The sequence below is a fragment of the Anopheles arabiensis genome, chromosome 3, assembly GCF_016920715.1.
Source record: "Anopheles arabiensis isolate DONGOLA chromosome 3, AaraD3, whole genome shotgun sequence".
In the NCBI taxonomy this organism is placed as follows: Eukaryota; Metazoa; Arthropoda; class Insecta; order Diptera; family Culicidae; genus Anopheles; species Anopheles arabiensis.
The window spans coordinates 73,056,250-73,200,428 of NC_053518.1; the positions used below are offsets into that span (position 1 = coordinate 73,056,250).

The 144,179-nt window shown below is 44.1% G+C and overlaps 5 protein-coding genes, 1 long non-coding RNA gene and 1 pseudogene across 12 annotated transcripts in view; 3 read left to right on the plus strand and 4 right to left on the minus strand.

Moving 5' to 3' along the window:
• Nucleotides 1–1,835: 1,835 nt before the first annotated feature.
• On the plus strand, nt 1,836–5,343 carry LOC120901174. The gene is made up of 3 exons (XM_040308884.1): nt 1,836–2,128; nt 3,840–5,280; nt 5,322–5,343. The coding sequence occupies exons 1-3, from the start codon at nt 1,912–1,914 to the stop codon at nt 5,341–5,343; spliced, it is 1,680 nt and encodes a 559-aa protein (XP_040164818.1). The 5' UTR covers nt 1,836–1,911.
• A 998-nt stretch (nt 5,344–6,341) lies between these two features.
• On the plus strand, nt 6,342–6,938 carry LOC120903427. The gene is made up of 2 exons (XR_005739599.1): nt 6,342–6,395; nt 6,533–6,938. It is a non-coding gene; the product is annotated as an uncharacterized LOC120903427 (long non-coding RNA).
• Nucleotides 6,939–13,435: 6,497 nt separating this feature from the next.
• LOC120901976 (opioid-binding protein/cell adhesion molecule) lies at nt 13,436–104,030 on the minus strand. Of its 5 annotated transcripts, none has more exons than XM_040310383.1 (12): nt 103,860–104,030; nt 99,716–99,958; nt 68,869–69,015; nt 41,416–41,562; nt 39,451–39,651; nt 38,956–39,077; nt 36,633–36,780; nt 29,238–29,335; nt 26,247–26,368; nt 22,087–22,267; nt 20,200–20,370; nt 13,436–16,542 (listed from the first exon to the last, which is right to left on the minus strand). In XM_040310383.1, the coding sequence occupies exons 3-12, from the start codon at nt 68,939–68,941 to the stop codon at nt 16,360–16,362; spliced, it is 1,446 nt and encodes a 481-aa protein (XP_040166317.1). In that variant the 5' UTR covers nt 68,942–69,015; nt 99,716–99,958; nt 103,860–104,030; the 3' UTR covers nt 13,436–16,359. The 5 variants fall into 5 exon arrangements, with proteins under 5 accessions (XP_040166317.1, XP_040166316.1, XP_040166314.1 ...); XM_040310382.1 differs by having other exon boundaries at nt 99,716–99,961; XM_040310380.1 differs by having other exon boundaries at nt 103,818–104,030.
• On the plus strand, nt 31,636–37,530 carry LOC120901977 (annotated as a pseudogene).
• A 35,533-nt stretch (nt 104,031–139,563) lies between the features above and the next one.
• On the minus strand, nt 139,564–140,835 carry LOC120901175 (venom serine protease-like). The gene is made up of 2 exons (XM_040308885.1): nt 140,832–140,835; nt 139,564–140,145 (listed from the first exon to the last, which is right to left on the minus strand). The coding sequence occupies exons 1-2, from the start codon at nt 140,833–140,835 to the stop codon at nt 139,646–139,648; spliced, it is 504 nt and encodes a 167-aa protein (XP_040164819.1). The 3' UTR covers nt 139,564–139,645.
• Nucleotides 140,801–142,043, minus strand: LOC120903228 (microfibril-associated glycoprotein 4-like). The gene has a single exon (XM_040312519.1). It carries the CDS (start codon nt 141,981–141,983, stop codon nt 140,892–140,894), a length of 1,092 nt encoding a protein of 363 aa, XP_040168453.1. The 5' UTR covers nt 141,984–142,043; the 3' UTR covers nt 140,801–140,891.
• Nucleotides 142,044–142,065: 22 nt separating this feature from the next.
• The window catches only part of LOC120903227 (transient receptor potential cation channel protein painless-like), a 7,603-nt gene continuing 5,489 nt past the window's right edge, over nt 142,066–144,179 (minus strand). For all 3 annotated transcript variants that reach the window (XM_040312518.1, XM_040312516.1, XM_040312517.1), the window contains 4 exons: nt 144,076–144,179; nt 143,880–144,010; nt 143,680–143,780; nt 142,066–143,397 (listed from right to left, as the gene is read on the minus strand). The exon at nt 144,076–144,179 is cut by the window's right edge and continues 1,742 nt beyond it. In XM_040312518.1, the coding sequence (XP_040168452.1) occupies nt 142,995–143,397; nt 143,680–143,780; nt 143,880–144,010; nt 144,076–144,179 (739 nt within the window). In that variant the 3' untranslated portion in view covers nt 142,066–142,994. The remainder of the gene's footprint in view (nt 143,398–143,679; nt 143,781–143,879; nt 144,011–144,075) is intronic.

A 144,179-nucleotide genomic window follows, 5' to 3' on the forward strand; every position in this document is an offset into this window, starting at 1 on the left:
TAAGGTGCCACTGTTCTGAGATAATGTGAACCTTCCCTGTATGTTGCTCTTACTTTGGCACACAGTCGGACGGGGTTCATGTTTGTGTTTTGTAACACAAATCAACACTTTTGAGATTTTAGTTTCTCATAGTTGTGGGATACTTTCTTGACTCTTTCTTACGCGAAATGAACTTTATGGGAAATGAACTATATGAAGAGAATTTGACTCTTTTTGGCACCCTTTTTGGACAGACTCATAGGAAATTGTTATTGGATTTGCCCAACAAGAGTGCTATTCCAATTCTTTTCAAATAGCGTTCATTTCGTGTAAGAAAGAGTCATGAAAGTATCTCACAAGTATGAAGACTGCTGGAAAACCCTGTATTGTGCCGAAGCAAAGTTTTCGGAAAGATCGAATCTCTCTTCGTTGATTGACATCCATCCTGAAATCAGTACGGAGAAGAGATTTTGGAGCTCTTCTTTAATCTCAAAAATACTAAGATTAATATGAAATGGGGTTTTATTTTGTCCGGGAATAAACGTCACTAATGTCACATTTCTTGTTAAATAATCTCTTTCGCCTTTTATTAAAGATTTCCGTGGAGAGAGAAACTCTAATGAGTCTCAACTGAATATTTCATGAAGCCTAAAGGTGTCAGCTTCTCTTGAAAGATAAATTGATTGATAACCCAACCGTTTTAGTAGAATGATCATGTTGCTGAACAAACCTGCTTACTCTTGATTTCAGATTAATTTGTTTAGAACATACCCCGAAACTGCATTGTCAATGTCAATGCTGAATTCAGGGTGGCCACTCAACCGGGAAAACCGGGAAAACCGGGAATCAGCCGGGAATTTTATTTATTCGGGAAAAACCGGGAAAAACCAGGAATTTCGCTTTAAAAACCGGGAATTTGTCACAGCTCTCGTGTACCAAGTGTATTTTCAGCCACCTGATCTCTTTTGTGTATTCTTCGCAACGTACCGCGGGCATACCTACATTGTCGCACCAATGTGTATGGAAAACACAGTCTGTTTCATCGTCGTATGGTACGAATTGATTGTACTTCTCATTCGCACTGGTGCAAAACTTACGTTCGCCGAATCGGGTACACGCTATTCCGTGCGCCTGTATTTTGTTCAACAAGCCGTAGGTTGCGGCAGTGGCGGATTTAACGGTGGGTGGAATGGGCGATCCACATTACGCCCCGTATTTGTCCAGGCGATATGTATTATTTTTTGGGAACTTGTTATCCCCCCTCCCCCCTTAAACAATTTCAACGTATCAACCACATATCACCAGTACATTGGCCTTTTACGTTTCGGTTTGGATGGTCTGTACCATCATTCCTCCCGATTGTGTGAAGTCTCAGAAATCGTGCGCGCACGTTGATCTGCCTTTACTCCCACAGTCCAATTGTTGCTCTATTGTTTTCACGGGGTTTTGCTTTAGCCCATCCATTCTGCTCTAGTAGTATGGATGAGTCTTGCGGCGTTTCCGTTCCTGAGAATCGAAGACAAACCGTTTCGATAGCGCATCCGTGATCGTGTATGGTATGTGTATAGAATGAAATCAAAAGCTGCAACAGAATAATGGATGGAGTATATAAGAGTGGGTGGGTGGGGGGTGGGGGGCAGGAGGGTTCGAATCGCTGGCTAGTTGGAGGCTTCGATTGCCGTGGTTGTGGACACTTTTAGTTCATTTTGCGGTTTGAGTTGAACAGCATCGGATGTGATGTGATAAGATTTAAAATTGGATTGTCGAAGTGCAAGTGCAAATCACGGTGTCGTTTGAATTATTTGATATTCAGTTTATTGAAGTGTGTTTTTTAAATTATTCAATTTGCTATCAGGTAAGTTTTATACAGCACTGGCTGCAAATTGGTTAATTTATTAATTATTAATAATAGTCTCCCATAGATTGTCTGCTATGCCTACCACATACAATCCAAACTATGAAAATTCATTTCCATGGTGTTCTCCTGACCCGAAGGACGTATATGCAGCGGTTTGCAAATGGTGTAACAAAAAAATAAAAATCAACACTATGGGTAGAGTGGCTTTGGTTAGTCATGAAAAAAGCAAAGCACATCATCATCAAGTGTTGGTTCGAAAAACTAACCTTCCAATCAGCCATTTTTTACCAAGTAAGTAAATAACCGTTTGGCGGTAGTTACATTTTTAATGTTTGGTTTTTGGTATGTGTAAAAGTTATAACGTGTTTATAATTTTAAAGTAGCAAAGTTAGGATGGTGTTCTATATAGAAGTATTAAAAAGAGTGTTTGTAGTAGATTAACCCTTTCCGACCGATGCTGATTTTTATTAACTTTCCGTTCCGCTGGCATCACCAACGCAAGCAGTTGATTTTGAACCAAATATGCTGCAGCAAAATTGAGTTTTTTTTTGTATTACGATTTAAACTCTTCAAAGTACATCAATACTGTTATGTGTGCGATGAGATTTTGGCCAACCGCAATAATTCTTAGAAAAACATTCTTTGATCTGCGCTTCGCTGCTATTCTTGTGAGTAGAGTACAGTTCTTGACGATGATTGTTGTTACTCCCGCAAAACGCTAATGCCGGTCACCAAGGAAAGGACCACCAGTAATCATTTCCGTATGCCGTTGGCATTCTTGGAAGTTTTGATTGTTTTGAGAATACAAACCAAAATGTGCAAAAAGGTTTTCAAAAATTGTTTAAAAACTGCCTAACAGCCTTACCCATAAAGTGAATATAGATTCAAAGCTAATCCGATCAGACAAAAGCTAGATCAGATTACAAAAACCTCAGCAACGTAATGATTTTAATCATAACCTGATTTTTTTTTTTTCATCTCACTACCCACTTCATCTAAACCGCTATAAAGGCGCCCACAGCCGGCCGTTTTTAAAGTTTCTTTGTGTATTAACAATGTATTTTATGAGTATAAATAATAGCTGAATGTTGGTGATATTTTATTTACAAGTATTAATAAAGTATTTGTGATATTGGTTGTAGTACTGATATGCGGCATAAAATATTCTGCAAATCATATAGTTACAGCAGTGCTCTCCAACTATTTTAGGATCGCTGACCACTTGGCTTTGGAAATATATTTGATGCGGCCCACATCTTATTTTATACACTTAGTTCAACGTTTTTAAGCATTTGTGTAAAATCATAAGAACGAATTAGACTTTGCGTGAAAGTAATGTGCAATTTTAGATATTTTGCTATATTTCATTTAATATTCATGAGAATATGGCCTATCACACACCAAAAGAAAGAATATTCAATTCCCCAACTTTTTCGACTGTTAAATATTAAAATGTAGAATTAAATACATTTCGTTATGATTCTCCGCTGACCATTATTGTTTCACCGTGAACAACTCTGGGAGTTACAATGAAAAGCATTAGATTATTAATTCAATATGATTTCTAGTCTAGATACTTGGGGAATTTAATTTCCTTTCTTTTGGTGTAGAATAAGCCATATTCTAATAAAAAAATTATGCAATATAGTCGAAAACCCCAAAATTTCACGTTCAATTTCACTTTATTCTATACGTAACTGTTGTAAATTTTATCTTGATGGTGTGAAAACAATTGCACTATGTGTATGGTAATAAGCAATTCTTAGAAAAACATTTTTTTTTTTCGCGAACCGTTAATGCAGCGGATCACAGGTTGGAGATCACTAATTTACAGTTATGGTAGTTGGTGTATAACCCGATAACTAGCAATTAATTTACACTTTCACGAATTCTGTAACTTCAGCTTAATGATTAAATTTATGTAGTGTTATATAATGGTAGTGCTATGCACGCAAAAATATGGTTATTGATTTTTAAGAGAGTTCCTTTCTTCTTTTTATAGATCAAATCGTTGGTAATAACCTGTTGTCGTCATCTCCGTCACTTTCTTCAATTTCCACTGCAATGGCTACCCAAATCTCAGCTTCAGATTCTTCCACGAACACTGATAATCAACACTCTAAGGCTTCCAACGTCTTGAATAGATTCATGCTAAACGAGCAAGTTACAAGTGCTGAAATTGTGTGGGCTCTGGAAACTATTGCCACTCATAACTCCTATCGCAGTGCTGGGGCTAACACTAATTTGTTCAAAACTATGTTTCCGGACAGCCAAATTGCCGCCAAGCTCGAGATGGGACGCACAAAACTTGCGTATCTAATAACTTTTGGTCTGGCACCTTATTTCACAAACGAAATATTTAAGCAACTTGATGTATGTTCCGAAATAGTAATTGGTTTCGATGAAACATTGAACAAAGTTTCACAACGCCAACAGATGGATGTTAGTGTGAGATTTTGGAATGAAAATAAGGAACAGGTAGAATGTCGATACATTGGATCAGCGTTTTTAGATTCTTCTCGTGCAGTTGATCTCCTTAACGGATTGAAACAGTGCACAGAAAGAAAGCCTGCTCTACTGAATAACGTGATTCAGCTAAGCATGGACGGACCGAATGTAAATTGGCGTTTAATGAAGGACTTATGCGAAGAACTTCGAAATCTGCGTGGGGTACCATCTTTTGATTTATTAAACATAGGTAGTTGCGGCTTACATGCTATTCATAATGCTTTTAAAAATGGTATGAAGCACACTGAATGGAACATTGACGAGTTTTTGACATCCCTCTATTATTTGTTCAAAGACTTTCCGTTGCGCCGTGCAGATTATAAAGAAACTACCGGATCCAATTTATTCCCACTGAAATTTTGTCCTATTCGATGGATTGAAAATTTGAATGTGGCTGAGCGTGCATCTAAAATTATTCCTTATTTGAAAGTCTATGTGGCTGCGGTCAAAAACCAACGTGACAAAAAACTCAAGGAAGGTCACCATTCTTTCAAAAGGAGTTTTGCTGCAGTTGCTCAGTCTAGGCCATTCGCTGTAATAGAAAAGACCATTTCTGATGAAATGTTGAGCCCAAAACTTGCCTTTTTTATTTCCTCAGCTGGATGTGTGGAACCCTTTTTGCGAGAATTTCAATGTGATGCTCCTATGGCGCCATTTTTGTTTGATGAGTTAACTTCAATTACCCATTCTATAATGAGTAAGGTTTTAAAATCGGAATGCTTAAATGTAAAAGCTAAAGCGATTACCAATATTGAGCTCAAAGATAACAACACACTACCGACATCGCAAGTTGATATAGGCTTTGGAGTCAAAGCGGCAATTAAAACAATAATGACAAGTGGAAAAATATCTGAAAAGGTGATCCTTCAGTTTAAGAACGATTGTAAAGCTTATTATATTGCATTTTTAACAAAAATTTGTGACCGTTCTCCACTGTCACATAGTTTTACACGATATATCTCATGTATCAATCCAGAGACCATCACAAAATCGCTTGATATTGCCTTGAAAAGGTTGGAGTACTGCCTAGATTACATGGTCCAAAGAGACCATTTAGGGGGTAATGTAGCGGACAAAGTTCGTCAGGAATTCACAAATGCGGTAGAAATTTCTAGCATAAAGTCATCTCTAGCTGCCTACAAGCGACATGAATGTCGACTAGATAATTTTTGGTTTAAAGTTCTTGCGGATTCGAGAAAAGAATTCTCAAACTTAAGAATTTTTTTAAAAAAATTTTAATTCTATCACATGGCAATGCAACACTGGAGCGAGGATTTTCTATAAACAAAGAGTGTCTGATAGTTAATTTAATCGACGAAAGCTTAGTGGCGCAGCGAATAGTATACGACGCTATTTTGAACGCCGGTGGTGTTTTAGGGGTAGACATAAATAAATCACTCATCCAGTACGCCCGAAACGCGCATGGACGATACGTCGAGAGCCTGGAGCAAAAGAAAAAGGAAAGGGCACAAAAGGACGATACCAGTGCTAGAAAAAAGACAACGAATCAAGCACTTAAGGAATTAGAATTAGTTAAAGCCAAAATTCTCGCAGATGCTCAGAAAGAAGTAGCCTTGATCGAAGAGAAAATGAGTAATTTGAATAAATAAGCTGTTTCAGCAATCTTATAAAAAACGTTTATAATGCTTAATAGTTTTATTTTTAAATAATAGTTTAAGGTTATTTTATTTAATTCTTGTTACATCGATAACATGCAGCTTTGCACTGTCATACTAATTATAGACGAAGTTATAAATACTATTAGAGTTACCTATAACATTGTCAAAAAAATGCTTTGTATACTAAAAAATTTTAGTATCGCATAAGGCAATCAACTACGGGCAAATGAAGTGTAATAAACCGGGAAAACCCCTAAAAAATCCGGGAAAAACCGGGAAAAAACCGGGAATTTCAAATCCTGATTCGAGTGGCCACCCTGTGAATTGCTAATATATTCGTAATAAGCTTTAATGTTGTTTGTTTCTATTTTTGCACAGGAAATCCCACACTTTGCTCACCTTGCCGCAAACCGGCTGGAAAAAGCCCCCCCGTAAGTACTCACATGAACCTTTGCCTGCATGCTGTTATTTTTGGCTGGCTGACAAAACGTTTCCATAAATTATTTTCCCATCTATCTCACTCTCTCTCTCTCTCTCTCTCTCTCTCGCGCCGTTGAACATATTGCAGCACTTATACGGGAAAGTGCGCTCGCGCGCGATATGCGACGAAAAAAGGAAAAGAAACTTCCCCCGGAAGTAGTAGTTGGTGTATGATTGAACTTTAAATATTTGATACGGGCACGCGAACTGAATTATGCACCGACACGGGCAAAATAAAAGCCTCTCGCTCACGGTGACACGGCGCGTCGAGGTGTCGTTGTCGCAGTCGTTTTCTTTTCCGTGTGCGTGTGCCGACGCGGCGCGGCTGCCGCACAAACGGTCTAAGCAATGGGGGCGAGCGCCCGGTGTGTGTTAATTCGAAAAGCGATTCTAGCGATCGATGATGGTGTTACTTTTTTTTTAGTTTTTGGGTTTTCCTTCATCCCAGTCTCGTGTACTGGGGGGAATAAATTAATCAATCCATGATTTGTTTATGCACGTTGGCTTAGATGGAGATTTTTGCTGTCCCCGTTTTCTGTGCACCGTTCTGATTGATGAGTGTGTGAGCTGTGCTGAAATCCGCAGGCTCGACGCTTCTAGGCTGATGAGCATTGAGCTCGATTTGTCAGCTCGCTTTTCTGTTGCGCTTCGCTCGGACGTATCGATCAACTTTTTAATTGCCCAAAACTGACCGCTGACATGCTTTGTCAGCGTTTGATCGAATGGATTTAGGTAAACCGATTGAGGAGAAAACAAGTCTGAGTGTTTGTTTTCATTGCATGTACCTAAAAATCAATTTAGAGCATCGCTAGCTTCCACAAACACAATTTTAAATGTAAAATTAATCTTAAAAAAATGACACAAATTCAACAACAGGTTCGATAACATGCACTCGAACAAATAGAACAGCATTTGCGAAACAGCACTGCTCCTCGGCAGCCTTCGGCTGGCACCCTCCAAGGCACCCATTTCGAGTGTAGCCACCCTGCCGTCCACGATCGGGGATCATGATAAAAGGTGCTCAACTTTTCCCGCTGTCATCCTACGACTTCATAAAGGGACATATGATTTATGGGCGGTAAAATGTTGCGACCATTTCCATCCAGAGCGCGTGGAAAACACACCGCTCCTTCTCGAAAGCCGCGTGCCTAAAGTGTCCCGTCGTTGGTTGAAGCGAAACAAAACAGAACCCAGAGCGACATCAAAACAAAAAAGCTCCCAGCCAGCCAACATCCTTTTTCAGTTTCCGGGGAAGCAAAAGGAGAGAAAGAGAGAGTGTGTGTGTGTGTTGGAAGGAGATACAGAGGGAGCCTTTCGCTCGTATCATGGCAGCCCTTCCGATAAGAAGCGTCCCGATCTTGCCGCTCGAGCGCCGTGGAAATGTACGCGCGTATTGGCTGTACCGCGCCCGGGCTGTTGTTTTATGGCCTTTCCGCCATTTCTGTGTGCTGCCCGCCCGTTTGTTGTTATTTCGCTCGCAGGGTCGGAAAAATTGAGTTTCCTCTGAAGCGTTACAAGCGGGGAACCGCGACCGGAAAACTCGGCTTGAAACGATAGTCTCTCTCTCTGTGTGTATGTGTGTGTGTGTGTTCACGTTGATTTTCGTTGACTTTTACATCGGTAAAAGGTTAAAGCTGACTGTGACCCGCACTCATCACCGCGCGCTGGCCTGGGGCGATCCACCACCAGGGAGGACCGGGCGAATCCCAGGCACTGGTGATGGGTACGTTTTTCGGCGGTGCAATAGAAACCGGACGGGCAGCATGGTTTTGAGAAGATAAACATCGTAAAATTTCATAAAACAATCATTTCTCTGTGTGTGTGTGTGTGTGGGTGTCCACACCCGTCGCGGGGGATTTCGGGGCGCACGGAGGTTTTGAGCGCCCTCCGGGCTCACCCCGACGACCAGCGTACATTCCCGTGACTCTCCCGTGGTATGTATGTGTCGTAGTCACTCTTCCGGGAGTTTGAAAAGGGAACTCCCAGAATGAATTAGAAAGTTCGGCTGTTCACTTTTCCATGCAGTGGTTTTTTTATGTTATGTTCTGCTGCACAAGCATTTTCGTTGAAATCACGCTGTCGGAAATGGTAACCGGGGTCGAAAAATGCATGTTGATCAGAGGGACAGGCAAGCAGTCCAAGCTCTTTTTTGCGATGGAATTGTGATAATGTCAGTGTGGAGTAATGTTGCAGAGTTTACTCAAAGGAGCGCCAGCAAAACTGTCAGCGTTCAGCACAGTTCGGTGGAGGTTGGAAGTGAGTGGAAATGAGAAATGAGCAATGGAAATTAATTTCCGTGTAACAGTGACCAACTCTTTCGTGTGGCAAATGTCAAATGTGGCAAAGCTTGGTGAAATTAGCTGTAAATGCATATGACTTTCATTTGATTTGTACTATGATATAACTCACATCAGCAGTGCCCAAAAGCTCACGAAAAGGGTGACAAATAGTAGCAAGACAAGGATCAAGTAGGAAGGCAATAAGAATCACATGAAATTTAGTTTTCCAGTAAATGTTTTTTTTTTTTTATAAATTCCTACTAGGAGTTTTGCGGTACAGGTCGGATCGTTTTCATCACAAAAAATGCAAAAAATTGTTAAATTAGATTACAGTTGAGATGGCAATGTTTGGTGAATGACAACAGACGATACGATTGTACGGCACCTTCATTTTTTTTCTTTATTTTTAAAGAGACTTTGAGCCAATTGGCCTCATTGCCTGTTAAAGGCACCTTCGGTGAGCTTCTTGAAGCTTACTTGAAGATTGTTGGGTATCTTTGCTTAAGATAATTGGATATAACAGTACTATTAACACCGTTTATTGCTAATTATTCTATATTTAATTATTTCATTGTAATTGTGTTATATTGTCATAACAACAACAACAGAACCCACATTTCCACATCATCGCCATCTGAAATGCTCGTCAGTTCGGAGCTGTTGAAACGAAAACTTATTCGATTATTTATTAGCGGAACTGTTAAAAAGCACAGCCACACATCAATACACACACATATTGCTTCGTTTGGTACCTTTTCATTGTAGTCGACGCGTGTTTTGCAACAAAGCTGCCAACGGCCCGATTTCACCGATCATTGGTAATTATTGTTAATTCATTTTAAGCAAAGCTCACACAGGATCAAACAGCGATAATGCCCCAGTCGGTCGGTCGGTCGGTTGCAGTGTGCATCAAATATTTACAATCGGATTCGGTCACGGTTCCCTAAAAAATCCCATTGGATAAATGTAAAGCTGCTTGGTTCCCTCTACCCCGTTGGAAAGGTAGGCCAACAATGGAAACACACACACACACTCTCATACAAGCCACAACAGCAGTGGAATTATAAAAAAATGTACTCGTTCTTTAATTATTGCCATTACATCAATTGAAATTATTTCTGATTAACCAAAAGCAATCATCCTTTCGTGCAGAGCGTTCGCGACCGGGGCAGTTGTCGATATTCGACGCTTAAATTGTTGTTGCCACACTACCTTCGCCGTGATCGCCACGGTCGCCATGGAACATGGGCAATCAATTATTAAATTTTATTGGCATAATTTATCTAATTATTGAACGCCGCGCGGCGATCGGTGCGGATGTTGTGCCCGGTGCCGGTTACTAGGGCACACGGTAATTCGATAACGCTTCCGGAGTGGACAGGTGCGTTTTTTTTTTCTCTGTTGGCTTGTTATACTCAACAAATTTGAATGCAATTTTATGTAAAATTTTAAACAGAGCCAACTTCCTCCCGGTGCTGATGCTGCCTCGAACGGGCTCATCTCGGATGAAAAAAAAAAAACGGATATCGAGCAACCGTTGCCGTTGCCTTGGGCGGCGCAGTATTTATTTACAGTTATTAGCGTACATAAAATCCATTTTATCGCCCGGTAATCTTATGCTCCCGTGCATATCATCCCCGGTCCCGACGAACGGGTGCAGGGCTGGAGTAGCTTTTATTATGTGAATAAAAACCGAGGTACAATCATTGCACTGTTTGGCACGGCGCTGCTGTTTGCTGACACATACACACTTTGCGGTGATGTTTCCTGCTTGCCATCAATTTTCGGTCAGGTATGGATAGCATGGTATGAGCTTTTGAAGGTCTGTGTGTATGTGTGAGAGGTATCTATCCCCTTCTCGAAGCAGGTTGCCAAAAAATAATAGAACAGAATTACCATCCCTAAACCTTAGAGGAAGCAGCTGGGCGATACCAAATGCTACTCCCTCGGAACAAAAGTACCACCCAGTTCCAGCCTCATTTCGGCGGGGTTTAAGCACTCTGTATTTACCAACAACAACAGCAAAAAACACCTCGAACAACCCTCTTGCCTTCCCCCCCGTAAAGCCTTTGAATGTAAGTTTTTTTCCCGCCCTCGGACGAGGTGTTAGAAGCTTTGCTTTATTGGCCCGATCGTCATCATTTGCCAAACAGCGTGTGCGAGCCCGACTGGGTTGAGAACGCCCACCGTGTGCTGAGCTTTAATTACACGGGGCGTAATTTGCAAAACCATAAATTATAGGCTGCAGGATAATCTACACGGGGTGCCGGGTTTTTTGCTCGCTGCTCCTCTTCTTTATTCGACGTTCTTCGCGGGCACGCGGTTGACCAGCTCGCCAATGGGCTAATCAACCACCCCAACTAACTCCCCCATCACACACACACACATACTGCAGGACATGCTTACGGTTGCATATGGTTCAGTAAGCTTGTCCACGGAGTGTGTGGCGGAGAGAGTAGACATTAGAGAGAGAGAGAGAGGACAGGAAATGATCCACCCCATCATCACCGCGTCATAGCGTGCCGTGCTGGTTGGATGGTTGGAATACGAGCGCCCAGAGGATTTAATAGATACATCCCCTTTTATGGGGAGGACCGTGTCGGCCACCCCGGCACACCGAAATGAATGTCATTAGGAAGTTTTTGAAAGCATGCTCTACTCCCTCCTGCCCGGTGCTCGGTAATCGGAGCATTTTCGATCGATGAGCAAAGGGAGCGGTGAAGAATTGCGGGTGGGTTTACTGAAAGTGTCGATAGATGATGACCACATTGCACCATGCTGAGTGGAGCATCGGGTAGAGTGGGACATTGGGTTCGAATCCTGTGCTCAAGTTTCCCGAACGACCCGAAAAAATACCAGAAGAAAAAACAGAACCCTTTTTTGTTTCGCGCGTTGGTGACAGATTTTCGCGATGGATCGTAATAAAAATGGTAAAACATGGAGATTTGGATCGGAAATCTGCTCACGTCTTGGAACCGTGAGGGGTTGGAAATTTGAGGCAGTAATTACTGTGGAAATTGAGAGCACGAGGATCGGTTTTAATGCGTTGTCACAGCTAGGCGGTTGAAGTAGATACGCAAAAAAAGATACATTAATTTGACATTAATTTAAAGAAACGTTAAATATAAGAATCAACATTAAAAAATGATCACAGTACTCAAGGTTTCGCAATCGAACTTATCCATGGAAATTTTGATAAATATTTTTTTTTCATTTAATTATTTATTACTCTGTTTGCTTAACGCTTGATTACATATTTCGCTACTCGATCCTATGCTAGATATCCAAGAAAGTTGTATAACTCACCACCAAAAACACTTACTTTGTTCAACTCTTTTGAAGCTCCACCGAATGAGCTAAACAAACAACAATCAATGTTTGACTAGTGGGATCAAATTTATGAAAAATCTTCAATAAAAGCAGTAACAATAAAAATTGGCCGTATAACAGTAATAGTGTCATAACAATAAAGAGTGTTAGAAGCTAAAAAAAGAGATATGAATAATAAGCAATAAATTATGGCGGAAAATGTGTCCTTTTGTCAACAAAACATTAGAAAAGAAAAAAAACTAAAAATATTCAAATAAAAGTCAAAGATTTACAAATGATTTTATGGATGAATTGCAGTGCCTCAAAAAATGGAAAAACCTAATACCAAAGACAAATAAAATTATGGTAGGGGAAAGCGGGGCAAAATGGGCATGTGGGGCTAAATGGGAACCCTCTATTTAAGCATTATTTGACTACAAAGATACTTTCCAATGCTCAAAATGTATTCACTAGAGTGTTCTATGAACACCATGTAAGTTTCATAAACATTGCATAACAAATAACCAAGAAAAATGCAAAATAAGGTTTAGTAGCATATTGATGTAATTTTTGCCACTTCGAAAATAAGCTTATTTTAGTGTCTCAGGGATGCGTTGAAGTTTTACATGATATATTTTTAAAGATATGATATTTCTATACAATTTGTCTGAAGAAATCAAGGCGATTGAATGAGTATTTTTACTAATATAAAAAAAAATACAAAAATGCTTCACGTGGGGCAAAATGGGCAGTTACGCTTGGGGCAAAATGGGCAGATGCTTTTGACATACGGCGCTTGGTGAGGCTATGGTGTTGTATTTGTCGCCTCAATAGTGATAACAGACACAGCTTCAAAAGTTTCGATTTTGTAGATTTAAACGTGTAATAACTGTTTTAATTTTGATAACATATTTTTGGAAGAATTTTAAGCGCTTTCCTGACCTGCAAAACAAAAGATAGAACGAAAATACAATTTACGAAATGTGCGCAAAAGCATAGACCATTATCTAAGCGCAGTTGTTGTGGTCCATTTTGCCCCAGTGTTTTGACGTTTCACAGTTTGTTTACATATGCCCATTTTGCCCCAGGGCTATGCCCATTTTACCCCGCGTGTCAAAATAGCTTCTCGTAAAACATCAACTTTTATTTTACATTGTTTTCATGTTTTTAAGTTGTTTTCATCCTGTTTGGCAATTTCAATCCATAGATAAAGGGTGGAGGCATACACTAATGAAAGAAAAATTGTGTTTTGTGACATATTCAAAGGAATATTCAGTAAACTGCTTAACATGCCCATTTTGCCCCGCTTTCCCCTACCTGCACTTACCGTTTCATACAGCGCTTTGCCGGAAGTTCACAAAAATCGTGTGTGATATGTGTTACAATCAATTCGCACCATTCCGTACATCAAAACTAATCGTTAGTATCTTCATTTATTTCTATTGGCTGTTACATTTTACACAATTTTACGTTTACATCGGGCTAGACGGGCGGGGTTTTTTTGCTGTTGCTTTCCATTCGCATTACACGAGTTGCATTTGCTTCGTTTTAGTGTACGCTTTGTTAAGATTCTTCCGATTTTTTTTGTCACTTTTTTGCTATTTTTTCATACTGAATGATTCATTTGACCCTTGATTCCAATGAGCGTATCATTCGCTACATATAGCCTACTCCTGCTCAATATGTACATTCTCCTCTACCTGCAATCGATCGAACTCGGGATGGATCACAAATCGGCTACGCACGAGACGCACGGCTACTTAAGTCTACTTCTAGGGTGCAGGGTGGGACACAAAATTGCCTGGGTTTTTGGTGCCTTACAACGATAGCTGAATGAAGAAGAGCGAAGGTGATGGTGATGGGGGGGGGGAAGGAGGCGATGGTTTTACGATATTTGTACGAATTATGTACAGTGCAAGTGTACTGATACACCGCCCGATGTTCCGATGTTGACGCAATTAAGCTTTCCTCCAGCTCACAAGTTCCAGCACACAGCACAGCTCCCAGACTAATGCTATTGATGATACATATTCTATGTGTGGCAGAGAGGGGATAAGGGAGGCATTGGGACATGGGCGAGATGAGTTTCGCTCTAGCAAATGTTGCGAAAATGTTTGCCTTGCAGCTTATGACGCCGGACGCACTAGCTTAACGATTATGTAGCAATTGAAAATGACACAACTTTGCCGTTGTGCATGGGTTCTTTGCATGTACTTCACGAGCGAACAACATAACCTATTTGAACTATGTCTTTAATTCGATTGAAAAACTATTGGATTGCAATGCTTCTTACTGAAACAAACACAAAAATTAACTCAAATACATAAAGCACTTGAAAGCATTCAATCCACCGTTTGGAAATGATTTCTTAGCTTCACAATACAAAAAAGGAGCAATCTCTTCTCACAAATGCTCACCCCTTCCGCTTACGGCCGGCCACAATCTCCACCGGGTGACAAAAGCGATTCTCGATCTACTCGTGGATAAGGCACTTTAGTGTTTTTAATCAAAGATTCATCATTTTCTCGAGAATCGAATCTTTTGTCTTCCCGTCTTGCCGCTGTTGTCGGCATTGGCTGTTGTTTGGGCCGATTGGGTTTGATGTCTTCCTGTTTGGCCTCATCGTGCCTTCACGCCCTCGCCACGGAACACACGAATGGATTTGAAAGCTTTGCCCCAGCCACATGGGAAAGTGCAAATACTTTACCGAGCATTAACACCCATCCCCGCCCGATACACCAACCCACCCGAGTAGAATGCTTTTCTTTTAACGCCTTAACCACATCCACAGGCCCCGGAAAGCCGGCGAAAGCTCCCTGGGTGAATCCGGAGGTTTGTGGTGGTCTACGGTTTCGGTAGGTTGGCCTCTTTATTTATTTTTTTTTTGTTCTAAAAGCCTGGCAAACTTTCCTCCAAAGCCTGTTCCCTGAACCCATTTCCGGCCCAATTTTGGGGACGGAATGGCGACGGAGAGGCCAGGTGAAAAACGTGAAAATCCATCATCCGGTTTTTCGGAGGAAGTTTTATTCCCCGCTCGCCTTCGGCGTATTGAACGTCTTCGATCCCGAATTGGAGGAAACTTTTGTTTTGCGACGGTTTCCCAGGGCTTTGGTAAGTTTGCACTCCTTTCCCGCTTTTCCCGCCTGCTCCGGTTCGTTAACCCTTCCGCGTAGTCACCGGTTTACGACAACTTCACAACTCTCGGCTATTCTCGGTAATAAAAGCTTCCGGTTAGGGATGTTGGGATGATGAATTAAAAATTTACACCTACACACCCGCCGGTGCACAAACCCCAACGGGGAAGGTGTACACTGTTCCATTACCTAGGGCTCGGGAGCCATCATGCCCGATCCATCAAAGTCCATTAAAGAAAGTCAGCGGGATCAGCGGGATCTTTGTGGACAATCGACCGTCGAGGCCAACGGGGGCGAGAACCGCTCACTAATGGATGCGAATCCCTGGTCCTTCCTTCGCCGATACCGTGATCACGATGCACGTCCGCAGCTAATTGTATCGGTGCCATCAGAACGCTCTGCCCGGTTCTGCTTTGCTCAAGAGGAAGAAACAGTGAAAGGATTTGCGCTATATGTACATTACCTTTCCCCAGCTCCAAAGATCAAAGAGCTGTTATGGACTTCTGTGTCCCAAGGACAGACACCTTCGCATTGCTATAGACATTGGGGTTTTAGTATTAATTTCACAAAGATGAGTTTTTTTTGTTCTGCTAAGGATACGACGACTACACACGACGGAACTGTGGCGGTGCCTTCCAACCACAAGCTCGGCATCTTCTAGCTTAATACTAACGTGTTCTATCTTTACTCCACGCTCAGCTCATTCTCACACATACGCACATAAAACACAATTCTTACCATTGTATACAGTTCATCCTACGTTCGAGTAATATTTATAGCAAGGATACCACGCCTACGTATGCCATAGTCACTCGTACACTAACGATCTAAGGGTTGGGTGAAGTGAGTTCACAAAAAAACGGGAATAATTGAGAACGGAAAACATAGTGCTACACACAGCTACTGCTTCCTATTGACTATATCACTTGTTTTTCTTCTTCTTCTTCTTCTTCATATTCTTCCTCTTCAGACGCATACAAGACTCTATCTCTCTTTCTGGATTTTAAGATACTGCTGCTAAAAATGGTATTTGCCAGAAAGAGAGACCTTTGAATGGACAATTGATAGTTTCCTTGACATTGACACGAGCCGCAAACCTATGTTACATGGTGTGTGAAGCTTACACGGTCTGGAATTCATAATACATCACTTAGCTTTTTCTTTCGAAGACACACCACAAGGGGCTATTTCACTTAACGATTTGCAAGAGAAAAACTGAGCAGAACAAGCATGAAGCAGGTGGCAAGCATCCTAACACTCAGCTCCGAGGAGAACGGCTTCCGGTAGCCACTGTTGGAGATTGAGCTCATCACGAATTCCAGCTCGTTCGGTGTAAGGTCAAAGTTTCGCGTGTAGAATTGATGGATGTCACTAATCTGGAATAAAGAGGGAGAGAGAGAGAGCACAGATTAATAAAATACTTTGAAAATATTAACAGTATTGCTTATCGATTGTTCTACAAATGCACTTCGTAGATGACACATGAAAAGACGTTATTTCCCCATTGACATACATACAAACGTACAGACGCGTGTTCCAAACCAAAGGACAAGCCGACACGTTTCATATGTTAAAGTCACACTCACACACACACACACGCAATCGAACAACTAATGAGGCACACAAACCAATGCATCAACGAGTTAAAGATTCGATTAAGCGCAAAGTGGATCAGGCCCGTCCGTCAGCCGAGTTCCGTCGACTCCGGAGCGTCGCGGCACGCCAATCCGATTGCCGTCGGTGGCACGTTTCCGAAGGCGAAAATCGAATTAATCAGTCCAATATACATATCGTTTATAATAGATATTTCACGCCCTGTCTGAGAAACCATTACGCTTCTTCCACCCAGGACCGCGGGTACGGGGCTCGTCGCGAGCTGCGGACGGATGATGCCCGCTCGAGTTGGATTAATGCCAGATGAGGCCGTCTCCTACCGCGCGCTCCACACAACACAGCTCGAAATGGTGATGAGCAGAAATAATTAATTCAAGAGGATACTACTATTCCCTCTTTCCGTTGCCGCTTCGTTCGTTCCGGCTGTTGTCATCGGTGTGTGGTGGGTAAAGTTCGAAGGCCCGCGGCTTGTCGGTGCTTCGTTTTGCCAGCGTTATCAGGCAGGCGGACCCGATCCGACCGAAGGATCAGAAGGCAGACACTTTGGCACCGTTCGCAACGGCACCGGCAGCTAGAAGGAGGTCGGACCGCCACAGCCCTAATGATAATCGGTTTAATAGTTGTTTAGCAGTGAACAATACGATTTAATCTATTGTGATGATGGAACAAGTTGAAATTAATGATCAGTCCCCGAAATTAAGTCTATTGTCGGGACGTGGCCTCCGGGTTGGGAGGGAAGGGTGCAAATTTGAGCCCAAGGCACTTTGAAGTTGTGCCGAAAGCTTCAACCGCGGCGGAAGGGTGAATAGTTGGCAGGGAAATGCATTATAGATAATCTATTATTGGGCTAGACTGCGAGCTTTAAGCTGGTGGGCCTTATATTTCATTCATAACGAAAGCTTATCGTTGTCCGGGGATGAAGACACGCTTCCATTAATCGTGCATCAGCTCAGATCAGTGTCCAAGTGTGTTTCCGTATGACGTGCAAACAGAACATGTTGGTATTTTTACCAAACCCTTATCCCCGGCGTGTGGCGCATTAATCCATTAGAGCTTTGAGGCACTACAAGCAGCTAGCGACTCTTGTTACACCGCCATCCATTGTTGATCGGTCCGCTACAAATGCCAACAGTGCTATATTTAGATGGTAATGTATAGTTTATATTTATCTTTGCTTCCTTTCGCCTCGGTCAAGCACGTGCGCTTTGGTGCGCTGAATTCTCAACAACAGGCGAACGGCAACGTTAACGAGCCTGCCAAGCAGCGGCGGCGGCGGCGTTTCTGTTATTGGTATTCCGCTCTCATCCGCCGGCGCTAATGCGCCCGATGCGTGTTACAACCCGGGGTGGAGAAGAATTTGAATTTTGTGTTACAGTGAAAATTAATGAAAGTTTGTCTTTCGGTGGCGGCGACGACGGCGACCGCCTCATTCCGGTTGCCGTTTCGCGCAAATAGGATTGTTTTTATTCCACGCGAACGTGAACGCGCTTGGCCGGAGGAAACTTGTTGGCCGGCGCTTAACTTCTTAAGCTCTCTGCCGAGTGCTGTGCTGAACTTTGACACCATTTTTCGTGTAGCCGTGGCCGAACTGCTGTACCACTGGCATCGCGTATCAATCGGAGTGGATGTTTATTATGATAATAAGCATTAGCACAGGCATAAGCTCTGGTATAGGCTGAAATTCCAAGCTGATGCTCCGGGTTCGGAGTTTGGCGTTTTGCTGTTGTCCGTTTTGTTTCGATCTCGCACGACAAACGACCATTGGAGAGCTTTAACATCTTAAAGGCGTGTTTTAACATTGCCTATAGCAAATAAACATTCTGGTTTGTGTCGAACAGTGTACAGCTTCTTAGCAGTTTAGTAAGCTGACGATCTAGTCAGAACTATTCATTTATCTCAGAGCACAAAAATACCTTTTCGTTTCATTTATTTTTCATTACGTCAAATCCAGTTTTAATCCATCTTCTGTCAACACTTCCAAAACTAAGCTGTATTAAATCAAGTAAAGCAACACTGTCCACTGTCGACTGATGTCCGAGCTAGGAGAAAAGCGAGTGAAAGATCGTAAAACCAAGATTTATCGACCATCAAAAAGTGGGGCAAAGGGATGGTGAAAATCACGCTTATAAATCACGCGCCGTGTGAAATTACTGAACTCGCACAAACGGTCACACAAAATTCTCCTCCGAGCGGGAGAAATGATCAACAAATGACCGTGCAAAATACGAGTCAGACACATGCGGCACACACATACGCAAGACACAGCATGCCTGCAGGCTAGAAAATCCCTGGGAAAATAATTTATACCTAGCAAGCAAGCGAGACGGAGAGAAACAGATAGCGATAGAGTCCTGAGTCTGACTTTTGCTTTTCCACTCCCATCGCTCGATGCTACCATATAATGGATTCTGACAAATGAAGCCGGCTGATGAATGAAATATAAGGCTTTGCTTGCTTGCTGCTGCTGCTACCGTCGCCGCCCGCTGGGTGTTTGATTTGATGAGCATTAAAAACTAATTTGCCAAATGCATCACACATCACAGTCCAAAGGGAAGGCTTCAGACGGCTTTGGCTTAGGCTTTTGCTCTGCGGAAAGGATTTAAGGAAAATTAATTTTTTAAAGCTACCAGTGCAATGTGTGCAAACGCAATTCAAAAATGGAAACTGTCTGCTTTCCAAGTAGAACGATTTGCTCTCCCTTCGGGGGTGGAAAAGCTCCACCGCATCAAAAGCAAAACTATTTTAATCGCCAGGAAAGCCTTTCAAAGTCTTTAGTGTCTTCAATGCCTTAATTTAACCATATCGTTCATGACGGTCTTCGCCTCCGTGCTGTTGTAAGTGAAGTTCCTGCTTTCCTGAGTCCTTTGTGTGCGTTAAGTCACCGGTGATGGTATTTATGTCCCCTCCGCACAACGTTTCACTCACACTCCCCGTTACACAGTGCATAAACACGAAGATTATGGCAAGGCAAGTGTGACACATATCTCGTTTGTGCTGTGCGCACAAAAAAAGGACATGCAGGTGTAGTTCCCCTTGTCACACCATCCCGATACGTGTAATGAAACAATTCATCAAAACCAAAACCGGAAGGATGAGGCTTTCAGGCTCGAGTCGTAAATCGCAAAACCGAGATTCCGGACTTGCTTTTCCGGCAGGCAGCAAACAACATTGGTGTGGGGAGGGTTTTTTCACGCAAAAAGGAAGCCAGCAAACAGCGGGCGCGTCAGGAAGTGCCATCGCTGTGTGCTGTGTGCATATAGCCATCGCACACGTGCTCTGCCACAACGTGCCGTACCGTTTTGTAATGGTTTTCAAAAAGCAGCCAGGCAACCGAATGGATCAACACGCAGGAAAGAAGTAACACATTTTACATTGACACAGAAGCGAGAACAAACAGAGCCAAGAGAAGCACAACTTACCTCGTTCCAGCCGTGCACGTTCCGCGCCTGAATCATTACCTCGTAGACGGAGTTCGGCGAGAGCCCTCTTATCACATGCGACATAATAAAATGTGTAGGATCGGATCTGGTTAATGTTGGCACTAAAATGGTGTCCTCCCAGCTGCCCGGATGTTGATATGTTTCGTTCATCTGCAGTCGGTTCGGTGGGTGGTACCGTGTGGTGATACCGCGGTGGTGATGTCGTACGTGCATTGTTTGTACCGCATAAAAACACACATCATCATCATCATCGGCGTCATCATCGTTGTAGTGGATGTTGTTGCGGAGCACAAATGAACAGAGAACAACGCAACAAAACGGAGTGTTTCGATGTGGCGGCGTGCGGTGAGCAGAGAAGTAAAATGCAGCCCGGTCGTGATTTGCGTGACGGAGTGACCGGTGGTAGTGTTGCGCCGATGATAAATGATGATGCCCGGTGGTGGTGGACAGGACAGTACAGGACGAGAGCATAAATAAAGGAAAACAGAGAAAAAGAAGGCAGAGTGTGTGTAAATTGAAGTGCAAATGGAAGGACACGGCTAACGGCGGTACTTAAAAAGGGGCAGGGCCGCATGTAAGATGTGATAATGGGGGAAATGGGTAATTTAATTTAATTTCCTTTTTTTGTGTGTGTGTTTGGTTTTTTGTTGTTGTTGTAGGAATCCCACCGGGTTAACATTATGCTCAACATAAATATATGCAGCCTGTATGCATGGTTCCGGGCAATTCTGTGTAGAGATAATTTTATATTTATTACCAATGGTGATGGCGCCTGGGGGTTGAAGAAATTTATATCCCCAAGCACAGAAGTTAATTGTTTTTGAAGTGAAAGGGTTTTTTGGTTAACATAAAACACAACATAAGGTATAATTTATAATTTTTCAAAATAGAAATCTGTTTGCCACTCCATTTTTCTCACCTTTCTTCACCGGAGCGTTACAAATTAAACCACTGCTCAACAGAAATGAAATGCCATTTATATCATCTTGCCAACCTTTCAGCCAAAATCAATAATAAACACACGGCACGCAGTGTGGGGCCGCTTTTAAATTTTCAGCTGCATTAAAAATGTAAACCCTTCGCTGCATCACTGTATCACTGGTGTACGGCTTTCAACGACCGGCCGTACTGCTGCAGCATGTCAACGTGCTGAGTGCATGCTACAAATTTCCATCCCTTCCATTGCCTTACCTCACTCGCTAAGAGCTTATATATATATATATATGTGTGTGTGTTTGTGTGTGTGTGTGTGTGTGTGTGTGTGAGCACTGAGCGAGCGGGAGCTGATGGAAATTGTTAAAAAATTCATAAACTAATGTATCTTTTCATTTCTGCCCGTTGGGCCGACACACTAAAAAAACCCCCCGCACTCCAACCGCTCGCTCTCGAGCAACAACAGAAAGCTTTATCGTAATCAGTGACAATACGATTATGTTCGTCCGTCAGTTTGAGGCTCTTTTTTGGGGAGGGCGAAGCCGGAAAACGGTCGCGTGTGTGAGAGAGCATAGTTTTTACAACAGAACGATGATGGTTCGATGGAGAGATATTGAACATTTGAAAATAAGCCAATTTGAAGCCTAAGAGTTTGGGGAATGTACTTTGGATTTCAGTCGAAAAAAATAGAAATAGAATATTGAGAGTCATTCCATAACTTCTACGGGTGGTAAAACAATAGGAAAACTGTAATAGTTTTATTACTCAAAGTAACTGATTTAGATGCAATATTTCCAGATACACAAAGCCTAAACCTTTAGAGAAAAACAACAAAGAATAAGGTGTTAATGTGGCGAAGGATGAAAAGCTGAGATAAGCCCGCTTTTCTCTTAAGACACTGCACCAAAGCACCTACTTTGCTTGCCTACTCACCATCAACTTTCGATACAGTAGCTTTATCTCGTCCAGCGGTGGGATCGACTCTATCGTGTAGGTGAGATTGTACCGATCCAGATAGTTGCTGTACGCCGGCGACTGGAACGCGGCCGGGCCGGGGCGGCCGGAAACTTCGATGTACTTTTTCGTCCGGCCCAAGGCATTGTCGGCAACGCAGCTGTTGCAAAGGGACGCGAGAAGAAAGTGGAAAAAACACAGTTTGAAATAAAGCGAACGATCATCATCAGCAATGGAAAACTTTGAGAACAGGGAGCGCGCGACGAAAGGAAAACACTGTCGGAAATAAGAAACAGTGCTGCTGGTAGCTGGTAAAAACCCGCCCGAAGGCGTCATTAACACGAGCCATGACACGAGTTTTGCTTGCGGCAAAAACGAAGGACGAGGCGAGGGGGCCTTTTGCGGTGGTGGTGGTGGTTGAGCAGCGCTTTAATTCCACCCGTTTAGTGGCGAACTCGCGGCACTGCTGAACGAGCTTCCTGCAATTTTCATGACCGTAAATCATAAAATTAAGACGAGATTTATTATCTACCGCTCGCGCTCGCGCTGTCGGTGTAACTGTCTGTCGTGGGGTGTGCAAGCTCCGGACTCATCCGGATGCCAGATTTAAGTGAGGGCAGCCCCCCTCTGTTTTTGTGTTCGCGTTTCCCGCAATGATGCGATCGTTAAGCCCAAACGGTCGATGGGAAGGTTCGTTTGCGGGTTTTGTAGAAATTTGCCAAATTTTGAGCGTTTTCCTTTTTTGGATTTTTTCTTCTTATTTTGGTCTGGTGGATACTTGGTACCCTTCGTTATTACTTTTAGGCTCGGCGGGATTGAATGTCTTACTCGAGTAGGGGGCGGGAATGAAGCATCGAGTGTAAAGTTTATTTTCTTACCAATATTTTGTGTGCGGTGGCAGAGGAGCGTTAAATCAAATTTTCATTGCTTTTAGATGAGTTTTTTTTGTCTCGTGTCGCTATCGTCACACACACATGCCCTCAGGCAGATGCCCGAGTGAGTCGTGACATAATGTCCCGAGTGGCTTGGCTACGAGTAAGACTCCTCTGGGTCGGAGCGAACAATCCGGCCAATCCGGGAGGCAAAAGAAGCATGAATTTGTCACGAACCAATTTTCGAGCCTAATTAATCCTATTATTAGAGTCAGATTCCCAATTGCTTTTGTACGTCTAGTTCTTTCCTTTTTTCGGTGTTCCTGTCCCTACCTTCTCTCCCGGTCCATCTCAACTCGGTGGGAAACAATTCAAAAAGGATTGCTCACATTTTTGGACCACAACCGGGTCCAATTAGTTTTTCAGTCACCTAGACCGAGTCGCTGGCGAGCGGGCTGGAAATGCTACCGACCGACAGCGGCTGAACGAGAAAAAGCCATGGCCCATGGCTTAGTCGTTGAAACACAACGCCCGTGCTTTGGGTTCGGGTAGGAAATTAGTTTCGATTTCGAAAGACGCACCATGACTGCTTGCACCTTTCTCGAACGCGTCACGGCAAGGCGGGCCGGTTTTTGGGCGTCCGAGAATAAATGGCCTTGCTCATTTCCTAAATCGCTCCCCCGCATCCCTTCTCCCTGTCCTCTGGACACACCCTCTGCTCGGCGAGGTCATGCACAATTTTCGGCACGGCACGGAAATTGGGTTTTCAGTTTTCAGGCTTATGTAGGGCCCAGAAGATAACGGGCTCACGGGCTCAAAATCTCGCACTGCAGTGATGGCGAGATCGGTTGCTGCTAAACTGTTAGAGGATATGAAACGTGCCGTGCCGTGGGGCTGCCGTGAGGTGAAGCTTTTGGTGAAAATTGTTTGTTAATATTCTAGCGTTACGCAGTCGATCGTTTGGAAAGTGTTTTGGGCGGGACAGATCTTGGTAAGGGAGTACACAAAGTCACAATAGATGCGTATTTCTTTTGGGGATGTCTTCACTAAGAGACGGAACACGGAAGACAATAGGAGTGAAGTTTTAAAGTAGTTTAATGTTTCCAGCTATTATACCTCTAGGATAGAGTTGTCTTCAGAAGATATGCTTTCCAAGCTACGCAACTGAATCACCTTTAAAAGGGTTTATCTGGAGCATCAATTTATTTGCGTTAAAATAGAATAGGTCTTAATGTATTTCTTGAACATCTTTTTATTTGGCGTAAACGTCCTTTGCGGACATGCCGGCCTATACAGGCTTTCAATACTTTATACCACGTAGCCGGATAGTCAGTCCTTACGACGGGGGGACAGTCCATTCCGGACTTGAACCCATTAAACGCCTGTAATTGAGTCGTTCGAGTTGACGACTGTACCACGGGACCCGCCTTCCGTCTTGAACATCTTTATAATCTTGAAATTCCGAATTCGATATGGTGTCAATGTTTGAACTCTAAAGATGGCTGCATAGAAGACATGACATGACAACTGAAATTCTTAACTTTTTCTGATGTTTTAAGGATACATCAACTTGGTATTATATTTCCATCTTAAATTTGCGCCATGCGTCGGAGCTTCGTGTCTCTGACTTAATTTTGAAATAGTAAACCTTACGTGAAAATTGATGACTATTCCAATTTGAAACCGAAATAAAACTATCACCAATATTGTGCCTTGGTCCAAGAGTCATCTTATGATTGCTGTCGAGATAATCATTGCTTAAACCAACATAATTTGTGAACTTTTCAAATGAATTCTTTTAATTAATTGTGATTCTCCAAAATGGGACACACTGTCTTATGCGATCACACGAGCCTTCACGCTCATTAAGTAGAGCGAAGAGCCGCTTACGAAGAACCGTAAATAACTGCCTGAGTGATTTCATCAATCCTGTTTGGTGCGACCACATTACACCCACCCCCAGAGCCACACAATAAAACCAGATTTTCACTAACTTAAACAAACCTATTTCCAGCACAGCGGGTATTAATATTATCGTAAAACCCAACATTCGAATGGAAAGTCAAAATCTATTCCCTTCCAAACACAAACACATACACACCCACACACACACACACCCACGGGATGATGGACGTTTCGGTCAAAACTTACTTCAACCACACCCTGTCTATCTTTAGCGCCTGTGGACGTAAAATGGGCGAACCGGTTGGCCCAAGAACGGTAAAGTTTGTGGAAAATGGTTTAAGTTCCCCCGGTGGGAAGAAAAACCCTGCCCTGCCCGAAACCCATAAGGGAGTGGAAAGTTTCACCACTCCAGACAAAAGTAATGTGTCCGGCAGCAACAGACAAGGCGGGCTGCTCCAAAGAGTGCTTCCGAGATGTGAGGGATGATTAAAATGATTTAGATTTGAATTTTTAAACGCCTGCTCTCATTCTCTTTATGAGTCGGAAGGTGAAGGTTCACCTCTGACTGCCAAGCAGGGTAGTTGATCGACGGTTGGAGGACAGGGACACAGGCTGATCCCTTTTTCCGTCCGAATGGATCATCTGGCGGCAGCACGGTAGGGGCAAAAGTCATTTATGGACGTGGTTTTTCGGTCGGAAATGGCCGAGAATAGGCATAAAAGCTTAAAACTTTGATTATTTGAAGAGCACGAGCACAAGGTTCTCTCTGCGGTTTTCGGAACTGGTTTTGCATGCTGTGTGATGTCGCAAATGGGGAGGTAGAGATGGAGAGAGCAGTGTGAGGAAATTAGTCGTCGGCTGGGTGGTCTGGGCCGGAACCCGTGTCGTGAGGGTTGACAGGATAAGCATCGCGTGGTGCTCCGTTTTGAAAACTTTCACCAGCCCCCCAAAATCACATCCCGCCCTGCTACAGCGGGGTCTGATGGAGGTTTGCGCCCGGGACTTTGTGTTTGATGTCTTATCGACCAATCGGCGCGCGCGCGTGCTCTCTCTCTCTCTTTGTGGCAACAGATGAAAGATGAAGTCATTCGGTTAATTGTTAACGAGCCGCTTTCGTAACGAACAGTTCGGGCGAAGGTTCAGGGCCTTTTTCACGGCCCAGTAAGCACAGCCCCATGGTTTGTGATTATTTTGCGGGAATGTGAAAACTTTACGCCATTCTTTTGATAGCTAATCGGTACATAATTTGGTCCCGCAAAGCATTCGTGACGCGGAGGGGTACTATTTTCCAGTTAAAATGCTGTCCCAAAGTGCACGGACCATTTCTCAGCGCGCTCCAAGCACACTCACATTTAGCCTTACCTATAGTTGCCGAAATCGGACTGCTGAAAGTTGCGAATGTTCAGCGTGTACTTGTCGCCCCTGGAGTACATCGACCGCCGATCGGTTGGATCCAGCAGGAAGGAGTTTTGGTACCACAGCATCTAAAAATGAATGGAAAGAAAATACAAATGAAGCATTTCGGTGAAAAACATTTATCTGCAATCAAATGAATCGCCAACTTCGCTCTGCCGGTGGAGGGTTATTTCGAAAACTCCCCACCCGGATCCCGCAGAGTGAGGATAACATATTCATTACTTGTTATTAATTTTATTCCAACAATCAACGCAATACCTATTCCCACTCCGGTGCGGCTGAAACACGCTTTGTGGGATGCTTTTTCACATTTAATTTTAAATTGCAACTAAGGAAGTAGCAACAATAGCAGTAGAGCAAAAAAAAAAACAGAAATCCAGCTCCCACCGGCTCTGCTCCGCACCGAGTGCAGAACTTTGCGCCCCGGGGAAGGTTTCGTTGGCGTTGAACATTGTCATCATAATACCTTGTGTGCGCGGGGTGTCCGCCTTGTGCTGGCCCAGTTTCTGAGCAGCAGCAACAAAAAAATGAACTCCCTGGCTAAAGTTTTAATTAATCTATGAAAGTTTCACAACTAATACGGTGCGCCGCCACACCGAGGAGAAGGCGCACACTGCTGCACACTGATATTTCCTTGCAACCCCCGGGAGGACTTCCGGACTTCTAGCAGCAGGGTGTTCTCTATCTTTCTCTCTCTCTCTCCTTATTACGATCCTTGGGGTTGCTTATCGTGCACTGGGATAAAGTGGTTTTTATTCCTTGTTCTCGTTGTTGTATTTTTTGTTCGAGCCTTTTTTTCCCCCAGAGCCAGTCGGTGCATTTCATCAACTCGAGCAGTTTGGCTGGTGGTGGTGACGCTTTGTTTTAGTCCAGCATTATATTTTTAAAAGAACTAATACTATCTTAGGCAGCTAGTAGCTGCAGCAGAGTCTTCTGCTTCATCTCGGCAGCTAGCCCCGGACGACCTGTCATCAGCTTGGCTAGTTTTGTGGTTCGAAGCATGGGGGAGAGAAAAAAACGACAAGCTGTCTTCAGTGACGTTTTTTTTTCTTTTTTTTTTTTGAGCCAGAGAGAGAGCCGGAAGGATTAAAAGACAATTAAAAACGAAGCTCTCAAGCTGAAGTAGATAACCGAAGAACAAAAAAAATGAGAAAAAACGAAAGAAAGTTTGAACCTCTGAGAAGAAGCCTTTCAACGCCTTTTTCGCTTTCAGCGTTGGCGTTCTTTCATGCAAAATTGTTCATTAGTGCTCGGAAAGCGAACGGCGCAGGCAAGGTATTCAAAATCGATTTTACCCTGAAACCGTCTGAATGACAGCAGAAAATAAGAGCGAGAAAAAAACACAACCAAACTGGAAAAAAGTGTGTGAAGAAGCTAATGTAGAATTAAATTATCGACGAGCCGCGGGGATGAGCTAGTGAACGGAGCTGGCAGAACCGTTTTCAGGGTTATAGTGAGCCATTATCTAGATAAGAACGCTGCACTTTTGAGGCTTGCGTGTGAATGGCGTAGCGTGAAGTGGTCCGTTAATTGAATGATTACCTTCCGACCAGTGGGTTCATATGAAGATATTAGTTTCTTACATCCATTCGCTTAACTACTTTTATAAGCTTTTTGTTTAACTGTCTCTTTCCATTGAAGAAAAACCTCTATATATTAAGGTAGGGTTTAGTTGAGGTGTGATCAATTTCAAAAAGCATCATCAATTAAATGATAAAGCTTGTAATACTATGGAAAAAATGTCCTCAGTTTCCTAACTTGCTTACTTAATACCTTACTTAATGCAATGCAAATATTGCTTAAATTTATTTAAAAAAAAGGTAGATCTCCAAATCAAACTATTCGACCTTTCATTGCACTTAAGAATATTCGTTTTTGGTAAAAAACTAACTTGTAGTTATAATTCCTGTTCTTTATGCTCAAGTGCACCTACCAACAAACCCTGTTTCAAATTCTTGCTTACAATTTCCACCCCAAAAAGGGTTCACCGTTGCGCAAACTTTCCGTTACCAAAAACACTAAACGGCAACACCGCACTACTACACACCGTACTTCCTACTGCAAGCACTCCACCAAACAACAACAACTACAAAAACATACAACCCCAAATTGTAAAAGTCGTTTACAATTAACGTTTCCATTGCAAATGTAAATAAATCGTTAGCAATTCCGCAAAACCCCCGCCGGGTGGTGCGCACAACTTTTGGACGTTGATTTACATCGAGCGGCAGCGGCAGAAGTTGATCGCAAATGAATTACAAAGTTTGACGGAAAAGTTGTCACAAAGTGCAGTGTGACACTGGTGCAAAGCGCACCGACTAACACACACCGAGGGAAAGGTGTGTACCCACTCACAGGACGCTAGGTGCAACGCCGGTATATCGTATACACACTCGTCTGGGAGTGGATTGCAACGGGTGCAACTGCAGCAAAAGAAATTGTTGCGCAAATAGTGCCGTGGCACACTACTGCAACCCGTCTCGGAGGAGCTGGTGGAGTTTTAAACGCTCCGCTGTAGTGGCAGTGCGCTGTAATGCGATCTTCGATGGTGGGGGCAGACAAATTTCAACATCCGACTGCAATGTTGATTTCGCTCACATTATTTTGACTTTCATTCGGATGGAATCATCGTCTTACGGGGACAAACTTATGTTGCAACCGGCAGCATATTTTAAGTCCCGACGCTCTTGAGGTGGTGCCGAGTGGCCGACCAGGGGAACCGACGCGTTGTGCTACACCGATGGGGATGGCGCAATGGTGCGCCGGGACAAAGTTTCCATGTCTTTGCAAAACTGTCAGATATCCTAACAATTAGTGGAATTTTTACCCGAGTTTACTTTTCACTTCTTGCTCACGGGTGGAACACCTCCGAGTGGAGGTGGTGTGTAAAGTGTGTAGAGCATTTCTAGAGGGAAAGTTTTAATGAGTTCACCTTACCTCCGAGTTCACGTCACCGTGCACGATGCATACGAGATCGATGTCGAAGCCCTCGCTGGCATGAACCCACGTCTTCTCGACGGTAATGTCCGGCGGTGCTGCGGGTTGGAAGAAGGCAAAAGATGATAATTATGAACGTGGGGGGGAGGGAGAAGAAAATGTAATCAATTACGGGATGATTGTGCTTAAAAGTGTATCAAACTATCAAGCGCGGAGAGAGTGAGGGCATAGAAGGGAAGGAAAGCGTAATTAGGCTGGAGTTTATATAGACACGTTTGTGATGCATCAATTCCATTCTGACACGCGCTTTATGCTTGAAGCGACGATGTTGTTTTGCTTTCTTTCCAATAAATTCATTCACTCGTGCAATGCTTGCATACATTCCGGTAAAGTAGAGTGCTCCTTTTCCTGGAAAGTACAGATTTTCTCCCACACATCTAACGACACAATCGCTTTCACGGAAAATTTCTATAAAACACAGACACGAACAAAAAAAAAGCATGGAAACCATAAAAAGAGGATCCAGTGTGCATCTGGTACGCTCGTACACCTCGTGCACAATTGCACACATATATATATATTTATATCCCAAAAAGCTTTCCCAGAAAAACGCGCCGCCTTTGTGCTCCCGTTCCAGGAAAGCAAGCAGCAATGCACGGGTAGCAGCATAGAACTCCATACAAACATTCCCCGCTCTAAGTGTTTATGCAATTTTCGTGATCCCATGCATCCGCCACTAAACAGCCTCGAAGCTTTCGCGTGGGGGACTAGAGGGACCCGTTCGCTTCCTTTTCTGCATTTCTCTGCAGCACCAAAACGATCAGGCTCGTTAGGGTTTTGGGGAGGGCGGACCAGCATGCGCCCAGCACAACTCCACAACGGTGGCGAGATTTTACGAATGAGTCCCATCGTTAGCCTCCACCCTCCATCCCCTTTTTTCTCTATCTCTCTCTCTTTCTCTTTCTGTGCAACAAATTGAGGAATGCAGCAATGCATTGAAATTGCGAATAAAGGTAAACACCACTTCCCCACTAGCAACCGGGGAAACCCGTTTCCTATTGAACGGAGTCAAATATTATTGGCATGTGCCGTTCGAACCGAATTTTCTTACACCTTGCCCCACATCATTCCCGGAGCCCCGCACACAGGTCTAAGCAATTGCTCTTCTCCCCAGGCGTGGGAAGAAGCATCCTATTCGCTTGTGCATTCAATTTGCTTCCTTTCTATAGCCCCAAAACACAATATGGGAAAATTTATCATTTCTAGAATTTTGCACAATCGCCACCGTACGAGAGCCACCGTACGACGTGCAGCGGAAACTGCCAAGTTTCGGTTCTTGGCGGCAAGGAATTTAGCGCCCCGAGCAGAGACACACAGGTATTCGGCGGGGGGAGGGGGTTTAGCGTCACACTAGCGGCGTTTCGTGAGGAATGTTTCGATCGCATAATGATCGCTCTTGTATCGCTCTGGCTGCTGTATGATTCATGCAATTAAATTTCTCACATAGCGCGCAATAGCAATGGTGTGTGCAATGGGGGATGGAATTCGGTACGCGATGGCAGCATCAATATCCAATTAGACTGATTCTTAAAGCAGCCACTCTGTACGGTGGAATACGTTGAAGTTGATTTGAAATTCTTTCAATCAATCGATTCGGGTACGATGGAGCTGCAATAATACGATGGTAATGTGAATGCTAACAAAGCAGTACCTCGCAGTGACTCGTTGTGTTTCCAGGGCTGTAAAAAAGGAAGCAATTCTGGTCGGAAAGCAACATCAATTATGAATCAAATAAAAACATGAATAAAAACTGCACAACTGGTTACGATCGCGTCAACCGTCCCTGCTGACAAGTGGGCTCGACATGCTTTTCGCATCCTCCAATCTTTAATTCATCCCGCTCTACGCCACATTCACGCCGCAATGGTTCATAATTAAGATGCCGCTCGGCCCCGGTAATGGAAATAACGATCACTTTTCAAAACGCATCGCCCCGCACGGAGGGCAACCTTGACCCGCCTGAAGGTTACTCCCGTTCGGCTACCGTAATTACTACGCCACCGCGCCACCACGTGCCTGTGCAGTGGGGTTGAGAAAATCATAGCGAACAACGTAGCGGTAGCGAAGAAGTCGCAAAACGAAGCGTTAACAATCTTCACCCTTCACTGGGGAAGATAGATCTGATGCTACTGCATGATGTATCTTATTGTTTTCATTGCATAAGACACGCAGCCGTTTGGGCCGCGATGTACGTACGGGGTTGCTGTATTTTCTTTTCCATTCCCTTTTCTGATGCTGGTTCATTTGCTGGGTGCGCAAAACCTGTTCGTACCGGCCGCTCTCAAGTTCAAATCTGTCATTGCGCGAAACCGCGACGAAAGGGAGCAACCGCGGCACCGTTCTGCTGTGGCTGCTGCCACACACTCTAGCTCAGTTCCCGTGTGGCAGCGAAACGGTCCAGTAGTCATCTTCGGTGCGGTTGGCCACACTTTAAGGCGGTGCTTGTTGGGACGAAAGTTTTTGCGACCATCATGCTGCATCACGCTGAGTATGAGTAGGTGTGGGGCCGAGGGGGAGAACACGCCGTCACGCGGGCAGCATAAGTGTCACCGTCAGGCGCGAGAGAGCGGTTGATATCCCGGAGAGTGTTTGAAGTCAAGCGTGGCCGAAAATGTCAAGTGCCTGCTGCTAGCCCGCCCGGCAGAGCAACACCAGTGCGAGGGCAATTAATGTGTCGAGCAGCGCCGTGACGCTTGTTGTTCTTGTGTTGTTGTGTTGAGTAGTTGGTGACAAGTTGGGACCGTTGTTTATGTAGCGGATGCGGACGGGGCCGCCTGCGAGTACGTCAAATCAATTAGTGCCGAGTCGGAGTCGAACATCAATTGAGCTAAATCTGATTTCATCAGTTTTGTGGTGGTGTTGGTGGTGGTAGTGGCGTGCGTTGTGGTGAGGTGTTAGTTCCGATTTTGGGGTGTGCAATTTGCGCGGTCACCGTTTGGTCGGCCAGTTTTAAAGAGGTTTGCCACATTTAAAGGTGGCGCTTCGGTCCGGTGTGGCTGGCTGCGTTTGCGTGCGCAAAGATGGAGAAGAACCATCCCGCTCCGGAAGGCGTTGAACTGTTGGCGGTCAAATCGGATGGAAGGTAATGAATGGGTCGGTAGTGGTTTAAGTTAGGCATTGATGGCCGTGTGAAAATGTTGCGTGGGTGTTGTGACAAATAGTGAAAGTGCAAAAAATATCATTTAAAGTCCTGCCGTAGTTCCGAATGAGAATACAAGGATGAACGTGGCTGTATTCTAATAGTGGTGTTTGTTGTCCCAATAGTCTTTGAAGTGTACTTAAAACATTCCTTATAACATCTTAAAATTGTTATACAAAATTATGTATTGTATCCAAAAGCTAAAATAATCTGACGCCTCCAAAAAAGTGTTGAAATGTAAAATAATATGATTAGGTATCGTAGCATCATTCTGCGTTTCGAAGCATTTCATAAGCAAAGCCATACTTTTAAAACGCTTGAAGTGAATGCAAGACAACTAAATGGATGTGCAGTGAAATCTCTGTAGGGTGAATCTTCAAGAGACCGTCAGCTTGGAGAGATATTCATGTTAAGGGAAATTAATGAAGGAGTTGCTATGAAGTATCCAAGTATCCACGAGAAAAATTTGGCATCCTTTGATCAATATTCTTTTAAACTGTCACCCAAAACTTCATCTGAGAAAATTTTGGCTTCCAAACCGTATCTTGCCAAAGTGAGTGTACAGTCAGAAATCAATAGTTGAACGCTTTTTAATGGGCATGCTTTTTAGTTGAACGCTTGATAGTTGGCTGACAGTTCAATTAAAAAGCATGCGTTTGTATGGGAAACCGGTTTTTGAAAATTTTACAAAAATCTCATGGCTTGCCGAGAAAAATTAAAGATTTTTTTTTTGTTTGGAAAAACGTGCCAACTAAAAAGCACATATTCAGTAGTTGGTAGGGAATCGAAGTTCAACCAGTGAGCTCGGACTGTATATATCAGGTGGGCGTATGGTGTTCTTCCCCACCAATACATCGACACACAATTAGACAGTTTGTTCCATAACAAAACCTAGTATGCCTTGAGTTTAAAAAGTATTTCGCAGAAATGGTATGTGGTTTTACTCAGGCGTAGCACCAGTGGCGATTTTAATGGTAAAGTAAGCAATTGCGGGAGGCCCCGTCGATGAGGAATAGACTTAGAAAAAAGTTTATAGAACAACCATCAAAGCACTCGGTTTGTTATGGATGTAAATTTCAAACCAGATTTCCTTCCTATTTTCGTTTTTAGAGGTCAAATTGCACTGAATTAGCCCGCCTGATATATCAACTAACTTTGTATTTTGCAGAGACATACAATAATTGGAAATTGATGGGATCATCAAAATTTACATCTTAAAGAAACAATTCAACTTGATGACATTACATCTTTGAGAGATTTCACTGTACCACTTTTCTTCAAACATAATTGATTTACACAATATATGTTCGCATACTTCTGGCATGGTTTGATAAGTTTGATGCCATAAAGGATACCGAAAACATATGAAAACAGTTTTAAAATTAGATCAAACAGTTAATTTTAGTGAACTTCAAGGTAAAAGAGAGAGGTTTAAAAGAATATTTCTAGTACAATGTTTACTTTGTTTATTCGACTGAGATAAAGCTGTCAAATTTACGTTTTAAGTTCAAATTAATGTAAACAGTACTCACTATAAGCGGCAGCTACATTCCTCGTCTTTACCAATCACATTTACTGTTTATTCTTACAATTTTCCGTTATTTATGGACGGCGTTTCGGTGTAACTGCCTTAGTTGTTTACGGCGTAAACAAAATGCAGGAAATCGTTAATGCTAGCTTTTCATGTGAAACCAACTTCAAAACTCCAATAATATTCAGTTCAGTGTAGGTTTCGTTCAGCTGCTCCTTTGTAATAAGTACACAGGAACAGCCAGCGAAAAATGAGTTTTCCTCCTACGGTGACAGTGCTCATTTAACTTTTACAGTACCGCGAAGTCATCCAAAGTGGGGTTTAGTCCATAGAAAAGGAAACAGACACCCGTTCAAACCATTACTTGAACAATATTTCTAACATTCACACAACCTGTTATGCAATACCCTTTTTCAGAAGCATTTCCTAAACTCCTGAATGCGTTTCTGTATCCCAAATCAGAAGCCAATATTTGCTGGTATCTAGTTTGCTAGCAGCAGCTCATAAATCTTGGAATTTACCCAAACACTACAGCCATAACCTAAGCGCATAGGAAACATTACGATTGCATTATCAACACACTCACACCTCCACGCAAATTCCGTCTAATTGTAACCTAATTTCAATCCGTACCATTTCCCGCATTTCTGCCACTCTTTCGATTATGATTGCAGCCAAATCACAGCGCCGAGCCAGTACGATCCACACAAATACCGGGATGTGTCGAATCCCACCTCGTAAGTAAAGCTCACGGCAACTCCTAGCCGCGATCCTCCAACACCACTGAGAACACAAAAAGCTCAATCTACCCCTTCTTCCCCCTCATTGTCCAATCCCGTTTATCCCGCTGCAGCACGCTCGGCACGTTCGTGCACGTCATGAAGTCGGCCCTCGGCATCGGCATCCTTTCCGTGCCGTACGCGTTCAAGAACGGCGGGCTCGTGTTTGGCGTGTTCGGTGCGTTCCCTCTTCGCGATGCTCTGCTCGCACAGCGCGCACATACTGGTATGTTGATGGTACAGTTCCTCAGGCTCCTCCATTGCTTCCCCCGCTGGTGTGGCTCACATAATTGAATGGCTCACACAGTGGGGCAGTGGGACGCACGCAAACACACACACACATGCAATAACACAGCGCGGAAAACACACAATCGGCACAATCTCTCGCAATCTCCGTTTCAGGTCAGCACGTCGTACAAGATTTGCAAGAAGGAGCGCATACCGGTGCTCGGGTTTGCCGAAACGGTGGAAAAAGCGTGCGCCAACGGTCCGGCCAGCGTGCGAGCGCTCGGCACGGCGCTACGGTCAGTACACCAGCGCTTCCGCCATTGCCCATTGTTCAATAGACTTCATTCGTATGTTGTTGGTTTTTTTTTTTCTTGCCACGCTGCAGCAACATCATCGATTGGTACCTGATGCTGACGACGGTCGTCGTGTTTGTCGTGTTCGTTGGCACCACGCTGCGCGAGGTGGTCAACTACCGCACCGGGTGGGACTGGAGCGACCGCACGTACATACTGCTCGTCGGCGTGCCGATCCTGTTCATCACGCAGATACGCGAGATCAAGTATCTGGTCCCGTTTTCGGCCATCGCCGGCTTTCTTATCCTCGCCAACATCGTCATCTCGCTCGTGTTTATCTTCCAAGAGCCGCTGTCGCTGGAGAACCGGCGCATGCTGCCGACCGCATCAACGGTCGCACCATACATGGGGTAAGGGTCTGTTTTTGCACACCCAAAAAACAAAACCCACTCATCTGTTTTTGATCGTCTTCAAAAAAAAAAACACACACACACATGAAAACATTGCAGCATCGTGTACTTTGCGCTGGACGCCACGTGTCTCATATTCCCGCTGGAGAATCAGATGCGTCATCCGCAGCACTATCTCGGCTGTCCCGGCATCGTCAACCTGAACTACCTCTGTCTGGCCATCCTGTACAGCTTCTTCGGTGCCGTCGGCTACATCCGGTACGGCGATGACGTGGAAAGCTCCATCATACTTAACTTCCCCACCGAAAACGTGTAAGCTGCTGTGGACATGACAAAAAAAAATCCCATCGCCATGTCTGCATTTGATCGCCCACTGTCTTATAGCCCCGAACACATAATATCCCTTCCCTTTTTCCTCCTCCCCCACCAGGCTGGTTTCGTGCATACAAGTGCTGTCGGCCGTCGCTGTGCTATTTTCCATTGGGTTGATTTTTTACGTCCCCACCGAGATTGCCTGGAAGAAGCTGCACACGCGCGTACCGAAACGGTGGAACGGGGTGGCCCAGAGCGGGCTGCGGCTGGGCATGCTGGCAGTGAACATAGCGGCCGCCTGCGGCATTCCTCATCTCGGTACGTTTATGGGACTGCTGGGGGCCGTACTGAACCCCATCCTGGCCCTGTGGATACCGATCGTGGTCGATACGGTGTACCGGTGGCCGAACGATTTCGGCCGGCTGCGGTGGCGCTTGGTGAAGAATTTCGCACTCTGCTGCTTTGGACTGTTTCTACTGGTGACCGGTACCATTTCCAGCGTAAACAACATCATCGCACTGTACAACTGACCGGGTATAGACGGTGAAATGATGGACGGAGTTAGGGGATAGGATAGGAAAGGAAAAGGCTCCTCACCTGTTCGCAGCAGCATTAACAGGAAACGAATATGCGCAATACTTACACAGAACCGTGACATCGATGTCGACGTGGACCGATTCCCGGACGCCGTTGTCCGCGGTGCACTGGTACACACCGGCATGGTGGCGATCGACACGCTCCAGCAGCAGTGTTGGGCTTTCCGACAGGTGCGACGATCCACTGAACGCGTCCTGGTGATGGTGATTTTGTGAAGAAGGAGACAAATAAAAATCAAATTTAACCATTTCGTAGAACGTATCGCGAAGAAAGGAAAGGCAGCGTGGTTTATCATTGCTTTGGAAAGTTTGATTAACTTCCCAGGAAGTTCAATATCTGGCAGTCTGAGCGATAATGAAATAATAATGAAATTCTACAGGAAAAACCAGCTCAATTTTAGGATTTTGTGGAGTGGTCGACGAGGTATGACATATAAGCGAATTCTGTATCGATTCCCCGCACTTTGTTAAACCAGAGATCGGCAAACCGTGCAAAGGGCTAGTTTGAAGCAATTTTAGTAGCTGGCAAGAAATTCTGTTGTAGAATTCTTATTATCTGATCGTCTACATCAGATTATCTGATATGATAAAGCTTCAGGTGGATTTTATAACCCAAGTCATCATATTCTTGATTTCGAAACCGTACTTTTATCATCGCAACATTGCCAATTGCATATAGAACATAGTCCAACAATACCATTGAACTATCTATGCCACATTACACTGTTTTCAGGGTCAATTTTGATTGATGTTTTATCATTTGAATTGAGCCTATTATTGGAAATTGCACCCAAAACCTGTGGGCAATAGAATTAAAAAATAGAAAAAATAATATAAATCCAGCCATTTGAAGCGATAGTCAACCTTTTCGCTCAATACCCTTTGTGTTATTTTATTAAAAAAATGTTTAAATGATCTAGTAAAAGTATTACAATTCATCTTCAACGACGTTTGTGAGGTTTACATATTTTAAAAATAGATTTTATTTCTTAGAAATTTTTATTTCGTAACGAAACATTCACCAATTTGAAAGCTGGTTACAAGAGATCGAGCTAACGAGTGAAACCTTGTTTGAAAAATAATGAAATACGAAGGAACTACAAGCAGAAGTAGCCTACAAGTAGTGCTAAAAATAACCGCCAACATGAATTGTCAACGGATTTGACAACTTAAATCCTAGGAAAAGTCGTTGTACGTTTCAAAATTTAAACATCTTTTGAAAAACATTTACATTGTTTTTTTTTGCGTACTGAACATCTTCGTTGGTAAATCCATTTTTATAAATTATCTATTGGACTACCTCTTATTGGAATATGATATTGCAATACAGGGTTTCCCACGATAAATTGGTCAGTTCTTATGATATGTTGGTGCATTCCCACGATTTTTTGGTCGTATCCCATAGATTTTTGGTTCGTTCCCTTAATTTATTGGTATTTTCCGATTGGATATCAATACAATTGGACCAAAAAATTCTGGGAAACGACCAAAAAATCGTGGGAACGCACCAAAAAAATATGGGAACCCACCAAAAATTAATGGGAACCAATCAATAAATCGTGGGAAACCCTGTAAGCTTAGTTCAAAAAATTCTAGGGAACGTTCTGCTGTTTTAGATCCAAGTAACTCAAATTGCAAAAAGTTCTCACAATCCATCCAGACTCATCTTAAAGAGCTTTCCAGGTCAGTTTCGAATGTGTACATAATTATTCGCCGCAGTCAAGATGTTTTTCAACAGTTGTCAAATAGTGTATTTGCTTTAAAATGGAATTGCAGTTTTTACACATGGTTTTCAACACATAAAAAAGAACAGTCAAACTCAATTCAGCTTGCCTCGTGTTGAAAATCATGGCGGAGAAGGTAAAAATTATGATGATGGAAATGAAACATCAGATTGATGTGGATTAACATGTTGCACGCGGTGAATAACAATGTTTACATTCGAAAGTGACTTGGAAAACCCTGTACATGTGCTGACCCCTGACTGCTAAACTATTCATATCACTACCCATTACTTGCTGCGAGTGTAAATTCAATATGGCGATCGATAAGAGTGCCTTATGTTGACTTCTCCACCGCTTACCAACTAGAAGCACAGTCCTCGCTCGGAGCTAGCTTTCGTGCAGCATAATTTACAGCCAGTACGAGCACACCCGGACATCTCGATAATAAACTCGAGTGCACAATATTTACTCAGCCGAAAGACCGTATCTACCCAGGCGCGCACACCCACTGTTGCGAGTGTGCGTTTGTTTTCGCATCTCACCGATCGCCCGAAGCGACGAGAGTACGAGACGCTGCTTCCTTGACATACCCAACAGGAAAGGAGAAACAAACGTCTTGACCTGACCCGGTGCGCCCGAAACTTACCTTCTTGTGCCAGTATATGGCCGGCACCGGGTTGCCCGACGCTTTGCATTCCAGCGTGACCGTGCTGCCCTTCCGGGCGGTGATTTGTCGATTCTGGGGCACGACGCGTATGGTGGGTGGCACTGAAAGTATCGTTATTCGATTAGTATGTTGCAACAACGATGACGATGATTGGCGTGCCTCGACTGTCAAGCCCCAGCCCGAGCGGGAGGGGAGTATCACTTTCAGCAGCCTGTGGATGGTTTATTCGGTGCACGGTAAGCCACTCGTCCCAAACAAACACACAAACTGTCAACGGCAAAAGCTGTGACGTGTGTCATATTTGCTTAGCTTTGTTTCGAGTTAAACGCAGTAGAGGCTGGTTTTGTTTGGCGATCTGTTGTGCCTCACCCAACCGGGTCGGGGTTTTGCTTCCGCTAATCGATTCCAGTTCAGCTCAAACCCGCAAAACATCAAACCCCATCAACCGTAACATCGCACGGCGCCACCACTTACCCAGTATCTCGAGCGTGTGCACCTGATCCCGGCTTTCGTTATCGCCGATCTGACAGATATAATCACCGGCGTCCTGGATTTTCACGTTCGCTATCTGCAGGTTGTAGCCCTCGACCAGCTTGAATCTTGGATCACGTGTCACCATTAAATTAGCCGCCGTAAGCACCGAGGTCCCCCGACGCCACAGCAGCACGTACGACCCTGTTGGATAGAGGGAGAGAGAGAGAGAGGGGGTGGGGGTTGGGAGTAAAGGAGAACAATGAGGCAAAGAGTACACATGAGTGCAACTGGCGGCCATATGCTGCTGAAAACCGCAGTGCCAAAACCACCCCGGGGACTCCGGGTTGCTGTTGCTGCCTCGGCCCGTAGCGCGTAGCGCACTGTCGGGGTGGGGCGCCCGAGGTTTGGCTCTGTGTTTTCACAGTTTTCTGCATGACAAAATAGAACTCTGCAGAGGTGTCACAAGGAGGATGGTAGCAGGAGACCGTATAATAACAATAATGACAACGAGCCACTCGAACGCTATCGAAAATGGAAGCAAACGAAGAACCATTAGCATGCGATGATGGCCCTACCAGTGGAGGTGTGTGTATGTGTGTTTATGTGTGTTTGTGCCGTCATGCCCCAGCCCTGTCCGAGGCACACTCGGGCCAATTGAAGGCAGATTATTAAAAACACAAAGTACAGCGCAAATATTAAGCGCATGCAAATAGCCATCGAGAGACGGAAGTTCCGGGGAACTGAACCGGGAACTGAACCGGGATGGGAAAACAGAGGAACAGGAAGGGGTTGGTGTTAGTGTATGCGTGCGGTTTTTGAAACGATCGGTCCCTGGAAGTACCTACACCGTCTGCTATTGAGTACTTATCGACGCAGTACGACCCTCCCCCAGCTCCTTCCATTCGCACTTGGCTTTTGACGGATCGAAAAAGGAGCAGTCGTGTGTTTGTGTGTGTGCGAATGTGTGTGTCCTGAAATGATTATGAGTGTCGTTAGCCATTTGTCTGAGGGTTCCGTGTTCCGTGGCGAGCAGGGACTAATTTTATTGGCCTTTAATTTTATTTTAATCTCTTTTAGATTGTTTAAGGCTTTTACGGGGAAGGCTTGTTGAAAAAGCACAGTTTTGGATTGTCGATTCAATTTGGTAGTAGAATCATTACCACAAATGAGATGTTTCTGTATAATTCTGGGCGCTACAATCAATGATTTCTCACTTTTATAAAGACTTAATGCTGTTAGGCAGCTTTCCAGCAAAGCTTAACTCAACCAGTTGCCACAAACAGCAGCTGACAATTGGCCATTGTCTAATTTGCAGTGTGCATTCCTAACAACCAGCATGCATCCATCTCCAGCAGACTGCTGCCTTGCCAACGCGCAGCATTAAAGCAGCGTTGCATTGAAGGGTTTTAAAACTAAGACTCCTGGTTCGGTTCGCTTCTGGAACGGTTCGCTTCCCATGCTGCTTGTTTGCATATCTAGATGTGCGCGGTGCACCTCCGTAGCAAGATTCAATGCAAGATCACCAGCCCCAAGGGAAGGGGCCATCCAGTCACTGCGTGCTGGTGTGTGTGCCAGACCAGGGAGACGGTTGCACACATTGTGGCCCTGGCGCTGTGCACTGACCAACGCTTTGTAGCCTGCTCTGGCACTGACCATAAACGAGACCTGATAAACAGACCTGCCTTGTGGTCTGGCCCCAACTCTATCCTCTCCTCAATGCATCCTCCAGCTCGGGGCAAACACACTACTGCACAAGCGGCACCCCGGCCACGCCACGAGCTGGAACCAAAAACCTTATTTACGTGCCGCTGGGAAGCATACATTCAGGCGCTTACAAAATTCCACACTTACCCCCGTGTGCCTTACGGTACGGTCAAAGGAAGATAGGTGATGGGGGGGGGGAACTCAATGCAAGTGGACGGAAAGTGGGACTGATACACGGGCAGTACAGGCGGCAATACTTACCCAGATCCTTTACTTTGCACGGCAGCTCGATCGAGTCGCCGATGATAGCCTTGTAGAGATGCCCTCGAGTCATAAATTTCGGTGCGACGGTTGGTGCGTCAGTATCAATTGTTGAAATAAATGGCTCCGGGAAGCTGTGGCTTAATCCTATTATCGGCGAGTGCGGTAGAGAGCAGCGTTGTCGGGCCGGTGCGATGTGGTGCCGTCCAGAGAGAGAGAGAGAGTCCAGCGGGTTTCCATTTTATGAAATGATAGATCGTGCACAAGGGCAACGACAGAGAGGAGGGGGGGGGGGTTGGAAAATGGTGTTGAGAAAAAGAAAGCGGTTAGAAAACGGTCTGTGGTGGATAAAACTGTAAACGGTTTGATAAATTCTTCAAGAAATGAAGTATATTGCTGGGAATAATGTGGGCGAGTATGATAAAAAGCGCATTGTGTGCGGACAATGCAGCAAGTGAACGGGGTTTTGTATTATTTCATATTCGCTTTTAATTTTATCACTGTTTACTTTATTTTTTGAGACACTTTCCAGTGTTGAACAGAATTATTTATTTGTATCGAGATTTTTCTCAAAATTCCTTAAACTCCTCAATTAAAATGTCTTCAATGTCTTCAACGTGTTAAAGCAGAATCTGATATTACATTTTTATATGAGGTTTTGGTCGAAACTTAAAATGTTCCAATAACAGATTTGTACCATATTATCAAAATTTGTTTAAAACACTTTTATTGGATGAGTCATATAAAGCGAAAGTGGTTCTTTGAGCATTGCAAACTCGAAACATTGAAATAAAAGCTTGTAAATTCACTAAAAGCGTAATGTAATCCATAAGCATTACAGGGTTTTCTGCACAAAATTCCAATGTCAACAACTTTTTTCGTTGCTTGCAAATTGATTTATTTTGAACACCTGTCAATTGTTTTATTTGAAGCACAATGATGATTTGCACATGATTTTCAACACCTCGCAAGCTGATTTTAGTCTGACAGTTATTGATGTCATGTGTTGAACAGTGAGTGTACTGAACGGTTGCCAGGGGCCCCGTGGATCGTTAATCCAGCATTTATAACGGTTGATAGAGTACAGGTAGAGGCCGGTCTCGTAGTACAGTCGACAACTCGTACGACTTAACAACATACCCGTCATGGGTTCAAGCCCCAAATGGACCGTGCCGCCATACGAAGGACTGACTATTCTGGTATGGGGGGTAATCCATAAAGTCCTGAAAATGTCACGGTTTTCAGCCGAAAACGTTGCTAATTTTCGTTTAACGTTGCTTGAGACGGTAGAGTCTAATCTACAATATGTTTAATTGACACGCTTCTTACCTAAGATTACAAATTTGAACGTTGATGAACGATTTTTAAGATTCAACTTAATGAAAATTTTGTTTAAATTTTGACATTTGATGTACCAAATCAGTACAAATTCTTCAAGAAGCTTTCAATGTAGAAAACTGCGTATCTCCGAATCCACGTATAAGATGTAAGAACTCCCATGAGGGTCCCTGTATTCGAGTAGCGAGGGCCCCGTGACCGACTAGCCCTAAGTACATCCACACGTTACTGTCATGCTAACAATTCTGAAATCAAATTACCAATTCACTCCTGTTAAGTGGTGAAAATCATGTAGACGAAATTGAACACTTCTGTGAGAAGGTATATCAAGAAAACTAAATTATAGGATCTAGATTATTTTAAACTTTCGTTATTCGTTATTTAGCCCCGGAAATTCACGTGAACTCCCTTGTGGCAGTTGCTGAATCTACATCTCTTGAGAATTGAATATCACTTGGGAAACCCTGTAAAACAGCCAGTTGTACAATTATTTTCTACAAAATTAATGCGTCAGAGTCAGAGATTAATTAAAGCACCGGTATGGGCTTTCTTTCGGCTGAATAATGTTTAATAGAAAATGTCACACGCTGCATGGCGACTTCCGTCCATTCGTGCTAAATAAACTAACAATGTAATATGTTTGCTCATTGAACTTCCTCCACGCAAGGGCGGCATACTCATGCTCCGTGCAACCAGTGCCTGCAAACTTTTGCGCCCTAGCCCCCATGCATTCACACACTCACACCATACACACCAGTATGGCCGCCACCAAACGAGGGTGTTTGCAGAAACCTTCACCGTAAATGACACTTTTTATAATTGCATTTCACGTGCACCCTTCAGCTTGTTTAATAAAACTTTGGCACGATTTGCCGTCAGCAAACAATTCCGGCTAGCCAACCGGCAGCAGCAGCAGCAGCTGTCAGAAAGGTGTTACGGTACGGTTCCTTCACGTGCTAGGGAGAGCAAGGTGAGGATAAGTTTAGCTGCGCCGTCTGTGCTGCGGCCGTGCCCTGATGGATGATGGCAGTGCGTGCCAGCAATGATTGCGAAAACCCGGTAGAGGAAGTTTTGTGACGCAAACCTTTTACTCGCGGTGCGAGTAGTGTGTACGCTGTGCGTGTGGGTTTTGCCACCGGGGAAAACGGGGCCATACAAGAGTCCGTACATGCAACACCGAGACCCTAGCCATCAACAGTGTGTCCTGTGATGTGTGCATTGTTCGCTACTCTTCGGTGCGCTCTTTTGCACAATGCATTCGCAGCCCCAAAAAGCGCACGACACGAGACGCCTTAAGAAGTAGACGGAGTGGAGGCAAGTAAAGGACAACCAGTGTTTTCGTATGGTACTACAAGCTTCCCTGCTCTACGGTTTACGATAAAAGCCTCGACATACTGCATGCTCTGCTGTTGCAGCTAAAGAGGGGCGCGCCAGCCTTTAAGGGGTGCTAATAAGCGTTCCGAAATGCAGCCCCATTTTGGACCCCGTGGGTTTGCGCCGTGGCGCTCAGGTGAAGATGGAAATATAATTGATTAGTTGCGTGATTGGATTCAATTTGTGTATGAATTAATCACCATTTTCAGGATATAATAGTTGATTATTTTTCCATCACAACTAATCCGTCGATGTGTGTGGGCTTTTCTTTCTTTCGCTTTATTGACCCACACTGTTATACACGCGCACGCGGCCATTGTTCCATAGCAAAGCGGTGTCAAAATAGATCGCCGTCGGTAGCCAGCGATTATGTAACGACCGTGTGCCCCCGCGTGTGCTTTGTCCATCGAGCGGTGTTCTGGAAAAAGTTTTGGACAATGTCCTGCCCTAATGTCGTGCCCCCCTTCCCCTCTGGTTCTTTGTGGTTCGTCGCAATGGGGTTGCGACGCCCTCCTCTTCTCGCATTATACGTTTCCGTTTCCGCTTCGGGTGAAAATCATCAATTTCATCCCCATTTGATGTCGGTTCCAATCGTTTTAATAAATGACGAAATTTACGACCAAAACCGAGTTTAGGTTCCACCCCGTGACAATACACACACACACTCACCCCCTCCCCCTTCCCACCATTTCCCCTTTACCGTATCACCCGAGAAGCGCGATCAGGGTGGCGCTCAGATAAAAGGGGACGGCCCGAAAAAATAATCACTCCCGGCTTCATCTTACACCCTTCTACCCTCTCCTCTCCACCCACACACCTTCTAGCATAATGCCGGAACAAAACAACAAGGATACCGCGGAGTTATTACTGGAAAAAAGAGGAAAAAAACCCCAACCAGCCCAGTTGGAATCGGTTGAGCCGGCTAAAAGCGGACTCGTGCGCGCTTTGATGGTGGTGGCGCGTACAGCACTCATTTTGTTTTGCTGCCCGCCGATGTCCGCACTTACAACTCCGCTCCCTTTCGTTCCACCTTAGTGCCCTTGTGCTGTGTGGAATTATTTATTGTGCCGGCGACCGGCGGGGCGATAAATATCGGAAAAATGAGGCCTTTCCTTGGCCCGCTGCCCAGACAGGGCTCGAATGTCAGTCATTAGCGAGGCCGCACACGATTTGATCGGTGGAAAACGGTGGTTTTGGTGAGACAACGGATGGAGTGCGGCTGGGAGGAAGGTTAGGTAGGTGAGATTCGTGATGGAACAGAGCGTTGGGAGATTTGTTTGCGGATTTGAACCTTGGGCAGTGTGGTGCGCTTCAACAACGGTGGGTCATATTTTATGCTGCATTGTTTTGTTAATCGAAAAAGATGCTTCGAGTGTGAAAGAGTTGCCAACTATGGGTTTCGAGGAAAACATTCAATAGTTTGCTGTTTTCTTTATAAATGGGATTCATTACAGCTTTTTTGCAACCGTTAAAAAAGTTTAGTTTCCAGTTGTAACAACTATTTCCTGTTATTTAATTTTTTTTATATGGGCAAGCGTGTTCTGTTGTATGCTTATAAAATTTTTATTTTTAAATATGTTTTCAACCATGTTCAACTTGCTGAATTATGAAAAAAATGTATATATATATACAATGAAGCGAAAATACACACACATGAGCTAGTAATCATTTTCTGAATAAATTTATATCATTTTTTGTATAGATTTAATAACCCTTTTCTACTGCATGAGTAACTACTTCGGAAGCATGAACTCATCACTTCGCTTGAACGTGTGTCAATACAGCGACGTGTACGCAATACTTTGATTAAAATCCTTTGATTGTACGTTTGATGGAGCACTAGTGCAAATAAGTTAATCCTTAGAATGCATCGATGCACTTTTATAGATTACATTTCAATTCCACTAATTGTGTTTGATTCATTTTACGACCATATTTATGGATAATAATTATTAAAAACAGCGCCTTTGAACTGGAAACGCATGTATAGCTGCTGAATGCTTCAAAGCAAATCAATTTCTAAATATTTACCACGCTTTTCTTTGTGGCTGTGATAAATTGTCACTAAATTGCTGGTTGTGATACACGGATCGCCGAAAACGGAAAAGTTTCGAGAAAAGCCGTTGTGTCCTTTTGTGCCAATCAATTTACTACTGTTTATTAAAATGTCATGAATTCATTCCAATCAGGTCATTGTAGAGCTCATTTAGCTATCCTAATTTATTCCGTAAAAGTTTATTTCTAACTAACCTGAATTGCGAAATCTGTATTGAAAATAATAAATTGGAATAATTATTATAAGAATTATAAGTTATTTAATCCATTTTGTTTGCAAAAACAAATAAAATCGTTTAAAAACATGTTGCATTGAATCAAATGGAAAACAATGGTATCATGCCAGCAATTCGAATCGATGAAAGATTCATCTACCTTTCCGGCAGTCCCATTCACATGAAAATGTAAAACAAAATATCAAAATTACTTGATCGATTTCTCTTTTTATCATTTAAATTTTTTCCTATTTATTATAGGTGCAATAATTTTGCACTATTCTTTACCTATTTGCCTACTTTGCTAAGCCACTTAAAACGAGTAATAATTTTCGCACTCAACTGCATTTATGCGAACAAACACAAAAAATACACAAAACTTTTATGAGCTAAGCTTTATTGCGTTCTGTTCGATCTTTAACAAGCACTGCGTGCCGTTCCAATTACTCACACTTGTTAAAGCCAACTAGAAAATAATTAACGCGCAGTTTGCATTAACGTTCGGCCTGCCTGGTATGCAGTTTCGTAGCACCATTTCTCCTACAACAGGCTAGCTTCATTATTTTCAGCTACCGGAAAGGCTCTCGAGTGATAACTTCCTTCATTATTCAACCATAAACTTTGAGGCATGGTGTGGGACGGAATGGCCTAATGCACTGAGCGACCGACCGGGTTTGGCCGAGGTTGACGGTAGACAAATGGGGAGGAAGGTCGTTGGAAGCTCTCCCGGCCGAGTACCGCACGTGATTCGTAGTTCGGTTTGAATTTATTTCCTTTTCAATTATAATGCTATCTTTATTTCATTGCACCAAAGGGTTGCCAGCACGCGAGCGCACAAGAGATTCGCGGCCGCGGCCCGCCGGTGCTCCGTTGTGCGGTGGTGGGGACGCCTGGTGCCGCACGCCCAACACCGGGACCGGATCTAGCTTAGGCGACTGCATCCGGACTGCAGTTACGGGCGGGAGTGGGAGTTTTTTGTATTTATGAAGCAGCAGCAGCTCAAGCAGTGTTGTTGCAGTGGTGTGTGCGCCCAACCGTGCGTCGAAGGCGATGGCGGCCACATAAAAGTGCCGAGGCGTATGTGTTTGTTCGGGTTCGGTTGCGTGCAAAAACGCTCCAGCGCAGCAAATTATTATTTATGACACGCTATCTGTATATAAATGTGCCGTTTATTGGTTGTCCAAACGGGGCGGTGGTGCATATCTACACATACACGAGCATCGGACCATTGCACGCTTGCGATTGTTTGTCTTGGCGACAAACCCCGTTCCGTTCCAATGCGAAGGATCTGCCAGTGTAAATAGGGAAATTTGTGATGTTTTCTCCATGTGTGTATCAAATAGATGTGTGTGTGACTGCTGGACGCTGGAACAAAGCGAGAAAAATGCTACAGCAAACACACACACAGACACGTGTGTTGGGCTGCCAATAGCACGTGAGTGTCGTGGATTTCTTTCGAGAAACTCGCACGCAACGCGCTTGCGGTCGGTGTCTCTGTGGGTACATTAGTTTCACGTTTAATACCATTAAGTCTCGCCACAAAACTTTTCCTGCCCGTGCTTGTGCTTGTGTGTGTTGGGCGTTGGGCGTTGCCTCCCCCACGGTTTCGATCCCGGCCGCAAGCCCCGTGCTAAGCCTTCCGTGCCAAGATTAGCAACGAACAGGCGTCCAACGAGCCGAGCGGAGAGCGTTTTCACTTTAATCCACGTAAAACCCCAACATCAACAAACCATATCTCACCGTATCGAAACCAACCACCCACTCCTCCTCCCAGCCAGTGCAACTCCAATTCCATTTCCTCCCGCCCACCCGACCGCGTTCAAGTTTATTGATGCGTATTGTTCCGGGGCGCACCACGCATCGGTGAATACAAATTCGCACGAAATTCCGGCTTCCGGAAGCTTTCCCAGCGTGACCGTGACGTAGACACCCCATATTCGGTCCCTCTTTATCTCTCTCTTTCTGTAGGGGAGCAGGCTTGGAAAGTTGTTGAGACGAGCGAAAAATCTTTATCACTCACTGCTCGATTGTTTATTCGCTGCCAACGACCGAACGGTTGCGCGAATAAGCGAATAAGAGACGTGATGGTGGAGCAGAAGGCGCTGATGCCGGTGGCTGACAGGAAACGAACACCACCTTGCACTCCAAATAGCAGCAGCCCTCAATCTCCCCTTTCCCCCCACAAAAAACCCCACGAGTGCGTAAATATTGGACCAATAAATTGCTCTCGGGGTCCGGAAAATTAGCAGGTTAGCAGGCGCGCGCGCGCGAAGCAACACCGAGCGGGGCCTGCCCGGGGAAAATTATTCCCGCGGGACCACTTTCGCAAGGTGGTGGATTAGAATTAATGATTGAATTTATCGTTTGTGCCTCTCGAGGAGGGGGGTGGGGAGGAGGAGATTGTGTTCGTGAGGTGTCAAAGTGCCGCAATTACCGCCGTCTTGTCTTCGAGGAGCCGGTTCACGAATCGGTGGCCATTATTCTTGCGCTTTAGTCATCATTAGCACTTGAAGGAAGGAGTATGGGCCTGCGGTACCGAAGTGAGCTCCGCTGGAAGCCACTCGGTACATAATTCTTTTTTCACTCCCGGTTTTTTTTGCAAATTTAAGATAACTGTTAAGAAATTTGGAATGAAATTTAGCACTCCCGCGCGCACTGCCTCTTATAATTAATTTCTCGCACTGCATACCTTCGTTAGTTGTTGCGTCCACGAGCCGAAATAAATCAATTTATCCATCAATTTCAGCTCTCGTTATTGAATAATCACACAAACGAGTGCTCTGCCGGGTACGAAACGCACCTGCACGGCTGCAACGGCCGCACGCAGCACAACGGTCGCCTTTTGCTCCGAAAACTTGGCTCGCTGGAAACTAATATCGAAGCACCTTCGTTGCGAGGCAAATGGGCAAACTAGAACGGTAATGTTATGAGTTATCCATCCGAGGGCAGCACATCAAGTGCCGTATGGGTGGATATGGCTGTGCCGCTGCAGTCGCTAGGCTGCTAGTCGCTAGCTAGCATGAATTTTAATTAAACTCAAACCTAATAAAAAGCCATACAGTCAGGGAGGGCAATAAAAGCGGTCCTCCTTCTCCCCCCAACGCGTGGTACATTCTCGAGGGGTGGTGCGCCTTTGGGTCGCCTCCGACCAGCACGAAAGTGTCCGACACGAACGAAGTGTGCTTTAAACTGGAAGTCACCATCGTTGCGGCAGCACACGGCAACCGGAAGTCCGAAAGCGCCCGGGAAGTAAACCATTAATATGCTACTCTCGAGTGGAAGGAAATGGCCGGCTTTCGGCGCCCAAACCCTGTGCGCTAATGACACTACTGTGCACGACGTTCTTAACGCTCCACACGCGCGGGGAGCTGCTGTGTCCGAGCATGCGAAACCGCACCACAAACACACACTGGTGCATGCTTTGTAGTTGAATATTGCATCGGAAAAGGTGAGGTGTAAAATGGAACCTCGGAGCTTATTACGGCGTTAGTGTTTGCAGCCGCCTGCAAGCTACACGTCATGCGACCACGTGTCGCCCGGTGTGCTGTGTAAACCATTTAAGATTATGTGCAAACAAATCGTAACAGTAACGCAAACAGTGTGCACAGAATTTAAAAAAACGAAGGAGAAACCACTAACAAAAGGGAAGTTGTACTGACAAGTAGATAAGCAAGTGGTTTTGTGTGAGATTTTTTTTTTTGTTATTTTACAAGCTCAACAAGCTCATCTATACGGGACAGTTATTGTTGTTTTATTTTACTTTCAAAGAGAATTCTTGCTTTTTTACACACAAGCTCACAAAAAAAGAAAGAACCTGAACTCATGTAAACATCTCTATTAGGTATTATCTCTTACTCCTTCCCCTTGCGCTCGTAACATGATTTCCTATTCTTCCATTGAAATTTCGTGTCTCTCCCTATTTGGGCCTGCACTGTCGCTCCCAGCCTCGGGCTCCCATGGGACCGTGCGGCCAAAAGTCAGACCTGTCAGCCTGCGGCCATCAAACCGGCGACGGAATGAAAAAAAGCATGATGAAGAAAGCATCTACTTATCGATAAACAACGTCACCAAACAACGTCCGGTGAACGATGGAAAGGAAAGGGAGAAGAGAGAGAGAGGGAGATGAAAAAGCCCGAAGGAAAACGCTCTTAAAGACCAACTTCCCTACTTCCGAGCGGCCGAGCCAAGCAGAAGCGAATATGATTATGTTTCTTTTCGCCCGTCTCCCTTTCTTCTGCTGTGTATGGTCGTTTTTTACACATTTTATGATTCATTCCCTTCCAATTCAAGCGGGAGATTTTTTTTTTTATCTTTCATTTTTGTTGCTTGCTCCCAATGGTTTGGCAAGCTTTCCTGCTGCGGGCGACAAAACAACGACGGATAGACAAGTTTTTTACAACGCAACGTTCCACTGTGAGCAGAAAAAACACACAATCCCCCAACCATCTTACTGGCGTTCGTCGTCTGTTTTACTGTTCCATGTGACAAGTACAACGACTTGTCTACCCAACCATTTGATGTTGAACGTTGCTGTTCCCCGACCGCCTACTGGAAATGCCTTGTGTATGTGTGTGTATGTGTGTGCACCTTGACATTTCATCTTTCGATGGTTCCGCTGTTACGGTATCGTGGCCGCGCACCGAACAACAACCAATCCTGTCAAATATTTGCGATAGATTCGTACTCCCCTGTTGACTGGGTGACGGGCTGAAGGGAGTGAAATGTAACGGTTAATATATTCTCACCAACCCACCCACCGGTAAACTCAGTGATCTCTTTACTCAGTGCTGATTGGCTTGTCGCCGTGTTTTTTGTGTGAGTAAACATTTTTTTTATTATTTTTCACTTACTTCTCCTGATCAACCATTTCGCCTGTTGTGCCGCATACGCAACGAACCGAAAAGCGTCCCAAACTTTAGCTATTACTAAAACAGTGAACAGTGGCACTCGCCAGTGCCGGTGCAAAGAATGCAATGGTTTCCCTTCTGTTTAACGGTCGCTATATGCTCTAATAAGAGTTAATGCACTTTTTTACGAGTTTTTCCCTACTTCCAATCGCATCGTTTCTTCTACGAAGCGCCCTCCTTCGGTTGATTGAAAACTGAACTTGTGCGCGCACACCTTCCGAAAGGATGGCGGAAATGATATTAAAAGAAATTACTTCAAGAAGCTCACCCTCTCCACCATAGCCCTGGCCCTGGATGCATTAAGTTGATTAATGGTGACGGGGTTTTTTACGACAGACGCATGTTTTATAGTGTGCATGTGCCAAAAACCGTGGCTCACCGTATCCAAAAACTTGGCGTACGGAGCTGGCGGTAATTCGGTGTACGACCAAATCATCATTTGCTTTATTAGGTGCAGCTAATTTGATGTCTCTTCATTAATCGCTGCTTTTGTGTGTGGCTGTATATTTTAGTTTACGTGGCCGTCTGTGTGTGAAGTGCGTTGATGACGTTGTAAAACGATGTTATAAATTCGGAATTTAATTAACACATTGACAGACACATAACCGTAAAGCAATTTTTGTATCAAATCACAAAATCACAATATCACTCGCTTAATATGCGTATCGCTGTTGGTGAACGTGTGCCAACAGCCCCACGACAATAGTTAATTCTGGGAAAACTAATTTTTCGCTCTCCATCTCTCCCCGTTTAAAACAACTTTGCAGCTCCTTCCGCCAGCTTAAAAAGCTTTCCATCGTCTGCCTCGCATTTGCAGTAGAATTCTTTTCCTAGAAAAGCTGCTCCGAATCTGCTTGCCGAAGCCGAACACCACCACCATCTCCGGTGCGCCTGGCAAACACCTGGCAAAGACCGGAAACGGCGCTGCAGCGCCATATTCCGAAAATCGGATGACTGTGTTACATTTCAATTTTCTTTCAGCAGCAAAAACAAAAGCATAAAAAAGCGGGATGAAAACAGACACAGCTCGACAGCAGCTCATCCCGCGAGGAGGAGTCCATTGTTTTTTGTGCCTTTGCTTCGCTATATTTTGCTATATGCTTGCGAGCTTTCCTCCGCCACGCGCTCGTACGCGATCGCTCTGCAGGTAGGAAGCCAGCGTCAAAATTAAAAAAAGGCAATAGAATTATGTACGCTTGTCTGCTTACTCTTCTTGGGGAGGTTGAGATGCGGAACCCGGAAGCGGAGGGAGAGAATCAGGAATTTGGAACAATTCCACATCCCGGCGTGGTCGCGGTCCCGGAAGATCACAAACGCCACCACACACATACACACAAACACACAAACAGTGCCACGGTGTTTCTTGTTTCCCTCAATTTTCCTTCCGGTTTGATGATGGCAAAATATGGATTTCATTGTACTTAGCTGCGAGGGCGTCTTCATCGCTTCCCCGTGCGTTGCTCATTTTCACGACAATTGCTCCCTCTGCATTATGTCCGCACCCTTCCCTTCACCCGCCACCAATTTTGTTCGGATTGAATTTTCCACAACACGAATCATCAAGCGCGCGCAAGCGGGACGAGCAGAGCAAATCTAATTTCAAAAGGACTTTTTCTTTGCCGCTTTCGGCCCCGGGTTTTCGGCTGAGAGCTTTCCGTTAGCTGTGTGTGTGTCTGTGCCGGTGTGCCTTTAGATGAGAGTGTATAGCGCGCACGATGGAGGGATCTGGTTATGATTGTTTCTTCGCAAAAAGGTACAAGTGATTTAATTTAATTCAAAACAACTTTATTCGCACACAGCGCACAGCAAGGTTACATTAACGCAACCGGGAGGGGAGACAGAGGGGTACTGTGGGAGGTGCACCATTGCCTGAGAAACCTTGCCCAGTGCGGGCGTTCTTTTGTGCAAGTTATGATTTTTTAAAAGACAGACCCGATCGTACACTTTTGAGCGGTTGTAAATTGAAATGAGTGTTCATCAAGGAGCGAAATTTGTCCCAAATTCGAAATTAATTTGGTACTATTAAATTTTTAAAAGGAATTATTCGCTACTTTCTTTCATGATTTGCTTTTGGAATTGTATTATGATTTAAGAAACTAATTACCTGTTCAGAATACGCATTAAATAGTTGAACAGCACTTAAAAATGGCTTTAAGTAAGAAAAAATACAAACGTTGCATACATTCAGGCGAATTTTATCCAAGACACGAACCAAAGCGCTAACCCGTCAATGCAAAAATTGTTGTAAAGCAAAGAAATAATTAATTTCAAACCTTATTTCAGCTGCTTTCTAATTGTTAAGCATAAAAGGACAATTAAAAGGTAGCTACTAATCACAAATAGCATCGTAAACAGCATTTGCCTTAACTTCTTAAACAACTTCACCTCGTTAAACTAACACCACCGAAAGCTCCCATCAAACACACTAATAGATGCGACGCTCGTTCAAAAGCTTAAACAACATATTTTATGGAACCTTTGCAATTGGGAGGGTGTAAACAGGGTGGAAAAAAGCAAACCATTCGACCGCAGTTCAACAAGTACCGCTTCGGCAAACCACAATCACCACCAACCCCCAGTTATCTTATCGCTCTTATTACACTTTGCTGAACTTTTCTACATTAGCGTCAGCGTCGGTGCCGCAGACGCTCGGTGGTCGGCTCTCCGAAACCGGAAAACACTTGTGAAAATCCGACCCGGGCCGACCGTCGGAAGAAGATTTTTGCACCACCACCAGCACCAACAAAAAACAACAACCACTCAACGCAGTGCTTTTCCCACTGTCTCGCTCCGCCCTGGCCCGGGAGCACCCGGCAGCGCAAACAGTTCGTTCTCCTTCATTTCCCACGATCATAATTCATAATTTTTGTTGCCAAGTCATGCTTTCTCACGAGCACCGCCGTCGCCACCACTTCAGTCCACTTTGGAGGAGAGGTGCTATGAAGTGAGCGAAAAACTTCGACCCAATGTGACCTTTTCCCCCACTGTGACTAAAGAGAAAGCGAGCGGCGAGGAAATGGGCCGATGGGCACACACAGAGGGTGCAAACCATGAAGCCCACCCGCTTCCAAGTGAAGTCAAGTGTTTAATTCGCTCAACAAAGTACTTCGTTGATTTCGCGATTATGCTCCGGCACGCTATTACTCCCTGCCGTCCTGCCCGTGCTACTCCAAGGCCACCGCCACCGTCACCACTGGATGATAACTTCCTTTGATATGGTGCGCGACCGTTCATGTCCATTTTGCCGCATCGCGGCCCATAATTGAATACTCCATTTGCGGGGCGTGATGGCCCAGCTGGCCCAGATGGGTCGATGGATGTCGAAATAAGGCTGCCGGCACGGAAATTGCCCATCCTCGCTGCGTTTGGGCGCGCGAGCTTTCCACCGCGGGACGGGTGATTTTATTGGACGGATCGAAACGTTTGCAAAACCACTTGTAGATAGCGCGTCCGTCGATTGCTGTTTGGGTGAATGGTGAATGGAGTTTTGACGCATTTTTTTTTGTAACGCTCAGCTCCATTCGACCCAACAGTCAATAAAGGAGCACAACCTATTGAACCATTGTCACCGGGTCCGGTCGGTGACGCTCCGTTCCGTTTATAGGTTCTGGTTGATGGTTCCTCAACGCAACTTTGATCCTCAAGCGTCATTTGATTGGTGTTGTACGGCCGGCTCGCTCGCTTTCTTCGACAAAAGAAGCCCGTAGCCCGGCCTGATTTCCCTCCAACGGGTGTGCGGAATATTTCATCACACCAGCCACCGGACCGAATAGACACCGAGCAACACGGTTGAGCAGCAATCGTAGGGTTAAACTATCTGCCGATCGGCGCTGATGCACGGACTAATAACAAACCATGGGACAATACGCCGTTCCTTCTGCGCTGCAAAACCTAATCAACCCTCGCTTGCGAAGGTCAAGAGCGTGACGTTGAACATGACGCGTTTACAACTCAATTATCCCAATTGTAACCCTCGCGGATGGATGGATGGATGGTGCTGGTGGGCCGCCAGCACGGTTGAAATCAATTTCCACTTACAGGCGTCGGAACAAACGGCACCTGTGATTGGAAAATGATTACCCGATCGGGTCGGAGCCGGGGACGGTAGTTTGAATAATGATTATAATTGCAAATTAAGCGGCCTGGGAAAGGACCGGATTCGTCCTCTAACCCCGGATGGCACGGTTTGCGATTTTCCCTTGTGCGGCAAAGTGTGAAAGCGAGTTCGGTGCCGGGCGTGACACGTTCCGTGCTGATCGGTTTATGAATGATGTAATCTGCATAGTGGATCAAAAGGAGTGAAAGATGAGGGACTTGCTCGTGTGTGACTAGCCAGCCGCATGATAGGGGGGCTCTTTGAACTTTACCGATTAATAGTCACAGGTTTCTTGGACGATCTCGTAGTGCAGTTGTCACGTGGTGTACCTTATAATAGCTTTCCTGTCGTGGTGTCAAATTTCTCTCTTGCTATGAATATTTCCATAAGTATCATATAGTCAAACTGAAATGATTGTATAAGGCCCTTACTGACCTGACCACAAATGTTTGCTCCAAATATGAAGAAGTTACAGTCGTGACAGAGGTCCTCACATCGATGTTCGGTAATGATTATGAAACTTTATTTGGATACAAAATAAAGTTGTATCCTGGGGGCTTTTACAATACCAGCTAGCTTTTTATGTATGGATTTTGACACTTGGCGACTGAAACTTTGTCAACACACCATTCCAAACCCACACGCAAAACTAGCCTCAGTATTTTAGCCTGAAAAATGTGAAAACCATCGCCAATTCGCCGCAAACGTGGTCCGGTTATCTCATGAAGGATAGATCGTCCTGCAAAAATACCATGACCACCATCTAATCTTCACTGAGAGATCAGTACTAAACGGTTTCACCTGCTGTGGAATCTACTCCAGCATCGACAGCAGCGCCATCCGACTACCAGATCATACCTCAATCTTCACCGCAGAGGCAATAGCCAAGGTTATTGTTGCTGACGAAGGCCTACACAGAGACAAACCCAACGTGATCTTCACAGACAGTGCAAGTGTTCTTCAAGCACTTGAATCTAGAACTACCCGCGACAAGAACATCTAACAACTCTGCAATATACCGAATTCACCCCAAGTCACATTCTGCTGGATTCCTGGTCACACAGGTATCCAGGGAAACGAAATAGCAGACCGACTAACCAACGCAGGACGTACTAACTCGGCCTGCAGCCATAACACTCTTCCACGCCGTGACTTCATTCGCCTTAGCAAAACCATCATCGCCAATAGCTGGAATGGTTATTGGTTTAGCAGCGCCCGCTTTTTCCTAAGAACCATCAAGACCACAACACCAACATGGAAGGACCATCCATCACACCAAGACCAGAGAATCCTATCACGATTGCGGATAGGACACATCCGCCTCACCCACACCATTTTATTACAAAAATCAAGCCCACCACTATGCAGTTTCTGTAGCGTCGACATCACCGTCCGTCGCATCTTAACCGAATGCCATGGATATTCTGCGGAACGCATCATCTGCAAATTGGACCGCAGTATCGACACCATCCTCTCACCAAACAGCGATTGCCAGCGTAAACTTTTAAAATTCCTTCGTACCACTAACCTTTATAAACAACTCCAACCAGAACCACATTTGTAACACACAAAAAAATCAACAAATAGCTTTAAGTACACCGAGACTACCCGGTATAAGGCAACTGCAAACCACAAATGGCTTGCAAAGAAGAATGTTAGATTTTAAGTGATTTTTTAGAATTAATCAACCGATTGAAAAAGGCGAATGAGGCCAATTAGCTCAAAGTCTCTATAAAAATAAAGAAAAAAAATGAAGGACAGAACATTTTAACAGAAGGATAAATCTTGTGTCAAATTGTTTCGATTGACTTTTTTAGTGATTTTAAGTTTAAATAAAGCATGTCTTTACACACATTTTATAAAATCCAATATGACGTACCATAACTGTCAAATGGATACAACCCGGATGATATTTATTGTTCCACTGACAGGTAGCTGAACTTGCAAGCTACCTGCAAGCTATTGGCTGGAAAAAGAAAAGACCTGTCTGTTGCATAATATTAGTTTACTCCCTAAGTTATGCTGCTAATGTGTACATACAATTTGCTTTGAATTTGTTTGGTATGATGGTTTGAAAATGGTTGAACTGTCTTTGGTCTCCATCGAGTTTGATTGAACGGTTAAATAATGAAAATTGAACCTGTTCTCATACTTCCTACACTCTGTAAACGCTTTGTTTACCACCAGGGGCATAATGAAACCAAAATGTTAGAGCATAATTCTGCAGCATGTGAGTTGAATTTTCAATTCTGATTGCAATGAGTTAATTTACGCTTATTTCACCCTCAACTGTTAACATTTCAACCAAGCCCGTTTAAACAAAACGTTGTGAGGCTCGTCTTATTACTTTGCCCGGGTTCAATTCCTCTGAGCAGAACACAAACTCCTGGACTGTTTTATTGTATGTGGATCTTGTTCAACAGACCATCATTTCGACCATTTCGACCGGCACTAGACAACTGTTTGCCTAATTTTAATAAAATTTTACCAAGAAATGAGTGTAACCGGAGTTTGAAATACCTCTTTGTTTGATGTTACAACATGTCTCGTATCTTCACACTTTCGCTCAATCAGCGTATGTTTCCAGCAGCATGGAAATCGTCCTACATGTTTCCTGTGCATAAAAAGGGGGATAAGAGCTTAGTGGAAAACTACCGTGGCATTACTACTTTGCCTGCAGGTGCTAAGGTTTTTGAAGTCGTCGTCCAGAACTCGCTCTTGAACTGTTGCCGCTCGCTGATATCAACACGCCAACACGGGTTCTTCCCTCGCCGCAGTGTGACCACCAATTTGGTGGAGTTTGTATCTCACTGCCATGCTGCATTCGCTTCGGGAGCCCAGATGGATGTCATCTATACCGACCTTAAGGCTGCCTTTGATCGGGTGAATCATCGCTTGTTGTTGGCGAAGCTTGCTCGTCTTGGATTCTCTGCCTCTTTAGTGGAGTGGTTCGAATCTTACCTCACCAATCGTCGATATCGCGTCAAAGTTGATTGTATGACATCTAGGGAATTCGTGAGTTGTTCAGGCGTGCCACAGGGTAGTAACCTTGGACCCTTGCTGTTTTCTCTATTTTTCAATGACGTTACTACTGTAGTAAGGGAATCTGAATGTTTATTGTATGCGGACGATCTTAGACTTTTTTTTCCTGTGAGGTGTTTTGGTGATTGTTATGTCCTGCAAGCATCGATCGACTCTTTTTCCGACTGGTGTCTGAACAACGACCTACAAATTTCTGTTGATAAATGTTTGTCCATGTCGTTTCACCGTTCTAATTGTCCAATAGTGTTTAACTACTGCATCTCCGGTACACAATTACAACGACACAGTGCAGTAAAAGACTTAGGAGTTACTCTTGACCGTAAACTTGACTTTCATGTGCATCATAACGAAATTATTGATAGAGCGAACAGAATGCTAGGATTTATACGCAGGCAGTCGAGAGAATTCTCCGACCCACATTGTCTTGTCGCACTCTACAAATCACTAGTCAGATCCATCTTAGAATACTCCTCAGTAGTTTGGTGCCCATCGTCGTCGTTATGGTCGAACAAGATTGAGTCAGTGCAGAAAAAATTCACCCGTTTGGTCTTACGGTTCACACCCTGGCGTAACGTAACAGCGAGACGTAGTTATCATGCCCGGTGTTTAATTTTTGGACTCGAATCTCTCGCTACTCGTCGCGAAACGGCGCAAATATTGTTCATGAAAAAAATCATCCTAGGAGAGATAGATTCACCGGACCTTTTAGCTAGAGTTAATTTCCACGTACCTGCTCGTATTTTAAGAAACTTTAGGCTACTAAGAGTTGACCAAACTAGACGTGCATATAGCGATAATGAACCTTTGACTGCGATGGCTATCAGATTTAATGCACATTATGACTCTTTTGACTGGAATTCCCTAATTTAACCTGTTTTTCTTGCTGTGATACTCTGTGTTATTTATTTTGTGCTGATGTCACATTGTACCGTGATGCTTTATGTTATTATAAGTTTAGTTTATAAGATCAGTGATAAGGCCAATTATGGCCAATCACTTAACATTTACAAATAAACAAATAAACAAATGAGAACTAACAGCAAATTAAATTTCCCACTCCAAATCAATGCACACCAACTAAAACTGCTCTTACATATCTAGTCAATTCCCGTTGGAGTGCTTCATCAAACGTCATGTCACGGTGCTTTCTGATTAAATTAAAAGCTGCCCTATCTATTGCTTCCACTCTTCCCCGATCATGGCGAGCAGTTTTCCTTGACCACGGGTTTTTCCCGAGCTAACCGAACCGATGAAAAAGTTGATGAAGTTCGACCTGAAGCTAAAACTCACCGCAACCCTTGTACACAAACTCACGATCTTTATGTACGCAAACAGTTTGTGCACGGCCAAGTAGCTGCACTTAAGGGAATTCCGGTGCAGTTTTCACTTCACAGGAAGAGGTAGCATCCAAAACAACAACAACAACAACAGCAACAGAAAGCCACACTTCTCTGTGCTCTTACGGAAGCTAACTTTCTTCCGAAAGGCATTCCCAGCGCGCAGCCACCTCTCACCACCATCGGAGTCGGAGTTACGTACGCTTTCCCGAGTTAGTGAAATTCAATTTACCACTCAAAAGCTCACGAACCAATCTCTGGTGCAGGCGCAAACCGCAAACTAAGGGCTTGGGAAAACTACTCCCGTCAGCAAAACATGCCAATTACGGTACATCAACATTCTGTCCGCTTTGGCTTTGTGTTGCTTTTGTTTTTTCTCTCTTTCTCTCTCCGCATCTTTTTCTTGTGATGAAAGGCGCCGCTGCCCTATCACTTGGCTCCCCAAAGACCCATGTGTCGTACACAGTAGGCAATCCCGGTGTTTATGTGCTACCGCCTCTGTATCCGAAGGGGCACATCCGGTTAAAGCGATTCGTCGTCGTGCGCCTGTTAGTTTGGTCACGAGCACACCGTAAACAACAAGCTCTCCATCACTCAACACCCCACCCCATCCTTGGGGTAATGCTTGGGAAAACTCGTACCGGAAGGAAGGTACCCCTAACCTCCCTACCCTTCACCGCTTCCAACCCGGCAGGAGGAAGAAAAAGCTCACCTAAGTGATAGTGAGCCAGCGGCACGGCTGCCGATAAATCTCCAAACGCGTTCGCCGCCCATCCCGGGGATTCGATTCTAGATGCGATTCGCTGACCAGTTCCGTCCACCCTCCCTCCCGTTTACAAAGGAAATTCCAGCTCGTCGAGCAAGCACAAACAAGCCGGCAGAGCGAAACACTAATAGGCAGTGGCCGTGAATGTGTTTTTGTCACCGACCGATGGGGACGCGTTGGCGTGTCGCGGCTATTTCTAGGGCCAGGAGGCTTAACGCAAGAACAACCCCCCCTTAAACGCACCCAAGAATGGTTGACCATTAGTGCTTCCCAACAAATATTCTCGCTCGATGGCCAACGACCCAGAGGTAGCCAAACAACAACAAAAACGAGCCGATCCACCTCCAAACCCGGCTTGGTAAACGCCCCCAGTTTTCCCCCTGATTTGTGGCAGGAGCGTTTTTACGATCAACAAATGTGTTTTGCCCGCCGCCCCTGTCTGCCTCTTCCCAACCCCGGGAGGTTCTCGGCAGACCTTTCACCTACGCTTCCGTTCGCTCGCCTCAATGTCAAGAGGGAACGCGCAAACAATCAACCGTCAAAGGGGAGAACTACCATTTTCCTTATCGGTTTCGTTACTTTTGTCTGGGTGCGTCGTTGTGTCTTTGAGGAGTGGGATGGGTGAGAGGCCGTTGTGTGTAGGAGTGGATTCCTTTTTACAAGCCAGCCCGTTTTTGCTCCTACCTTCTTTCCACAGCACACAACACTTCTTCGGTTCGTCGCTTGGTCATGTTTTGTTGCTTCCCTTTTTTTATTCTCATTCCGTCTTCGTTGTTGCCCTTGCTCCTTCACCAGGCTTGAGTGTTGTTTCGGTGGCCCGTAAATTTCACGGCACTGTTTTCATTTAGCTCTACGCCTTTTCTTCCACCCCCATTCTTTTTTTTATCACAAGCAGTGGGCTGCTGAAGGGCGTCTATATTTTTTGTTCTGTTTGTTACTGCTGTTATCCCTTCGCTAGAGCGTTCAGGGGTGGGCGAGAAGTACGCGAACGCCTCAACACACTCACACACACACATGCGCCCGCGCTACAATTCGGTCGGAGCCGCAGCCTTGAAGGACATCACCACAAATAATGGAAAAGCTTTTATCATGATAATGAAATGGCGTATTTATACATTGTTTCATATTCATTTTCGTCCCCGGTTCGTCAGCGACAACGACAGCAGAAAAAAAAACAGATAAAGCATCGCTATGTAAGGGTGTGTTACTTTATCGGTGGCAGTTGCACCGCACCTATACCCTGCACGTTCGTGATCGACAGCCCAACCGGAGCGAACGATTTAAGAAGGGAAAATAAATGCAATGACAAGGGAGACACGACGGGGTAGAAATAAGAAAACAAAGCTTTGGAGACACTTTAACCTCAACAAGACGTGTATAATTTCTCGCGAAGGTATCAACATATACACATACGCTTTAGAGTGAAAAGAAACCCATAAAGTCATGTCATTGTGACGTGTTTAGCATATCATACGATAAGTGGTTAGTGGTAGAGTTTGACCTCGTTTGTTAATTAAGCCGTCATACTTTGCTATTGGATTACAACATGCTACTTTTAAGAGCATTAACGTCAACAAGTATCCCGACTATAGACTTGTCTTTAAGTGGTTTGTTATCTTCTTTCTTTTTATTAAGTCGTTGCCACCTAATTTTGTCTGTAAGTCATACATTTTTGACTCTTGTAAGAATCATGACAGTTTTACAAGGTATTTAAGCAGATTTTTAACAATTCTTATTCCACATCTCATAAAAAAATAGAAAAACTGTGTAAATTGATTGTTTCTTGAGAAAAAATGACGAAATTTTAGAAATTCTAAAGCTTTTGTCTACAGCTGAAAATACATACCAATTTTTTTCACTCTAATAAACTCCCAAAATTGGCAAAACAATTGTTTTATTTTAAATTCTATCAATAATATTATTCACTACTTAACTTAATTTCAATCATTTCAGAACACACAGTTTCAGAAAATACGTAAAATGTTATAAGCAAAGCGATTGACTCACAGTCAAAAATTGACGCCTTCGAGACAAATGTAGGTGAGTTAGAGTGAAAATTTAGCGGAAACGACTGTATTTGCGCTCCCAAATCAATGTTTGCTTATGTATGCGGACGATATCAAGATTTATGCGACCATTAGAAATGATTCGGACAGCTCGACACTCCAGCACAGCCTAGACGAATTTAGCAATTGGTGCTCTGCGAACTCGCTATCCTTGTGTGTCAATAAGTGTTTCGTGATTAGTTTTACTCGTAAAAAAGACCCTATCAAGCGAGACTATAACCTTGACTCGTGTATAATCCCACGTAACATAGAAACTAAGGACCTCGGCACTATTCTTGACTCATCACTCTCCTTCCGTCAACAATATTCGTACGTCATCGACAAAGCATATCGGCAGCTTGGTTTTATTCATCGTCTGACATCTGATTTTAATGACCCTTTCTGTTTAAAGCAACTGTTCGTCGCCTTAGTCCGATCCGTACTTGAATTTAATGTTGTAACATGGTCTCCACAAACTAACAACTGGTCCACACGAATTGAGCGAATTCAGAAAAAAATCACAAAAATAGCTATAAGAACCTTACGGTGGAACATGGACCAGCCTCTAACCTATCAAACTAGACGGCTTCTTCTAGGATTGCAGTCCTTAGAGAGACGTAGGGAGGTAGCACAAGCAGTTTTTGTAGCAAAATTAATAAAAGGCGAAATTGATGCTCCCGAGCTTCTCCTTAAAATAAATTTGTACGCCCCTGACCACGCACTTCGTCCTCGAAATTTTCTGATCAAAATAGACCGGGCCCGTACTTCCAGAGGAGCTCATGATCCAATTATTTCAATGTGTAAAGCTTTCAATAAGTTCTACTGCTTTTTTGACTTCAACATTACAGTTGCCACGTTTAAATGTTCATGTCTGTTTTCAAATATATAGCAGGTAAGGTTATTTTTAAGTATTACTTTATTTTAATATTGCAAAGGCCCCTGCGCGCGCCACGCAATTATCTTCAATAAATAAATAAATAAATAAACTATTATAGTTAATTATCTACAGTTTGTAGCTCAAGTACAGTTGCAATAATGATGTATACTCTCAGCTAACACCAAGCTCAAAGGCACCAATTTTTGTGTACTATGTTTAGCTTAATATCTAAAGCTGTGTGTTTCAAAATTACTCAAATAATGTTAAGTACTTAACAATGAAATTAACAGTATTCAAAATATAAAAATTGTTACGAAAATTTTTGAAGTTTAAATGGAATGTATTTTCAGGCGTTAACAATGTTTCATTAGTTTTTACAACAACACAAAAAACAATCAAATTACACGACGCATATAGTGTTTATGTGATGTAAAATTACAATTGTCATAAAACTGCTCAAAAACTTTGTGAAATTATCATAATTTCTTCAAGAATAAAAAAAAGTTGACTTACAGACAAAAATAAGTGCGTTATAGTCAAAATTCGATGCTCACTGTCAAAAATTGATGCGCATTCTTAAATAGCGCCTTAAGCCTTAAGCCTTAAGCCTTAATAAGTCTTAGAGCCTAAATGTGTGCGGCAACAACTGTATATTTGTACTGAAGTGACGGAGCAGTGTCTAGACGAGGAATATTTATCAATAATTCATAAATAATATCTGAGCTATTGATTTTTAACTAACTACATGAAACAGTACTTAATACATAACACATAACATAACACATAACTACATAACAGTACAACGAGAAATAGTTTTAGTATTTGATAGGAATATGATGTTTGGTAGATACGTCAGCATTTGTATTTACCCATCAAATTCTAATTTGAAATAGGTTCAAAACCAATTGAAACTATATGAGGAGATAGTTAAGGTCAACTTACGTTTTCTAATGTACAATGTGAACCAGATATTTGTATATCCACATTTCTCCAAGACTTATCAAATGATAATCATTCTATGCTCAAACAAAAACTTTTTTCATGTATAACTACTTTCAAATCAACGTAACTTTGGACAGAGTACCCTTTACTATTTTTTTCAAAAAGTTATAGACACACATTTACTCACGTAAATAGATCAAACCCTATCAAAATTAATATAGCTATTGCCGCCCAAAATCACCATCGGAAGCTTCCATCAAACGTATACATTTATATTGCTGCACCACTTGCACCCCACCCCGGGGGCCACACCGAAACCGTTTGATACGACGAAATCCTTTCAACGCGATCGACGCCGCACTTAGCAATTTCGTGTTGAAATCATTTCCACCGTAGTTTATGGTCTCTTTGTTCGTGATAAATTTGACTCCATTTAAATTGAAATTGATAAATTGTCCACTGGTGTTATTTTTCACACCCCGAGAGCGGCAAACCGAGGCGGTAGGCGGCTGTGCAAAGCGAGAACACGAAGGTCACACCGATGCCCCTTTATCGAACGCCTGCTAGATGAAGGACTCGCTCGGCTCATTTCCCGCGCGGGAGCCTAACAGAACGTCCTAGGGGGCGGTGGGAAGAACCTCCGGCAAAGTAGTTTCAATAAAAACATCAGTGCGACATGATGATGATGATGACGATGGCGACAACGACGACGACGACGACGATGATAAAAGCGACAGAGTGAATCGCCTGCGAGAATGGGAAGAAAAATGTGCTTTCCCCTGCCCGCACACACGGTTCCATCGGTTGCTCACGCGGTTCACCGAGAAGTCCTCACGCAGAACTATCAACTTCACAATCTGACGTTTATTTATGCTATGCGGGGAAAGTGATTTCCGCACCCAGGAGCGAACGCGTGTATCGTTTGGCCGGTGCCATTTTCAGCACCCATTTTTATGCAGCTATGTCAACCGTTCGTCCGTCTGTCCGAAGGTGGGGGGGGGTTTCTTTCTTTCTTGCTCCATTGCATGTTCAAACCCCACGTCCTCCGTTGAAGGCAAAAAAAAGAAACTCCGTGAACTCAGGGAAAGCGCACACAGCGTGTTAAAAGAAGAATAAAAAACACGGCGCGCAAAGAATAACACATCGCTACGGTTGACTTAGAAAGGGTTGCGAGTGGGCTCGAGGTGGGTGGCTTTCTCCTTTTTGCGTCTTGAGTGAGAAATAATCTTTGACAGTGAAATGAAACACCGACGACTAAAAGGAAAGGGAGACAAAAAAAGGAGGTTAGCAACAAAAAACGTCTGCACAAATGGAAGACATTTGATGATGATTGATGGTGAGAGACAGAGCAAGAGAGAGATCAGACAGAAGCTGTGCACTCGCTGAGCGGCCAGCCCTTGTATGCACTTCAAGCAACGGGTTGACGGGTTGACGGGTTTAATGACGCTTCAGGGATAACTGCGGGAATGAGCTGCTCATTGTCGCTGCTAAATGGATGGAAAAATGTGTCAAAATGGTGTCAGAGCGTGAAGCTTTTTCCCCCCCGCAAAGAGTTTGTTTAATGTTTTACAGCTGCGAAGGAACTTCTTGAGCAAAAACATTTAGTTAACAAAATATACGTTAAAGTGGAATTTACCTCTTCAATACCATTCCATCACATACACAGGGAGGCCATTTTTCCGTTCCGAAGAACGAAAAATCAATTTAGGCAAGGGCCCACAAATCAATCCCTTCAATTAGTGACAATAGATAAGACTAATTGAAATCCTGTTCCGGAGTCCTCCCCCCGAAAAAAAAAGTAAAACGAACCATCCCTAGAACAAGAGAGCGCACTAAGCACGTCTTCGACGTGAAAGGTACACACACACACACACAGAGAGGGGGAAAGAAATATCCATTTCTCCCCATAGCGGACCTCATTCGTACACGGGCCCCAATCTCACTTTTATTAGCAGCGTCACACTGCAGGGGCTTCCCTTCCGAAGGCAAGGCGGGGTCTCATTTTTCACCTGCCCATAAATATCAGTTCCTTTCTTGCCATCCCGGCTCCTTCGTTCCCGGTAAGGTGCCGCTCGTTAGACATGCCATCTTACCCCCGGGGAGCGCCAGGTCACACAGAAGCGCAATGTCGCTTCGCCTTCGTTAGGCAGGTTGAGTAGTAGCATTAAGGAAGGCAATGAATGTGTGTGTGTGTGTGTGTGTGGGAAAAGAAAAACACACCGGAAAAAGCGAGCACTTCCTAAAACGAGGCGAGGACATAAATGCCAACACGTTACCCCTACAGGACGGTTGTCGAAAAGGGGGCAGGACAACAAAAAAAGGACTTGAAGGAAGCCCTGCCCTGCTTTTGTGTGCATTAAGGGACACGGTCGCAGCCCTCGGTGGTAAGCCCTCGGTCTGAACATATAGTTAATAAATTTTTACGATTATTATTTGTGCAGTGGGTGCCCTTCCACGGTAGTTCCAGGGTGGAGCCAGGGTGGAACTGTTATCAATTCTTTATTCTTCATTTTAAGCGGTTCTCTGGTGCTGTTTGGTAAAACTGGTGGGGGGGGGGAGAAGGACGGAACTGCTTACGGTTTCGGAAAGTCGGGAAGCCCTTTTACAAAGCTTCGTCGTTGAGGACCGTTTTCTTAATGATGATGTACTGGTGCCGAGATGCTTCCCCATGAGCGAAACATTACTTTACTACAGCACGATGACGTTGTCGGATGACATTTAGACTCGTTTCACAACGAGCATAGGTATTTTTCCGTGTCAGTGTATGTCTGTATGTTATGTGGTTTACAAAAGGGCAAAGGGAAAGCAGTTTTCAAATTGTTTACAGCACTGTTTTGCTCGCTTTCTTCGCTGCTTTCCCGGGGCTCGCTATCATAATGCCCATCCAGCAAGAAAGGGCTTAATATTTGAGCAGCTGTTCGAGTTTCGAATGCTGAAATACCCCCCCTCCCCTACTGCTGGGTGTCCAAAAGAGCACTAAACCCAATGTCACACCATTGGAGTTATCGCCTTTGGAGTTGTGCGCCTTCCCACAACCTCCTATTGCTCGATCCACAGAGAGCGGATCATTACAAAACGGCTTCGGACCATTTCCAGTGTGTCATCGTTTAAAAGTGCTCTCCACTCCCCCCCCCGGGGAGACGAGAATGCCTCGAAAACTCGGTTTTCGATGGGAAATCGATTTTCCCACCACCACCATCCCAGCACTAAAATCTTCTTTGCAGCCACACACAAAAAAATAATAAAAACGGAAGCAAAACATTAGAAGCATGCTTAGTTTTTCTTGCTCGTTGATGTTTATTTTGAGCCCTTACAGCAACAAGAGTCTCCTTCACTCTCCGGTACCCCCGGTCTCTATCTCTTCCTGTCCACTAACCAGCCACCAACACACCGGTTCACGCTTTCATGGTTTAGGCTCTCTTGGGTGATTTCACAATTTTATTTATCCAAAATCGGACACTTTTCCCCTGTACGACTGTGAACATATTCGATTTAATTTTATGTCTACCAAGCTTCCCTCTCTCTCTTGGAACGACAGGGCAGGGGAAAAGCTTTTCGGTGCCAAGATACTATCGCACAACTACTATTGCCGCTACCGGTACAGCTGTGTATTTCTATCCCGAGAAAAGATGGAAGCTTTTCCAGCTCATTGCCTCTAAACCGAGTGGCGGGGCCCAACAAACGATACCGATGGGTTTTCCCATCCGCGTCTCCTTTACCAACACATCGCCTACTTCGCACCACACGCCATGGTCTGCTTGTGATGGACCGAAGTGTTTGTGACAACATCAGACACAGCTCCGTTTGCCCGGGTCTACCTTCCGCAATTGGGCACGATAATGGATCGACTTCGAGACCCGGGGGCAAATCGTTAAGGTTTGAGAATTTATGAAAGCAAATTGACTGCCAGTGTTTGTTTGCAGTGGACTTTTGAAGCAAGATTCCTTTTTTTGTTTGTTTGTTACTTAGTGCCGATAAAAAAAGACCTTTTTGAGCTGCAAATGATAGCATATTGGCACAGTTGTACAACTGTCACGAGGGTCACTAGCACTTTGGGAAAAGCAACAGCAACAACAAAAACCATTTTGTCCCAAACTTGGCGGCGCACAAGTCAATCATTGTGCAAGCTTTTAATCCTTCAAAACATTTCAAACGATTTATCATCACCAAAACACACACACGGGCCCAGCACCCAGCAAACACGGGCTTTGACCGGAAGCGTAGGCCTGGCCGCTCCGCTCGCTCCAAATGAATAATTAATAACAACGTCAGTCTCGATTGTGTTTTCATTTTTCCGTCCCGTTCACGAGCAGAAAGACGAAAAACATTCGGTCCCTTACTAGCGTTACCTTCATCAAAACAATTTAGTTATTTTTGTTTCTACTTCTGTTGCGGGGAGCACGATCCGGCCCTGCCCAGATCGCTTATCAATCGCTCAATTTTCCGAGAGTGGACTTACCGCAGCTTAGCAGCAACGTGAAAAGCAGCAGCGTCCAGCAGCTGGCCAAACTCCTCGCACCGTTTCCCATCATTGCGATGGTTGTTGTCCGTTCGACCGGTTCACCTGCGCGTCCTTCCTTCAATGGCGAACGGTGGAACGGTTGATCTGAAAGAAAAAGAGAAAGTGAGAGAGTGAGAGAGAGAGGTAAATGAACACACAATGAGGGAAAGCAAACACGATACGGCTCGCTGGTGGACGCAGTGTTTGTAGCGCAAACATTCACTGCTACAGATGGGAAATTGCCGATATGAGTATCAGTAGAGTAGAGGGGAAGAAGAGGACCTATTCCTGAACGTAAAGTGAAGACAGTGGGCGTAGGAAATACGCTTCAAAACCAGAAGCCACTATTAACCGGAAGCCTTAAGGAAGAAACGCTACAAAGCAAGAAACGGTTACCTTAAGCAGCAAAAAAAACACAACCAAAAGGCTAAGCTGTCGCCCCGAAGTAATCATGTAAGGAATCGTAATTAATTAATGAGCCAAATAATGCCCCAAATACGTCGTCGTGGTGGTGGTGATGGTGGTGTTTGTTTTCGCTCGTTTTGTTCCGCCACCAGTGCGGGAAAGAATCCAATCTCCTTCACGCTGCTCCGGTGGAATGCTTACCAATTCCGCCTTCGGCGTTCCTTGGCTCGCTGGTCAAAAGAAACAAGGCCGGGGGTTTGGCAACAATTTTGAAGATTTTCATTTATTTTGCCCAGCAGGGCTTTACGCTCCCAGCGGGGAAGGCAAAAGGGTGGCCTTGGCCTTTGGGTGAAACCCTTTGCTGGCACGCTCGCTTGACAAAACGATAACGGAAGGTTTTCGGCACGTTGGCTGCACAAAAAACAGCAGCAAGGAAAAGTGTGCACATACACACACACATTCACAACGCGTTCCAAGAGGGTTTCCCTGAAACCGTTCAAATTCATACCATTTTATTCGCTCCCAGCGTGAGGTGTGGGCATCATTAATTAGACGCCTTTTTCGCAAGGGAGATCGTAGGGAGGTGCGAGTGCCGCGAAAGTTACTGGTAGCTAAATTTTCATATTGAAAAAGTTTTACACCAGAATTTTACCCGTAGATGGAGCAAAAAACAAACTGCATTTCGCAGTGCAAAGTTTTCCCTAAGCAAAGAGAGAACGGGAAAAGAATAATCTAATCGTTATACGCCAATTACAGGATCAAGTAAAGCTCCCACAGAAACAGTTGGAAGGACTTGCAAATATAAATGCGTAATGGAGAATATATCAGTTTATTACAGTTTTTCTATTTTTCTCCATAGCTTTCCTTCTTCCTCTTCTTATAAAACATGTATCGTCGGCGTGATGTAGACGTTTTCTTCTTTCTTTTGAAAACATGGCATATGGTATTAAGTAACCATGCATATGGTATTAAGTAACCAAGTAACCGACGAATCGATAATCGGGTCCAATTGAGTTTTGATGCGTGTCCCGCCGATAAAAGTACAGTCCAAACCAGAGCATCTACCGGCAAGACCACCGGCAACTTCTCTTCATTGGCGTTCAATAAGGCAACAAAAAGAAGATGTTTTCTTCTTCGTCTATTTGGCGTTACGTCCTACGCGGACATGCCGGCCTATACAGGATTTCGAGACTTAATTCATTACCACGTAGCCAATCCTTGCTAGAAGATGTTTTACTTGTGCGTTAATGCATTTAATCTACCACCATGTCTGACACAATTTGTCTATGCCTGTTACATTTTACTTGTTAACACTCGTTTTATTTATTTATGTCAATTTAACTTTCAATATCGCTTTTGAGGAATCCTATTTATCTACACATTTCAACCTAACATCCATTTCCATCGAAATTAAGTTGTTACCGCTTCTTCGCTAAAGAGGAGTCGAGTTTAATCCAAATTTACTGAAATTCCTCACACATACTCACACATACATACATACAAGTGCTTCTAAGCTCATTATTTTAATGTAACTACAGCCCACGAGTTCTTTGTGTTCCTTCGCACGCTCGCAACTCGCTCGCCCATAATGTGATTCTCACATTTTGCGAAGCACAATCGATCGGATTAACAATCGAAAACAACCACCTCGCACTACAAGCATGTTGTACATTTAATTAATTCCTCGTCAGACGTCAAAACTCACCACCGCATGCATTGAGGATAATGCTTTACGACGCATATATATAACCGGTAGCGCAAACACTCACGAACCTGTCGGATCGCATTTACAAAACCTTCCTCGAAGCCTATTGTCAGTGCGCCCTTTTGCAACCCACTCTGTACTCTCCACTCCCCTCCTTATGAGGGTTCTTGCAAACTCATTACCGCGCCGTGCCGTGGTAATAATTTCAATGCGAAGCGAAAGAACGTCATCAGCCCGAAGGAGTCAAGAACCAAGAGGAGCGTCTTCATCAACGCAACGCCGACAGCCAAAGAAGCAAGTGCTTCACACCCGAATGTTGTCTGGCGTTCCGGACGCGTCCATAGTAACGCCGCTCCGTTGTACGCTGCTCCGAAATGCTGTCTATTTTGAGCCATCGGTGCGGGTAACACGCTCACCGCCGAAACCGCACGCATCAATACAGCCACACCTGCCAAGCCGGTACGGTGCTGCTGCAACGAGATTATGTGATTCAATTCACTAATGAAATTACTATTCCAAATAAATTCCACACAATCCAGCGACCGACCAACCGAGCCAGTGCCGCCACTACACACATTTTGCGGGCACTAAACCACCGAGACACGGAGCCCACATCTCCATCAGGATAAGGGGCTGAGATAAGTTTCGCGTAACTCGCTTCCAGCAAGCGCGCGCGTCAAGGTACGGCCGTTTCGGGGTTCGGCTACCGGGCGGTTAAATTAAGGCCACCTTCTTCCCCTGGGTGCCGGGAATCTCTTCTTGCCCTTTAACCTGAGGTTTTGCAAAGCCGTTGGTGCCGTTGCCCGGTCCGGGAGACTGAAAACAGCACAAAAACATTCAGTAGCAGCCACTCAGTGGCTCGCTGGGAGATATTATTCATGACTTTCTCCAACGCCGACAACATCGTCCCACCGTCGATTTGGTGCGGCATTCCGGAAGTGGATGCTGCTGGACGAAGCTGCTGGAGGGCGGGCCAGGGTTTTTCGCTTTGCCCATACTTGGACGAACTTCATCATCGCTCTCGCATCGGGCGCTTCGGACCGGATGGAACCGGTCTGCCGGTTTAAGACGTCGTCCCGCGCGGAATCTTCTACGTAAAGTGGCTCGCCCCGAGATGGAGGGCAGCAATTTTACCGAAGAAAGGTTAATCATTGCAAAGGGTCCAAGGAGAGAGAGAGAGAGAGAAAGAGAGCACGGCACCTTTAGACGAGCCGCCCAGCGACCGTAATCGTCGCGTCGTCTTCGCCGACCAGAACCGGAGTGTGCAGCTGGCAGAGATCACAGAAGTGAAAGATTGTTAATTAACTTCTCAAAACGTTCATTTCTGGTGAGCCGTAAAGATAATTTCGTAGTGTATGAATAAATTAAGCTTATTCAATTTTCGGTCCTAATTCACAACTTCAAAGTTGCGCCACGGCTCCCGCGCCCGGGCCTGCAGTCTGCTCGCACTGGAGCATGGTCTGCTCCCGGCTCTGCCCCATTCCAATATGCGCCGGCCGCGAAAGCTGGCTGTTAAAATGTAATTTAACGGTTGCTTTGATTTGAACTGAAATTATAATTTCATTGTGTGCTTTCAAAGGACAGCGGGAGGACGTACAATGGAAAATGCGAGTCACTGATGAGGCGCCAGCACAATGGAATATGGAGCTGAGCAATTCAAGGACGAAAGAGATGCTTAACCGAAAACGAAATGCTTGCATGGTGAAGGACTTGAAACATCTCTACTACAAAAAAATGTCCTAATCCTCCTCCCCCTCTCGGTCTCAGTTGGACAGCTCGCTAACTACATAAGCAATGGCTTCAAAACGCAAAGCACACATTCCGGCTAGTCCCCGCCGACAATGTTGCAAATTGCCCACGACGAGAGCGTCTCCTCCCTTCAATGCGCCAAACGAAATCATAACGAACCGGTGTTTATCCTTCACATACACACAGCAGCACATTGTTCGTGCAAACTGGGACAGCAACGGGTACGCGGCACTGGACTCAATTCTAAGCGGAAGGCTTTGTTACTACAGCTCAAGCCGGGGCGGATATCCTCCCAAAAAGCCTGATAAGCCTTATCCCCTCGTTTAGCAGATTCTTGTTTATTATGTAACGCACGTTATTAAAATGATAACGTACAGCAGCGTTAGTCAGCGGCAGCAAAGCGGACCCCAGCCGACGACAGCGTGACACCATCTTTATGGTGCTGTCGGATGTTGTGATTCTGTTCCAGTTTTCTTCACGGCCAGTCGTAGCCAGTAGTTTGTGTGCCGATGTGTCCTTTGCGGTGGGTACGTACCTTGCTTGCTCGTTCGTGAAAATGACACGAAAACTTTAACGATTTAAGCAGGCGGAACTATAATTCTTGTTGTTGCAAAAACGCGCCCCCGGGGTGTGATGTAAGGCGTGGATGGGAAGAGCAATGGGCTACGGCATTGTGAGTTTATGCTTTCTTAGGGATGTGTGTTACCTGTTTGGTACTCAAAAACTTAATGCACTATTTGAAACACTAATTTACTTTTTGAGGACAATACCAACAAGACATATCCTTCCTGGAAGCTCAACAACTTATACAGCATTCTTTAAAGAGAGCTGCAGCTGTTGGACATTTCTCATCAGTAATAAAACCATTCTCTCCATCTTCTTATCTCCTTCTGTCTCTTTCATGCCATCATACATGTTCCCGTTATTCGAATTGGTGTGGTTACTTCATAAATTAATCTGAAAAATGCAACCACACTGTTCCAGCTGTTCCCATTTCCTACCAAGGTCGACCGAGTGCTACCAAATCCTTGTAACGAACGGCTGTAAAACTGTCCGAACAGATGGAATTGCATGCCGGACGCTCTCGACTCTCTCCAAGGACATCATATCCCGCTCCATTCCACCCACTAGATAGTGCCATTGCCAGTAACTGTACGAGTCGGTTTTTTTTTTGTTAATAGTCTGATGGATCTGATGGTAAATTCCAAGTAAAAGCATAAACCATTCCTGCGGCCATGAAAAAGCCACATGCAAATGATTCCATGCAAACTTATGCACAATTACTTCCTGCCAGCTCCGCCTGCCATTTACAGGACCGATCTTATCCACTTCTGCTCCTGTGCCTTGTATTTTACACTACTTTCCCACATTTTCACCAATAACGCTCTTCGTACAGTGCCGTTTTCCTGCCTAAAGACTGCTTCAAGCTCCCATGCGCTGCCGGGAGTCAGTTTGGAAGGAATCTGAATGTGTATTTTTTACTTTCCACTATTTACCTCAATAGTTTACCTTCTGCCTGGTATGGCTGCATAGTGTAACAATGTACCGAGTGAATGCAACGGTTGTACCAACACACTGCTCTCCACGAGACTGTGCGCATCATGCACACGTACTTTGCGTGCGCCGACTCATCGTTTGTTGATGTCGTCGTCGTCGTCGTCGTCGTCGACGTCAGTGTTTTTGCCATTTGGGTACAAAATTAAACACTCCTTTTTGCACCCAGCCAGCCCGCTCGAGCCTCCTCACCAACGGATTCTATCATAATTTTACTCCCCTACAAAGCCCCACTGTGCCGGTGGAGTGCTCATTTGAACTGAAAGACCACACTCATTCCACTCACACACACACGATTCGCTTGCTGCGAAGGGAACGGTTTCTACCTACCGGATGCTGCCAGAAATTATGGCTTCCGGATAAAGGATTATAGCCGATTATAACTTTTCCGCCAGCGTGAGAGCATTTTTAATTTCACCTCCTTTTTATGTCTTTCTCTCTCTCTCTCTCTCTCTCTCTCTCTCTCTCTCTCTCTCTCTCTCTCTCTCTTTCTCTGTGTGTCACCCCTTTTCCTTGAATGAGTGTAAAGCACTCTAAAAATTTCAATGTAACCAGCAGGCATACCGTCAGCAGTTACAATATCAACGAACTAGCGAAAACTAAATCCTTCGTGCTGGGAAAGAGAGGCGCTCGAAAGGGATTGGTGCATGTGTATATGTGTGTGTGTGTGTTAATCTACATTTAATTTGTCAACCAGCATGTTAGTGGGTGCCCCTCGCATGCACCGGAACTGTTGTAAATGGGCTTGACTGTTATAGCTGTAGAACTGCTTTCCCGTTAAAGGACTTAAATTGTTTTAAGAACACTTTTCATCCGTTGCTGCAACTAACAGCAAGGCAAAGTTAATAAAAAAATCAGTTTTGCTTTTATAATGGACTTAAAAACGCTTTTTCAGCGGTCAGGTATAAATTTCAATGTATATTCACGTATTTTTAAGCCTTTTTGCATCCATTGTGATGGCATTCAAGTGCTTCGATGAAGTGTTCAATCAGTATCATTTCCAGAAGTGAATAAAAGCCACTTTATGTTTTACACTGCGAAGTTTTCGATTGAGGTTAAGTGCGATCCTTGTGGTTGAGTGAAATGCACATTTTGCATCGCCAACAGTTGTAGAAACGTAATCCATTTTGTGTTTTTTGAATGATTTTTATATTACTTTTATTAAGACAATGATATGAGCGTCGCACTAAGAGTACAGTAGATCTAATGCTTTATCTAAGAGATTATAATAAACCAAAATGAATGATATATCAGGTTCAACTCTTAGTTAAATGAAATCGATTCGAATGCAAATCCTAACCCTATCCTTGAAACTTTTCTGTAAACAATTGAATAGAGCTCATTATCGATTCATTTTGAAATCAAAAGAAGTGTAGCATGATCTCTTTTTAACTCTTATTTATTTCGCAAGTTTTCGAAGAAGCTCGCACACACATACACGCGCACACAAACACAAACCCGCCTACTGTTTCAGTCACCTCAAACGCTTTTATGTCAAACGAAACCGTAAACCGTGTTTCGCGGGCATTTCTTCTCTCCCAGCTACCTTTTACTCTTTTTCTTTCGTTTGGTTTGGTTTTGGTTGGTGAATAAAATTCCACTTCTTGTGAGTGTGTGTGTGTGTGCGTGTGTGTGCAAAACCATCGAGCATTCGCTGGCTCGAGCAGGCGCGAAACACGAGATGCCACTCACCTGTGACATTTATTTGATGTTCCGCCGCTTTGAAGCAATAAGACTCAACCGTGAAGCCGGGTGCGCAAACCCCGAAAAACAAAACACCGCTCGCCTTCCCGGTTCTTTTTACTGGCGAACGGTGTGCGATGCGGCGGCTGCTTCTGAAAGTCGGCCCCGTCAGTTCCGTTCGGTTCCGGTCGGGGTACTCTCCGACAAAGCATCCTTTCGATATTATGCCGCTTCCGTGTTGTGTTTTTTTTTTCCTCCATTCGCTACGCGCAATAATAATGCCATCCCTCTGATCCTCCGCGCACAGCTCACAGCTCACAACAGTTGCCGTACCACTGTGCCTGACACATACTTGAGCCACCCATACACCGTCTTTGTATGACTTCTCCTGCTCGAGATGTGATTAGCGTAAGAGGATGCATGATGGGAGAGTCCCAAAAAGCTTCCCCCCCTCTGCTGGCAAGGAATTTAAAGCGCCCCTGAAAGGTAAACAATGTCCCGGCGGTGCTTACAAGCGACCTGTGGGGACGCTGGAGGATGCTGGTGGCCCGGAGTTTTTAATTACTTTTTTGGAGCTGGGCGCTGTTTTTCGCCGGGCCTGTCTTTTGCAAGCGGCCTCTTTACATGCGCCTACGAATGCTTTACGAAATCATGGCGAATTATCAGCTGCAGTAAACAGCTCTCTACTCATCATAAGAGCTCGCGTTTGTGGGAAAATGTTTAGGTTTTTTTTCTTTCGAAATGCTGCTTTAATTGGTCTGGTGGTAAGATGATCTTCAAGTAACCGCGATGTGTCTTACGTGCAAAGGATATTTAGAACTTCATCGGATACTCATCAACACACGGAGGAGGAATGATGTGAAGATGGTGAAATTACATTAAGTATCCTACTGATACGGTTGATGATCCAGGTATGTCAAACCCTTTGGCCTCGCAGTCGGTTGCAGGCTTTTGCCTTACCAACCAAAATTCTTATTGAATTCTTATATGGTATTGTATTGATATTGTATTAAAAAGTAAGAAAATTTTATTAATTGTGTTATTCGTTTTACTTTCATAGTGTTTAATATCGTACCATTTCTAGTAAAATCTTGCATAATCTTGTTAAAAACATTAAACTTAAGCTAACGTTTATTAACGGGAAGCGTTTGATCATTTCTTTTAAAAAAATCTTTAGTGTTCTTTACAAACCAAAGTTTAGGTAAGAGAAGAGGTGGTTTGGTAAACTATATCGAATTTTTTCTTCGTCAAATGTCCAACTCTATGGAAAAATTTGATAGAAATCCAAAAAATCCAATCCCCAAGTCAGTATCATACGGATAATCAAACAGCATTGGAACGCCAGTTGGACAATCCTACTGTATGGTATTATCAATTCCGCAAGAAACCTAGCATTAAATACGCATTTTTCCTTTCGATTCCATGTAAATGATGTCCCATCCCTCTCTCACACACCCACTCTATCCTTACTAATCATGCAAAAGACTAATCACATGAGCATCATCGTTCCAGTCTGCCGGAAAATTCATCAAAAGTGCAATCCCATCGTTCATTACCGTGCCGTGCGTTTGTACGGCTGCACCGGGAGCAAATCGGGCCCAAGCGTACATTACACACATTACGCACGACGGCAGCACCTTCCATTATCCAACCCGTAACCACAAACCAAAGCCCGGAATGAACCTGTCATCTCGCAAGGTATGCGAGTGCGTACGTGGGCATGATTTGTCCAGCACCAGCCCTGCCTGCCCGATAAGGCGACCGACTAGTTCGCTGCAATGCTGCTGCTGCTGCTGTTCGATGTGTTTGTCAGTTCGACACGTGTAATTACATTCATTTGGAAAATGTAACCCCGTGTACCGTGCCACCCTCCCAGCAGCCCCGACCGAACGACGGTTGCGTAGCGGTATCAAGATCAAAGTGTCCGCCCGATAACTGCCAAGAACAATTCTTCCACCACTCGCTCACGCACACACACACAGCAGCTGCCACAACTACGCACAAGCAGTTTCAACTTTTTAGCCCACCCTCGGAATGGCAATAGAAAGCTTAAAGGTTTGGGGCGAGGGAAATGATCCAAGTTGTATTGGCTTCCGCTGGAGGAAATGAAATTGTGCTAACTTTTACTTCCCAACGATCTCGCCCGTTTCTTCACACCACGCGCTTTCCCGCAAGAAAAGTCACATTTTTCGGCTCGCCTAGGTTACGGAAGCGTAACCCAGCGCTTGCATGTTAAAACTTTACCCAGTTCGACTACTTGAGACTACCAGCGTGTGGGTGAAGTGTTTTCGTAAACTGTGTGTGTGTGTACGTGTGTTGCTTCCACGTACACCTTTTCGTGCTGCCGAGGCAACCGTACACCGAGTGTTATTTTCACCATCCCCTGGTGCTTCCGGTGTGTCATACTCGAATGTGAAGTGGATTTTCCCACCGACCCACCGCACGTTTAAGTCGAGCCACCTCCGGGGTAAGCCACTTCTTGATCCTGCGCTGCCTGATTTGTCGTCAGTTTCGTCAACGTTTTTTTTCGAGAGAAACAAAAAGAAAGACAGGCAATAAGTAGACTCTCTCTTTCTCTCTATCTCCCATTCTCGGTGGTGCTAATGGAGAAGGGGGGAGTTCGAGTGAGGTGACAGTAATCGATAAGAAATAGGTAAAAGCTTTTAAAAACACTAGTACAAAGTTTCTGCTGCCGTCGAAGGAAGGGGTCGAAAATACTTTCGCAATTTCTCGGCTGCCGCTCGCTTTGAATCAACCTAATGGTACGAGTGTCTTTAAGAAAAAAACAAAGATGCCTTCAAGCAGGAGACGAACACTTTTGTGGTAACTTTTTGCACCCCACCACCGAAAAAAGTTTTGTCGCTAACTTCTTGCAGCAGCTTCTTTTGTCTTAAATCAAAAGGTTAAAAGCTGATAAGATTTCATACGTGTCGCTACGCCTAGAGAGCCTACACCTTCGCACGAATATTTGCCTACTCACGCATGTCTCGTTGCCTTCGCTCTGTTCGCCCTGTTTGATAAATCAATTTTTTTGTCCTTGCATCATTCATCTTTCCCTTCGGTGCTCCCCGTTTTGGCGCAACACACCAACAACCTCACCTCAAACCCCCCGAAACGTGACGGGCACAATCTACCAAATGACACCGAAAGTGTTCGGACGAATTATTTTGACATGCATGAGGGTTTGTGAAAGATTCATTTCGGGGGAAAACCCGATGCGTACCGCATGCAGCCAGCCAACCGGTGGCGTTCGCTTAAAAGCAAACTCTCGTCTACGCCCGGTCTGCACCCGTGACGTGAGTACGGCGCACTCGCACTTACTCGCCCATACCGTGGGGCAAATGTGCGTTAATAGAGGTGAAAATATCACCATCCAATCTAGGCCGGGTGTCGTGGCACTGTTTGCCAGGTGTCGGCACCGGTGGGTGAAAGGATGAAAATGTTTTCCCCATTTTAGCTCCGATAACAATAACCTCTCTGCTGCTGTTGCTGCAATGCTTGCTTGCTTGCTTGCTGGCGTCTTCTACACGTTCTCGGAAAAGGGTGAGTAATGCGTGGTAGTACCGACAGAGCGACGGTACGGTACGGCTGCGTTGGAAAACATCAGGTCTAGTACACAGCTTGACGGGATATGGTTCTTTTTTGTACTGCACGTGACCTGTGCACTGGTTTGCTGTGGTGAGGAGATTTTAATTTCTTTCATAAACATGTTTGCTAGGAGTTTGGACCGGCCCCGCAAGCACTGGATGGCTTTTGAATAAAATTATTAAGAGAGGGGAAGGGTGGAAATGGCTTTTGCTTATCAGCAGCACCATCATGTTACCAAGCTATAGAAGTATTAGCAAAAATAATTTTTTAATGTTTTTTTTATAATTTCATATCATGTGAGAACTTCTAAGTTATTATAAGATTAATATTTCATACATGATACAAGTGGATAAGTAATAAAAAGCGTTAAAATGTCTTCGAAAGTTTAACGAAAAAAATTTAAATATATTTATAACGAGTAGCAAAATACTAAAAACTACCGAGTTATAAAAACAAATAGAAAAATAAAAGAAATTATTTTCTATACAGAAATACAAATAAGCGTTGACAAGCCAGTAACAAGATAAAAGGTAAATTAAAAACAAACAAAACCTGACAATATATGCACAGCGATATATGCACAGCCATAGCAAAAAACTGGGAATGAAAAACACATTAGCCAAAAAGACTTAAACAAAGCGACAATATGACAAAAATGTTTATAAAACTGCTTACACTCAGTTCGAATAATAACAAACAAAAAGATGATAAATTTGACTGATCAACCAAAATTAGAGATAAACTCTAAGAAAGGAATAGCAAATATAAAAAAAAAACATATAGGAACGTGATCCATCTTTCCAATTCATTGAAACAAAACACTATTAGATGAAGATGTTATCAAATGCAATTTAAAATAATACTGTGTTTACAGAAACGCCTTTAAAAAAATTTAAAAAAACTACTCCACACCAATGCAATACGTTAACTGACCGTCATATTAAGTGTCTTCAACGTCCAACAACTACCGTGATACATCACCATCATCCTTATCCAACAAAACACTTGCTCACACTTGTGTAAGCCTTTCGTAAGTAATAGCGTTTCACCGAACAAATGTTGTTTGGATTGGCTTCACTCGCAACTGAAACCAACCAAAACAATAGTAACAAGAAGAAGAAAAAAACTGCATCTGCACAGTACCTTACGGGTAACGCCTTGCTCTCCCTTTTTAGCCCACCCAGATAGAAACCGCTCCCGTGCTGTCCTGTACGCGAACCTTCATTTTTCACAACCCCGCTGCGGGCGGGAAAAAGTACGGACACGGTCTTGTTATGACATCGAGGACCGTTGTTTATTTCATCGCCTTCAACATCCTTTCCAAAACACTTCACCACAATATCATTCATCACATGCTCCGTTGTTGAAGAGGAGCGAGAGAGAGAGAGAGAATGAAGGCCATTCTTGTTGATCCTTCCGTGCAACGGTGGATCCGGTGTTTCGGTATCGAGGAGGCAAAGGTTGGCAATGGTTTTTAGGGACGGGCAACTTTCACTTGTTTGAAGATAAATTGCACTTTTATTGCCACTGCCGTTATTCGTGAGGCATACACACCGATCACACCGGCCATCCAGGCAAGGAACGGGAAGGTAGAGGAAGTAAACAAAACAACCCCAACGCCCCACCAGGGGGGAAGAAAAATTGGACGGACAGAAAACAGAGAAAGAGAATGAATGAATGAAAAAAAAAAACAAACAGGGCTGGATGGAAAGTCTTTCCCGACTTTGGCGATCCAAGACCGATGCCGTACCTGGCGCACGTAAACAGGCGGGAAGGCGCCAAGGGCAGGAGAAAAACAATGTACACCAAACAGATTTTTCTCTGTCACTTTGCACTTTTCGTTCAGGGGGTGAGGGAGACAAGCGATGCGAAAAAGGCGCCATGGAAAGAGAGTCTCCAAGGAAAACTGATTGCACTGGGGAGCACGAAAGGTGAACGGTGGCCAGTACGGCTAAGCAAAGGACAGGCAAAGTTTTCGAATAAAATTTAACGAATCATCGAATTTACGAAATAATGATCAGCATGACAGCGTGCAAAGGACAGTAAAAAATAAACTTCTGTACCTGGAAAGAGGATGGGATGGGAACGAGTGCTAAAGATAAATATAACTTGCACCAACCAAACGCCCTCTTTTACTTCAGCTCCTCGAAAGCATACCGTTTTGTCGTCATTAAGTGGTAACATACACACACACAAAGCTTGACAGCTCTTCAACTCAAACCATTGCTTGCAAAAGAAGAAGATGATTGGGCGATAACCTTTTGCCGAAATTTGCTCTTAAACGAAGCATCAAAAACAAAGCAGGGAAACGCACACCAGCCAACCGACCTACCCTATGCACAGTCAGCATGCGCGTTTGAGCCGTGAGCCGGCAATTGGTGTGGATTAAAGTGTGTACCGCTCGATCCATTATGTATGCTGCTAGGGAGGGGGGGGCGAGAAAATCACTGCCACCTGCCACCGACGACGAGTGCTAATTTCCATCACCCGGGCGTAGGGATGGAGCGTGCCGGATGGAGCAGGATGAAAGAAAATCAAACGCTTGCCGGGTGCCGCAAAACCGCGCAAGATTGATTAATAAATCAATAGCGCCGGGGCGCGGTGCACATGGAACGAAAGCATGGTGCTTGCTATTCCGCGGCTTTTGAAGTGGTTTGCGCTACGATCGCGCGCGCCCGACGGATCTCTATGAAGAGCGGAACCGCAACACATTGAGACACACGGCACATTAGGGAAGGTTAGATAGTGTGTTAGTGGTGGCTGCTGGCTTTCGATACATATTTTAGGGCGCTTAGCACACCTAGATTAAGTGTTTGAGTGAAAATCGGGCGTGATGAGATGGTAGCTGTCATCGAGCAGAGAGAACTGGAAGGAGGAATATCCTAATTAATTTCTTCAATATGTTTTATCGCTATGTTGGAAATTGTTTTGGGGTTTTTTCACAGCAGCATAGTTGAACAATCATAACCTCCGTCAACCTGTCATGTCATAACAAAAAGTCAGAATACACAAGTTGGAGTTGCAAAACAAAGATGCCCGACTTTTGGTAGTGCACAACATGCACACACCGTTATTTGCGCAATTGACACAAAACCACTAATTAGTTTGCGTAAGATTTCAGCCCCTATACCAAGCCGATGGTGCTACTGCACGAACCAATGCTGCCGCTCATGCCGACCATGTTGAAGTACATCCTGGGATGGGTGGTTACGCATTCTTTCCATGGACGGCGGTCCAGTGTCGAAATTCCCTTTTCGTTGCATCCCGGCCAAAGCCGCAAAAGCAACCGCAAACACCTTTGAAGCAGGAAACCACCGAACCGAACGTTGGTTGCTTGTCACGGTGGAAGAGGCAGAGCAGGGTAGCTGGTTTTGCGGTACGGGTACAGACACCCGGAACCGGAGAATCCAGCAGCGTACTTGACGCTTAACACATTTTCCAACAATTGCTCCCCGGAGCAATGTGTCTTCCTCCGGTCTTTCGTGCGCTACTGCTGGGATGGGCTTACAATGCTCTACCACCATCACCACCTCCAACGCAGCCACTCCACCAGCACACGAGAGAAACACGATAAAAAGAAACATTACAGTGCTGTGGCGCTGAAAGATGGTCCGGTTGCTGCATATCCCCCTTGGGTGGCGAGATGCGATAAGGCTCTGGCAACCATGGCATGGCTGGGCTTCCCACGTATACCCTACCCGCTCCTTAGACAGTCCGTAGGCAACAGTCACGCAGTGCAGTGCAGTCCGTCTACCCGTGTAGCAGCTCGCTCCCCCCGCCCCCCCAGGGGTGGAATTGTGAAATCTAGCATGCAATTAACAGCGGCCAGTGGCTTACCATCGCCAACCTCCCCCGAAAACCGCCGTGTTATCACGCCGTGCCGACACCGGGGCCAGCCTGCCAACTCGTTTGTTGATGTTTCGCTCGGGGATTTCGGGTTGCGTTACGCAGCCTCAGCTGGTGGCAGCGAACGGGGGCTGTATATCTTTTTCCATCGCATTCATTGTTGTTTACACAACGGGTGGTGGGTTGGTTTTTGGTGGCTCAGATACCACGAAGATGGGTGCATTTTGAAAACGATATCAGGGGCGGCTCATGCACAGCGCTGCTGATGCGAGCTTCAACAACATAAACAACAGGTTTGGGAAGCATCTTTAAACGCCTCAAAGCCTTGGGCATGATTAAACTTCCGCAAAAAAAAGGAACGGAAAAACCACCACGCGAATCCAAACGATTCCATTCAAGGGAAGGCTTGAATTAAATTAAATCGCTTCTTGCACTCTTTCCAGCCCAGAAACACACAGAAATCCATACAGAATGCTGCATGGCAAAATGTGTGAACAACACAGTGTGTGTTCATGAAGGCGCACCAGAAGAAGAAGAAAAAAACAATCCAGCAAGCTGACATCTGTCAAGACCGATACGCCCGAGACTGGAAGACTAGCGAACTAGACAAGCGGAGAGCGGAAATAGATAAGAAATACAGCCCAGTTCCTACGGTACGGACACCCACACACACAGGAGCAGCAAGACGCTCTATGGTGAATATTAAAAACAAAAACCCGGGCGCAAGTACAATCCGGCAACGCTCGAAAGCACAAATCCGGATGGGAGAGGTAGACGTCTCAAAAACAATCATATTCAAAAGGCTGTCCGGAATTGGACTTTGGAGGAAAAGGGAACTGGGGGCCGGGGTCTGAAAGCTATCTCGTTGCTGGCAGTTGTTGTTTTTAGCTTTCAAATCCCGCAGTTCCGTCCTCGCCATTGCGCACCCCGTTTTCGCCCACCGTCGTCGTTTGAATTAATGTGCTAAAGTTTTTCCATAAATGTAGAAACGGGTGTTTGCTTTGCAATGGACCGGTTGACATTTGGGAGAAATAATCAAAATGGGCGAAAAAGTGCATTGCACTGTCGGTCGGGGATGGGTGGCGACGCAGGCGTTTGCCGTACTGAGAGATGAATGTCTTTAATATTATTTTACGGCCAAAACCATTCCAAACCGAAAGTTATGTTTTTGAAGGTGTAATAGAAACATTTTAGGGAATGCTTCTTTGGCATCAAGTTGCACCAAGAACAAGAACTCAAAAACATCAACCTAATTGAAACGTTCTAAAGCCAACGAGCGATCACATTCAATCGACATATCGCAACGACATCTCGACGGCACCAGCGTGACAAGTAAATTGAAAAAAGAAAGCTCTAGCTATCGCCCCTCGCCGGCTGTCAGTTTGATCACGCGACAAACAGTTAATAAACTCGCCCTGATGCTTCCTTCCACCGTCCACCGTAGAATTGATTAGACTGTATTGGTTTGACAATTTTGACAGGTTTTGGGGTGGTTTTTGTTGTCGTTTTTTTAAAGCACAATTCGTCTGTCCCGAGCACACGCTCTAACGTTTCAGCAGCTTTATTTAACACTCCGGGGTGAAGATCAAGTTTCCTATCGTTCGGCTTTATGACTTGAAATGTCCTACGGTTGGGCTTTTTTTAGAACTTGCACTCATTGGGATGATGTCCGTTTTTTATTGTTGGGGAGTTATCGTTTCCTGGTACTATCAACAAAAGTGACACACATATACACACATACACACTGGTGTCGTATAGACACCAGCAAGAGCAGAGGGAAAATCAGAGAGAAAATCAAATTAAAGGCAAAACACGGCGCACACATCCCCGACTGCAGTCTCAAGAATTGCCACGTGGTGATGGCACTTGGGAAAGCAGAAAAGCATCAAGAGCAACAGCAAAAAGGAAACTTGCTTGAAAGAACAACAGAACAGGGGCGATACGTTACCATAGCATGTCCCAGTACTTCACAGTGCGCGCTAGGCTCGTATTTCGGTAGACTTTTCGTTTAGTTTTATTTTTACACACATTTGGCACATCGCGGCACAATCTTCTTCGCGCCGGTCGTCGTCCATTATATTTGAATCAACTCAGCTGGCCTACCGTGGGAGCACTTTGCTTTCGACTGACGCGGTTCGATTTGCTTTCTTTTTTCCCCCATTCTCCGTGTTCGGGGTTATGCTGCGCAAAAATGGGAACGTGTTTTTTTGAAATCCATTCCCTCGCAAACGGGGGAACGCGTACGGTTTGCTCAAATCAATTAACCCTACATTTCACCCGGATGCCAGGGAAACGCAATGCAGACATTGTCACAGTGGCCTGTGAAGTGCTGTTTCAGTTTTATGTTTCCGAAAGGTAAGAACGGATCGTGCCATCACACAAACCGCAAAAGTGGGAGGAGAGACTGAATGAGTACTCGAGAAAAAATACGCTAGCCCGAAAAAAGGACCCATGTTCCGATGTATCACTGTTCAAGCTTCCCGGTGTACATTGCCGAGGTTGAAGATTGGCAAACTGGGCAAAAAAAAACAGAACAGGATACTGCTTCGATCGGGGAGTAGTAGTCGGCTGCACAAACATTTGTCAGTAAACTCATTTTTTCAGTTCCGCGAATGCCGAGAGTGCCGACACGATCCATCGCTCGGTGGTTGCATTGCGCAGAGCGGACACTCGCTCAAGGACCACCGTTCGAAGCTGCGGGATCTGGTCGAAAGCTCTTTCATATGAGTTTCTTTTTTTAGTGTGTGCTTTTATATTCCAATCGAGATTCCACACATCTCCCGAATGGATCAAATTTCACTTCTATATGTCCAAGTGCTGGAAGTGCAGCAGTTTGTGTAGCAATTCGTGAAGTGAGCTCTTGATATGGGTAAAATGTTTTCCAATTCTTTACGTTTATTTGATACCTGAGACTAAAATCGGATGGTTTGATCGGAACTACAATCTTAAAAAATCTTGAATCTATGATATCAAACATGTGTTCAAATGCGCCATTATCTACAGCTTCTTAAGCCTCTGGCTTGATTTCGACCCTGTTCCAAGAAGCTGTTTTTCGATGCAAGAAAACACCAACCAGATCAATCGTGTACTAAAAACTCCCACACACGCTCCATTATCAATTGCTTAACAGCGTCAGCAGCTCAACACACACACACACACATACACCGGCATCTCCTACCAAGAAGAAGGTCAGATCGAGATCAGGTTCGGTTCCCACGAAGAGAAGGGATTAAATTTCCATTAACACACTACCACTCATCGCCATCTGTGTGCAGTGTAATTGGATTATGATGGCATTAGGCGCCCTCTTGTCGAGCGTGTTCCGAAAATTGCTCTTTGATGAGCTGCCGCTTGTTTGCGACGGAATGTATGATGTTGAAAGGGGAGAAGCCCATGCATGCCACCATCACCACCGTTCCGTGTCTTTTCAACAAGTTTTTAGCCATCTTCGAAGAAGCTGGCCTTGTTTTTTGGGGGGGAAGCAAAGCTAATTGCATCGTCTTTCATTAGCTGCATATGTTTTCCGGTTCCCTGCACGGCCCGTTCTTATAAGATCAGCTTTTTTGGGGCTGTACGCAGGTGATGATTTGACCATGCCGTATGAACTAATAAGTGAACCAGTTTAAATTAAACGTTCTTCGCTTCTAATATTCCTTCCCAGCCTCTCGGGCCTCTCCTATTACACGTGGCTTTATATAAATTCTTCAAAATCCACTTGACTTTGCTTCATCAAAGCAATATCCGCTGTGCCACACAACAATACTCGTACCCGTCCGACGTTAATGAAAATGCTTAACCGTTCATATGAAGCCACCCGGGCCCGGTTCGCGGCAGGTCCAATTAGAGCAGTGCGCTCCGTTTGAGCAAAGCCAGACCCGTGTGCTGTGTATTGCATCCTATTGAACCCGGTACGACATACCTCCATTTTCCAGTCGACTTGATAAACGCACAAAGCGATTACGAAAGATGTCGTGTCCCTTGTCGTCCTGCCCACTGTGACCGCCACCGTTTGAAGTGATAGATCGTGAGGCATAATTAAAACCTCTTCACGTGGTCGCAACGCAAGACACTGTGTGCACTGGTAGACTCCTCGTTCATGGTAGCATTGCAGACGCATTGCAGACGCTTGCAACCAAACCGGTGCACCGTGGAGCGGTGAATCAATCGTGTAGTCGTAGGCGAAGGCGAACCGAAACCCCGTGCAAGATGCTACCAGAGAACCGAGAACAAGCGCCGAGCACATTTCAGCCAATCAGTCATCAAAGCAGCAGGAAAAGGTGAAACATGGCTGCAATTCGTGTCACGTTCGCTCGCCGTACGACTTTGGGCGCTTTCGTAAGAAGGAATCTTATCAATTATTGCTCACAAGCAGCAGCAGCAGCAGCAGTACCGACAAGTCGATGGTTGAATGCACAAGCAATAGTCTGGTGCTCGTCGGGACAACCGTGTGACATGAGTTGACACGTTTACCGTCAAAGTTGAACTGTGTGTTGTCATGTGTCAACTATACGTTTAGAAGTAAACACTTGATTTAAATGCTGTTTTAAATGTACAGTCGTATAAATATTAAATCACCATGCCATTTGAAGATGTGTTTTTATCGTTTCTCTCTCTCTGTCTTTGTATCAGTCACATTATGATTTTCTCATCAATCCGTTACATTAAAAGCATTCCAGTTACGGTAAACAGCACCAAGCTGTCAAATTAACGAGATAAGACGCTAAGGATTATCGGCCGAATCTCATCGAAACAAATAATCCCTTTTGAATTTCTCAATCGTTCCGTAGAACCTTTTCCTCTCGCCGGAACCGTCTTCACCACGGCCCATCACCATCAACAAGCGCGCTTGTTTTGGTCGATGATAGGAATCGTTAGATTTATAACGACTGCTTGATCCTAACCTTGAAAGAAGGGGAGAACCTAATCTTCACGCACAATCGTTGCCCGGAAGCTCCGCAGCCGGGCCTATCTGCTTAAAGGCCGGCGAAGAAAAGGCTCGGATCTTCTTCCTCGTCTTCTCGCAGCACTCTCGCACGTTTCACATTCGCTACATTTTACCGAAAGACTTTTGATTTGATTGCATTTCGAGCGGTTGGGCTGAGGAAAGACACAGAAAAAAAAACAAACCACGACAGCTCGGTTCGGGCTCCATTGGGTGACCATTGTTCGATTGCTCGCTTCGCTTCGGTGGAATGGTGATAACATTGTTATTGACAAACATGCCTGCACAGTGATGAGAAGTAGAAGGATAAAGTTGTGATGATGGTGGTGACGAGCCCGTTGCTGGACCACACACACACCACTCATGCAATATGGTTCGGTCATCCGTTTATACCCCTCGCCGTAGTGGGCAGCTTCTTCATCGTCACCATTAATAGAAATGGTCCTTGATCCTTTTGCCAGTCTGACCCCATGCAAACCCTCTCACAAACTCACACACACACAATCGTAGAACACAATGGGGGCCACAAATGTATAAAGGTTTGTCTAGGCTGAAGTGGATTTTGTTTTTACATGTCTGAATTTTATTCGATTAGAATTCAACCCCCTTTTGGGGGATCCTTTCTGGTTCGGGGCACGGTCACCACATAGCACATTTGACCGCTACACAATCGATGATGGTGTTTGTACAAAAAAGACAGTTAAAAATAACCTGTTTTGGGCTGATTTTTATCTGTTACATTTGTCAAATGTCATATTTCTGATTATTACTTTGCTAGTGAATAATAATATAAATGATTTTTACTTGTGAAATTATCTGACATATTTCATATTCTCAATGAATCGTTTTAACTCTTTTTTCCCTGAATTCAGAATTTGATATGAATGTTTTGTATTATTACAACGTATATTTTGCAATTATTCTGATTGATTGAAATGTTTAAAAGATTGACTACACAGAAATAATTTTTTATACATAAACGAACGAAGTCTCAAACAGGATTCGAACGCAACTCCCGTTGTACGCAATGGACCGAACGCATGCAACGGCGCCACGAGGCTAGCTCCTTGTCCCATCGTTCAAACTCTGTTGTCTGAGAAGTGTAGTTTTATTCAAAAAATAAGATGATAATACAAAACATAGACGAAAAAATTACGATTTGATAACAACCCACCATAAACAATGTAGCTAATCAAATTATCTATCCGAATTCCACACCAAATTTATTAAAAATCCTTGCATTATGTACGATAGCATCAGCTTATCCCAACCATTCCCTCCCTGTGCACGGACTAAAAACAATCAAACCGTGCACAAATTAGTTTGCAACCGATGCATCGAGCGCAAAGCGAAGCACCCAATTCGCGCTACACTTTGATTAAAAATTAGTCAACATCAAAGACAAGCGCTCATTACACTCTACTCCAGCCGAAAGATGTTCACCATTTTCACCCTCCCCTCCCTCAACCATTCACCCCCTGCACAAAGTAATATCAGGGCAATCTATTTCAATCAATATTGGTTCTGTTCGGAAAAGGTTCTTGCCGCGCGTGAACGGGAAGCGTACAAGGGCACCATGTCGCGCGGGTTACGCCAACACGAATTCATACTCACCATCTCTAAGCGGCGGTGGCACTCAAGCGAACGATAAAAAAAAAAACATAGTAAGGGAGAGGTTTTCCCCGATTCGGTATGTGAATAATTTGGTGCTGCCTTTGGCGCGCGAAAAAAAAAATCCCCAGCCCAACGATGCTTTGATTATTTTGGATAACCTCCTACCAGCCGAGCGGGCGCAAAACCCCGAACGGGATGATGCGCCCGGATCATATCGAATTGTTCGATAAAAATATTCAAAGCAAAGCTGTGTAGTACAGCGTTTTTCAGGGGTTTTTTTTCCTTCTACCGCCACCACCCACCCTCCACGCATCGATTTAGGGGTCATGGAATGTGGCGTGAAAAATCGCTGAATCTCGTCCGGCCCGAAGAGCGAGGCTTCACTCAATAACGCTGCGCCGCTGCCGGTGGGTGACGAATTTTTCCTTTCGGGCCAAAACTTTACGGCTCAATAGCGCGGCGCAAACATCCGCCTTTTATCATGTAAATTTGATTGGATTTACTCGCGAATATTTTGGAGAGCAGCAACAAAAAAAAACCATGCGGAGGAAAGAAGCCGCTAAGCCAGGCGGCTGCGCCTTGTGTGATCGGGGGTCCATCAATTGATGGACGCAGTCACGCTGGGACGAAGTAACGCTGAGCGTGCGACAACCCGAGCGGGTTCTAGGTAGGTAGTCACCACCACCCTTGTAATCTTACCGCGCGTGATACGGCGGGAAAGGTTTTTTCACTTCAATGGAATTGATTTTCGGTGTGATGAAATTTGGATTTACTTTTCATGCTGCGCCACATTATAAATCACAACAAAGGCCCTTACTTGCTTTCTTCCCTTTTTTATGATATATGTCATCCGTTTTCGGGTACGCAGGAATTGTTGTAACCTTTTTCTTTATTGACACACTCTTGCAAATCAATTGATCAAACCACTCCCACATCGACGACGGATGAAATGTGGAGCGCGCATCAACTTTTAATAAAATTAACACTTTCCACATTATAGTTCATGAAAATAACTTTTCTTTCCAAGTCAAACATGTATGTGTGGAACTTACTCAACGGTAATGCGTCAAAAGGTAAACGTCTTCGTTGACTACCGATCGACACGACCATCATTACCCTCTTCCCTCGGCAAATTGCCATTCGCTCTCACCGAAAGCACACATTTGCATGCAAGCATCATCAGCCGTCCTAACGACCGGGGCCGCGCAGGCAGGCATGATTGAAGAGTATAAATCATCACACTTTAAAAGTCACTTTCGCCCGCCGGTCGCGTCAACACGGACAAGGAAACGGGCGTACTACATACTGCCGTGCCGTTCCGTGTGTTTCTGAGCCCACCTTAACGAACGGGGCCCGTCGTTTGAAATCAATTACAATACCTTTATCTTTTATCGAAAAATTGATTTAAAGTGCATGTTACCATGTGACCTCACGCTGCCTCTTAATGCTAAAAGCATACATTTTCTTCCTCTCGTTGCGAAACGGGGTTCGTTACTGCGTCCCAGACCCATAAAATGGGGAACCACCCCGACGCAGTGGCGTACTAGTACGTTCGGGCCGTCTACTCAACGCGGCAAACAAGGGTTGGACCCCGGGTATGGAGCGTGTGTTGTTTGCCCGCCGTAGAGTGGTTCATGTCCTGTAAGCTGGGGCTCACGTACGCCAACCCAGCCCCGCCAGCCAGCCAGCCATCGACAAGGATAATCGACATGTCGTGTGTACGGCTTTTTGTGTTGTGCTTACGGTAGAACAACAGTACCGGTGTAACGGCCCCGGTGTGATTATGGCGTAAAAGAGCTAAAGGAAGGACCGACAACAGCAGCAAAAAAATGGTAAGAGCAACAGTACTTTTCACATTTTTTGTTCTTTCACATACATCGCTAACAAAAAAACGTGCTAGCTTATTGTAACCCTTTAGGAAGGATAGTGCATCATGGCGTGTGTGTGTGTGTGTACCTTTTTCCGTTCGAAAAATAGAGCCAATTGAATGTAAATGTCGTTCGGGCGATTAGGAGACTAAGCGACGGCAGTCTTTTCACATGCCTCGAAGGAAGTAGACGTATGGGCTTCTGGGTCACCCCCTAACAACGCCGTCCAAAAAAAGGGGGATCAAACAAAAGTGCTTCCCGGAACGCAGCGAAATAAGCAGCAACACCCACCAAACCGAAGGAGAGCGACAACAAAAAATCAATAACATTAAAAGGACTTTTGGCGCTGCGCGCTGGGAATAAATAGGATGGGGCTGGCACCCCATTTTTCTACCGAAAACATAAAAAAACGGCAACCCCGAGAATGCAAACGATGCGATGAAAAGAACGAAAGCAGCGAAAATATTCAACGTATCCGGTAAAATACCTTGTTAACAAAATTATGGCATGAAATGGGGCATAACCCGTACGGAACGCGCTTTAGTCACGCGCACCGCTGTGATAACGCACGGCATGCAACAAAGGGGGGAAACGGGAATGAAGGGCGAAGGAAAAGGAAATGCATGGGTTCATTTTTGTTTTCTTCGGCCTCAGCTTACGACGTCAACAGGGTTGCAACAGGGTTAAATGGGACTTTTTGACAAAATTATTTTGAAAAGAAAATTCCGGGAAATTGTCGTATCTTGCTTTTTTGTGATTTTTGTTGTAGATAGCTTGAAATCGTGTTTTTGCTTTTCCAGACGAAAGATGTTGCTTGGTTTTGTGGCAGCCAGTCAAATTGATGCACCGTAGGTCGTGCGTCCAAATAATAAATGCTTAAATTAAAATTAAGAGTAATTGTTCTTAAATTTACCCTTCAAATTTCAAAATATGGAACCTGTAACCAGTTAAAACATTTCTAACAAAAACAATATGTCTTCTAATCTAAAATATATACTTCTGTATATCTAACTTCTACAAATCGATGAGAATAATTAGTAGAATTAGAGCAAATTTCACATTACAGAACGTATATGTTTCTAGCTATTGGGAAAAATAAATTACAGATTAGAAAACAACACCATCAGAAAGAGCACGCACACTCAGAACAAGAAAACTTGCAGATAATTTGTAGAGATCATTGAATCTCAAACCCATGAAATACATACATCATAATATGGATAGTATGTTGGTAAAATTTGAGGTAAAACCTCAAGAATATTTGTCTTTCATTGCAGAGCTTCCAATGGTTTTTTGGTTGTTCATACGTCATTGAAAAGACTCCTACGAATTACTGATCGATACCAGCATAGTTTGGAATCTTTTCCACGAATTTTTGGCATCGTTTTATTGACAACCAACAGAAAGTAGATCGTAGGGCCAACCATATGGAAAGCATTTAATTTTTTGGGGAAAATACAAAATCTCACCCTATGTGTCTCTGACAAATGAGAAATTCTGATAAAGAAATAAATAACTAAAGTTATAAATAGCAATGGGAACTTTAATGTTCTATAGCACGTGGCATCTTATGAATTATGCATAGTACTTACTAGTAGTAGTACTTAATAGTATGTAGATCTAAACATATAACCCTGTAAAGACTCTTGTGATAACAAAATCATGTGTAAAACACGCCAACACAAGGAGAAAGAAAACATACACATAAAACATCAAAACTCACATGCGCTCAAGTAATGATTTGCTTCCGAAACATGTTATATCCAACCAACTCAAATTCATCACACACCAATGTAAACATCATCCCGATGCAATCTCTCTATACGACGCGTTTAAAGACTCTTTTCTTTTTTTACCACTAAAATAGCTCTACATTCGGACGTGGATCGTAGTGCAGGAGTTAGAGTTGCCCGCCGGGCAATCGGGTGCATTCGCACAGACACACATTCGCTGACAGGTATGCCGCGGCGGTACATCATATAAAAAAAAACCGAGCTACACCGCGTGAACGACATGCCGTTTTCATTGCAACGAGCTGGGTTGTATGCATTTTGCAAACCATGCGATTTACCAAAACTCACCTCCTAGAAACACACACACGGTCATCATGTTTACACTGGTAAATACTAGCAAACAAATCATGTAAAATGTACCAGCACTCGGAATGACCCCGGTCGGTTGCAGGAGCGTTTTCTTGCTCCACTTTCGCTTCGCTCCACGAGTTCCACCGGGTACCGGGTACCATCATCGTGTGGTCAACAAAAATGTTGGTTTTAATGTTTTACAACGTGCTGCTGCTGTTGCTGCTGAATGGTGATGGGCGTTCTGCTGACGCTGTAATGGAAACATGCAGCGTGTGCAGTTTGCGTCCAGTCGTGAATTATCTATCACTGTACCGGTATGCGGCAGAGTTAAATAGTGCGCACAATGAAACTATAAAGCAGCTCGGTAAGTGTTGTTAGTGTTTTAAATATTGGTTTAGCGTTTCGTAAAGATAAAATGTTATCCAAATAATAAATTTATCATATTGCAAGCACACTGCACCGATCGATTACCCACTCAAGTGTTGGCCATAAGGCCAAAGGAACACACGTATTTCATTGGGTTCAAACTTGCTGCGTTTGACCGGTCCCGGTTGAACTTTATCCACTCCGGTGCGCAACTACGATTTGTTTGGGGCAGTATTTTATTTCCACCGAGCGTTCGAGTTACAAATGCCTTCCGGAGCATAAGATTCTTCGCTTCAAAGCTTCCCTTAAGCACCGAACCGCAATGAAGAATGTAGGTTACCGTAGCTGACAGCCTCAGCTCCAGTCCACTCCAGGCCCTATCAACACTCCGGGCCACCCTGAAATAGAGACGGAACTGAAAATCTGAGACATTATCGCACCTTCAATTTTCCAATAACCTTTACGCTTATTGGCCAACCATTCCGACACAGGCAAACACATGTGTGTGTGTGTGTGTGTGTTGGCAGTAGACTTCGAGTCGATTCCGTACCGTATGTGTTCGAGCAACCGGAACGGCAGAACGTAAAACATCGTATAGACATATGCACGAACGTAACGGCACGGCCGTAAAAACCGTAAGGCGAACTTCCACCAAAGCACAAAGCCGCCCGACTTGATTCCATCCTTCGACTGGCCGTGTCTGGCCACTCGTATCGGCTTGTACACATACTTCGAGAAGCTTCAAACACCACCAACCCGAGCAAAATAACCAACAACTTAAGGTACAACATTTATCAGTGTCAGCCAATGAGGTAGAACCGCTCGCTTCCTTTGTCCATTTGTAGTTTGCAACTACCTCAAGGCTCTCTCTCTCTCTCGCTGCCAGTAATTCCACAGCAAGACAGCTAACGCACCCTGGTGAAGTGGTGGGCTTCGGCTGCAGCAATGCCGTTTGCAGCGTTTGGCACGGCTTTGGAGGTCCGCTGGAAAACTCCCTCTTCTTCCGGCTACAGTGCTGCTACACATTACGCGCAGGAAGCGGAATTTCTTTTCAACACTCCAACGCCCCCTTCGGCACAGCCAGCCGCACCGCAGCCCGAAAAAAAACCACATGCTTAAGACGCGTGTAAAGGATTCGCGGCCTGCTGCCAAGGAGTTGGCCCAGATGGCTCCCGAGGCAAATGAAGCGAGAAGCCAAGCCGCAGATCCGGCAGCTCGTGCAGAAAGTGCAATCGATTGCGCTGGTTGGATGGGTTCTCGGCTTGGGTGTAAGAATGATGTACGGTTTTTGGGATTTTCACGGTGGCTGGTTTGCACTCTGGCAGATATGGCCCAGGGGAGAGTTCCAGTAGGACAATCCCTGGGGAGAATCGCGAACTAAGATACGTCTTTGATTGCTTTCCATTTGATATCGTGCAGCAAGCAAAAGATTTGAGTGAGTGGTACATATGTTTTGAAAAAATGTGAAATTTGATGGGAGACGGGTCTGTTCAGTTACTACGCAATTTGGCGTATTTGTCTTATCGACGTTTCATCGAAGAGTTAAGCTGAGTTTCAATCATGTAAAGTGTTCTGAAGTTCTTTTCTATTGTGACATTTTTGTAGGACTTTGTAGATCATTTTTGCAATACACGTAGACATTGCAGTCTTTTTCATTCTTTATTTAAATTTCTTATTTCTTCACGCAAATAATGTCGTAGAATTACTGTAGAGAAATTACTGTCTCCTTCAAAAGGGTTAACTTTAAAAAAGCTAGCAACTAAAAACAATTGCATAGGAACACGATCGACATATTAAACTCTGCATCATTTAGATAAACGTCTCACACATTCATCTTCTTCAACGCTAAATTGCTCATAAAACTCTCGACACCTCCTCTTTTCTGCTTCTTCACACCTACAAGTTGCCGCAGAAGATGGATGTTCGTGGAAGGGGATTAAACACGAATTACCAATTTCAATCAAAATGCTAATGATTTTACTTAGTGCACTCGATTGGGCTCCATCGGGTCGAAGCTAAGACACCGAGAAAGCCCTTTTTTTGTTTGCTACCTGCGACCAAAAACCACCCGCCCCAGAAGCCGAGAAGTGATGCACAGCACAGCGGACACACTCAATCTTCATCCCGTTGTCGCCTGTACGCCTACCTACGGGGCGATACCCCGAAGCACAGCCCACAGGCCAGTAAAATGCATGTGATAAATTAAAAACAAATAGAACTATCGTTAAATCACTGCCCGGCCCTCCTTTCTCGCACTTTGCGATCTGGACAAGCCCTCGTTGCATGATGGCCCGGTGGCAATAAAACTTCATGAGCCCTCTACACACCCATTCACACACACACACGGACACATGGACCAGTGTTTCTGGGAAAGTTTCGCTGGCACGATGTACGAACCTGCCCGCGCGTATGTTGCACTCAATCACTCACACCGAAACACGGGGGCCAACCCAAAAACCCTCCCACCGGTGCATTTTGGTATCGGAGTACGGCGAGTCCGTAGTAGGCAGCGTTTCGCGTATCCCATTAGTGTACGGTGTACAGCGGGAAGGATCCATAATGGCTTTTGTGTTATCTGCCAGCGGCTGCCAGGCGGGATCGGGCAGCAATCGGGGATACCGACCTTTGCCACCCCCATCCGAAACCCTTCCAGCGTACTCTTTCAATCTCTTTCTCCTGCAGGTACGGTTTGCATCCGCCGCGGGACTTCGAGCCAGCCCTCGGTGAGGTGAGAAGCTCGTTTCCGTTCTTTTCACACGCCGGAATTTGCACCTTCCCAAGCGAACTGGGTGGGTTGTGCTAGAAACACCTAGCCTCCCCACCCCCCTTATTCCGGACGTAAAACCATTTAACGATTCGCTTCCAAAACATTCACCTCTGCTCTGCACCATCGCGGTGGAGTGCACCGAAGAGAAGCACTTAAATACTTCAACCTTCAAGCAATTGGAGCGCTTTGGTGTGATCGCCTGCATACACACACACACACACACACTCGTGTGGTGTTGTGTTGGTGGTTATGTTATAAAGCCGAAACAGAGCACGGTGTATCATCCAGAGTGGCGTAAAATGGGATTAGAGCACTATCCGCCCGACAATGACGTATGTTATGCGAATGTGTTGGCAACACTGGTGGCCAACTAATACACAGCTGACGGTGTGCATTATTTTGGCAGGAGCGATTCTAATTTGTATTGAATGCAGGTGAGATTTGTGCACGGCCAAGCAGAAGAACACGCACGCACACGTTTGATGGCTTGATGTCTGAGCTTGTTAGTCTTTTATCCCTGACGACTAAATAAACGTATTATTGTGCAAGAGGGTTGAAAAATTGAAATCGTGCATGAAAACCCTTTGTGGTCGTGGGTAATTTCTTGACGAAAATCATTGGAACGAAGATAGTAATAAACCTTCTTTGTGACGAATAATCTTTAAAATATTCTATAACAGGGTTTTCCACGATTTATTGGTCAGTTCCCATGATTTTTTGGTGCGTTTCCACGATTTTTTGGTCATATTCCATAGATTTTTGGTTCGTTCCCATAATTTATTCGTATTTTCCGATTGGATATCAATACAATTGGACCAACAAGTTCTGGAAAATGACCAAAAAATCGTGGGAACGCACCAAAAAATATGGGAACCCACGAATAATTGATGTGAACCGACCAATAAACCCTGTACAATTCATCAGGTCATCTGGTCAATCTCTTTTGGCTTTGATAGGGTCCTTAAGAATCATTGAAATATTAACACTTAACTTAACACAACAAATGTATCTACCGTGCCGACATAGCAATGCTTAGTAGTTATTCCGATAGTTCGATTCCGAAGTGATGATGATCTTCTTCATTTGCCATAATTACCTTAGTTACTACTGGCCACCTGTGGATTTAGCAATCTGTGACATGATTGGAGGCTTAATTTGAATATTCAATTCTTCAGGCTGCGTAACCTGCGTAAACCCATCACGGATAAATTGTGGACAAAGTCTTCGTAGGATCGGCTCTGAGAGCGATCATAGAGCCTAAGATATTTAAAGTGTTAAGCTGTACTACTCTCTGAAGTATTGCAAGCAATCCGACATTCAAGTTACCAACATATTCCAAGAATCTTAAACACATGATGTCATTATCATTAAATCGTTGGCCAAATTGGCCATATTGTACCACTATTTACACCAACAGCATTTCAATATTCATTAATCAAAAGGACCAGTTCAAATAATGAATCGAATCCAAAAGATCCTATAGATTTAGCTTTGATCCCATTCCCAGAACACAAATAGAAACCTCAAAAAGATTATCTCCACAAACGATCATAATAAATCTTCCAAAGTGCGTTTTGGACAAAATCAAAATAAAGGTCATCATGGTTCCATTTTAAAAAATGGAAACACATTTCACATGATGCTCTTAGTCTCATTTCACTTACCAACCTTCACCCAATCCGAATCCGGACCGACCGGTTTGCAGACCGACTTATTGCTAACACACCCCGTTGTGTCCACCAATCAAAGTCAATATTTTGAAAACACATCCTGCCCTCTCTCGTAAATTAAATTCCCCCACAGTACACAGAAGTACCGGGGTACAAAAGATGAAAAAAGCCTCAAAACACTACCGGACGACGCTGACGCAGAAACGATGATGTCTCTGTTTTTACAGACCTGGGACCTGGAATTTAATTTCGTTAAGCTTACGTATCCAATTTTGCGTAGAAAAAAGTAGGCACACGCACACACACACACGGAACCCTGTTTTATGGGGCTGTTTTTACATCGACCAAAAACTACAATACAGCCTGGTTGCGTATTTACATTGCCGCTCCCTTTGAAGCAACATGAATTGATTTCCTATCCCTTGCCGCAAGTGTGTCTGTGTCGGTCAGTGTGGTGGCGGCACTCATATGGTGCGCTCAATACCCGGTTTGAAAACAAATAAGCACAAAATTAATTCCATTGAATACAGCCGTCGTCGCTTCGGGACTGACCATCGGTTCGGCAGGCCAGATAAAAGCAGAAGCAAAATAATTACTAGCTCCATGTACGTGCTTCATGTTCTTCCCCCCGGTTTTTGCGGGATGATAGACCGCTTTCCGTAACGACAATGACCTATAAAACATGGTCTGCTGTATCGTTGCCTTTTCAGCGTGTGTGTGTGTATTGCAATCAAAGCTTAAGGCTTGCTTTTTTGAAGGCATCATGTCTCTCTACTTCATACACAATATATGTAACCTAAAAAAACCACACACAAAAAACACCCAAAATAAGATCGCAGCTCATACGAGCTCATAACAGAGACGGTGCTCGGTTTCGGGTATGTTTTTGTGAGCGTGTGTATGTGTGAATGTTACCCCCAAAAACATAACATAAGGAGTGTACGTAAAATATTAGATACGGTACCTTGTTTGCTCTAGAATCGGTTACGCTCGCTCGAACAAGCTCACACACAAGTCCGGTGGATGGAGTCCGGTGCCCGCAACACGGTGGGATCGTCTTTTCGACTGCTCTTGCACCGGGGTCGACCGGCCAAGGGTCCTCTCTGGACGGAGCACAAACACACTAACTTACACACACATACACACGCGCACACACACACACTAACACTGCTCAAGAAGCTCAGCCCGTACCGACGCAGCAAGAGCACTGCTGTGGCAGAGAAAATTTAATTACTATTCCGTTTTCCCAAACCGTCCCCACCGTTCGCGCGCCCTTTCCCGAACCAGCGTGTTCCGTACACCGGCACCGGCGAACACAGGACGACTACTACTGCACTGACTGGTACTGTGACCCATCCGCAGATATTCGTTTTATTTTCCGTAAGCAGCACACACCACACCGGCAAACACACATACACACACAAAATCACTTCTCGTGGGGCACCGACTCGACAAGGGCAACTGCTTTACACTTATCTCCACCGCCTACTCTGTACCGTCTTTTATTTTACAGTGGATTGGAGCGTTTCCCCCCCGAGCCCCTCGGGAGCTTGGGCAGAACGGAATGAACCACGAGACCGGTTGTAACCGTATTTTCAATAACATTAAGCGAAGAGATTGGTTATGTCGTTATCGTTATTTTCTTTTTTGGGGTTTGTTTCCCACTGTAAAATACTCATTGTCTTTAGAGCACTCGCTTACGAGTTGGTTATGAATGTTTTAAAAGCAGATGTGATTAATGCTTGTAACAGTTTTGAGGTAAGCATCAGCAACTTCTAAATCAAAACTTCAAACGCGCGCTGCCTTGCAAATAACGCAGTCCATCACTGGATGGAAATTATTACCGATCGTGGAAATCTAATTATTTTGCACTCAATTTGACGGCATCGGGTTTGACCGGTGAGTGACGGAAAAAAGCAAAAAAAAAATAGGAAGGTTGGTACATAAAACAATCGTTAATAAAGATGGGTAAAACATACCAAAAAAAAAACGGGTCAGAGGAACACCAGCGCCACAGTGAACTTAAAAGCCAGTCCAGCCCTTTTATCAGGTGTTCGGTTCAGGATGGCCAGCAGGCAGGCAAGCGAGCGTCCGTTGTGAAAAGCGGAGGTAAGGGAGTGAAAAGTGTTTTATTGCATTATGTTTGCAAAAATCCTCCAACCACCCGCACCAATTTGCCAGCTGACCGGGATGAAAAATTCGTCGATAGAGTACTTTCTTCTACACCGCAAAATCTCGCACCCGCTGTGACTACCCCCCTTTCTCTCGCTCTCCCCCCCCCCCCCCCCACCAAAGCTGCCATAATTTCGATTAGCGCTGAGCCACCGACGCACTCACAGGCACGTTTGTTATTATTTGCACGAGAGCAATCCAACAACAACAAAAAAGAGGGAAACGACGGGCGGTTCCGTCTCGTGAACCGACGCAATAAAATACACAATTTATCTCCCTCCCGCTTCCTACCCCACGCCGCCTTCCTACACTCCACATTCCCACTTGGGTGTGGGGGGGGGGAAGCGCGAGTGTATAAACAAAATATAAAAATTGGCCCACGTTTTTGTGTGTGAGCCCGGTTGTGCCAACCAGCACGTGAGCGTGAAACGGTTTATTTTCCGTGGAACTTAATTTTGCGCGCGCGAACGTGCACGCGGAAAAACTCGGAAAGCACAACGCTGGCCTGCAACAGAGCGTGAGACAGAGTGAGAGAGTGAGAGGATGTGGAGGTGAAGGAGAAAAAACGAACGCCAAGCACCACGCCGACCGACATGAACGGGCCACGGGACTGTTGCGAAAGCATAAAATTGGCCGAAAAATACTTGCTAATTGATTTCAATCTTTTTTTAGGACTTTCACCCCTAAAGACCCCCTTTTGGCCGCTGTTCCGACTGTTCCCCTCCCCGAGGCACGGTGTTGGTCCAAACACTAGGCTAGGAGGGTTCGTTTGTTTTCTGTGTTCTTTTTAGTGTGTGTGTTTGTTGGACGACTCTTTCCTATCTTTCATTTGCCACTTCACATCGTTGATCGTTTTCGGCGGATGGAGGTCTTTTTTTGGTGTGTGCTGTCTCTGTGTTTGTGTGTGCATTTTAAGTTGCTTTTCCTTCCGTTTGGTCGCTTTCTCTCTCTGCTTTTTCCTTCTCAGCGTTTTTTTTTTGTACTGCCCCACGCTTATTTATTATGTTGCGAAAACCACTCAGATTCACTACAGGGCCTGGAGGCCATCCATCTTCGCCGTGGTAGGTCAGCACCAACCGATGGCCATTAAATGTGGGATGATTTTATTTCAGTTTCAGTTTCGCTCCTTTCCCGCCCGATTTACGCTGTGCGGGTGTTTTTACCTTTTTTTTTATTTTACTTCCGCTTCTTCTATTTCCCACCACCACACTTGGAGGCGTTTATGAGAAAACGAATACTACAGTAGAAAAACCTACATACACAGGCAGGAAACACCAGCACGAGCATTGGGAGGTTTGGGAAAATGTTTAACGATGTTTTATTTTCCACCATTCACGGCGCGAAGATGAAAGTGGACGCCTGTGTTTGGTGTGGACCGTTTTACAACTTTTCCTTTACCACACCGGTATATTTACCCTCTGCTTTGCTTTTTTTGTAATCGTTAGCTTTTTCTCCCCATGACTCATTGTCGGTGCACCCTCCCCCCTCAGAAAAAAAACCTAATTACAAGCCGATTCCGTATCCGTGGTGATTCCTCTTGCGCGTTTCGCTTAATTTGCACCGTTAAAGAATTAATGTTTGAGTGTATTTTTTGGGTTTTTTTCTTCTCTTTTTTTGCGCTCTCGCAAAAGAACACAATAAAACAGGGAATGCAAGGCCGGTGGTATTAAACTAGCTTCAGGTCACCACCACTACAGGGGTACCCCTTGTACAAAGGGGATTTGCTATGAAGCAACCGAAAACACTTCATTACATTCAGTCCGGCGTTGGACGGGAGGCAGACAAAAACAATTAATTAAATGCCTATTAACGTTTTGTGCCGAAGAGCTGTTACACAATTAGTGTCAAACAGGGTGTGCAAATATTTGTTTAAAGTTTTTTTTTCTTATTTATAATTAACATCTTTTTAGTTTCTTTTTGCTCAAAATTAATCTCAACATTCCCTGCCGTACAAATAGTCTTCATTTGCTTGCTATTTTTTCATTGCTGCTTTCACCAACGATACAAAAACAATTACATTTCCCACCAGCAACGAAACAAACTTCTCCTTGCTCCTGTTCCTTTTTTTTTGCCACCCAAAATGCATTCCATCACGCCGGTGGCACGCCCGTGCTTCGTGACGGAATGTGGCCGCTTACACAACTCTTGTTAATCTTAATTAAAACGTCTCCCACGACACAGTAAGACACGAGCCAGTGTCTCGGCCAGCACGGCAAACGTGTCCGGGCTACTGCCACTGCTGACGCGACTAATCCTTCCGACCGTGTCAGAAACACTCCCAACACACCTTCCCTTCCTGCCTCTTCTCCCTAGAGCCGCGATGTACAACCCGTGTTCGGTGTCGCCAGAAGTAATTTTTACGCTAATCCTTACGCACACAACCGTACCCTTCCGATCCGACCGGTCACCGTGTTTTGTCCGTTTGGGCACCGTTAAAGAAAGAGAAAAGACACGACCGCACACACACTTACACACACCAACACGGCCACAAAAGCCCCGTTGCCTGTTGTGTGTCGATCCCCTTTCCGGTTGGATTTATTGCTATCGGTAAATCACTCAGCCCGTCTCGGCCAGTCCACGTGATGTCATTTTTATAGCGAAAGGTATAAAGAGTATTATCACTTAGTCCCGGTGCAGGTGCACCAAGCAGAGGTGGCCTGTGACGTCCGGTGACAGGCCCGCTGATCGGGTACGTCCGATAACGGCCCCGCTGTCCGGTGGCACTGTGGCCGGATATCCGCCGAATCGTTCACCCGTTTGCACGCACGCAGCACGCAGCGTTTGATGGACGTCAGTCCCACGGAAAGGCGACAGCGTGTATGGCACGACACGGACGTATTCTAGCTTAGACACACACACACACACACACACACACACACTCTTTCTCTACGTACGTATCCGTTTTAGGTTGAAGTGGAGCGCTATTGACAGCTTACTCAGACGGCACACTCGCGTTGACTTTCACGCTGTGAATGGTACACTGAGTACGCACTGGGGACTACACGACTTGAAACTGACACTCGACGGCACAATGTTTCGCTCTCGGAACAAGCGCGGCTAATCCCGACCAAGTACAACTTGGAACTGATGTGTCCTGGCGCGAGGATGGATGTTCTAAAAACGCCGTGTCGACCATGCCGACTGAACTAACTCGGACCAGCGAGTGGGGGAGTCTCTCAGCCGGTTTGTTTGGGCCTCTCTCCGTCTGTTTGGAAGTTCGATTCGTCGCTCTCTCTCTCTCGCAGTTCTCGTTCGCGTGGGGAAGGTGTTGACAAGCTGCGAGGGAACTGTCTTGAACATCTCGTGGCAGGTGGAACCGGTACAAGAAGAATTAATTGTAAGTGATCGATGAAGTGTCATGTGTAGGATCATAATTAGACATTTTTATATTCAATTGAGTACCATTATATTGCCAACTGTAAGGAAATACTAAGATCTTCCTTATCACATGACGGTATAACGTCTGTTATGCTGCTCCAAACGACCAACCAATCAACCGCAGAATCATTTCCAAAACACCTTTGCCGGATTCTGCACTGCAAGCGCCCTTCAAACCTCATATCTGTGCTTTATTAGCTATCTTAAAAGCGTAAAATCTCTACACACACACTCTCTTTCGTGTGAAACTTCGTCCTTTAGTGTTCCCCTCCATGGAACCGAGGGCGCATGCGCGGCCAAAAATGTTTCACTCCTCCAGCTTCACGAGAACAGCGTCATGTTGCGCGACACAGAATCCAACTGTACCACCAGCGTAGTAGCAGGCTACCTTGGCAACCGTAACCAAGCTCTTGACTTTGGAGAGGAAAGCCGGATTTCTTACGATGAGGTTGTATTTTTGTTGGTTCTTGTTTTGCTCACAACCCCTTACGCCCCCGAAGGATAAAAAGGCCAGAAGCTTAAGAACTCTGAAATGTAATTAACCGTAGTGTTCGTGTTGGAGCAAAAGCGTCCCGGCTAGACGGAACTAATTATTTATTCCTGAACTCTTGTGGGGTTCATTTGCCTTTTCCGGCTGGTTCTGTTTTTTTTTATTGCATCAAAGTGGTTCCTCAAGAATTGGTTTATTTTTTTGGGAGTATTATTTGAAATGACAGAAACATTTATGGTTTTGGATTGAAAATGTTCCATTTAGTATTGCATAAGCGTTAATCGAACTGCACCAAGCATCAGATGACGGAAACGCTAGCGAATTGGTCATCAAAAATAAATCCCCATGATAAATGCCATGATTGCTCACACTTTTATCGTATCGCAATTGAATAATAACTATCACTGAAGGACACACTCACGCACACGCTCACCTACATCACACCCGCACGGATAATATACTGGTGGCCGGTTTTCCATTAAATTTGCCATTTGAATCGCCGTATCCATATCCCCGATGTTGGTGCATCAAGACCTCATTTCGCCAATAAACCCGCCCGAGCGTGATTACGCCTTACGCCCGCCGCGAGGTTGACAACGTAATTGGAAAATAAATAGTTTACACACACACACAGACAGCGCGAACGCGGTGCGAAATCGAACGTACCAATGCACGGAACATGGTGAAGAAGAAATTAAAAATAATCAAACCGTGTACCGTGTTTGGCCACTGCCACGCCACGGCCCTGGAATGATTCCTGAAGACACGGGGCACAAAAAACCCGCGCATTTCGTTGGGCAATGCACACGAAATACAAACATTAACCGGACACGTTGGACCGAGCTCGGCGGTGCTATTTGTTTTGTGTACGTGTGTGTGTGTGTGTGTCTGTGGCCTCAACGATCCGAGTGTTTGCTTTATTTGCCTTTTCCGGGTGCCATCTTTTACCGTGTCAGTGCCCGAATTGCCCGCCGGTGGCTGGGATGCGGCGCTTTTTGCCACTGTGCCGCAAGCGATCAAATGGCCCATTACATTTTCACGCCCAAAATTTCACCCCCTTTGCACGCCACAAACCGCACGAGCACGACCAACACCATCACCGCCGATGATGCTGCTGCTGATGATGATGATGATGGTGGTAGGAGTGGAAAACGCGCACGCATCCTTCGCCATCGAAAACTTCATCCATCGAATGCTGCAATCAACTGGGTCTGTGTACTGAGGGACGTCCAAAATATGCGGGATATCTCGTATCCCTCTCTCTCTCTCTCTCTCTCTCTCTCTCTCTCTTCGTGTCAGAACTATGCGGTAATGGTGGTGATGCGGCTACTGCTGCAGAAATCGAAATAGTAAAGCCATCACCAGCATTGGAATTTTCCCCCCGAAAAACCGAATCTGATAACACAAACAACAAACGAGAATCGAAAGCCATTCGGAATCGCTCATGAATGAAGTGAAGCGCGCTCGTGTTTGGTGAGGCGTGGGAAAAGGACGCTACACTACAGGAGGGGGGAGGGGGGGTGATTTATCACAACTCTGCTGTTGGTTAAATCCCTTCTCGCTCTTTCGCTACCGTCTATTTCCTCATTCGCTCCTCATGCCTTCTGCAAATAGGAAGAAAAACGATCGACCCTTTTTCGGAGGGAGGGTGGAGGTGGGGGGGGGGGATTCGACTGACCCATTTTGCCGCCTACTAAAGATCAATGTAATTAAATTCAACATATCGTTTGATTGTGCCCGGGTTCATTACAAAACTGTGCGCTTATTTATGCTACCGCCCGTTAAGCCTATTTGCAATAACTTTTTGCGCACGGTGCACGCGGTCGGAGGGGGGGGGAAGGGGAGTTTGGCAGTGTCATAAAGCCGATTTTAATGATTGCAGAAGTAGGGGAAGAAGGTGGAGTTAAATGATCAGCCACTGAGCTAATTGTTTTTTGAGCATAAAATACTAATTTGAAGCTATAAATTGGGTGTACATGTGTTTTGGTGTATTTTTTACTGCTTTCGTTAGATCATTGTTGGCTATTAAACTAAGTAATAGAATGTTTTATGTTTCTACTGTTTTGTTCATGTTTTTCATATTTTTTAAAATAGTTTTTAAATTCTCTTTTCTCTTTTTTTAATTAAAACTTTCTCCGTTTTTATTCTTATTCTGATTAATTTAGTTGTTATTGTTAATTGTTTGATTTGTTATCTGTCTTTTTTTCTTTTTGTCTACTGTATCGTTCTCTATCCTTTCCTCTTTGTTCTTTTGGTTACTTTCATTTTCATCTTTATTTTCTTCTGCTTGTTTTCGTTGTCCGTTGCTCGCTGTCCAAAATACATGGCATTTGGCAAAGTTGGCATTAGATAACAGAACAATAAAGACTTGTAATATCTAATCATGTCTTTAAGCATTACATGAAAATGACATTCACTTTTTAAAATTTAAACCCACTTGCAATCTCCAAAACCACCGTCTGGTTCTGCTCCCTCACCGTCGCTACTTTACTGCATTAATAAAGCACGGCAGCAGGAGCAAAAGTGTGAAAATAATTTAAATAAAGTATTAGATAGACACTTGTACCGTGTCTGATCCATTACACTCCTTCCGCCAGTCCACCAAGATGATTATCGCTCGGTTCGCTCGCCCCGCCCGGTCTGCCTGCAACGGTTCTGCCCACCCCGTACGGATTGCACCAAAGTCACTCTGCTTTTGATTTGCATTAATTATAAAAAACCTGAAGCCCCTTTCCTTCCTACCTGGTATACATTACTAATTTGTGGATTTGCATAAACCCATTCCGCTGAAGGAAGCGTCATCATTCAGCAGCGATACAAAATAGGAAGAGCAAACCAACACACACAAAAAAACACTCAACACCAGAGGTAATAATTTACAGCCCAAACTTTGCCCGTTTAAGCTAGCGAGAGCTGTGGCTAGCTGTGGCAAACCCGTTGGCACTTCCGGTGCGTTACGCAAAAGGGGAAACAACTTCAACACAAGGAGTTTTAAAACGATGGTGAGACTTTCGCTCAAAGTTGCTGGCGTGTTGCGAAAGAGTTGAGATGAAGGGGAAAGACACGGTACAACTTGCAACGACAAAAAAACGAAGAAATCTACCACCTGCAAAGTGACGATAAGTAAGTGATACGGATAACCGTGACAAGCAGCAGTAAACAGACGCTTGTTAGCAGTAGAGAGATTGGCGCGAGTAAAAGAAAACGAGGGGATTTTTATCAAAACAAGTTGTTGCAAAAATGTCCTTCCTTCCACACTTATCGCTCTGCTCTTGCTGCGGGTTGAAACTGTATTTGAATTGTTATACACTTTCCTTCCCACGATCGACACCATCCCAACAGCTTCCGGTCGATGCGGTGCGAAACTTTATCCGGGCCAACGTTCCAGAGAGGGAGAGTTTTGCAAATGAATGGCAGCTTAAAGCTCCCCGACAGACGACCGTCGCGTTACACAAATCTCCCTCCCGTTCTGAAAGGTGACATAATTTGCAAATCCGTTCAACCAACAGGATCATTATTAAGGTTACTTTTCCCACGCTACGCTGTGTGTTTCTACGATTTGTACGCGTACGTGCACTAAGCTGCGTCGCCCCAAAGCGCCCCAGCAGACGAGTCGTTGGAGCGGTTCACCTGCATTTACCCGGTTCGCGGCAACCTCACTATAAGCTGCAACGTCAAAGGCGATGTGTCCTTACCGCCCTCCACCAGCCATCTCCACGCAAGGATGGACCTCAAAACAGACGCAGATGAGAATATGTGCAGCCCCGATTAAATTGAAATAAACGATGGCAGCGCTCGTTGCCAACCGGAACAGAGAGTAACGCACAGGAGAGGGTTCACATATTTCTGCAAAACTGTGCCCTCTTGAACGGAGGCGATTACTCCTCGAGCCAAATCACAGTGCCGCTTCACAGAGTGAGAGAAACAGCAGAACGGTCCGTGGAGGCAAAAAGGGAGCTTAGAAATGTGGAGCATATCAATTGGGATTCTATTTTATTGCCACTGAAGAGGCAGCACTACGCTCTAGGCGAAAGAGGAGCGCTGGTGCACCAGCGTTGTTCTCCTTATGTTTCGTTGAGCACATTCTCTATCGAATCGCAATATTTGCAGCCACCGTCCACCGTTCGTACTGGTTGCCAGAGAGTCGATTAAAACTTGTTCTTCGGTTGCCGTTTGGGGCGGTGTAGGAAGAGGGAAGCAGCCCCCGGGGGAGGGGAGAAAACTATGCCTTGAAGAAAGGACAGCTTGTTGGAAAATTCACACCATAGCACAAGCAGGTAGCAGCAATAGAAATGGGGTTTAGAATGCAGTCAGCAAGGTTATGCAGATTGTGGGCTAATCCGGTTGCACTCACACTGGCAAATAGGCGGTAAGAGCGAATACCTGTGCCCCTAAGCAGCTGGAGGTAGTGCATGTTTTGATATATTTTATTAAACAATTGAAACTAAATTAAGAGCCAAAGGTGCCTATCTTGTATAGCTTTTTATTGCACCCTCAAATCGGAAGCTTTAGAAAATATATATTTGCTTCATTTTATGACCCAGCAACAATTTTATTTAATGTGCCTTTTTCTCAGAATTTACAAGCATAATTGTACCCTTAAATGGTTTCCATTGAATTGCAATTTTCGGTTAAAAAATCACTTATTAAAAACCCCTTCCAGCATTGGACGAGTATCGATCGATAGCAAAATTGCAGCCAAAACTTTTGGGCTTCCGTTGGTACTATACACCACCACCCCTTCGGCTGATCCCCGTGCAGTGCCTACAAAGTGCACAGCCCGATACTGCAGCCCATTGTCAGGCGATGAACTACTTTGCAATATCAATTTGTAATTTAATTCATATCCCTTTTACTTTTATTTCGGTTGCAGCCGCGGCGTGTGCGTGGCATTGAAACGGGGCAGCAGCTTTTGATCAACCGCTTCTCGGACCTCCCCTCTGCACACCGCAATAGCAGCAAATCGATTGAAAATTTTCGACACCAACCATTTCCGAACATTGCTCATTAGCAACTAATTGAATAAGTTTTGTAATTTTGCAACGGCCACGGTTGCACCGGTTGCGCCTTCAGCGCTTCGGCTTCCAGTTTTTGGCTCATTTTGTGACTGTTTAATTTGGGCCGGTTTGTACAAAAATATAGTTACGGAGTTAATTTTACATTGTGAAGCGTTTTACTCGAAAAAGCCTGCTAATTTATTCCTTTTTTTTGGCGTTTTTGTTTTTACAGATCCTGCACCCATCGCTGTAGCTAATTGGAAATCAATAACAAGCATTATCACTGTTTTCCGATCAAAAACATAAATGACTTGAACGGTTTTAAAAAATTCAATCAAAAATATCAGCAATTATTTGTTCGCCTCATTTAACAATCGGAAAGGAAAATCGCTTGACGAATCCCTCATTTCCACGCTCGGCCACTCGGCAGCCACACAGTGTAAAACCGAATTTGATTTTGCATCCCATTAGCTTCCCTTCTCATTTCTCATTACGGACGGTTTAATCTGATTGGGAATGCCAGTGTTTGAAATGGAAACCCCCGGGGTGACAGTCGATTATCAGCGCCATCGCCGAAAATACGCTTGATTGCTGCTGTTATTTCAAGTGCCCTGTTTGTTCTCATTTACAAGTTCATTTACTTGTGTAATGTGTTGGTTTGATGACAGAAGAAAACCCCAGTTTTCTACAAATGATATTGAATAACTAGTCAAAAGCTGAATGCGTCTGACATTACTTATTCCCTGTAGCTGTCCCTAACACTAATCACAGGAAACACTGCACAAGAAAGCTCCAAAATAAAACGGTCCTTTTTATTGACTCCTTAGAGAAATCAACCAGAAGCGGCTAAGTTCTTGAACCATTCAAGGCTTTCGCAGACACACACATCATAGCCGAATGCTGCGGCTGAACGCATAAAAACACGCATCCAATACAGACATTGGCACACAATTCACGATGTTTATTACACAATCTAACTTTTCGTATCAAAAGCTTTTGCGACATACCGTCCTTCCCTGCCGTCATGGGCACACAATCAACCAAACCAAAACTGGATGTTTCTAGCCAAAATGAAAATAATCAGGCAGCTAAGAATGTCATTAAATCAATTCCCTCGATTGCAGGGGCGGAAATAGGGCAGCTCGTAGCTAAAAATCTGCCAAAACAATCCACAATCGTAACCGAAAAACTTCCTTCACATCAGTTTGATGACGGGCCTTTCAAAAGAAAGGCCAATTTTCAGGAGAATTGTTTTGTTTTGCTTTTTTCCTGCCTTCCGTTGGGAAGTTTCAGCCACCGCGAGACTGCCTTGATTGGCAATTATATTTTGCCAACGTGTAATCTTCCCGCGCGTAAGCTGTGATGGCCACAAGACACAGTTTTTTTACATTTTATAAAAGCCAGGAAAATACTCAATGCTCACAAAATGGAGTAGGAAAATAGCGCCGTAAGCAGTCCAATTTCCAGCAACAATATTGCTTGCGAGATGAACACTCCGCTCCCATTGCCCACATTCGTGATCATTAACGTATTTATGTTTTTATTAGTATGTGGCGGGGAGCAGCCCTCAAAACAATATCATTAGGCTTAGCACGAGGGAAAAAAGCTCCCATGATGCAGGAACAATGTCCTGAAGGCTTCATTATACGGTACAATGCGGTCAGAATCAATTTTATACCTGGTGGATCTTTGCACAAAGCTGTTTTACATGGAATAAAATAAACAGACCTGCAGCTTCCAGGGCTTCGATTGCATATACCGGGAAGTTCAATAAGCCTATTAAAATTGAAGCTTACAGATGAGAACAAAAAACGGCATTTCCATTCATATTCATTTCACATCAAACAAGAAATTTTGCACATCAAACACACCAATCAGCATTAGAAATTCTACACACAGATTGTAACGCTTTTATTCTGTGTTTTATGTATAAATTTCTAATCCGATCACCACCACCATTCACTGCAGATATCCAAAATCCATCCAAATCTCTACGCTCCGCCGGAGAGAGCGGGTTGATGTTTCATGTTACATCACCGAAGAGCAAAAACAACAACAAAAAGGTGCACCAAAAGGGAAATTTATTGTTTGTTCTGTTGTGTTTGTTTCTTGTTCTTTCTCCCAAAACCTTCCCCACTGTACCCATTTATCTGTTCACATCTGTTAAACATTGCCAACTCGAGCCCATTAATCATTACCATTGACAAGCGAGTAACGTGGTTTGCAAAGGGCACGAGAGAGCGAGCGAAACATACCAACAAAAAAAGGGAATAAAACGCCTCCACTAGCACAATTTACCATAACGCTGTCAAAATGATGCTGATGTTTGTTTTCGGGTTTGGGTTTGTGCCCCCGAAGTGGTCCACCTTTTTTTTTATTATTCGATTTTGGGGATTCGATTGGCCCCAAGGAGCTGTAGCGACAGCCCTTGACACAGGAAGGATTACGGGCTGGAAGCCGATCCTGACCCTGTGCAAGGTAAGCTTACGTTTTCGATATTTCTTTTTTTTCTGTATGTAAACGTCCTCACTTTAAATCGATTAGGGGGTTATCCTTTAGGGAGATGACAAACAGCGTGTACGCCATGTTGTTTCAATTGTTGTTTATGTTGTTTAGGCAAAAAATGCAAAACGGCACACATGTGATCGTGTAAAGCAAGTTTTTCCTTGTGTAATGCATGACACTCTTGCGAATTATGTCAATCAAAAACATATTTATTCTTAATGTAACATGAAATTATTCTGTTCATATCCCGTCGTATGCTCATTAAAAGCCTCGAAGGTTTGATCGTATGATAACAATTGATTCCCTTATTTCATTTTTTTGTTAGTAATTCTCTTCCTGAGTACCTGCATCAAGTTTTTGCAACGTAAAGCAATCGTTAGACGAAAAAATTGATCCCACAGAAGCAGAGCCAACGTCTCTATTCCAAGCCGAGTGTCCCATCCCATCAAGCTCAATCATTACCTTGTGCCCCTAGACTTTATAACCTCAAATTTCACAAGATCGCATCTACGACCACAAGCACCACAGCACACCCAGGCAGCAAACACATTTCCCAACGGGCCCTATCCTAGGTAGGCTATGCTTTTCCCAGCCCACCGGACCCGAAAATGGGGGGGACAGCTTCAGCCGAAAAAGATTGAAGGCATGCGATGCGAGCCTCACCATGCAACGCTGGCTCGCTTGCTTTGTTGATTTTATACCTCCTCCCGGTCCGCCGTGCGCCTTCGCAATTGAAAGTAAATGACTTTATTGTTAATGTGGAAGGGAATTTGCATAATTTTACTCCACTGTGTGCAGCGCAGATGATAGAGCGGTTTTTCTAGCCCGGGCAAGTGAGGAAATAATCATGGTCGTCCGCTTGTTTTGTAATTTAATGCCCACAGGGAGAGTTGAGATACAAAGGACGAGCGAGAGAAAGATGGAGATAGGCGAATGGTGTGCTGACTCGCTTTTACCTTACTTCACTGCTTCATTTGCTTGTCCTGGCTGGGGCAATATTTTGCAGCCATAAAATGATAGACCAGCACAATTTTCGACGCTAGGCTAAGAGGTAAGTTAATCACGCAGCAAAGATCAAACAACAGGGTCTTCGGTATCAACCGCTAAATTGCTTTCCAAACCAACTGGAACGCCAAAATCAATGTTTCTTCTTTACTCTGCAAGCTCACATTACTCACAGGGCATCTACAATCGCTGCTATGAGTTGAGAAAAGCGTATCATTAAAATGTTCTATTAGATGGCGAATAGAACGGGAAGGATACTGTAACATTTAAATCACAACACTCACAAATCCTCCAGTTGTTTAAAATTCAAATGAAACCATCCGCTTCAATGTGGCGCTGCAGCGCATAAATTCGATGAAAAATTCATGCCACCCTTGCAACTACCCGCAAGTCCTCTCTCTCTCTCTCTCTCTCTCTCTCTCTCTCTCTCTCTCTTCCTGTTCTGCATCAAATTCCCTGTGCCGCTGTGTAATGGTGTAGCGCAGCGCTGCAAATTGAAAAATATAATCCACACTTCTATCCCCATCTCGACCACCCGCACTATTCACTATCAGCTGACAATCATGCTTCTTGCGTTACAAATTGGACTGGCAATATTAATCTTTCCCCGAACATCCTCTTCCACTAAAAAAGTGCCACGCGCGCATAGCTTTTATGTAAAAACCTGTCCTACCTTTATTTTGCCTTTCCCTACTTGCCATCGTGCCATTACTTTGACACCTGATACACACTGAAGGTTGAAGTTTCCTCCACCCCATCCACACGCTGCTAAAAAATAATCTATTAAAATGGAAACGATATAGTTAGCGAAAGCTTTGCTCTCCATTTCCATTGCTTTGATGATTTCGTGGAAAGTTGAGCAAACTTTCTTTTTCTTTTTTTCGTTGAGCAATAAAACGATAAGCTAACCGTGCTGTGGTGAGTATGTTTTTGTAAAAAGTTGCACCTGCATTAAGCAGCAAGCGAGTGTGTGTACCTACGAGTGTACTTACACAGCAAAGCTACAACTCTAAAAAAAAGCTGACCCACACAAAATCCATACCGGAAGCAAACTTTAACCGAGGGCAAAAAATTTACATCATTTTAAGAAGCAAGGCAGGACATAGCCGTAGACGAGTGGGCTTTGGGAAGCTCGCCGTGCCTCAGCCTACCAAAAATAACTGCACCAGATGTGGTGGAGTAAACTCTCTTATTTATGCGAAAGATGACAAGTTTCGGAACTGTTTTACCTTGCAATGTTGGCGAAGGCTTGCGCGAGTACTGTGCGATATTTTGTCATCAAAACGGAACCCCCGGCCAGAAAAAGGAACGCTCGTCAGCTGGCACAAGGCACCGACGGCGCACCGTGTCCGCGAACCGAAGTGAAACGGAACTTCATTATCATAAAAGATCAACCACAACTAACAGAGACGGGCGGGCGGGGGGCGCAAAGGAAAACAACCAAAACCGTTGTTCATCTTGTCAAGGCTGGTTTTCATTAAATTATGAGTGAGATTGTACGTCGAGCAATCTAGCTTCTGGATCATAATTTTGTAGCCGGTTTTTTTTTTCTTTCTTGCAGCCATGGACCGGCCTGTCACGACAGTACTGGAGGAATGCTGTGTAGGTGCTTATCTTGAAGGTTGAGTGGAGCCAAAAATTGAAATCAAAAAGCTTCAAAGTGCTTTCAGCCAAAAAAAAAGGTGAACAATATTTTGTGACCAGATTTCCCTTAAAAATGGACAAAAGAGCGCTTTTTGGGGGAGATAATTCTGTGCCAAGATCAAGCGAGATTTGTGTCACTATTTTCGGATACATTTTCTATAACAATTCAAAGCAAATGTGTTACCATTTTTTCATCATTTTGAAGCGCACATGCTCGCCATAGCAACCGTGCGACAAAATGTTACGCACAGGTCGTTAGCATTCAGATCGTTCCAAAGCCACCTCTGTTTCCATTCATCAACCTGGACTTTTCGGTGTGCACAGGTGCATTCGAGTGTTTTGCTTCAATGTGCTTTTTTGTTGAACACCCGCTCACATTCAATCTCGTCTTTTACACGGCATGTTGTACATGTTGCGTAGAATGGGACAGGATTATCAAGTAAGCAAGTTTAGAGGGCTGCACTTTTTGTGTACACGAGATGCGATTTGCACACTCACAAAAACATACTCCGTTCGCTTGGGCTGCTCGTGGCCAAATTGGACTGTCGCCCGGTGCTCATGGCCGTAATCGGATAATAGTATTTACTTTGATTTCATTTACATACACCGTCCGCCACTCTATTCATCTCTCCCATTCGTATGTGTGACGCTTTGAGCCGACTGCAAACCGATCTCCCTCCTCCTGCGCTCAAGATGCACATGTCGAAGCTGAAGAGTGTCAATGGTGACAAGTGGCAATCGAGTGCGAACAGACGACGACGACGACGACGACTGTCTAGCCGCAGTTCAAGCTGCTCGTACAGTTTGTGCACAAATACACACACACACACACAGTCTGGGAAAGCTGGTGAACGGAAAATCCGGAAAGATACACTCCATCGTACGGTTTAGCGCTTGGTGTGTGAGCAGTCAACGAGGGGGAGAAAGGACGAGCAACGTGAATGATAGAAAACTGCCGTTTTAAATTCCCATCTACTCAATGTGTGTATGTGTTGCCTGTTTGTATGTGTGTTAGTGTGTGTATGTCATCAGTTACATGAATGTTCGGAATAATCAGTTTCAAGTAACCACTCCGTAGCCACCAGCGTACAGACTGTGTCGGGGCTGTTGAGCCATCTCGGCTATCGATAATGCTCATCACAAGTACCATTGATATGGCTATTACATGCTTTACATTATTCATGGTGCAGCTTCTGCCTTTTTTGTATTCATCGATAAGCCTAGTGGCGAATAAGAGTGGCATAATGTTTTACTTTGTGGCATCCTCTGCGCGTCCTTTTTTAGCTTTATAAATATTGCTTCATTTATTTGAGCTCTCTTGTCGTAATCGATTAAATAGAAACATCATTGGCAACACATGAAAGCTGACGGTTGCTTTATAAATAAGCTTATAGAGTAAGTATTAGAAGATTATTTTGGATTAAAAGCGTTATTAGTAGCAATTTACTACCAATGGAGGTGCCTGGTCGTTCGTACAAATATAGACAGATTATATATTAGACTGTAGCATTATAAATTTTAATACCATATGAATGTGTGTGTGTTCTAAAATGAAAATTGGGAAAATTATAGTATGATTACTGGTTTCTTTTACCAGCATAAACCAACAAACACATCAGTAATATGTGTAAATGGAGACGCCTGGTCATTTGTACCAGTAGAGCTTGGGGCAGAAAAACAATTATTTTCCATTCATCAGCACATAACACAACACTATTTTACAAACAGACCCACTCTGTTTTCTTTAAATAACAAAGAGTTTAATATCAATTCAAATCCTAAAATAAATTGACAGACATTTTCATCGCACCACCAACGGTTAATTAATTAGTCACATTTGCACTAAATCATCATCGGTTATCACCGTCATACATGTGGTTTGTTATTGCTGCCCGGTGAAAGCTTTGCTTTGGGCGGAATTTGTGCCCGTCCTTTCAATCACGTCCCACTATACGGATGCTGCTAATTATTCAGCATCCGTTTAATCATCCCTTTTTCAATGAACGCGTGTAATCAGCAACCCGAGATGCGTTCCGTGTGCAGCGGGAGGAAAACTTTGTTCCATTATTTGGGTTTCATTTCAGCTGAATTTTCAATCACCGGCCAGTGTGGATTAAAATCGATGGAAAAATAAAACTGTCTATTATTTTTAATTAAAGCGATTGGATTGCGAATGGAACGAACCCCGTGGCTGATTTTGATGTGGGTTTTTAATGGGAATAGATCTATGAAATTTGTTACAGGACTCAGGTTTCTACCAATTTAAGATTCTCTTTTTTTCATGTGCTTTTATTTTATTAGTAAAATTGCCCAAACATCGCACACACTCGCACAGGTACATGAGTGTACGTTTGGTAACCGGTTTCACAAACCTAATTTACAAATATTTCATCAAGCTCAGTTACAAAGTACTCCAGCCCGGTGAATAGTATACCGTACCATACCAGAGGCACGGCACGACACAAAATGTGTGCTAATACGATTCTATCCCAAGTATCGTCAACATCATGCCGGGCAGTGGGGCAGTGTACGGTAACGGTACCGAATACCTAGGTATGTACCTCTCAGCAGGTAAAGAGTGCACGGGCCCGGGGATGAAATGGATATGAGTGTTTCCGGAAACAGCCGGAGAGACCTTGGAATGATTGCATGATTTATGCAAACAGTGACAGTTGCTTTCCGGATTGTGCATAAGGATTGCGTGTCATTCCGATTTCTTTTCTTTCTTTTGTGTATGTATGTGTGTGTATGTGCAAACTCCCCCTATCGCTCACTCTCTTTTTCTCTCCACTTTGTCCCACTTGTTTCGCTCAGTACTGAAGAAGGCATCGTAAACTGCTTGCATTTTCCTTTCATACTATTAGGTTAGACATCAGCAGCAGCAGCAGCAGCGGCGGACAAGGATGCACGATTCCCGAGACCATGAATGTCGCAACCGGAGCGTACTTCCAGGAAAGCGGCTTCAACGGACGTGGACGTTCCTTGCCTGCTGGAAATAGATACACAACACAAGCTCAGACAATTTAGACACAAAGGAGAATGGTCGTAAATTACGGTTGCTATCAGCCGTGCGGGGGGTGCGAACGGGCAGCAGCGTTGGCAAGCTGTTTAGCAAACGTACCGCTCTCTTAATGTTTTCGTTCCGTTCTTGCACTTTTCTTATCCATGCTGATGCTTCTCACGTCAAGACGGGCAAGACTGTCAGTGAATCTGAACCAGTTGATCCTTGTGGACGCATCAAAGGACGCTTTACCTTACATATTTTAAAAGTCTACATTTTGCATCACTATTTAGGGGTTTCAATTACCAGGGAAGTTTATGGTTGGCGATTGCGTTAGCAGCTCTATTTATGCATTCGCAGGGTCATATAAAGGTAGTAGTGATGGCGCTGTATCTTGATAGAAAATGCTTCGAAATATTCATACCATGTAGCAGATGATTCAAACACCATTGTAGAACGCAATTACAATAAGCGCATTATCGAGCCACGCAGCAACATGTGGGATGGAAATGTTCGCACAATCTTCTCAAATTGCCGAATGCATTAACATACTGATTAGCACCAGGCAAGGTTGCTCCTTTCACAAACACAAGCACATCCACCGTTATCGATGCCTGATGGTGCTAAGTATGTTCAGAAGCTCATTTTCCTTTTGCGCTGCGTTTGCCCTTCGTTAAACATAGTAAAATACAATCATATTTCAAATACCATTCGCTGTGACAAAAAAAAACCCTGTTTAATCTTGCAACCTTTCTGATAACCGCCCATAAAAAGAGCTTGCAGCTAAACTCAACAACAGACCTCACTTGAGACACTGTGTGAGCCAATTATACTACCCACAATTAATCTTAACCGTGGTTCGCTCGTTCGTTTCTTACGTGTACCAGCTCACTAGCAGCTTTACCTCGCTGGTGTATGCATTTTGTGCTTCGCTGACTATCCGCCGTCCGGTTAAACAGTTAACCAGTGTGGTTGGTCGTTTTGGCTCGGACAGTTGCTATAGATTGCACGGCAAAGCAGCAGCGTAGTTTGGCTTCGTGAGCGGGGAAAAATCGTACAACCCAGCTCAGCCCAACAACCTGTCTGGTTTTGTTTGAGTTAACAAGCAAAAAACCTTCAAAAGCCAAACAATACGATTCATCTCGCCATTGGCGGTAAAAGCTGGAAAAAATACCACACAAAAATAACAGAAAAATACGGAGAGAAGGAGAGAGAGAACAGAAAGAAATCTAATACCGCACCGTAGAGTTAACAGCAGCGAAGCGTGGGACTGGAAACGACCGTGCACACCTGTCCGCACTGCCCGGTTTGTGTTGGTTGGAATCGGACGCCAGGCGCAACGCAAAACACCACCCCTTTTGTTCGCTCCAGTATGGGAAAGTTACACGAATGACTGATTACTAGCTCGCTGTCCTTTTGTTCTACCTTTATTAGCCATTCTTTACTTATCTTCGTTGCTTGTGTTTTGTTTCTCTCTGCTCGGTTGCAACTAATGAGCCAGTGGGAGGATAAATTGCATCACAAGTTTTACATGCTAAATTTCGCATTGTTAACAAGCAGTAAACTCTGCGTTGTATTTCGGTGCTTGAAGTAGCGAGGGATATTATTAACAATGTGGTGTAATAGTTTTTTCACCTTCCATTGCGAGCCTCGGCCGTTTCGGTGGCTTCACTTTTCTTTCAATATCAAATTTCATTCCCTCAATACTTCACTTTCAATCCAGCGCACCAGATCAACCAGGTAGGGCGAGTTTTCAAAAACCGAGTAATCTATCCGAACCAATTAGCGAAATGAAATTTCCCAGCAGGAAAGAATCCTTTCGCGAATTGTAATCCTATCCATTTCGTTCGATTTTGCTGCACCACTTTGCAGCCGTGTAAGATTTTCAGCCGGATAGATATGTTTCCCCAACAACAGCTTCGGGCAGCAGCGGGAACATTTTTATCAATTACACTGTACCGCACTGGTCGGTAATAAAAAGCATCTCCGCCCAGCAAATGGGTCCCTTGCCGAACAAAAGCGCCAGCGTCAGGTATTGTGTGTTGGTTTTCGAAAATGGGGCAAAAGATAACTTTTTCTTGCGAAAGAAAGGAATCCGTTTCGCAAACGGAAGCCCTGCCATGGATTAGAAAAGCATAAAACACAATTTATCGATAACCGGTGCAACGAGATAAAGCCACTATTTCATTTCATTGTTGCTCTCTGCATTTGAAAGAATATAAAAGATATGTAAGATTACCTGTAAGATGATTTAGTTCTTTACGAAATATTTTAAACCTTTTAAACAATAAAAAAAATAATTTCAAAATGAACTATTACAAACCACTATGATTCCACATTCAACTCACTCGATAACTCGGTCGTTTCGCAGCTCCTAAACATCCCGTTTGGTGGAAAAATGCATCAAATCAAGTCGAAAACAAACAGTCAACAATGGCAGGTAAATGAAATTAAGTAGCATCAAGCGAGCACTACAGTAATTCATCGCGCTTTGCTTTCCCGGGCGCGCAAACCGCATTTGCCGTGCTAGAATCGTTAGCAAACAGCATCGTTTAACGGTTGTGTAAAGCTTCGTTGCAAGGAAATTGGATTACAGATGATGGTTTGAACGTATCGGGAAGAACGAAAAATCTCAACACACACAGTACCGGCATGGTCCCATGGAGTGGACTCGAACGTCCGGCTCGAGTCTGCCGGTTTGCGGTTTGGAAATTAGCTTCGAATACGAACATAAACGACTGTTGACTGTAAAGGACACTTCACCGTTACGATCAAGTCCCCGGCTGCAGTACGCCAATAGCTCGGTAAACAATCGAGAAAATCAAACCGATTGATTGAATGACCTGAGTGCCCCGGTGCGGACCTGGGAACCGGGTGCTGGCAGTGCAATTGTGTTGTTGCTCTTTTATTGCACTGGCTAAAGATTGATTGAGAGTCAGCTGCAAGGAAGGTTTGCAGCGAACGGCATGCATAAAGTGGGGGAGGGTTGTAAATGTTTTGATGCGGAGCGGAGCTAGTACGCCCCTTAACCGATAGCTACCAATTACTGTGCCATTCAATTGAGCTTTTTGCTGAAGTGGTTCGTAAAAGGGTTCGTTTTGGAACTTTGCAACAATGCATTGCTGCAAGTGACAGTATTTATTTATGTATGGGCCTCCCCTTGAACGCCTTCAAATCCAAACATTCTCACCACGTATAAGCCAAACCGCAACAGGATAACATCCACTCGTAAAACAAACCTCCCATTCAAGTGTTGTGCCATATTTTGCCCTTTGAACAAACTGGTAACTGACAAGTGTGATTGATTTTCTTTCCAAACCAATTAAGCTGCCCCCTTTTTTCCAGGCCATTTTATGTGTGGTGATAGTTAACCAACAGTGGAAAAAAACACTGCTTTGATCTTCAAGCCATTCCTGTCGCAAATGAAGCTAATCAGCAGGGAATCGGGATGAAGAGGATGGATGAACCAAGCTGTTTGATGTTTCAACTGTGAGCAAGCCGAGTATATTATTGTTTTGATCTTTCGACATAAGTGTTGTTGCTGCGTTGAGTGTTTCTAATTAATGTTAGAGAGGGATCGGATTTACATGTTCACCTGATCATAATAATTGTTTTTTGTTTCATTTTGAAGTGTTCTACACACGGCTCGCCTTTCAATGCATATTTATTCCTTTGATGGTTTTACAAGCTGTATCCCATTTTTTTTGTATTCATCCATGCTCTTCTTATAGTTCTTTTTTACATATGGCATGCGATGACGGGCTTGGGGCAGCTGTTTAAAAGAATAGGTAAGGAATAGTTAATCAACAACCAACTTTCTCTCTTCCAATGCATCGGTGGAAATTTCATTAGCCTAATAGAACAACTAATCAAATATAGTTTTATCTTTATTTATGCAATCGAGACTTTAATAATGCTCCATACACGCGTGTGCCCCCCACACTACATTAAACGTGAGTAGGATGTTTGTCACGGAAAAAGAAAATCGTATATTTACCCCGCTGAAATGAATCTCGAGCGAAAAGGGCGCTCCTATGCACATCGTGCGCCCTCGCTGCAACAACCGTACCATAATTTATGAAACTTTTATTTCCCCTGTTTACGGCTCTATATCTCCCTTCCCACCCTTTACTTTCACTCCTGATCTTTCGCTTCCTAAACACACACACACTCACCCATGCCACACAGAACTTCAGAAAGGCGAGATAGGAAAACGTCCTCCGCATTCCCATTGTTTGTAAGTTCCTGTTTATTGCATCGTTCGTTTGCAGTCTAATGAAATGCTGCTATTATGCGATGCACTACGGGCTGGCTGGTGGCGGTGTTTATTTGCTTTACGAGCACAAGGTTTGCATTGCTGGCAAACTTTTTGCCGACCATATGGTTTCCTTGCGCTTGCATTACTTACCATTTGAATGCCGAAGTGTATAGCTACGCCGCTGTTAAGGGCAGGAAAGAATATTATTTTCAGTTTCTATTTTTGTTTGTAGTAACAAGCAAAACTTACATGCACATTGAAACTTTACTCTTTTGTTGCCTTCAAAACCTTCAAAACTGATTTACACAATTTTATTGAAACGTTTTCCATGTCCATGAGCGCACAAACATAAAGTCCACCATTATGCTTTAAACATGTTAAAGCATGTTTGATCATCACAATTCACCTTCCCGTATGCGTTTGTGTATTTATTTTTTATCCTCGCAAAGCACCACCGTAATACAGCATAATACAGCTCCTCCGACCAACCTACTAAGCCCACTCGACACATGCCACCAACCGGCGCGTTGTGCATGCGTTGCGCCAATGAAGCGTTACTCGTTCTGCTCCGCCGCGGCATGAAATTCGAGCTAGCCCATTGGACGACTTCCACCCAACCTCGCACAAATAGAAACAAACGCGCGTACAGTCTCCAGTGCGCGAATGATGGCAAAAAGCGCGTAGCTTTGATTGAAGGGTAGCCGTTATTGTGCCTTGTGAATGGGGCTACCGCTCACTGTACCGCACGGCAGTCAGTGGCGCTGGCGTTCTGTTATCAGCGCTGTTAGTTGTTTGTAAATGAAATGTGAAAATAAAGCACGTCCGAATGGTTTGCTTGGTGGCATAGTTTTCCGAGAAAATAGATTTAAACTTTGCACGGTGAGGATGTATTGGTTTCATAGGAACTGTGCTCTGATTTGTGCAATTTATTAGACTCTAATAGCCATCAACGTAATTAAACATTTCACCGTGCCGATGCGTATTATTTGCTATGCATGCCAAATCAATCATGAAAGACCAGCGTCACACGGCACTGCTTGCTACGCTCCTGTCCTGTGGTATGCTGCTTGCTCCTGGGTAAGCTTGTATAGTCCGCCACCCGGCTGGATGCTGCGGCAAGAATGCTGAAAGGTGACCACCACGCTGCAGGACACACGGAATGTGACAGGCAAAAATTCCACAGAATCAAAGCCGTATATGAGTGCGTGTGTGTGTGTGTGTGTGTGTGTGTGTGTGTGTGTGTGTGTGTGTGTGTGTGTGTGTGTGTGTGTGTGTGTGTGTGTGTGTGTGTGTGTGTGTGTGTGTGTGTGTGTGTGTGTGTGTGTGTGTGTGTGTGTGTGTGTGTGTGTGTGTGTGTGTGTGTGTGTGTGTGTGTGTGTGTGTGTGTGTGTGTGTGTGTGTGTGTGTGTGTGTGTGTGTGTGTGTGTGTGTGTGTGTGTGTGTGTGTGTTTGTGCAACGTATCCCAACGAATGGAATTTAATCCACATATGGCTCACGGGAATGTTCTCGGAATGAACTTATGGACGCAATAGGTGGGAATGAAGCATAGCATAATGCATAAGCAGCATGGTGCAACGACCAATTTTGGTACACTGGTGTGAAGCAGGAGTATCTTTTGTGCAATCACACTATATGGTTCACCGTGATCACTAGGACAGTTGATTTGATGAAAGCAATCATTTATTTCATCGTAAACATTCATCCGATGTAACGTATTTGTTCAATACATATTATTAAACACATTCAAACAAATTCCTATGCTGTAGTAGAAATGCTTAATTTCAGCATGAAAATTAACATGTAGTTTGAACGTAATTTCCTTTGATGCTTGTTCAACCTAAAGAAACAACAACAAAATAACGAGAAGCAGCATTCCGGATGCTGCGTTACTTTATCGATTAAACAATCTGCATCGTATCACGTGCCTATTGAACAGCAGTTTCTGTTCGTGATTGTACTCCTGGGAAACCGAATGATGCCGCCGGCTACCCACACCGCAATAATGGGTGGTAAGTGCCGGAACTGCAACCCGGAGACAAAGTGATGAGAGAAACTTCGCTCGTGAAACTCGATAAAAAGGAATACATTTTAAGGAAGTTTGCAGGCATCCGAAGTACACAGCCTGCAGGCATCATTAACGCACATTTTAAAGCTTTTGTAAAAGGATAAAGTATAGCCACTGTATTGGAGGTGAATGTGAATGTGTTTCCTAGAACGGGGTGAATAATGGCGTTCTTTTTTAAAAACTGATAATTAATTATAGACACAATTCTTGTAACAACCTAAACATTAGCAAACTCGATGTATCGTACACGTTCAGCAAAGCTTTTGTATCGATTTCGAGAACTTCCATTCAATGGCCTGCTTTTGTTAGAACCTTACAGCACACAGCTTTTCTACCGAAATATCTACCGGCACCGAAACTTCCCTATAGCAACGGAACGGATCAATCGATGGCCAGTTAATTACTGACCAAAATTGACATGTTTGACTTTCAGCTCAATTGACACGGCTTAATTAGTGGTCGTAAGGGATGGTACGGGCTTGCCAGCGACCGGACAGCGCACTGACAGAGGCGTGCTTATGCTTCAGCTAAAAAGTATCCATGCAACAAATGAACTTCCTGTCGTAGATGTTTTCTATTTGTTTACATTTCATGAAATATTCCCCAGCAATTCTTATCTACCTGCAATTGGTAACTAATAGCGCCAGAACAGAACCCACGGCACATGCAAATGTTTCATAAACTTACACATAAACCATGTTAGCTTACGGAGTGGGTGCAGCATTCCTTCGATACATCTTTCCCGGTGCAACTTTACACCATCCCGAATGTGGGAAAGGTGGTGACGACGGATTAAATTAACGCTGTCTGGCTGGGCGAAGATATGCAAAGTGAGTTAGACGCTTTGCTTTGCTGACAGCAAAGCACAAACACAAGCTGACCGCCGGAAGAGTACACAACACAGCATACATTACCAGTGCACTGTCCCCACAGCGTCCTGGTAGTCTTGTCGGATAGCGAAATTACCATTTTACGTTCTAGAATAACTTCAACCTAACGCATTGAACCATCGTACGCTTATGTTGTTTCGATATTGAAGCATAACTTTAACCTTCTAGGTCCCGTACCAACCGACGATGTGTAAAAAAGAGGAAAAGATACGACGTTTAAACTATGATACGGTGTTTAGATTCGTTTGAGCAGACGACCAATCCCACCGAGATGCAAGCAGCTATGAATGGGTAATAGTGCGTAAGGGCATAAATTTACTTCGTTGTATTTTTTGGGAACACAGTTGCGCCCTTCTGTGAGTTCAAAACTACGGCCAAAATTGTTCCCAAAAGAAACATCAACTAGAACTGCTATAAAGCAAGAAAAAACATCATTTTTTGATTGCACAAGTGAGCTCCATTACTGATTCTGGCCACAAAAACCCAAGCAGGAAACTTTCTAATCAGTATCACATCTACTTCAAAGGGCATGATTAAATGATCCCTAAAAGGAATCTTCCTACTGGTTCTACAGGTCGGGTCTAGCTGTTGTAAGAATCATCATGCAGCCCCGTGCTTTCCGGCATGCACCGCTATGGGAAAACACCCGAAACTGCTTCCAAAACTTCAGCCACGATGAAAGGCAGTAAACATAATTGATCAGTTGCGTGATTCGGATCAATTTGTGCATGAATTAAACACCGTGCGCTGAAGTATAAAGGTTCATTATTGCTCCACCTTACTAATCGTTGATTTATGCTGAAGAGGAGAGAGAAAAAGGCACATGAAACTTATTAAGTGCTTTTTTTTTGTTTCTTAAACTGTAAGGTACAAAAGTAAATAATTATAATCAGTAAGCAGCAGTTTGACTGCCGTGATCGAGCAGCTGAATTGATCCGAACGGTGACAATGCAAGCCAAAGTATTGTGCAAATGGAGCAAAGCCTATTAAACGTTTCCGGTTTCCGATTCGGATAAAAATGCCATTACTGTTATGTGCCATTATTGTTATGCTTTTGAACGATTCAATATTTGATATCATTTATTACCGATTTACATCGCGTTATAATCGCGGTGTGGGATGTACCGGGATGTAATTTTCATAAGCAGAATAAAATCAACCTTTTGTGTGATGGAGGCGCCTGGTCGATGAAGAAGTATGATCGTTTAGAACTTCTTCTTCTTCTTCTTTTTGGCTCAACCACCGTTGTCGGTCAAGGCCTGCCTGTACCACTTGTGGGCTTGGCTTTCAGTGACCAATTGATTTCCCCCATAGCAGGATAGTCAGTCCTACGTATGGCGGCGCGGTCTATTTGGGGCTTGAACCCATGACGGGCATGTTGTTAAGTCGTACGAGATGACGACTGTACCACAAGACCAGCTAGATCGTTTAGAACAGGGGTCTAAAAACTTTTCAGTTCGCTGGCCGCATTGCTTCACATATCATGGTATTGAGGGACATCTTTCCGCTGACTGTAACTAATGCGAACGTTTAAATTTCGTCTTTATAGGATATTAATAGATAAACAAAACTTCTATAGCTTTCTATTATTAAAGCTTGGTCTACGTCTCTGAATAGCAACAATTACATTTTCTTTATAAATAGTCACAATAATTAACTATTACTTTAAACATTAACAAAGCCACCAAGGGCCGCATAATAGGCTCCCGAGGGCCGCATGTGGCCCGCGGGCCGTAGTTTGGAGACCCTTGGTTTAGAACGAAGTAAATAGAAACCCTACAGGCAAAGAGAGCGAAATTTACAGGCGAGGGGCATGTAGAAACAGGTGGAAGGGGTTCGGTCGAAGTTGTATTGTCCGCCATAGTCGAGCGGCAGTGATTTTTATCCGAATTGAGAGTAAACGCGCGCAGCGCTCTCTCGCTTGCCTTCAAATTACACGGGGCGCTCTCGCGATACAAAACAGCTGATCAGCTGATACCCCCTCCCTCCCGTTTCTTTCCTCTCGCGCTGCGCTGGATGCGCGGATCAGCTGTTCCCTTCTCTCGCGTTCCTTTCGGTTTGCGCTGCGCTTTTGCCGCACTTGTGCGCTGCGCGGAACACCTCCTCGCGCGCGTTCTTTTCGTTTTGCGCTGCGCTGTTGCCGTACTTTACGCGTTGCGCTGGACACGCCCTCCCCCTCGTTTCTTTCGTTGCGCGTTGTGCGCTGTGCGCTTTCGTTCACTTTGATTTACAGCGTAATAAAATCGCATGCATCGAAATAAAACTGAAACACATCAAACTCGTTTGATATTTTAACACTTTATTGAAACTTGAGACACAGTTCCACACATAGCTAACCACAATCTTGCCACAAAACCACACATATTTTTTGTATTAAATAATACAAAAATCGTCACTTCAAGCACCCGCCTTACTGCCTGTATCCCGTTGATTATGTTGAATACTGTAAAAAAGTATTGAAATAAAGCAGCGTAATTTACATATTCATGTTGAATTATGAAAGATTAACGCTGCTTTATTTCAATGCGCACATCACTTCAACTCTTGAAAATACGGTCGAGGCCGTAATAATGTGAATTGAAATAAATAACGCTTCAACACTTCACTTCAAATTACATCGAGCGCCCGGGACTTAGGCTAAAACGCGCGCTGCCTCACACTGCGAAGGCTTGAACGGTACTGACGATTTTGTTTGGTAGCAAGAAAGGGAACGCACGAGGAACACTCGCTGCACTAGTGCGAGCGAGACACCGACACCAGCAAGCCGCTGCGAGAAAACCAAACTGAGCGCGCTGGCTGAAAGTGAACGCATTGTGTGAGTGCAAAAACTGTGTAGAAAGCAAAACATGCTCTCGCCTCCGAGCAATTCTGCGTATTTCCAGCCATCTCCCCCTGCTTCTACATGCCCCTCGCCTGAAAGACGCACACTTTTACATTCTCCTTGCTAGTAGGGAACATAATTCACGTTTCGATAAGCGAAAAAAACCCTTACAAAATGCTTTGAATCCATTCATTGCAAAATCTATAGACATTGGACCGTTATGACAGCCTATTGCACACCACAAAGTACAATTCAGAAAGACCAACAACCATCCTGCAGCATACAATTTTCCTGCGAAACAGTGTCATGGATGCAACATTAGAAGCTCTTTGCAAGCTATGCCGTCATTGAAGCGACCAACATGTTGCCAATGATTGGCCAATCAGCTCACTAAAGAGCAGGTGCCATGAATAATGATTATAATTGCAAATTAAATGGACATTAGGTTTCATTTGCCGTCGCTTGTCATCAGTACTCAGGCCAATGGAAAGCAGAGGTTGTCATGATTAGCTACTAAAGGATGGAAGTGCTTCGAAACGATGTATCGTTTTGTTCAATTCAATGTTTTGCTTGAGTTTTTAGAAAAGAAAATTCATTTTCAAAAACGACGTGTATTTGATGCTTAAAGTGTTTCTTCTCAACATTCCGGCTGATACTCCCGCTCAGGTAAAAGTGAAAAGAATAGCTATTCATAAAAATAAAAAAGTAAATAAATTTTTACGATTATTATTGGTGTAGCGGGCAGCATTTGCAGTGAAGCAAGCACGTGCCCCATTTTCGTGCTAATAATAGCCACAACCTGCTTTCGACAATTCTGATCAATAAAAAAGGAATCATGCTCAAAACCTTTTGAAAAAGCGGGGAAGCAAATATCGCAATAATGGAGGGTCATGGCTTTGACACCGAAGGGATGAAAAGGTAATGCGAAATATTGTACAATTGTTACCATGCACACTCAATCTTTGTTAGCGATTTTAAAGCGGAGATTTGCACAATTGGATAAAATCTAAGCTTCAGTCTCGCTAGTGAATGCGTTTCGCTTACCGATGGCACGTTTTGATGGGGATCAATTTGAGCTTCAATCAATCCAGCCAATTGTTTCCTGTTCCTTGAAATATAATTGTGTTAAGGTTGTAAATGCTGCTTTGAAATTGAAGCAATTATAAACAATTAATTAGCAATGAGAGACACTTTCATCAACATTCAACCGTTCAAACGCAAGCCTTTTCGAGCGAAACATTAATTACACGTCATTTACAACTGTTGTCGGAGCCGAGATTCTGGCGCTGGCGAATCATTTTTAATGGCACACCTTCTCCCACAACTTTCCAACTCCGTCATAAGCGCCGGAACTGTCCGAAGGAAAACAGATCTGCTATCAATAACTCGCATGCCCGAGGCAATGTTCTACAGCTCGGTTCGCTGGCTAAGCGAAGGAATTAAAAAGAACACCACTGCTTGCTCGGTCTCGGGCAGCCTTTCACTCTTCAGTTAGCCTCGTGCGGTGGTAGCTTGTAAGCACATTCCTTCCAACAGCACATAGCTGAGCGTTAAATGAACGTGCAAGTATTTGCACAGGGCTGATTAAAGTAGCGTGCCACAAGAGGGAGCCAAACAAACACGAAGCCATTGGGAAAGACAAATCCTTCCCCTACACACGCACACATACATACAGACAAAAGATGAAACCGTTCGTGAGCAGAATCTACAAAGGCGGGAGAAAATGTACCGATTCCCGAGCAAAAGAGGCCAAACAAAAAACAAAAAAGAAAAGAAAACAACAAGCCGCACGTTGCTCCGTGCCAAAAATGGTACGAACCCGCCCCGACGCGGCAACCATGTAAGGAATCGTAATTAATTAATGAGCCAAATAGCGCCCTCGGGTGGTAATATGCCACCGTGTTTGTTTGCGCTCTCTGTTCGCTCTTTCTTTTTTATTGTATCCACATCTCCACCTTGTGTGTGTTTTTGTTTGCGTCGATTTTCTTCGGCTGGAAGTGAAATTTTCTTTTTGCTTTCGGTTGTTTGGTAGTTAAAAGCATAACCTGGGCGGAAGGGTTTATTTGCATTTTTTCTAGCACGATCGATGACACATTTCGTGCATTGAATATTATGGCGAACGGCAGACTGTTGTGAGAGTTGAAAGCATGGTGGAAAGGGTGGCTGGAATTGTAAATCGGATTATAATTTACGGTGGCAACGTTTAACGATCAATCACTGAATTGAACTGTTGATCGATCAATTGAGGTGTGTTTGTGCCATTGTTTCTCGGTTAAATATTGAAGTCATATAATTCCACTTAACTTCTGATTGTGATGAGCTTGAAAAGTTAATAACCTTACATTTCCACCTATTTTTCCCCCTTTTTAAAATGAACTAAACTTCATTCTTCTCCCGCACGCTGAAACTACTCTTTCACTCTCACCACAATCCATTTTGCCTTCATTTTAGGTTCAACATTCCAGTACAGTGGATTACATACCCAAGGCGAAACGGAAAACAGATGGAATCGTTTGTTATTTCCCCTTCAGGCCGGTGGTTCCCAAAATCATCGCTAGCTTGCATTGCACCAAACTCAACATGTCTTTTTTGGACGTGCTGAAAAGCTCCTTGCACAGTCTAGCCGTTCCTGTGGCCATGCAAAAAGCCACATGCAAATGATGCCATACAAACTTATGCACAATTACTTCCTGCCAGCTCTGCCTGCCATTTACGTGTACCGATCTTATCCACTCCTGCTGCGCCTTGTAGTTTACACTTCTTTCCCACATTTTCACCAATAACGCTTTACTGTACCGTGGCATTTTCCTGCCTAAAGACTGCCGCAGGCTCCCATGCGCTGCCGGTAGTCAGTTTGGAAGGAATCTGAGTGTGTATTTTTTACTTTCCACTATTTACCTCAATAGTTTACCTCCTGCCTGGCATGGCTGCATGGTGTAACAAAGTACCGAGTGAATGCAACGGTTGTACCAATACACTGCTCTCCACGAGACTGTGCGCATCATGCACACGTACTTTGCGTGCGCCGACTCATCGTTTGTTGATGTCGTCGTCGTCGTCGTCGTCGTCGTCGACGTCAGTGTTTTTGCCATTTGGGTACAAAATTAAACACTCCTTTTTGCACCCAGCCAGCCCGCTCGAGCCTGCTCACCAACGGATTCTATCATAATTTTACTCCCCTACAAAACCCCACTGTGCCACTGGAGTGCTCATTTGAAAGACCACACTCATTCCACTCACACACGATTCACGCTTGCTGCGAAGGGAACGGTTTCCACCTACCGGATGCTGCCAGAAATTATGGCTTCCGGATAAAGGATTATAGCCGATTATAACTTTTCCGCCAGCGTGAGAGCATTTTTAATTTCGGTGCTCTGCTTGCGGTGCGCGCCTGCCCGTGCGGAGTACATTCCAACACTCCGCCCGGGTTCTTTAAACAATCTAAACGAGCAGGAATTTGCCGTCACCTTCCCGGCAAAGCAAGACCATGCGGCTTGCGGAGCCCTCGCTTTCAGACGTTCCCCACGTTCATTGGGAGCGCAAAGTTTGCAAAGAATCGGTACGGTTTAATCTACATTTAATTTGTCAACCAGCCGCAACCAACGGCGGTGGGTTTTTGTGCGATACCGCGGGCGAGATGCGCCGCTGCGGGAGAGCGTGAACATAATATTTGCGCAACATATTACAAAGAATTATTATGTGTGTGTGTTTCAAGTTTCAATGCCGCTGGTGCGAGCTGGGAGCTTGTGAGCTCATGCATGGGCAAACACAGTGCGAACGCGAGGGTTAATGTACGATCGGTGTTGATCGATGTAAATCAAACAGGTGGAGTCTTTTTTGCCGGCAATCATTATGGAAAATAAATACACGAGTTTTACACGTTTACTTACGCATTAATTGGAAGAGGATTTTTCTTATTTATCGTCCCATTCTTGTGATTCATGCATTCTTTATTTGTATTTATTTCTTAGATCTACATTATTCCTTAATTAACATTTAGTATATTACATCGACACCGGAGTTTCCTTAACGGGATATTTTATTGATTATTATTGCACCTGGCATTGTTGACACTATTATTGTTTTTAAATTAGCTAGATTGTATTGATGGAGGAAAAATTAAAAAAAAAACTTTTAATTAGGCTCCTTTTTCAATACCATGTTATTCTGTTATAGACCACACCATACCATTCAATACCAACTTATTCTGTTATAGACTGTACTAAGCGAACTATTTCAAATTGAAAATACCAATTAGAGAGAAATACTATGTACTAACTTATTCTGTTACAGACTATACTAAGCAAACTGATTCAAATTGGAAATCGAAATTACAATGAAAAAAGGTAGCATTTACAATTAGAAGTATCATTTTAGATGAGGTTTTAGAGGGTACGTAAGCTACTTTTTCATTTGAATCGATATTTCATATTAAGTTTTTCTATAAACTCGCTAATCTTGTCAATTTTTGCAATCCCATGAATAATGCATGTATTGTACCGAGGCGGGAGATTTATTATTCGTTTTAAAAATTTGTTTTGAAATATCTGCATTTTTTATATATGTTTTTGCACTATTTCTCGATATTGGTGAAGCATAGGTTTCCCATTCTTGTGAAAAACACTTTGTGGCATGTGTGTAGAAAATCAAGATTGTGGTTTAGTTTATATTCAATTATATCGATTAGCCGTAAAACGTCTGAAATTTGTTACTTACTGTTTGTATTTTAAAATTTTTTGCAGAAAAGTAAAAGGCAACGATAAACAAACCATACGTAGTCTTAAAGAGTAAAGCATATAATGAAATATACTAAATAATAACCTGCGATAAAGGAGAGAAAAAAACATAATGAAAACATGCACTAAAGAATGAGTAAAAGAGAATTTGAGAAAGGAGGAGAAGTGTTAAATAATTTATTTACCCGCTCTATGAACTATTACAAAATTGTGCAATTACGTATTTTTATTTTAAAATCAATCATTTACGGGGTTTTCCACGATTAATTGGTCAGTTCCCATGATTTTTTGGTGCGTTCCCACGATTTTGTATCGTATCCCATAGATTTTCGGTTCGTTTCCATAATTTATTGGTATTTTCCGATTGGATATTTTAATTAAGGTAACTGGAGACGAAAACGATAACGTATATCAATACAATTGGACCAAAAAATTCTGGGAAACGTCCAAAAAATCGTGGGAACGTACCAAAAAAATATGGGAACCCACCAAAAAATGATGGGAATCAACCAATAAATCGTGGGAAACCCTGTAAATTAAAAACGCATCCTCTTTACTAATATCCGCTACTATTGCAAAAAGATTTACCACTTCAAATAGCTTGTGGTGAAAACATTCGCAGTCAACAGATAGCAAAAACTTTTTATTTGCTCTACCAGAGTTGCTTTTCACGAGTCTACTGCAAACCTACAACCCACCGCACTTCGAGCGTATAAAGCTCCCATGTAAACCGACCCCAAGTACATCGGAACAATCTACCGTATACATAAATAAAACCAACTACCATCCCATTCTCTAATTCTTCTACACCAAGCATTCCACCCATCCTACCGAGATGTCCTGCACGCCTCGTGCAATAACACAACCCAAATCATTTTTACATTCGCGTTCGGTTGACAACACGGCGATACATTTCCATCATCACATCCGTGACGGTTTCACACGGCGTGGAGCGCCTGAAGCCCAAGTCCCCGGTTTAGCTTTAGCTCGGTCCATGATGGTGCGCTTCTCACGCGCGCGTGACGCGACCATATCCTGTGCGCCCGGTTCGATTAATCGTACCGAGTTCCTCCCCCCCCTCCCCATACCCCCTTGGGAACATGCTGCGGCAAAGCGAATCGAACCCGCACGTAACAAAATAAAGCCCTCCCTAATCGGCTTAAATCGATCCTCGGGGGCGTCAGCGATGCTGCCGGACCGCCGGTAATCGGTACAGTCCGGCCCCGGGCTGCCTACGATGCTGACGACGACAACGGCGGCTAATGCTTTATGCTGGATTTTATCATGGTATCGCAAAATTCACATTCATTTCCTAGACCCCATATTCCTCTCTCTCTCTCTCTGCGCACATGAACGTCGACGTGTGACTGCCAGTATAGAACGTTACGGTACTTACGATGAACTGTGGGACGAAGATTTACGTCTCATATGGGCTTATATGTTGGGGTTCCTTTCTGCGAGGGACAGTTCTAGGCTAGAGCCCGTTTGCAACAAAATACTCAACTGACCTGCTACATGCTACAGTGTTCAATTACACTTTCCAGCAGTAATGTGGCCTAAACTAGGGTTAAACACGACACCGATATCGGAAGTAATGGTTGTTTTACACTATTATAAAGTTTACTATTTTATGAACACGTCATGTTTGTCAACCAGGTCCTAACAGCTCTCTGGGGGAACTTAAAAATTGAAATTTTATTAATAATTGGTTAATAATTGTGTTTTTCCTCTATCTACTTTGAGTATTCAATGCATGAATCCTTTTTATCTAGGAAGGTAAGCTTTTCAGTTGAAGCTCAGTAGTTGACAAATAGTTCAATTGAAAAGCACAATTTTGATCCAAACGGTAACTTTGATAGAAAACAATTGAAGTTTAATGTTCTCAAATTTACTCCCCTTATTTTGTTTTCCTATTGCGAGTTTTTCATTTGACTTTTAGTTAACTACAATGCTTAAATCTTACGCATGACAAACATTTGTATTTTGTTTCAACTGCTTCTATGTGGAAAAAGTAGGGTTTACCTTTGCTTTTCTTGTAATAAAAACTCCTTTACAGCCAATTCCTGCATTCCCATGCACGTATCGTTCCCATGCAAAGCAGCTCATAATCGATGCAAGCCCCATTCAGCACACTCACCACCATTACCGACTCACGTTACATCGAGCAACACTCGCGTAGTCATCACACGTGCCCCCAGCTATCATTAGTTTCGGCACCGGCACGTTCCATCCTGCCCGCCACGCGGCTGTTGGCTACCATTTACTTTGAATAATTAAACGCTTCGAAAACCGTAATCAAATTACACACACGTCTCGTCGCTTGTTCACACACACACACACACACACACACAAACATACAACTACAGAGCACAGTAAAAGACACCACGAATTTATTCTCAATTAACGAAAAATCCAACCAGCCCAACCCGTCATAAGATCAGTGTGGTATCGGTCGGGATGGTTTTGTTCTTCTGCTCGCCGAAGTCACTGTGGTGGACCGGAGTGAGCGCCATTAGACGTTCAATTTTGCTAATGGAAGATGCGTTCTAAAGATACGAATCGGATGCATCACGACGTGTCTGTGGGTGTGGGCTTGGAATGCTGACAGTGCGAATACGTGCATATTTTCGGGGCATTGTAACGACGAATGACGAAGTAATGAGGTTCTCGCTTTAGTGCCGTTCGGTTCGCCTCGGTGCGGATTAAATGGAAAGCTTTTTTCCCCACCCACCCACACTCAATCGGCCTCGTACGGAATGCATTATCTCGTGGCGGTATTTCATTCCTGCCCACACATGGTGCTTATTTTGCTTCGTTTGTTTCTATGCTTTTTATTTGCCTTTCTCTCACTCTTTTGTTTTGTTTTAAGTTCAAATGGTTGCACTCAACGTTCTTTTTTTTATTAACACTGTTTCCAAACCATCGTTAGCGAGCGTATGTTTTAATGATACGATTCGCAAACCGCTAACCGCATAAAAAAAAACCGCGAAGAAAGTTAAGCAACACTACTATGAGAACTGTTGCCATCCAAATCCAAGCCGGCATAAAAATAACCAACTAACTTAAAGGTACAACACATTTATCAGTGTCAGCCAATGAGAGGAAAGTAGCAACTCGTTCCATGCGCTGCCAGCCAACCCACTCGCTCTCATCCTACCTTTGGCATGTTTGCTCTATCTTGCCGGATATACTCGCCACCATTGAGTTTCAGTGAATCCCCCCCCGTTGGAGCCCAAAGCCCCATAATGACGGAGCATTCCCACACCCACACGAGCAATTGGGTGGTAAAATTCGTTCGAGCTTTCCATTCCAGCGTGTGCACTTGTATCGTGTGCACAAGAAAGGAAGTGGAATTTCTACTTTTTCTTCTCCTCCTTTTTTTCCGAGACACCCGTTTCCCTCAACACCGTACGCGAACATACGCCGGATGTTTCGGATGCTTGAGACGACGCGCGGTGTCGGTGCATGCAGTCGATTACACAGCGGCGGAAATCTCGCACCGGGAAATCGCTGTCGATCAAAGCCAAATAAAAGATTGATGTATTGCTCGATTTCTTCGGAGTAAGCTGTTCCGGCAGGCAAATCTGTTTCTTGTTGGAGTTGGCGTGTACGTGTGAAGGTGTGGGTTAGGTTCGGTGTCATACGACGGTAGCTAGTTAAGCGTGTACGATTTATTCCATTTAGCACCGATTTTTGTATGAATAATGTGGATTTGGGGACAGCGTAAACCTTCATATAACATCAAAGTTATGATGATGGATACTCTAACAAGTATTTGTAACAACTAGTAAGAGATAATCTTGTTGTTAGCATGTGTGTTGTAAAGGTACAGAATAATACGCTAGAGTAAACTAGAGTAGATAAACGCCTGAAAGTATGCACTAACAAAAATTCTATTTGTTCTTTTTTGTTTGTCTAAAGCAATCCGCAAACCAAAGCTCGCACTCTTAATCCGCAAATTGTTTTGGCATTAAACATGCATCATACAAACTTACAACACTCATAATACCCTCGAGCATTTCTTGAGCCCCAGAATCCCAACAACAACACACACAAAAAACATCATATGTAAGCTAAACGCCTTTCACCATCCATCCTCATCAAAAGAAATCTATTTCAAAACCACAACCACAGCCAGAGGCCTTTCAAAACCATACGCCATGACAGGCACGTCAGCAGCATTTGATTAAATGCGTAGGTGAAGCCCACCTCCTCCTTCCCTCACATTCGATACTGATGAATAACCTGTTCGCGCCTACGCACCTCACGTTCGGTGCCACCTGGTGTCCCACTTGAAAGCTAAAACGGGCCAAGCTGTTTTTTTTTTACCTATTCCTTATCAAGTTTTACCAGAACAACCGAGAGCAAACGCGGGCACGGTTTATTTCGGCTGAAACATTTCCCACCGAAGTAAGATTAGCGCGCCTGACGTGTCCGGAGCGGTGGAACTGTTTGCCCCTCGCGACGTTTCTGTTCACACGCGCCACAGCCCACCGTAGCGTGCCCCGTAGAAGGCGATATCAATCAACATAAAAATCACATTTTTGAAAGCTTAACACGCCATTTTCTTTGATGCGTAATCCTTGCGCTAATACGATCAGACGATTCCTGGAACACGGTGCGTAAGGAATGTGGTGTGCAATGGTTAGGCATGTAAACATTTTGACAATTTAGAGAGCAGTAGAATGATGGGTCTAATCTATGCCTGCCAGGGGGAACATTGAACTATAATGTTTCATATACTATCAATTTTGAAGTATAAAGAATAACATTTTCAATGACATGTTTTCAATTCATAAAAAAATAAGAAAGTTTGTGGTATAAATGAATTCATGTTACTGTCGTTACGTTTCTTGAGGGCTTTACAATTTACATTTTCTACAATTGCCCTTTCAATTAAGCAGATCATGTCAACTTGTTCCTTCCTGCTAAACACACACACCATGTCCATGCATAAGGAAATTAATATTTCAAACCCTTTCATTATGAAATCTATCGTCAGCATGCTCGTTTCTAAATTGTGTTCAAAGTTCTCAGTAGACAAGTGGCTACTAGCTAACATTACATTCATCTGGCACCATAACTGCTCACCAAAAAAAACTGACATTACTTTCTACACACAGACACAGTTGCGACCAAATAAAACCCATTCTTTCACAATCCTATACATCAGAAATTGTCCGATAAATGTTCAAAGAAAGCATGAAAAATTCAGTTAATGCATTTGACCACCTTTCATTGGACAGCATGTTCCACTTGCTACCTCTCTATACATACACATACAAAGAGAGCAGACGAGCCACCACCACTGTTCATTGGGTCCGATGAAACGTAAAACTACCATTTTACACCATAAAGAACTGTGTCCCCTTTGCCAGCCATTCATTCGTCCGTTCGTTCGTCCACCAAAACCAAACCTGTCTCGGACTCGGCGCACCAGGTGAAGCAGAAAATGTCGCACTACTCCTACTCCTGCTCACGACGCGCACAAGCGCTTCACAATATGAAAACTTTTGCTCAACTTTTCTCTTTTTTCCATCCCAATGAACCGGGTTCGGGAAGTTACGGGCTACCGTCACTGTACTACACTGCCAACGGCCTTTGGCTAGGCGGGTGTAAGTGCCAGCCACCGTGCCACTCGTCCCGGGGAACTACTTTTCAATACCGATTTGTAATTTAATTCAAACATTGTACAACTCACTTTCGTAATTTCACCGGAACACGGTGACATCGGAGTTGGAGTTTTCAATTCGTGCATCAATGTCGGGTTCGATGAAGCATTTTTCGGTACGCGCTTCTGGGAGTCGATGAAAAGGTAAAACGAGTAAAGGGAAATCGTAGGGGGGGGGGAGAATCAAATCAGCCATTCTGGAGAGGAGGAAACTTTTCCTCCGCTTGCAGCGCGCGTGAGTTTACGGCGAGTTTGGTAATTTCACTAAAATGAAAGACCCATGTTTTGGACGGTTTTCCTACAGGATCACTGTTTCCTTGCACGATACTTTCACCATCGTGTAGATCAAAATAAATGGACAACCATTTTCGTTTTACTAGGTCTCTTCTGGCAATGAACGTAATGGTTTTTGCGAGCTCAAAGGGTACACTTTTCACACATACTGCCAATTGCAATTGGTAATATGTTTTATTTGTTTTTTGATTAAGATTAACAGAAGTGTGTTTAAATGGATGTCTGAGAAAAAAAAAACTGTAATCTTTAAGAACAATTTCCACTTGCTCAAAGCAAATCGATTTGTTCTGTTAAAACCACTCTACTCCAATGTACAATGGTAACTAAAAATATCATATTAAAATCCCTCATTTTCTTCATTCCTTGATTTAAGGGATAAGCAATCGCTTTTCATTTCATTTATCGTAGGCTCCTAAATCCGAAACGAACCAAAATTCTGCGCCTATTCCATCATATCGCCCATCTTGCCAGGGTTGTTCAATATTCTCCGCGTAAAACCGATTAGCTTTTCCAATTCAGCTTTGCCGAATGCCATTAACGCGGATTATCTGAAATGGGATTGATTTTATCCGCCCGATCGACTGACCAAGGCGGTGGAAGGAATTTGCTTGGATTTGAGGGGTCCGTACGCAATTGTTTTCTATCGCGCGTTTGTATAATTGCGTTCTCGGTGTAAATCACTTTTCAATAGCAAGTGGGTGTGAATTACTTACACTTTGGAAGAAGTGGAAGTTGGTTTGATTAAATCAGTTGTTGATTAGGTTTTGTTTCGTATCGAGTTTTCGATGGTTTTTATGCGAAATAAATCTAAATAAATACCAGAGTAACCAGTAAAAATCTCGGTACAGTCGTCGGTAAAGTAAAAATCTAGTGGTACAGTCGTCATCTCGTACGATGTTACAACAAGCCCGTCATGGGTTTAAGTCCCGAATAGACTCATCAGATACCCTACAGCGTATACTCGCACTACTTCTCACAGAACGTATACCCTGTGGTACTGCTGATCCAATCCAAATACGAGGTAACTCTCGTGTTCACACTCGGGAAGCTCGATGCGCAGGCCACACCGAACCCTACCACACCGATACTGTAGACCAGTTGGCTGTTCGGATCGGTATAGTACAGTGGACCACCCGAATCATTCTGGCAGGTATCATTACCGGCAGCGAACGTACACATCTGCGACGCAAGAATCGTCCGGAAGAGCTTCGTACCGCAGCTGGTGGACGACACCACGGACAGCGTTGTCTGCAGCAGCTCTTTCGACGATGGAGCACCGAAGTCGATCGCACCCCAGCCAAGCGCACTGAGCCGTGCATTCTCGAAACTAGACGTACCGAATCGGAACGGAAGACACACCCGACCGACGCCCGGATTGAAGACGATCGTGTCAAACGTTTGCACCAGTGCGATGTCGTTCGCTTTGGATGTTGGATTGTAGCTGGGATGCCTTATGAAGGTGGACACTGATAAAGGTATTGATAAAGAAGTAAAGAAGTAAAGAAGTAAAGAAGTAAAGAAGTAAAGAAGTAAAGAAGTAAAGAAGTAAAGAAGTAAAGAAGTAAAGAAGTAAAGAAGTAAAGAAGTAAAGAAGTAAAGAAGTAAAGAAGTAAAGAAGTAAAGAAGTAAAGAAGTAAAAGAAGTAAAGAAGTAAAGAAGTAAAGTAAGAAGTAAAGAAGTAAAGAAGTAAAGAAGTAAAGAAGTAAAGAAGTAAAGAAGTAAAGAAGTAAAGAAGTAAAGAAGTAAAGTAAAGTAAAGAAGTAAAAAGTAAAGTAAAAGAAGTAAAGTAAAGTAAAGTAAAGAAGTAAAGAAGTAAAGAAGTAAAGAAGTAAAGAAGTAAAGAAGTAAAGAAGTAAAGAAGTAAAGAAGTAAAGAAGTAAAGAAGTAAAGAAGTAAAGAAGTAAAGAAGTAAAGAAGTAAAGAAGTAAAGAAGTAAAGAAGTAAAGAAGTAAGGAAGTAAAGAAGTAAAGAAGTAAAGAAGTAAAGAAGTAAAGAAGTGAAGAAGCAAAAACTAAAGAGCTACTTAAAAACTAATGATTGAATGAACTTAAAAACTAATCAAATTATGATTTGAAGAGCTTTAGAATAAAAGCGTTGATAAAATAAATAAACCAATGAAGATTAATACTATTTGATACTTGGGCAACCATACGCATTACAATCGGCGCTTTATTTTATTTATCTTACATATTATTCCACCACTTGCTTCAACCTAAACCTCCTTTATCATCATCCTAGTGTAAGCCATGCCCTGGTGCGAGCTCTTGAAATGATACCACGAGATCGACTTCACATCCACCGCGTTCATGAACCGACCGTTCAGATTCGAATGGTGGCAGTTGTTGTACCACCAGGCACCCTCGCACGTCACCGCACAGTTTGTGGGTGCCCCGTCGTTATCGCGATCCATCGTCGTGAACTTGTGCCCCTTGTGGTACGTCAGCGAGTCGCCGCCAGTGCCGCTGTACGCGCCCAGCTTCTTCAAGCTGTACATCTCCGCCTCGCTGCCAATCTCAAACTCCTTGTACCGAGCGTACCGATAGTCACCGGCAAAGTCTTCCACCTCGATCAGCAACTGGTACGGTTTGACCGACGTCAGCTGATGCAACCGTTCCAGCCCAATCCAAAACTCCTGATCGACGTTCCCGAACCCATCCCGGTACTCCGTCCAGTTGCGGAAGAAATCGAGCGCACCCTTAAACCGATGCTGTATCACCAACCAACCACCGCCGAACTTGGTCTGCTCGCAGTGCGCCGGGAACGGTTCCACGTCGTTGCTCGCCCGCAATAAATACTTGCCCGACATCTTGGACGGCTCATCGCGGCACGATTCGAACGGGCCCTTGTGTCGCATACCCTGCAGCTCGAACAGGGAGCGTGCATTGGGCGCAAGGCCCTGCCTCGGCGCGAGACTGAACAGTTCACTCCGCATTTGGTCGTGGTTGGAGCAGATGGTTTGGCGAGATAGTATCTTCCAGGATTGGGCCTGCAGCGCGGTTAGATTATTGCCGACCGCTTGATCCAACCGACTGATCGCCCACAGCATGCTGCCGAACACTTTCTCCAGATGGGCCTGGTTCTGTCCGATACCTTCGCTGTGCTCCTTCATCACAAAGTCCATCTCGAGCAGCTTGTACTGTAGGTAGTCCAGTTTGGCCATTATCATCTCAAACCCGTACCCGGTGGAGCTCGGATCCGTAGACTTCTCCGCAGGAACGGTAGCTGTATCATTGCTTCCAGCCACACTCACGCACAGCAACGACAAACACCAGCACAACACAACCGACAGCACATGAGAATACATCTTAACCCGCGCAAAGTGATGTGCCGCTTCCAATCCCGCACCAACAGCAACTGATGAATGTTTGCGAATATCTTAACCCCTTTTATACTCGTTTGATTATTTTTTGCGTTGTATTTGGCGAGCGAAAAGCCCACGAAAAGATTGATAGAGTAAAATCCCCGTTTTGGCTGGCGACCGGTTTGACCTCCACCACGCTAAACATCTTTGATAGACTCTTGCGCATGCTGCACTTCCGGCTTGCGTATGGATACGGTCAGACAGAAATACATGTGATGACGACACAACGCTATACGCTCCAGGGGATTTTTATCAGCCTCGTTTTACCCGACCGTAGCAAAAAACGTCCCCGTTCATCGTTCATTGCATCATGGTTGAGGCGTAATTCCAAGACGTTATGCGCCCGACCCTGTAGGCTGGTTATGTTCGCTTGCAGAATGGAATTTCTGGTATCTTTCAATTCTGTCCGAATATTGTGGTCAATTTTTGGAATCCGGGATAAGGATCAACGCTTGAAAAAAAGGTGTAATATGACACAACGATCCTTTTTGTGAAAACATTATTCAATCTCCTATCGTTTACCATCTATTCGGGGAGGTTTAAATGAAGGACACTGTTTTCGGAAATGTTTTAAATGCCAACCCGTTTTGTTTGCGTATCGATGTGATACGCGCTGAAGTAAACGATGCTCTTTTTGCTTACAGTTAACCTTTGAAGACGTATTGTGTAACTCGCTTGATGATTCTTCGCAGCTTGGCAGTTCCGCTTTGAGCCGTATTAGTGCAAAGCATACTGTTGATGTTGTCGCATCCCTTTTAAATTTCGCTATTTTTCTGTATTGCTTTAAGAAGGCTATTTTGGAAGAACTTTGTAAAAACTATTAAACATTTCGTAAACTCTACATCATATCATTGATATAATCACAATTCTTAGCAATATTGCTGCAATATTCGTAATCATTATACATCACTACTGCTTCACAGCGATTGTATTTTAAAATATATTACAACTATTTTATTGAGGTTTTGATGTTTCTCTCAACATCCTTAGCTCGTTTAGTATCATTTCGAGGTTCTGCTCCACACCCTCTAAGCGATGCTCAACCGAGCCCACGTTCTCCTGGCGCAAGTGTACAGTCCACATCGACTGGTTCACTATCTGATCTAGCATTCCCTTAAACACCCTGTTAAACAAACTATTTGTACTGTACTTTCGGATCGATTCGATCGAACTGTACGTTTCATTTTTAGGCACACCATTTTCGACATTGCTGGCAGTGCGCTGTTCCGACAGTCGCTTTTTGCACTCGAGTATGTACGAACATCCGGGCCTGATGAGAATCTCTTGCAACGGCTCATCGTAGTTAAATAGCTGCATATTTGGAAACAACCATTTTCCGAAAGGCCCGAGGGATTGACTGTAAAAGAAAATAAAGCAATCAATCGATTATAATATATTCAGAGCAAGGTTTGAGAAAGGTTTGATTCTTGTAAAGCAACTGAACGGGGACACTTTTGTACCGACGAATGAAGTTCATCGGTAGTTTTTGCTTGCCATCTGCATTTGACGAACTGCACTTAAACTATTTGATGAACGCAGTCATCCTACCACTTCAAATAGCTGTACGAACTGATCAGTACTCACTCATGCTTCCCATCTCTATTTCAGCAGTAACTTACGAAGCACAGAAAATACTTACAACAATGTAAATGAGTTTAGTACTTTCAGGAACTTTTCGTGTCTGCATATAATGTGCACCATCTCAATGATGCCAACCACCTCCGAATCTGCTTGAATGGCCTACAAGGGAGGATAGCAGGAATAAGTATTAGAATTGCATTATATAGCTATCAGTTATTATGAATTGAATGATCTAACGCATCCTTACACCTTACGTACCGAGGTATTGCTGACCGCCAGACCATTCATCAGATTGTTTATGACGATCGTCACAAAGAATACAAACAGTGGAAACAGCAAGTACATGGGCCACGATATGTTGAACCTAATGTCTGCCGCTTCAAACTCACCTACGTGATGCACACAAATGCTTAGAATTTGATGTTTGATTTGTGAAAATTTGAACTGTTCTTACCAGTAAACATTACGGCAGTTTTTAACAGTGCAAGTGGCACTTGATGAAAATTATTGAAATGATGCACTTCATCCACCGTGGTGGAGTTCTCGTTCTCATCCGCC

Coding starts and splice junctions, on each gene's coding strand:
- LOC120901174 (XM_040308884.1), top strand. CDS start 1,912: ATGCCTACCACATACAATCCAAACTATGAAAATTCATTTCCATGGTGT. Junction 2,129..3,839: donor AATCAGCCATTTTTTACCAA/GTAAGTAAATAA, acceptor TTCTTTTTATAG/ATCAAATCGTTGGTAATAAC. Junction 5,281..5,321: donor ATTTGTGACCGTTCTCCACT/GTCACATAGTTT, acceptor GTATCAATCCAG/AGACCATCACAAAATCGCTT.
- LOC120901976 (XM_040310383.1), bottom strand. CDS start 68,941: ATGATGGGAAACGGTGCGAGGAGTTTGGCCAGCTGCTGGACGCTGCTG. Junction 39,652..41,415: donor GTGCAAAGTAAAGGATCTGG/GTAAGTATTGCC, acceptor TCTATCCAACAG/GGTCGTACGTGCTGCTGTGG. Junction 16,543..20,199: donor ACGTGCACGGCTGGAACGAG/GTAAGTTGTGCT, acceptor TCTTTATTCCAG/ATTAGTGACATCCATCAATT.
- LOC120903228 (XM_040312519.1), bottom strand. CDS start 141,983: ATGTATTCTCATGTGCTGTCGGTTGTGTTGTGCTGGTGTTTGTCGTTG.